The sequence below is a fragment of the Macaca fascicularis genome, chromosome 5 (assembly GCF_037993035.2).
Source record: "Macaca fascicularis isolate 582-1 chromosome 5, T2T-MFA8v1.1".
NCBI lineage: Eukaryota > Metazoa > Chordata > Mammalia > Primates > Cercopithecidae > Macaca > Macaca fascicularis.
Window position 1 is genome coordinate 54,264,512 of NC_088379.1, and position 144,179 is coordinate 54,408,690.

General features: G+C 36.0%; 1 long non-coding RNA gene across 1 annotated transcript; it reads left to right on the forward strand.

The window, feature by feature from the left end:
* The first annotated feature begins 9,635 nt into the window (after positions 1-9,635).
* LOC107129678 (uncharacterized) lies at positions 9,636-80,351 on the forward strand. The gene is made up of 3 exons (XR_006698210.3): positions 9,636-10,025; positions 68,572-68,798; positions 79,110-80,351. It is a non-coding gene; the product is annotated as an uncharacterized lncRNA (long non-coding RNA).
* Positions 80,352-144,179: the final 63,828 nt, after the last annotated feature.

The window sequence follows — 144,179 nt, forward strand, 5'->3', positions numbered from 1 at the left end:
AGAGCAGATGAGACTGACTATTATCTAGAGGCTATCAGGATAAGGCTTAATTTTCTGAGACTGGAGGAGAGAGTTAAGTTGTAAATAAGTTAGCAGGAGAGAGGAGTATAATAAAGTTAAAGGACACACTGCTCCCAATGTTCTTTTTGGTTTTCGTCTAAAATTAGAGAGGTAATCTGCCAATAATGGAGGATTGCCATTTGACAGCTGGTAGACAGTAGTGGGGAAGGTTTAGACTGCTTGATGAGAGGAAAGAGAGAAAGAGCTGCTCAAGTAAAACAAATGACTTGGTCAAGTGGCATTGGGGAAGCACTGGAGACTTAGAACATAAAACAACACTGAGTGTTATTGAGTCACATAGTTTTGCATTATTTTTTCTCAGCAGTACTTAACCACCACTGCTGTAGGAATGATGAAAGTTGGTAAATTACTGACTGGTGCAGGATTGGGCTTTTGCTGGTGAGTGGAGCAGAAGAGTATTAGAATATATTTTCTAGCTAAAAGCTCTTTTATGATCTGTACAGCCATAGGACAACTTCCTCTTTGACATATTCCACAAATTAAATGTGATTCAGCACAAGGACAGAATTCAAAACAAAAACCATATGATCTCCTCAATAGTACAGAAAAAGCTTTTGAGAAAATCCAACATCTCTTTATATTAAAAACCCTCAACAAACTAGGCACTGGTGGAACATACCTAAAAAAATAAGAGTCATCTGTGACAAATTCACAAACAACATCATTCTGAAGGGACATACACTGGAAGCACAAGCCTTGAGAACTGGAACAAGGTGAGGATGCCCACTCTTACCATTCCTGTTCAACATAGTACTGGCAGTGCTAGCTAGAGGAACCAGGCAAGAGGGGGAAAAAAGGCATCCAAATAGGAAAAGAAAAACTATCTCTCCTTGTGCACAATATGATTCTATATCTTGAAAACCCTACAGACTTCACTGAAGGGCCCCTGGAACTGATAAATGACTTAAGTAAAACTTCAGAATACAAAAATCAATGTACAAAAATTAGTAACATTTCTATACAACAATAATATCCTGACTGAGAGCCAAATTAAGAATGCAATCCCATTTAAAATGGCCAGAAAAAAATAAAATATCTAGGAACTCATCTAGCTTAGAAGGGGGAAAAAAGACCTCTACAAGGACAACTACTAAACACTGCTAAAATAAATCATAGATGAGACAAACAAATGGAAAAACATGAAAAGCTCATGGATTAGATGAATTACTATTGGCCATACTGCCCAAGCAATCTATGGACTCAATGCTATTTCTATCAAACAGCCAAGATCATTTTTCACATAACTGGCAAAAAACTATTCTAAAATTCATATGTCACCAAAAAGGAGCTGGAATTGCCAAAGCAATCCTAAGCAAAAATAACAAATATGGAGGCTTCTCATTATCTGACTTAAAAATATATTATAAGGCTCCAGTAACCGAAACAGCTCAGTACTAGTGTAAGAAGAGACACATAGGCCAGTGGAAGAGAAAACATAATACAGAAATAAAGCCACATTCTGACAGCCATCCAATCTTTGACAAAGTCAACAAAAATAAGCAATGTTGTTAGGACTTCCTACTCAGTAAATGGTGCTGTGATAGCTTACTAGCCATATGCAGAAGAATGAAACTTGACCGTACCTTTTAGCATATACAAAAATTAAACAAGATGTGTTAAAGATTTAAATATAAGACCTCAAACTATAAGGATCCTAGAAGAAAACTATGAAACACCGTCCTGGACATGGGCCTTAGGAAAGAATTTGTGACTAAGTCCTCAAAAGCAATTGCAACAAAAACAAACATTGACAAGTGAGACCTAATTAAACTAAACAGCTTTTGTCCAGCAAAATAAACTATCAACAATGTAAACAGACAATCTGCAGAATAAGAGAAAATATTTGAAAACTCTGCATTCAGCAAAGGTCTAATATCCAGGATCTTAAGGAACTTCAACAGCTCAGAAGCAAAAAAAAAAAAAAAAAAAAAAAAAAAAAAAGTTCCATTTAAAAGGGGACAAAGGAGTACAAGAACAGATACTTCTCAAAAAAGACATACAAGTGGCCAAAAACATATGAAAAAATGCTCCAAATCACTAATCATCAGAGAAATGCAAATCAAAACCACCATGAGATACTCTCTCATATCAGTCAGAATGGCTATTATAAAAAAGACAAAAACATGACAGATGCTGACAAGGCTGTAGAGAAAAGGGAACACTTATAAACTGTTAGTGGGAATGTAAATTAGTTCAGCCACTGTGGAAAAAAGTTTGGAGATTTCTCAAAAAACTTGAAACAGAACTAACATTCAACCCACCAATCCCATTACTACATATATATTTAAAAGAAAACAAATCACTCCAATAAAAAGACACATGCACTTACATGTTCATTACAGCACTGCTCACAATAGTCAAGTCATGGACTCAACCTAGGTGACCATCAGTGTTGAATTAGATAAAGAAAATGTAACAGATATACACCAAGGAATATTATACAGCTACAAAAAAGAACAAAATTTTGTTCTTTGCAGAAACATGGATGCAGCTGGGGGACATCATCTTAAGTGAATTAATGCAGGAACAGAAAACAAAATACTTCATGTTTTCACTTACAAGTGGGAGCTAAACATTGGGTACTCATGGACATAAAAATCACAACAATAGGCACTGGGGACTACTGGCGAGCAGGAAAGAGGACAAGTTTGAAAAACTAAGGGTTGGGTACTATGCTCAGGACCTGGGTGAAGGGATCATTTGTTCCCCAAACCTCAGCATAATGCAATATACTCAGGTAACAAACCTGCACATGTACCCCCTGAATCTAAAATAAAAGTTGAAAGATAAAATAAATACAAACCTCAGCATAATGCAATATACTCAGGTAACAAACCTGCACATGTACCCCCTGAATCTAAAATAAAAGTTGAAAGATAAAATAAATACATACATAAATAAATGTTTGTTGAATGCTGTAATACCATGCCAGGATCATAATGGGATTAAAGACGTAGGCAACATAGAAACCTAGGAGTTTATGGTTAAGACGTTGAATGTTGGTATGAAATATTCTTTAGTTAGAATTGTTCCAAATAATGACAGGATTGAAGGTATGGCTGTGAAGGTAGATAGCTGCAGTGGATAAAGTCGAAGGTTGTCAGAGTAAAACAGATTTTTTTAAAAATTTCTAAAGTCAATATGTTTGTGGATTATTCAAGAAAACACTTATAATTAAAGTCCTTAGGTTAGAAAGAAGTAAAAATGCTGGGATCAAATTCTTTGATTAGTATGGTGGAATTGTAGATGACTGAAGCAGGGAAATGTAAGAACTACATAGTAAAATACCAAGGACTCCAAACGAAAAGGAGTTGTTACGTAAGATAAAAAGCAAAATGACTGAGAAATGATTAAGTACTGAGAAGACTGTTGAGTACATATTAACTCACTCTGGGAAGATCCAGCTCTCCAGGATGATGGTAAGACGTCCTTGACTCCAAAATAGAGCACCTGGAGAATAAGTTCCACCTTTGTCCTGTCCTGGGCTCATGACTTTTTGGTGCCCCTTGAAGTAGCACTTTAGAGAAGATGGGAAGAAAACTGACATGTAGACCTGCATGATTTGTATTTAGTATACCTGACCAGAGTGCTTAGGAGGAGCAATGAGTTATCAATACGCAGTGAATAGTCCTTTCTTTTTCAATGTGAAAGCTCAAGTCGACCCCTTTGATACAAATTACATTCTTACCCCTCTCTGAACTCATTTTTGTCTGTAGCACAAATTTCTCAAAGTCTTCCACAGATTTTGCCCAAAGCAGAGCTAGCCACTTGAGGCTGACCATAATTTACAGCATCAATCGCATACAGTTTGTTCTTATAAAATTCTAGTACCATAAAATGGGAAATTTTAAGCAAGGACGAATAAAGTCTTAGGAATAATTCTGTTTACAGAAGCATTTAAATCTACCTAGCTGGAAAATTTTGATACTATTGGCTATCTTAATTCTTCTGAATAAAAGAATGTAAGCCATCCCACTATCCTGCTTGTTTTCTCTCTTTATTTTCTCTCTCTTCCTCCTCAAAGCTGCTGATTTTCAATCCATAATTTGACTCCTGTTTTTATGAGATAATCTCTGTATCTTACACTTCCGATATAAGATATTCCCTATCTGGTCAATATTTGCTATTCAATAGCGTTCACTAGCTATGCCTCATTTATCAATCTGTCTTCAGTGTGTATATTCACTGGATTGTGAGCTTTTTACATCAGAGCATATTATACATTGTGGAAAATAGTATTCATAATTTTACTTAAGGCCTACCCTGAATGCACACCCTGTGGTTTAATAGTTCATCCCACTTGAGCACAAGGACTGGCCAGCAAGATGTCAGCAAATGGAACAACAGCAGAGGCTTTAAAAATGTGTGTGTATTTCTACTTGTGCTCCTAACAATTGAGCTTGCTCATTCTTATACCTGTCTCTTCATGAGCACATGTGAAGAAGAGTTGAGGCTATTCTAGACTCGTCGTCAGCCACTGATCCCTAAGTACGTGAGAGCTCAGTCAAAACGAACACAATGACTTTCCCAACACTCAGCTATTGGTCAGCACATACGGAGCATAGCTGAAACTACAGGAACTTTCCTGCTGACCTGTAGCCTTGTGAATAATAATAATCTGGTTATTGTGATGCCCGGGCGTGGTGGTTCACACCTGTAATCCTAGCACTTTGGGGGACCGAAGCGGGTGGATCACCTGAGGTCAAAAGTTCAAGATCAACCTGGGCAACATGGTAAAACCCTGTCTCTACTAAAAATACAAAAATTAGCCAGGCGTGGTGGCACTTGCCTGTAATCCCAGCTACTCAGGAGGCTGAGGCAGGAGAATCGCTTGAGCCCGGGAGGCGGAGGTTGTAGTGAGCCGAGATTGCTCTATTGTACTCCAGCCTGGGTGGCAGAGCAAGACTCTGTCTCAAAAAAAAAAAAAAGGAATAAATAATAATAATAATCTGGTTATTATTTTAAGCCACTGAGGTTTGGAATAACGTGTAATGTAGCATTGGTGTGTCTTATTGAATTAAAAACTTAACTAATTATACATTTTCTGCAAAAGTTAGTATTCCATAGGCATTGTTTTATTTAAAGATGGGTAAATAAACCATGGTCGGGTTTCAGGGTAAGTTAGAGGTATGTAAATGAGACCACCATAATAGTATCTCATCTCTGACTCATTACATAACCAGAGACTACAATCCATTGCCAGAAAATGAGCTTTTCCAGAGCATAATCAATGTATTTTTTGTATACCCAGTACCTAGGAGAGTCTCCGGTATATTCACAATATCATAGACACTCAGTCAATAAGTGAATGAATAAAAAGATAAATTAATTAATTCTAGTCAGTTATTTTAAAATTTGAGTACAATATTTATTTAATGAATGAAGGAATGAGGATTCAACATTGCTACACAGGAAGCTCTTTGTTTACTATAGTTGCTCCCTGAAATAAGATTAAGGAGTGGAAAACAATCCAATTAAACTAAGCCTACAAATAAAGAAATATATAGGAATAAAGGAGAGATGGGCAATCCTGACGACTGGAACATATTTTGTAATGCAAGCATCCCAGAGAAAGGAAGAGTTAGGAAGGAAAAACATTCTATTTTGCTAAAACAGCTTCCCCAGAACTTCTCATGCAATGTTTTCAAAGTGAGTGTGCAAAAAGTCTACCAAGGACTTCTTATTTCTGTAAATTGGGCAACATTGCTTTGGAATGAGATGTATGTAGTTGTATTTCTTATGATTTCAACCTAAACTAATTTTGTTGTTAGTGTCTTTTGAAAATAAATGCAAAAGCTTGCCTTTCCTTTTTCAGATTCCAATTAATAGCAGTATTTTAATAGTTATTCTTGGAGACCAAGTAATGTTGATACATTACTATGCAGATAGCTCCATGTTGCAGCAATGATGTTTTGTGCTTGGATGATAATAACTGTCAAAATGCAAGGGCTTAGTGAACAGGACCCATGGGGAATGGCAGGATGACACTCTATGCAAGACATTTTGCTAATAGGTCTGAGAGCAATTACTGTATGGTTTATGATCACAACACTTAACCCTCTCACTCTCAGATTGTGGGAAGCCTAGCCAGCAAACAGCTTGAGGGAAATTTTTGGCACTCTATAATGCTTTATCAGTAAAGTCTATTGAAGGAGAATGTTATGAAGACTGCTAAATATGTCTGTATATCAGAAACGTCAACTTGGTCTATAACATAGCTGCTGTACAGGAAATGAGCAAATCAGAGAAGATGGGGGCCTTTTTAATTTACTAGATCCTGAACTAGCCTATTCCGGTTACTTGCATTTATAACTTGAAGTTCAGCTGATCAGTTACTCTTTTCTTGTTTTCATTAACTGCTCCTTCACGTCAGCGTTAAGATCTCTCCGTGTCATACCTGAGTGTTGTTATGACATTTTGCTAGTTCCTGTTTCGTTTGAAAAAAATGTAATCATATGAGTTGTGTTTACAGAAGATACTATGGGCCCTTTACCCATCATTCAATATTCGTTCCAAAATATTCTAAATCTGCTTTCTGCTTTTCTGTCAAACAATAAGATACCTTGGCTTCTCAACTCCATCATTTTTTGTATATACCAACACATGTTCTGTTATTTATTTACTCTTCATCTGCTATGAATAAAAAGGATCAAGTTATCGTCAGATTAAACCATAACTAGGAGTGTGGGGATCATAAACAAATGCGGTTATTAAAAGGAAGCTTTATAATTTAGAGATCTGGGAAGAGGGTGACAATATGGTAGAGGTTGGATGTGACATTAAGTCACTAAGTGATCTGGAGATAGACTCTGAGCCCATAGCATTCAGATGTAATACGTTTCTAATTCCAATCAGCATGCTTTGCAGAGATTGACAGTTTAAGCTGAAAATTAACAAAAATTATCTTCAAATTTGATAATTATGTATAATATAGGCATTTTTATAAGTAACCACTATGAGGTCCTTCTAAAAAATTTATGTCTGGATAAGTGAGAATATAAATTTTTTCCCTATAATCTCATACAATAAACTTGGCATTCTTTTCTGCAATACTTATGCTGCATCAATTTGCAAAATAGAAAGACAATTGCCAACAACAATAAACTTCATTTTTAATGTTTATTAAAGAAAGTCATTTGAAGTACCTATCCAATCAGTTCATAAGAACCTCAGCCAAGGCTTTTTGATACATGTGTGCATTTGTAGTCATTATAGATATATAAATATATTTGTTATAATAAATTTCTAGCCTTAAGCAGTAAACTTTTGTTGAGAAATGAGCAGCTTTTTAGAGTTTACACAAAGGCACTGTTTAGTCCAGCAATAAGGGTGACGTTTTCTTAGATATGATTTTTAACCCAAAACGTGAAGTCTCCAGAAGGAGTTGATACTGCGTGACTTTGTCTTCCTGGCTAGAGCTGTTTGGCTCAGTGGAGGACACCTCATGCTGGGCCAATCAGAATCACTCTCCTGGTCCATTCCTACTTGAAATCAAAAGCTACAAGGTAGTTACTTTTTGCCTTGTGATGAAGTCAAAGAAGCTAATCTTCATGAAGACAAGAATCATAAACCAATGAAGAGAGGAACAGGGAAAAGAAGGGGAGGAAGCATAGCATCTAACAGTTGGTTGGCTTCATTTTCAATGGGTTTCCACCTCCTGGCTCCGGGCACTTCTGAAGTCTGGCTATCTTTTGTTGCCATGGATTTTAGGAGATACGCACACATTATTTTAATGAAACAACTCCCTCCAATTTAAGAAAATCAACTTAGATTGAGCAGAGAATAGCAGCCTTATCAATAGAAAAATTATGATATCTGAGATGGAAAAGAACAGAGTGTGGTGAAAACCTACAGAAAAGACCTCAGACTCAAATTTGGGGAATGTAGTTATTTTCTTGAAGACAGTACCAACCCCGGGGGATGGAGAGATGGAGTTAGCCAGAAGAATAACAGAATGGACTCAAGAAAGAGAAAACAGAGTCATGAAGGCCACGGATGAGAAAGAGCAAGGGGAGTTGAGGGAAGGGAAGTAGTTCAGGTGGGTGAAAGATGAGGCTGGACAACAAAACAAACTTCAGATTTTAAGATGACTTAAAAAACCGTCATGAAGAGTTGGACTTGATCCTGAGAGCAAAGGAGAACACCATAGGTAGGGGCCAGCCATTTAAGAGATTTGTAGGCCTTGTGGTATTCATTATTTTTTATCCAAATAGCATGGGAAGAACAGGTTGGCATTCTAGGGAGAAATAGCTACATCTAGTTAGAATTATTACAGAAATGTAGGAACTAAGTGATGAGGAAAAGCAGAAAAGTATAAAAGAAGATGGTTACATGGTTATAAGAGATATTAGTAGATAGCAGATCAATTGGATATGAAGGGTTAGTGAGAGGGAAGGATCTTGGAGGAGAACTGGCAGTATAAAATTTACCACATTATCAAGCAAATCTGGTGTCTTAGTTTATTTGGTGTTGCTATAAAGGAATACCTGAGGCTGGGTAACTTAAAAGAGGTTTATTTGGCTCACAGTTCTGAAGGCTGCACAGAGCATGGTGCCAGCATCTGCTTCTGGTGAGGGCTTCAAGATGTTTCCACACATGGTGCAAGATGAAGCAGAGCCAGTATGTGCAGAGATCACATGGAGAGAGAGGAAGCAAGAGAGGCAGGGGAAATGCCAGGCTCTTTTAAACAACCAGGTATTGTGGGAACTAATAAGGTGAGAATTCACTCTCCACCTCCTCACTGAAAGAGGGCATTAATCGATTTATCAGGGATTCCCCTCCACAAACCAAACACCTCCCACTAGGTCACATCTCCATTAGAGATCAAATTTCAACATGAGATTTGGAGGGGAAAAACATCCAAACTCTAGAAAACAGTGTGTGTTTTTTATTTCCTTGAGAATCATCTTTTTCTCCCATTTCTTCACTTGTATGTTGTGATGAAGTAGAAAAAACAGGAGCTATTTAAGATAAGAGCAAAGGACCCAAATCACTATAGAACCTATTCTGTCTGAGAGCACCTTACTAGTTCCAAAAACTATCCAAGGGGTGAGGTGATCTCTGGTCTAATATAGGGAGGTGTTAACATTCAGAAGTTGTGTTTTTTGTTTTTTAACAAAAGCACCCTAGTTTGAATCCACTTACAAGGCACTATGCTAGGCTTTGGAGGATATATTGGAAGACATACAGAAGATACACTGGAAAACAAGGTATGAAAAGTGACTACCTTCATGGAGCTTATAGACTACTAGAAGAGACAGCCATTGAACAAGTAATTAAAAAAATTATTTATAGTTTGGGAACTGTATAACAGTGAGTTCTGACTAAACTGTATGTATTTCAAAAACCTTGAGGAAGTACTGCTTAGGTGGTGTTATGAACCAAATAGGGTTCCCCTTCCAAATTTATATATTGAAGCCCTAATCCCCAATGTGATTCTACCAGAAGATAGGGTCTTTAAGGAGATAATTACGGTTAAATTAGGTCACAAGACTGGAACCCTTGTCTGATAGGACTGGTGTCTTCATAAGAAGAGGAAGAGACATCATGAGAGTGTGCGCATGCAGGAAAGACCATGTGAGGAAATGGAGAGAAGGCGGCTTCTGCAAGCCAGAAAGAGAGGCCTCACCAGAAACCAATCCTACTGGCATCTTGATCTTGGACTTTCTGCATCCAACACTGTGAGAAAACAAAAAAAAGTTATTTAAGCAGCTCAGTCTGTGGTATTCTGTTATGGTGGCTCAGGCAGTCTGAGATGGATGGCATTCTGACGGACGAGTAAGAATACAATTGTCACATGGAGGCAGGTGGGGAAGGAGCATATCCTGCCAAGAGAAGACCATGTGCCTGAGGTGAGAGACCTTGAGGGTGTTGCAGCAACTGAGTGATCTGTGTGGAAGCTTGGAGTGAAGCAGCAGGACCAGAATGGCAGCCTTGGAGCCCAGGTATGTTGATTGCTTTGCTTGTTATCTAAAAGGTATTGGAAAACCCACTGAAAGGTTTAACTGAAGGGAGTAACATAAACAGATTTTCTATGAAAAAATTGTAGTCTTGGCTTCAGCCCAGAGAATGGGTTGGAAGGAGCCAAGACTCGATGCAGGAGGTGAGTTCAGAGGCTGGTGTAGAAACTTGGGAGTGATCATTGTGGTGGCAGTGCACGGCACAGGAGTGGATGGACTCTAGATGCTTAGGAGGGGCCATTGACTTGTTTTATGATTGGTGACATATTTTGGGATGAGCAGACAGAGGTGTAGAGAATGGATTTTGGTTTGGGGGCTTGCTTACCTCGGAAGATGGCAGTGTGACTTACTTAGGGAACCATGGAGGAAAATACTTTTAATGGGGAATATCCTCCTTTTTTGTGGCAGGTGAAACCAAGAGTCAGGTGGGTCTGGGAACTATGTTTAGGAGTCACTGATTTTTGCATGACAGGAAACTACTATCTGCAGATGTAGTGAACAAGATTCATGTGCTGAGAGCCAGGCAGCACTCCAGGTTCAGAAAGCAAGCAGCCTCCAAAGCAGAAGATCCTCAGTTATAGGCACTGGTCAACATGGGAGTGTGCACTATGATAGGAAGAATTCAGTGCCCTGGGATCACCCTTCATCCAGATACCAAGTCTCTGGTAGCGAGATTCACTTCACCTTTCATCAGGCTGAGGTTTATATTCTTTATACGCTAAGCAGGACTAACTCAGCATCTACACCAAGAGAAGGCATGGGCGACTCCTCCTCCCTGAGCCTGCTCTCTCAGTTTCCAAATGAATGCAAGCCCCACTCTTCTCTTGTAATAATTGGCCAGGAAGCAATAGTCAGGCAGCTGATATATTTACATATGTCTGCATAAATTCTTATTTAACAAATGTTTATGCAGTGCATACGCTAGTAACTTATTTTTTCCTCACAAGAACATGATGAAGTACATAATATTATTATCATCAATATGCAGAAAAGGAAACTGAGTCATATAGAAATCTGTGACTCTTCCTAACAAACTCTAGCTATTAAGAGGCATAGAGCTAGGATTTATTTTTGGAATGCTGGTCTATTCTTACCATACCTACTACGATATTAATTGCCTTTTTCCCTTTTACATGTTTAATTAACTGGAATAACACTGACAGTTTATGTTATGGAAGACTCAGATGTAAAAAGGCCTGCATCTAGTCCCTTGTGGTTCAAATGAGCTCCCAGAATTGGGCCCCAAGTAGGTTCCATTATCAATCCCCACATTTTAGCAGGTCCTTCTTTGGTTTTGGGGAAAAAAAATGTCACATGCCCTTTTAGAGGAATCCCAAGAATAAACCGTGGTAAATACAGTTGGTGCCAGACAGCCTACGCTAGAAACTGATTGTGTCTGCTTGGGCAGAGAACACAGACAGCCCTGGCAGAAAAGAAGTACAAGCTGTCCTCCTGTCGCCCCGGCAATGCATCCCAATTTCCACTACCTGCTGTTCCCACCTTCCTTTAGAAGGAGACAGAGAACTCCTGTAAATCTTCTGCTGGGTTTGTCAAGCCGGGTTACAGAATCAAGCAGAAAACTCCCTTGCACTCCATCCTGCTTTGCAGCTCGGTTGTAGCTGCAGTGTGTGTGTGCGTATGTGTGTGCGTGTGTGTGTGCGTATGTGTGTGTGCGTATGTGTGTGCGCGTATGTGTGTGCGCGTATGTGTGTGTGCATATGTGTGTGCTTGTGTGTGTGCGTATGTGTGTGCGCGCGTATGTGTGTGCGTGTGTGTGTGCGCGTATGTGTGCGTGCGCGTGTGTGTGCGTCTGTGTGCGTGCACGTGTGTGCGTGCGCGTGTGTGTGCGCGTGTGTGTGTGCGTGTGTGTGTGCCTATGTGTGTGTGTTTCACACCAAGATGTGTCTCTTAAAGAAAGGCTGCAGTGAGGTACCACGAACTGTTAGTGGAGAGAAGGGCTAGGGCACTAACCATCCGCACAACTATTACCCTTAGGGGATGTTAGCTTTCGGGCTGCTGTTTTTAAAAGTAAAGTTAAAAAAAGAAACTTAAAATACAAGAAAGTACACAGTTATAATTTGCTCAAAGAGAATAATAGAAGGATAAAATTGTAGAAATTAAATAAAGAAAAAATAAAAACAAACAAAATAAATAATATAGATGGCATAAAGGCAAAAGAACTGTTAGGCAAAATAAATGTAAAGCTTAATACAAGCAGCATGAGACGCATGGGTGAGCACAGTTGCAGAGAAATAAGGTATTCTGTACTTCCTCCTTTTTCCACAAAAAGCACCTAAACCTGGTGCTTTAGGCGTTGAGGCGTGAGACTCTTGGAGGGATTGCCTAAGTAGAAAGTCTCAGGCAAAAGCACTAGAATCTAGCACCCCTGCCTAATTCAGACATGTCTTCATACCCAAGGTTTTGAAGGAGATCTAATCAACATCCTGATCCTGTGGGGCCCCTAGTATCTAGTAGTAAAGCAAATACTGATAAAAACCAAACAATCAAGCAGAAATGTCCATTGCCCTCACCTCCCTCTGGCTAGAACTTGCCTTAATTCGACTACTATTGAATAACATATAGTTTCCTTCTCAATATTCTCTTAGATTTTCAGTAAGAAGGTTTAAGGCCACCTACCCTATCTCACAGACATCAAATTTAGCAATACTATTGTTGGTATTACTGATAATAACTGTGGCATTTGTTGCATGGTATTTGATTCTGTGTATGGTGGGGGGTCTGTATTTTGAACACATTTTATCTCTTTTTTATGAAATGGCACTGATTTAGGTAAGTATGTAGGTAGGTTATATTAGTGGCCCTGAGTCTTCACCATTCCCTGTGTGAAAGCCCTTTGCCATGTGTATTATTCAGGCTTTGATTGAAATATTAATCTCATCTACAAACACCTTCACAGATATACCAAGAATAATGTTTTACCAAATGTCTGGGCACCACATGGCCCAGTCAAGTTGACATATAAAATTAACTAGCCATGTGAATTTGCAGTTACTCCCACAAAAAAATATAAACTGTTTTTTCACCTTTTAACTTAGATTTGGCTATGTGACTTGTTTTAGTCATTGAATGTTAGCTGGCATGTCATGACCTAAGGCTTTAAAAGCACTTTCGTGTTTCTACCTGTCCTCTTGCATCTCTGCTATCACTGTGAGATAACGTGTCTGGGGCAGCCTGCTGGTCCCAAGGGAAAAATGAGTGACTCATGAAGGAGAACTGAGTTGCCCCAATTGAACCCAGTCCAAATCAGCCAATTCCAGCTAACCCATAGCCACATTAACTAAATACAACCTTATGATTATAAGACTCTGAGAATTTGTTCGTTTCGTTATGCAATGTTATTGTGCTCCTAGTTAACCATTACAACATCCTTTCTTTAGGCCTTTAAAAAAATCTCTTCTATATGTTTAGTTGTTATAAATTTTCCTATGATATCCAGTTCTTTCACCTGATTTTTATAACAATACCCGAAATTATTGATAGCACAGATGTTTTACATAGGTTTAATAGCGACCTCATCAACGGTATAATGCTCACTTTCAGTACCGAAAGTTATGTAGGACAAGTTAAACAAAGCCGGCCCTCTGTAAGTGTATAATATAAGGGAGGATATACTTTTATGCAAAGAACTAAAGTCTGTAACACAAGATGTAATCCTGTCAGTCTCCTGTTCAAAACCCTTTGATGTCTCTCCACCAGCTTGCAGAATAAAATCTAGAATTCTTAGTCCAGAAGTCAACCCTATGCCATTTTATCCAAACTCCTCTTTTTGTCTTGAATAACCTAAATGTTGAAAAGAATTAACGAAATACTATTATAAAAGTAATTTGCTTTTTAATCTTTCACCATCCCATTAAACCTGTTCGGTATGCATACTCCTTCGCCTGCTCCTAGATGCAAACTTAGACAACTTCACAACCTTTTTCTTCCTGTTAGATTTTTTCTTTTACTCCTTTTAAGTTACATGCATAATCTAAATTCTGTCACTAAATTTTCCAGTAAAACAGATGAATCAAAGCTCAAAAGTTAATGTGAAGTCAAATCTCTTTTCTTTGCCTATGCTGGATCCTGTGAGAAACTACTGTAGAAAAGAGAGATTTTCCTTTTGGTTCATTCATTTCCTCCTTCACTAGTCAACTGCTGTTTCTGACCACGCCAAGGTGGAACCTGGAGTAGGAAGGAGAGAGAGAGGGTAAGGGAAGTCTCACTGACCAATGCTAAAATAAGATGGCTTTAGGCTTTCTGGTCCTGGTCAATGTTTACTATATCTTCCTCATATTAAGGCTCTCTGAATGCATTTAACCATGGGAGCAAGGCCTCTCCCTCAGCTGCATCCCCCAAATTTATTTCAGCTCCTAGTGGTCCCACATAACCTCTCACAGCTGGAGGTTCACTCAGTATGTAAGACTACCATCTGGGATACAATCCCTTTCAAAGCAACTAACCCGCTTTAGTTTCCATGGCACGTCCTTCAAATTTACATATATCTGACTAGCTATAAGTGAAGCCGTAACTCCTATTTTGCTGCAAAGACCATGGGGCCAGAGTTTGGTTGCAGTTTGACATATCCCTGATGACAGGATACACACATTAAAGCCTCTGGTGACCCCCCCATTGAAATCCTCACTAAATTGATGAGAAGTAATAATGGAAGAGGGAGAGATCCCCCAGTGCAGGTTTCTCTCAAGAAATCCTTCTGTCTAATTTTCCCACTTTTATTTTTCAGTGTTTTTGCAATTTGATATGCTGAGAAGTTCAAAAGAGTCAGATAATTGGTTTTCAGCCAAATCCTTGGAAATGTTTCATATGGTTCAGCATTCTATTGTATATGAATGCCTCAGACAAAACTTCCAATTTGTCACCTGTTTCACTTGTTTCTTAGTATTCTCATGTGGTTTATTGTTCACTTTTACATGATTCTTGTGGTCTTCCAAACTTTTAAGCGTTCGTTCTCTCTTATGAGAGTGCTGTTCTTTTATCCACCCTTTACGCATAAGGCTAAACTCTAGTCTTCTTTCAAAGATTCACACACTTGTTTTTTCTTTGATCTTCTGGTCAAAATCAATATTACCTTCTGTGTTTTCAGGACATGTTGCATCTTTGTTACAGCTCTTGATAAAGCATAGTTTATATTCGAGTTCTCAACCACCATATTTCATGAATTCTAGGATAGATTTTCACACTGAAACATATTTGGAATTGGCTTGCATCTTTCAGTGAATGCAGTGATACCTTATAATTACTTGGCAGCATTTTGTTTTGTTTTCTTCTACTCTGTGTTACGTGAAATAAGGGTGCCTCTCACAACTGATGGCACCTTAGTAGTTTGTGAATCCCTTAAGCTTCAAACTTTGCCTCATTACGTTGTATATATTGCCCAGCAATGAATACAGTGCCTCGCATAAACTAGAAGCTCAAAATTTGAATGTTGAACAAAATGTGTGTTCTATATGGAGCTGGTATACTATGATTTTCTTTAGTGTCCAAAACATTCCCTATTACAATTTCGCTCAAAATAAAGAGGCTTTGATGGGACAGTCACTACCTAAAAAGTAACATTTATTAGTCTATGTGTTGTGATTGGAGCTTTAATGCCACCAGGAAGAAGTTTAATTTGACTTCATTTTCACTCCATTAAAAACCTTGTAACAATGTTCATAAATTAGACCTCCAGAGTCATAAAAGTATATGTCATAATTCCAATCTGCACAATTTAGACCACACTGGATATTTAGCATAATTTTAGATTTGGAAATCTCTACCATTTATACACATTAATGGTTCTCATGATTTTAATGAGGGCACACAAATATATAAATTGCATAATTTTGGTCTATCCTGTTGTCAGTGACACTCCTAAACCAGGGACACGTTGCAGCAATTAGAGTTCATTTCTTTGCTTAAAATGAACACTTTTTTATTGTGAGCTCATCAGAGGCTTGCCTTGCCTACATAGAATTATAATTAGATACAATAAATACACTCAACCAGACCTATTACTTTAGGAAAAAATAAGACCTAAGGGAGCAAAATAAACTGAAATAGTTGCATTATGGAATGATTGTGATGCTTAAATGTCTTCCTATGCCCAAACCCTAATTGCCAAGATTCTCAATTTAGAATCATTCAAGAACACACACATTTACTAACTTGCAGGCAATTTCACTAGTTTAGAGGGGTGTATGAGGACCGTAGAGTGGAAAAGGGAAAACAACAATAAAGAAATGGTAAGCCTGCAGCAATAGGCCACCCTACCATACCTCCAATGTTCCCTTTCCTGAATGCCAATATGAAAACGTTTGGGACGGGAAAACTTATGTCATACATATACCGAGTGAAAACCTTCTCCTATGCAAGTAAATATGTAAGTTTCCACTAATCCATTTATTTATTCTTTCATTAACTTTGTTCTTAAGTATTTTCTGAGTTTCTCAAGAAACAAAAATAAATTGTTGGAATTCTAATAAACTGTAAGGTAGTTCATCAAAAGATTGATTACAGAAACAATACTTCCAAACTAGAAAGTTCATATTCTATTGTATAAGGTTGTTGTGAGTAAAAGTCATTAGCCATGACTAAGAATAGTTGTTTCCTAAAGTGTCCTCTTTGCACATATGCTAATCAATGTTAACAATAACCCTGGGAAAGGTGTTATCATACTCATTTTAGATTTTAAAAAATTGAGTAAGAACTAACATAGGGTGAAGCTAAGATTTGAATCTGGGTCTTGATGTGGCTAAAGAGCACATTCTGTCTTTCATCCAGTTTCACCACAGATAAGAAATTTTGCTGTAACTCTATTTGTTCTAGAGTAGAATTATTCTTAAGGTTAGTCTTAAGATTATTTTAAAAATTCAAACCTAAAGGCATTGTGTTTAAACTACATTAGCTATTACTTGGTTCACCAGGATACACTCTATGTAAAATTTTGCTTTCTTACATGAAAGAATCTTGTAATGATTTAGAGCACTTCAACAATGGGATGAAAATAATTCTAATACTGGGGCAGGACCACTGGCAGAGTTACAGAGTTACCCTGCTTTGGAAGAAAGTTTGGACAACTTAGATCTGTAAGGTCTTTTCTAATGTTCATGGTTCATGACAACATTGTATAAAGTAGCTGTGATGAAGTAAAAAGGGTAAAGGAATGATTCATAAGTTTTAGAGTCAATAGTCAAGAGATCAAGTTTGGGTTTTTAATACAAGCCTGTTTGAGGGTTACCTTATTGATAGCTCTCTGGGTCTCACTTTATTCAACTAAAAAATAAAATGGGGGACAGAATTGTGAAGTTCACATAGTCACTATTAAAATTAATTGAGAAGTTAAAAGTGAAAACACATAATAAACTTTAATGTACTAGCCACCATATTATGTGTTGATATAAGGCCTAGTGGATATGGTAATGCACCCAGAATTATTCTCTAAACCGATCTTTAATAGGAACTTGTTCATTCTCCAGAGAATTAGTCTGTTTCCATTATATAATCCTAAGCCTCTTGTATGGCTTTCATCCATTTTTTTCTTTATCACTTACTATTTCAAGTAGAAAAGTCTGTTTTCTTGTTTCTTTTTTTTCTTTTTTGTAGTACCATGTTTGAAATTTCTTTAGGAAATCAATATGGGTGCCTTCTGTCAGAATAATACAAATTTCCTTTAAGTGTTTGCAGTACATTTTTTTTTTTCAGAAGCCTCTCTTTGGGCCCGTGGCTCCATGCTAGCCTGCAAATAACACTAGAAAGTAACTGTTCCCTATCCCATTTTAACTTGTCTCTTCTCTCTCATGCACCTACTGTTTGAAATGACTTTTTGTTCGGTGTAGAATATACTTGAATGTAATGGTTAATTATAAAGAAGGAAAAGTAACTGTTACACCTGCCTATGGTTTAAAACAAGTATACTTTACTCTTAACAATAATTATTGAAATAAAAATAAAAATATATTTGCTGCCAGACATTGTCTGTTTAGAGACCAGGTAGGATTGTTTTCTGGGTCTTAAGCCTACTCCACTTCTGATAGTGTAAGAAGGGTCATGGGGGAAAACGAAGAAAATTCCTGGGCCTCATTTCTTCCCTACTTGTATATTTTCCTAACTCTTGTAAGCATTTTATAACTTAATAAAACTTATCTGAATGAGAAACTCAAATATTATAAATAATAAGAGCCCACAATGAGGGTGTTCAGTCTGTGTGGCTCAACAGGGAACAGTCATTACAAACAAGCAGTGACAAGACTGGAGTAGTGGGGTCAAAATCAGGGCCAGAGTTTAAAGGGAAGAACTTAGCTTATGAGGTGTAGGGAAGATCAGCAGTGGTCAGGATCAGATACTCTAAATTGGAAAAAAACAGGACGAAATGTCAACATTCCTTAGCTTGTATAGAACAAAGCAAGCTTGAGCCAGTGAGAAGATAGTACACAAAAGGTGGGAGGCAAAGATGTGGGTCATGATGAATTATTAAGAATAGTGTTAAGTTCCAGGCCCGGGTCAACCTGCTTGTATTCACCTATCCAAGACTGTCAGAATCCCCCAGACTTTTGCAGTAGACTAAAACAGACGAAGGGAGCAAACATTATGCTTGCATATATAAAATTGATTATTCCAAGATACTCTCAAATCAGTTCTGCCTTGCCCAAGTGGGGACTGTATTGCTCCAGGAATAACATTCAGTTGTGGCAGGAATGAGAATCCCCCTGATCTATTCCCCTGATCTATGATAGGCCGTGAGACCATGTACCCAAGTCTTATAAAGAAGCAAATTACCAATCTTAATTCTTTATTTCTTGAAGCACTAAAATTAACATTTTCGGGGGAGGAAGAAAACTGAGTATCCTACAACAAAAATCTAACTTGTCCTTGCAAGAGCACACTGACTAACAATTTCACATGCTTAAGGAAAAAATGAGCAATAGGCATCTCTTTTGGAGTCTCATAGAACTAAAGCACATATATTCTTCAACCAACTTTATTAATATCTCTAAGGGAACAGTGTCTGCTTGACATTGGTTTACAATGTAGTATCACTAAGTTACTCCAAGTCAATTCTTTCTCATTTCTCTTCTATGTCATTAGTGGTTTGATGGCGCCTGCTAGAATTGCCACAGTGAACAGACTGTCCGAGTCTTAAAAATAAACTCTTGTTGGCAAGGGTTTATATCTGCAATTTGGGGTGGAATTTTGGCACATGAAAGATCAGCTACTTAAATTATTTTTTTGCATTTGTCTGCATGATGAATTTGTTGTACAGAGTTCTCACATAAAGAGAGAATAATAAAGTGAAAGCCATGATCAGATCATCTACCTATCTCAAAATACAGCTTTTTAGGATAATTTTTTATTCAGTCATAAATTCTTATACCAAAACATTCTACCACCTTCCTTTCTTTATATTGACATTTTTAATTATAATTATTTGTGACCTCTTTTCCCTTGTCATTAAAAATACATGCACTTACAAACTGTACTTTCCTTTTAAAGATCTCATATAGATTAGAATAAAATGTAGCTCTATATTAAACAAGTTCCTTCCACATACACACTTGTATAGAAGATTGTAAGTGAATTACTATTCAAGCTTAGATAGTCCAAAATGTAAGTGGTAGTCAATGAAAATATAAGCTCATTTTATCATAATTAAAATTATATATGCATATTAAATATACATATATAAATTATATACACATATTAAATACACATATTATATATACACATATAAATTATATACACATACTAAATATTTTTTCCAACTTTCATTTTAGATTTAGTGGTACATGTGTAGGTTCATTTCAAAGGTATATTGCCTGATGCTGAGGCTTGGGTTACTATTGAACCTGTCACTCAGGTATCAAGCATAATACCCAATAGGTAGTTTTTCAAACCTTTCTCTTTTCCCACCCTTCCCCATCTTGTAGGTCACAGTGTTTATCTTTAAGTCCATGTGTTCTCAATATTTAGCTCCCACTTATAAGTGAGAACATGCAGTATTTGGTTTTTTGTTTCTGTATTAGTTCACTTAGGATAATGACCTCCAGCTGCATCCATGTTGCTGCAAAGGATATGATTTCAGTCTTCTATATGGGCTGCATGGTATTTCATGGTGTATATGTACCACATATTCTTTTTCCAATTCACCATTGATGGGCACCTATGTTTTCATGTCTTTGCTTTTATGAATAGTGCAGTGATGAACATATGGATGCATAAGTCTTTTTGGTAGAACAATTTATTTTCCTTTGAGTATATATCCAATAATATTTGAATAATAAAAGGTCACTTGTCCAAGACTGGTCTCCAGCAAGCTGGCCTCTCAGAAAAGAAGCTGATTCCCTACAAATCTCCTAAAACATTTACTACTGCCCTGTCCTTGAGGAAACAGATCTTGGTCCAGCAAAGCCTGGGACCATCATCCTCCTCATCACACCAGAGGAAGAGACAGAGCTTCCCGCAACATAAATGTGGAAGTGGTAAACCCTGCAGCAAGCTTCCCTTGTCCTTCAGCTCCTCTGTGTGCCTGGGAGTGCAGCCCCCTGATTGTATAGTGTTGGGGAGACTGATGCTCCATCCTCCAAACATGTGCACTCACTTGCTAGAAAGATGAGGCTGGAGACAAGATTCCTCCACAATCATACTGCTATTGCATCCCAGCCCCTGCTCAAGCCAGGGAATTGATGGAGGGTTCTGTAATTTTCCTGCTTAAGAACTTCCCCCAGCAGAGGGAATAGTCTTTCTTCCAGGGCTGGAAGTCTGGCTCAACTAGTCCTCTGTGTCTGCCTGAGAATGCATAGACAACCAGAGTCCCATCTTAGAATGCTGCTCTGGCAAGTCTGGTGTGTGTGCTATCCAGCCACGTGCCTTGTTGACATGACATTAATAACAGTCACTATATGACTATTTACTGAGCTGAAGACTAAGTCTTTGCAAAAACCCAATGAAGTAATTAAATTGTCTTGAATTTAGAGCTGAAATTAAAATAAAAAAAAACATTAATTTACTTGCCCACATCTTCTTAGATAATATTGATGAGATCAAGTTTTTAAACTGAGATTTGTCTTTAAAGTCTTTGCTCTGAACCTACATAGTATTACTTCCATGATTTATATTTTTCAAATAGAGGAAACTTAACAACTTTAAATCCTAAACCAAAAATCTTTAAATCACTGTTAACTGAAGATAAGATTTTCTGAAATGGCTAAAACCACACAAATGTCCTCAAGGGATAAGTATTTATAATTTTTCTTGAATATGTAAAGAGGCAGGTGCTCTCATTTGTGGGACTAGAGCAAAACAACAAATGGAAAATGACATAAGACACATCTAATATTTGAAGGTTGTAAATAAGGCAAATAACTCATAAATAAAACATGTCCTATTCTCTTATCTTGATCATATACCTTAATAGCAACAAGATCAATGTATATACAAATGCATATGTATGCATAAAGCTATGTATTTTTAGATGACTGCAAGCCAGTAAAATATCAAGAGAGCTTAATTAAATTATTGCGCTTTTCTGAATGTTCTCTTTAGGCCTGCTGTGCTCTAACAAATAATAAAATGAAGATACATAATTCACAAATACATGTTTTTAATAAATTTATGTTTACCTTCATTTCAGCAAAATCACCAATTATGTAGTTGTAATCACTATTTTCACATAATTTGGCAATATTTGTAGCAATTACAGATTAGCCATTCTTTCTTGGAATATTGTAGCTCTTTGATGGTTTGTTTTAATAAGTTTCCATTTAGAGAAACTTCATTTTGTTGACAAAGTAACACTTGGGATTTTTTAATGACATTTTAAAAGTATTCCTTATATTCAGAAATTAATCGTGAATTTTACAAATTATGTTTAATCATTGAAATAGGGTAGAATTGGATGCATGATTATCATAGAATTTATTGCAAAACATTTTAAATGTATCATATAAGTCACTATCCCCTATGCAGCAATTTCACCTCCTCTTAAAGCAATAGCTAGGTTCACAGAGTATTTAAGTTTGACTTAAAAATTTTTAAACACTGGAATATTATTTAAAAAATTATAAAATGTAGTATACTGCTATTTCTTTTTCAAATTTCTCTTTAATTCAAGACTACACTTGATACACAATGACAAGAAAATAGTCTGTAGAGAAATTGTTTGGGGGATAATTTGTATGTGATTCCTCTCCTCATGGTTATATAAATATTTCCATGTTCTTCTTACTTCTATGTATTTGAAGATAATGTCGTGTTTGTTATATAGTTTGAAATTTCTTATGATTTAGGAAAACCTCTATTTTCTAGATTTTTATTAAAAAACAATCTTTAAAAAGTGAAATACTCAAACTTGTATCTGCTTGGGGTTATTTTTATTCAATAACTGTGAACGGAAAAAATTCTAAATAAATTTTCTTTTCCACGAAAGATCATTATTTACTCTTTACTTAATGATCTTTTGTTGTTTAGCTCAAGTATTCTGATATGCCTCATATCTTTTATAAATTAAGTCAAATTAGTTTAACATTCATGAAATGACATTTCCTCACTTGTCCAAGAATCCTTGGGAAGAAACCCAGCAGGGAATGAGCCAAGGGAAATACCTTCATCACCTGTTCTAGCTCTCCATTGGCCAAAGTTAGTGGAAGCCAGAAAGCACAGATAGAAGCTGTTGCTATGCAGCCCAGAGCCCTGAGATCCCCCTCAATGATTTGGTTGGTGTGCTTATTCCTCAGTTGCTGCAGGTGCTTCTGCTATAGACTGACACCTGCACCTTTCTCAGAAGGCTTACCATTAGGTGATTGAGGTCACCTTACCTGGAGGTGCCTGGGAATCATACATTCTTTCCCCACCTAGGGGCCAATGGCCCAGGACTGACTGAAGAGGCTCTGCAAAGTCCCTGTTTTCTTGTCCCAAGTTAGAAAAGACTCTGCATCAGAATTTACACTCCAGAGCTTTCCACGGGATCATGCCAAAGCTAGATTTCACCTGAAACCACATTCTTCCATAGCTCCTTTTCATTCCTTGTCTGCCTCCCTCAATCCCCTGAGGGTTGCTCCTGGGAGCACTCTCTCAATATGTCATGTGTACTCAAATCCCCACCTCAGGATCTATTTCTAAAGAACTTGGCCTGGGAAACAATGGTGGCCTGTGAAATGTAGCCCTGGAGATCAGCCTCCAGAGTACACAGCAGAGTGGGAAGGGTAGAGAGTAGATCTGAAGGAGCACATGGAAGATTCTGACAAACTGGGATATTGTGCAGCTGTGGGAGGCATTGCTTGTTGCCATTTCTAAGTATGCTACTCCAGTCTTCCTCACTAACACATTCTACATTTGTTACAGAGTGAAACAGAAATAACTAGGTGTCACAATTCAGGCCAATGAGATGCAGGCAGAAATCTCAGGGGAAGAATTGTTTCTTCCTAATCAAACAAAGCTGCACTAGGAGAAAGATGTCTGACCCTTTTTCTCAACCTCTTCTTCAGTCTGGAACATAGGAGCTGGAAGCCTGGAAGGGCAACAGCCATCTGGTGACCATGATCTGAAAAGCATGAGGATGAAAGACAAGATGTTAGGATTACACAGTGAAAGAGATTTTTCAGAGTCTGTTGTGTCAGCCTGGCCTGCCTACCCCTCAATATCTGGTCATGCAAGAAAAATAAACCCTTCTCTTTTTATACTACTCTTGGTCAAACTTTCTATTATTTGTCATCATTTGTATCTCATTCCTGTTACAGCAGCCATTAGAAGAATAAAGTAGAGTTATACCAGAGACTCAGCGTTTTATTTTGTTAGAGCAACACCCACCTATAACAAAAGATTCATACCTTTTACCTGTAAGCATTCAGTCCAGTTTATGGTTCTGCACCAAGTGCACTGAAAAATAAAGCCAAGCACTCTGGCAGGACATATCAATGTTTTAATCATGCATAGACTCAGGATTCTGTGGCCTGAGACAAACTATCTGGAGAGTATAAAGGCCACTCAGCATGCAGAACAATTTTAACAGGTGCAAGAAAATTAGCCAAATGGAAATGGGCTGAGGCTGAGGCTAATTCCTCATGTCTTATCCAAAAATTTGTCTGGGAATTATTGACCAGTACAAATTCTCCTGGCTCTGGTTTCAAATCTTGCTCAAGAGAGGAAATAAGTCTTGTCACAACAAAGTATCCAAGTGCCTTTTTGGCAGATATTGTACATGTTTTCCAGGAGGAATAGTTTTCTGGGTCAAGTAACATTCATATTACAGGGACACAGTCACAAGTGCTTTATTTAAACAGCAATGCACAATTTGATAAATGCTAATACTTCTGACAAGTGTTAAAGTTTAGGATCTATTTTGTAAGCCCTTGTGGGTAATATCTCTTTGCCTCTACGACATATATACAATTTTAGAGTCAAGTACCAGAAGATATAACTCTGAGACTGAATTGAATAAATTGAGGGTAGGAGAATTATGAAAAATAATCAAGTAACAATAACCCAAACTAATTTATCACAGCATAAATTAATATGCAAAAGATGTAATTTTCTAGTTTTCCAGCAGAGGTGATGAAATTCTGTTTAGTCCAAAAAAGATGTTTTACAAGATGTTTTCATGTTCCAAAGTAAACCATCAGAATATACACTATACATACAACACACACACACATATATATACATACACACACACTTCATATACATATACACACCTCATCCCTCTATAATCTTTCATTTATTTTATAGCTTGAATCTAGTGTTCTCTCTAGCTTTGAATAGTTCTTTATGAATCCTGTTGCTGAAAACAAAATTCAGCCAGCATTTATAAGGGGGAGAATCAACCCTGAATGATGTAAGAAATGTATTCCCAGATAAATTATAATTTCTGGATGTAAAATGCTATTATAAGGAGGAAATTTAAAGTTTATTCTTACCGCCGGGCGCGGTGGCTCAAGCCTGTAATCCCAGCACTTTGGGAGGCCGAGGCGGGCGGATCACAAGGTCAGGAGATCGAGACCACAGTGAAACCCCGTCTCTACTAAAAATACAAAAAAATAGCCGGGCGCGGTGGCGGGCGCCTGTAGTCCCAGCTACTCAGGAGGCTGAGGCAGGAGAATGGCGGGAACCCGGGAGGCGGAGCTTGCAGTGAGCCGAGATCGCGCCACTGCACTCCAGCCTGGGCAACAGCGTGAGACTCCGTCTCAAAAAAAAAAAAAAAAAAAAGTTTATTCTTACCAACTACAAAAACAGTGAGTCTGACTACCTTAGAAGAGTGTACAAATCAAAACTCATTTGTCTAATGTGCTTAATACAATCAATGACTACATGGACAAGCAATTGATGGAGAAACAATATTTAAAAAATATTTTCAACTTTTAGTTTAGATTCAGGAGGTGCATATGCAGGTCTGTCACATGGGAACACTCTATGATGCTGAATTTTGGGGTAGAGAAGATCCCATCATCCAGGCAGTGAGCACAGCATCCAATAAGCAGTCCTTCTGCGCTCACCCCTCTTCCCTTCGGAAGTCTCCAGTGTCAGTTGCTCCCATCTTTATGTCTGTGAGAAATACTCCTTTTTGAGAAAAATGTTTGATTTAGTTTTATACTTAAAAAATTTTCACGCAAGGTGCAGACATTAGTGAACCACAGAATAGGGTTCATTTTCTAGTTCAAGTGCATAGCCTACTTCATTTCCTGTTCACTCACACATTCATTCATTTAAAACAGATATTGACTGATTACTGTGTGACTGGCTAAGTACGGGGATTTAAATGGCAAAATTCCTGAAAGAGCTTACAGCCAACTTAGTAGTAAATGCAAATCTATAAGGGAACAATTACAAATATACGTATGATAGACACACACAGACAGGGCTGTGTCATTGTACAACTCTGGAGGGAAATGTAGAAAAAGACTGTCAAGAAGAGGTTCACAGAAATATTTAGGCAAACTCTTAGAGAATCACTGAGAATTTGCAAACCTAAAAATGAGTGTAAGAAGAAAATACCAAATGAAATGCATTGCATAGAATATAAAAATTGTCACGGGAATAATTGTAAGCCTAAGTCTGTGGAGTGAGGCCTGGTCATTATGTTGGTCACATAAGGATTTGGATTTCAGTGAGCAATGGAGCCTTATGGAAGGATTTTAAGTATGTAATATGAGCATTTATGTATTTTAAGAATATGACTTTGACTAAGGTAGTTATATTGGAGGGGAATGAGGGTTGAAACAAAGAGATAGCAGGGCAGTAAAAGAGTCACTTTTTGTATTCAGTAACTGTGACTAGAACAATATCCAATAATTTTTGAATAATAAAAGGTCACTTGTCCAAGACTGGTCCCAGCAAGCTGGCATCTCAGAAAAGAAGCTGACCCCCTACAAATCTCTCAAAAAAATTTACTACTGCCCTGTCCTTGAGGCAATAGATCTTGGTCCATCAAAGCCTGGGACCATCTTCCTCCTTATCACACCAGAGAAGGAGATAGAGCTTAGAAACTGGACTAAAACAGCTATTTCAGTGATAAAGTGGACAGGGCTGTGAAATGTTTAGATGTAGAAGTTGGTGGGGATAAAAGCTGATAAATTAGCTTAGATTTCTACTTTGGAGAGTTAGGTAGATAATGGGGCATTCAATAGTATAGGAAATATAAAGGAAACAGGCATATGACAAAGAGTAAAGAAGATAGGTCAATTATGGTTATTCAGAACACACAGGTACAATTTTCTGGTGGGTACTGGAAAATATAAATATGAACCTCAAAAGAAAGGTAGGAAATGGAAAATCACTTGGAGTAAGAGTAGAATTTAAAGTAAAAGGATTGGATGCAATCTCCCTCATGGAATGCATTATTGAAAAGAAAAGAGAATTAATGATAGATCCTTAGAAAATATTCCCATTTAACGGTCAATCCAGGAATTAGAGGATGTTAATTTTAATTCTATCAGTATATCTACTTTACTTATGTCTCTTTGGGTGCATTTATTATTTGTTTGAATATTTCAATCTGGATAAAATTCCATCCAATTGGCCAGTACGATGGGAAAAAATGCCTGAATTCAAATTCCATATCAATAAATGTAGTAAATATTTTCAGATGAGTCTCATAAAATCAATATAAACATATATTAAGATATTATGCACTTTTTTATTTGCATCAATAATTTTGAGACTTTTGGAAGAAAAGACAGAAGCAGCATCTGCATAGTAACTTTATACAAATATATATTTTAAATTTCTCCAAACTATTTTAAGACTCTAATACACTGTTAACACAATTCTTTACGGTGATCAGACCTTAGATTATCAATTCAAGAATGAAAATCTGGAAAGCTGCCTAGGAGAATATAAAAAACATAAAACCTGTCTATGAAAAAAATCCCATTTCTAAGTATATATGTTTTAATGAATATCTACCATTGGGCTAATAGTCTTTCTTTTTTTTTTTTAATTTTTAGGGAATCTTAAGGGAGATAAAATATTCAGAAACTAAAGGCTTCCTATTTGGAGAATAATAAGAACAACAACAATATACAGTATCTCATTTATTAATTGAAAAAGAAAAAAAAATTAATTGAGATGGTGATTTTGTATATATGACTTCAATAAGTTTTACTTTACTGACTTAGGACAATGTAGCTTTGTCACTGGCAGAGAGTGATAGCTTTGTAAGAGTAACTACTGTCCCAGTTTTACTTTCTTACTGTTAAAGTAGTAGACAGAAGAGAACCTTAAGATTAACATATCTTCTGGCAAAACATTTTCTAAGCCTTAGCATTTGGCACTGTTTTCCAAGTATGTTTCTGCCCAAGAAAATTCAAGAAAATCATTTATAAATTTCCTTTTTATATGTATAGTTTTTATATACCACATTGCCTCATTTGATACTCAAAACAACCTATAGCATAGACAAAGAAGATAAAATTATTTCAATTTTAGTGATGAGAAAATAATAAAATAAATTAGTAATTTTTCAAAATGTAGCATGTTGCAAGCACTGTGCTATGAGCATTCTTCTATAATTGATCTTATCTTTACAGACAACTATAAAATTAATGCTATTTTTAATTTTAGTATCCAGAGGAAGAAACTAAGTTTTAGAGGTTTGGGAAGTTGTCCAAGGTCACATAGCTAGTGAATGTTAAAAATGGGACCCAACCAGTTCTGTCCTATGCTAAATTCTGCATTCTTAACTTTTGTTCTTCTTTCTGTATATGAAATGGCTTTGCAGAGTTCTTGTCAAAGAGGAGTATTTAGGAAGAGTTAGAGAATATGGATGTTGTAGCAATTGTGAATCACTTTGAAACGTAGGGCTACTAAATGGAAGAACTGGAATTGAATTCAGGTTTCTGACTCCAAATCATGGGACCACAAGTCTTAATCTCTGTAGGGTACCCTACCTACTGAAACACTTGAGTAAAACAGGTGACCAAGTTCACAATCATCCATTAACTCCTTCAATCAGATGGAAAAGTAATTGCCAACTTTGAATTTTAAATTTTCATATCATTATATGATTATCTATGCTGACACCTAGAGTAGTTAAATTTATTTAGCACTGATGTGTATTCTGTCTGGGATTTAAGGACAGTTGACAAAATTTCACTTGAATACTAAACCCAGAAGAGTCATGACAATAATTATGTCTTAGGAGTACTTTTTATGTCCCAGGCACTGAAGGTAATGATTTAGCAACATTACTTACTTTATTCTTAAAAGCATCTCCACTGTAAGTTTATTTTTTTATATATTTGTTATGTTGTAAGTTTATTCTTTATATATTTAAATTTCAAGAGACATCAGGTTTTGAAGGGAACCAATGTCCAGGAGATGAAATCAGGCTTCAAGAGTTAATAGAATGTCTAAGAGATTTCCAGAAGCAATATATGGAGTTTACAGTGGAGTTTACAGCAGATTTTAGTGAGACCAAATCGGCTGTATGATTAAAAAGTATTCTTGTCATTCCTACACTGGGAAGGTGACTAGAGCTGAGACATGTTCAACCGAATGGCTCAGTCCGGGCCTTCTCTGGGCAGAATGCATTGCACCCCTGTGCTGGCTGTGCTCGCTAACCAGAACCATGTTTTCAGTCCAATGACCCCCTGCGACAGTGTGCTTTCAAGGCCTCCAGCTACAAGGTTTGGAAAGCCCCTCACTTTGAAGTATATTGCAAAAATTACACCATTATGAATAACAAAGAGAAAGCATTAGAACTCAATCTTATCACAAGACAAAATGTGCTGAAAATACACATACAGGGTAACTGCCTGTTTTTATTCAGTTGCCAACTGTATGATATGAAAAAATCAGTTTGCTCACCTAGCGATTATATATGAAGAGGAGTAACAGCTTCCAAATTAAAATAATACTGTTCCTTTGGTGAGTGTACGTGAGCATAATATTTCATGGAATTTTTTTCCCCAGACAGTTAAATTAACTCATTGGAAATGTAGCATACTAAATGATTCCTTCCAAAAAGTAACATGTAATCATTTCTTTTTCAGGCTTGATTAAATTTCCTCTGCCTGTACAAATTTTATATCTGCGCCCAAATTTTATGTATCCATTTCTGATCATTGAACAGAGCACAGACCCTGCATGATCCATCTCTATTATTAGGCAAATTCAAGTAACGGCAGTTCTAGGGCATTGCACTGTATTTGGGGTTATGTTCTAAGGAATGCTATATACATAGGTATGTGAATGGCACATACTCCCCAACAAATTGTACATTAGGATCTCATTTTTATCTAGTGATAGGAGAACAGTCTAACTAAAGCAGGTCTTTACTGTAAGTGAAATGCATATCCAACTCAACCTTTCCCATCCCTGTCCCTAATGACCTCAGTAATGTGGAGAAACCAGATATCCTAAATGATCTTATCTCACCTTATCCCTGATCTCACCACCTAATATTCTGATCCCAGTGCTGCATGCTAATAAGGTAAGTTGTCCATCAATACACTGAATTATTGTTATTCAGGTTTAATATACAGGGCATTCTTATGCAGAGCTGCAGACCAGAGCAGAATCTCAAAACAGAGTCCAGTAGACAAGCTAGAATGAAAGGGAGATTCCAGTGATGGTGGCAAATTAAACTAGATTGGGAGCATTTACATTCAGAGAGTCAGCACTTATTCCATCAGCAACGTGGAGACATGCTTAAACTATGAGGACAGGCACAGGAGCCGCCGCAGCGGCAGTCCTGCCAGCCCTCCTTCTGTGATCACTTCCCCAGTCACTGCACTGACCAGCCGTTCAGCCACAAGGGGAAGGGATACCACAAACTGTTGCCAGAGCTTTGTTGTGGAATCATAGACAAGTGACAGAAATAAAAACTAAATGTGAAACTCTATAGCACTTACTATAGTTGATTATTGCCTACTCCTTTAGTTTGAAAGCATTACAAAGTATGTAGCAAGTTTATGAAACGCTTTAACTGGTATATAAACTGATTTGGCATTTATTTTTACTCAGATGTGTGTGAACAACATTAGAGAAAAATCAGCAAAAAATGATTTTCTCTCTTAAACAAAATTAAAATTAGGGATATTAGAAATTAGCCATATCCAAAAATCATTGTAGTTTAATACCCAGAAACAATGACTGATATTTTTAAACACGCCTAACGTTCAGTGAACCCATAGTAAGAAATAAATGAAACCTTGGCGAAGCCATTGGGACATGTCATTTGAGAAAGCAATACCTGTCCTTTGGGATTATATGAGATACTCCAGTGTCTTTGTAATAAAGTCCCCTTCCTCTGCTTAACTTTGTTTGAATAGGATTTGTCATTTACAAACAAAAAGAATACCAACCAACAAACCGGAATAGTGACATTTCCCACGCAGATTTCTAAGGTTTGGGTCATTGTTTTGCAAAGGGATTGGCACACAGTAGGCATTTCATAAATGGTGGCTGTTAATGGCAGAGTAAATTGATCATCCTAGGTTGACATTTTGTGTTTTATCCTCAATGAAATAAAAGCAATGGCTATTCTGTAATGTGGGAACCACAGAAAGAGTGACAGATTGGTGAGGGATGAGGACATTGGATGTAGAAACAAAATTAATGCTGGTGGTCAATAGATGGCAGATGTTAAAGCCGCGTCACTCTCATGTCCCAGTCAGCTATGCTGCCATGTTAATTCCAGGTGTAGCTGTTCAACAACACACAGTGCCTTCAACTAGGGTTAGGGTTAAGGTTATGTAGAGAATGAGACTCAAACTGAGTTTAGTTCTAAAAGAATTGATTTAATAAAGGCTCCCTTGTAAGATTCATATATAAAACTAATAAACATTTAAGCTAACTTCCAAGAAAAATGTTAATTCTTTGTTAAAAATCAGAATGATTGACACTCTAATAATAAACAATCTATTAAAAAACATGTTTGGCATAAGAAATACTATACCATAATAGGATAAAGCCAGTGATGTTGAAAATAACTAAACCGTATTTATATTTATTTATTTATTTATTGAGACAGAGTCTCACTCTGTCACCCAGGCTGCAGTGCAATGGTGTGATCTCGGCTCACTGCAACCTCCACCTCCTGGGCTAAAGCCATCCTCCCTCCTCAACCCCCGAAGTAGCTGAGACTACAGGCACGCACCACCACATCGGCGTGTATTTTTTGTAGAGCTGGGGTTTTGTCATGTTGCCCAGGCTGGTCTTGGACTCCTGGAATCAAGAGATCTTCTTGCCTCAGCCTCCCAAAGTGCTAGCATTATATGTGTGAGCCAATGCACCCAGCCATATTTTACTTTTATCATTGATTTAAATTATTGAAAAGTTGAATTATAATTATTTTATAAAGACATGAGGTTAAAAATCAGGTATCTAAACATAAAAGCAACTAAATATTAATCTTGCCTGTACACAGGACTTAATAATATGATTTAAATATGCATATGAAAATATAGCACATACAAACCTGTCCACATGAATTAGTTCAAATTGTCACCCTTAAAACTGTCTTTATGCTCTAAGAAAAAAAAATGTATAAGATAAAAAATACACACATAAGGGAAAAACAATATGTGATAAACCATGATAGTAGATAAATGCGGCTATCATCTCTGTCACACATTGTCATCATAGTCATGTAGGCATTTGTGGTTTAATTGTGTTACAGCAAAATCATCTTTATATTAAAAGGTTGAAGACTGGGTGTAGATATTTTTAATCAAAGAATTTTACCTTAAATACAAGGAATTACATATACTTGTATGCTTATGATGACTGACATCTCTAGTTCCTTTTCAAAAATAAAGCATGTGCTGTCATAATTTGAAAAATAAATAAGCAAAATACCTGGATTTTGGAGGATACACGAGCAATGCACTGAAAGCATCCCTCTATAGTTTACATCTAGTACAATTTCCAATCAGTAGAGGGCTCCCTCGTCTGTGCAAGGCCCAGAGTAAAAATGCACAGTCTGTATATGCAGCAGTCACACATCGCGTGCATGTGCACACACACACTCTCTCTCTCTCTGACACACACCATCTAGATTAATAAAGCTGTCATTTTTCATTGTTTTCAAATCACCTTTATTATCAGTTGAGTTTAAAGCCTAGTGGAAGGAACACACAGGCAGCACCCATTGGCAATATGTTAGAACATTCTCTACCTAAAAATACTGATAGGTGTTTACAAGTTTTCTTCATTTCACTGTGACATTCCTCAGCTCTGATGTGCATTTGGCTGCTTTCCTGAATTCACACATCTCTCTGTTTGCTCATGTGCTTGTGCATTTTGCAGAAGTGTCACTACCCAAGCTTTGCAAAATAACGAACTCAATCTTCTAAGTGACATTGCTGAGGCTGTGTCTTTATTACACCCTCCAAAACTTGAGAGTCAGAAACAAAAATTAGAAAAATGAAGCAACTAGTAATGTTTGCTTTTGACTGAAGTCACTCAGTCCAGCTGTATTTTTCCCCACTGAAAAATAGATGAAGACATCCTAAGTGGGTTGAGTTTTATTTGGGATTATTTTTCCCCTCTCCTTGGCCAGTAGGCTAGCTGATTCACTGATGCACAGTGAAAATGCCAAAAATATGCAAACCTCACTGGGGTAGAAATTTGTAACAGAAAGGGAATTTCCGGCAGTGTAAAAGCAGGGCTGGAATAATCTCAGACAGTACCCCCAGGCCAGTTTTCATGATACAGTTAAAAACTGGCTGGGCCGCCAGCAGAATCAACTGTTTAAACATCTTGCTGATTGTTTATGGTAGTTGCCCAATAGATGCTTAAAAACACTGGTTTTCATGGACCTCTGGTGGAAACCTCTTATACCCAGCTGATCCTCAGTTATTATTCATATATTTGCTCTGTAGCCAGATCCAAGAATTCATCTGGAAGCTCTTAAAGGAGAGAGAAGATAACGAGTCTTATGATTTTTCAATTCTAGAATCACCACGTCTGAGAAATTTTTCTTGCCCATTTTTTAATTCTCCCCACAGGGCTCTCTGCTTAATAATCTCACCCGTTTCTTTATGTGTCACATATTTCCATTGTCTACTCTAACCTGCAGTTTAAAATGGGGCCATTTTGAAAAGAATGTGCTGCTTTTTGCCCTTTATCCCACTTGCTCTTGCTGAAGTTCAACTTTGAAATACCTCATCCCATTACCTAAATGTTTCCGGGCATTTCCAGAAGGCCTCTCACATATGCTTGAAACAGGTCAGTCAGCTCTCAGGTGACAACTACCAGATACAACAACCACTTTGGTTCAGGATGACGAAGCCTGATTATGTTACAGATCTGAACCTTGTACAGCAATCCAAAACTCCTGCCAGTGAAGCAGATATTTTGATCTCCTCTCCAAAGCTTGTGTTGATCTCTCAATTGGTTTCAGAACTGGAGTGGAAGAAAGAAGCATGATTAATCCTATCTCCACTCTCCAATCTCAACAGCTATGTATTATGATCTTCATATAAAGATTAGTATACTTATATATAAAGATTAGTATACTTCTGCCTATAAAACATGAGATAAAAATATAATGGCCTCATAGACTGAGAGGATACACAATTCTAGATAAAACCCAATTCTTTTCTTTTGACATTCAAAGTCACCTACTCTTTATGACCACTACCCTCAATACAAATGCCCCTATTCTGATGTGCTTTTCCATTAAATAAGATTTGCACCATCCTTCTTTGGAGCCTTTGCTCATGCAGGCCTTCTCACATTCCCTCTATTCTCATTTCTCATTCATCCAATTCTCATTCATGCTTCAGAACCTTGCCTGTAACAACTTTCACCAGCTAGCTCAGGTTTTCCCCTGACAGCTATTGTTGTAAACCTCTCAATCTGCATTTATGCATTCTTCATGTTATTTGGGAATTTTACAAGTGAATATACCATTTTCACATGTTTGGATAGTAATCTCCTGAGATTATAAGTAGTCTTTGCTATATATGTAGGTATTAAGTGAGCTTATTTATATCAGATATAGGCCATACAATCTCACCACTTATAGATGCTTTTCACTGTATTGATAGATTAATGCTCCCCTTTATACATACCTCTAAGCTACTCAAACTCTATAAATGTATCTCCATATATCCCTGCAATTCTCTTTTGAAACTGGAACAAATTAAGGGAATTGTTTCTAAAAATTTGAGCTTGAGGTAGAAAAGAGGAGGATGAAAAAATAATAAGTAACATTTTAAACTTTTTCTTACTCTATTCTATATTCAGAAAATGTTTTAATGATACAATTTTGACATCTGTAGCAAGACAAAGTTCCTTTCTTTTAATCACCAGTCAAAGAATATTACCATTGAGCTGGTTTCAATGAACAATGAACTCATATATTTCCATTGACTAACAAAGGAATATTGATATCAAACATATATATTTTATTATGGATGAATATCAATACATGAGCATGCAGTCCTTAGGAAAATTACAAATGCCGAAGTACTTTGTAGAGTATTGCATAATTGATTTTACCAGCCAGAATAGCGGATGGATCTTATGCTCTAAATATTTAAATTTTGGGGGCAACTTAACAAGTTTTCTTTCATGGTCATCATTTTTAGAAATCTTTCTATAACTTATGGAAGTGTTATAAATAATACAGGGTGGGAATATCCTAGGGAGAAATGAGAATTTCTGATTCTAAGAGGGACAGTAAATAATTTCATCTCATGAACCAAATCTGAGTGGTTGGCAGTGGCTGTTGAGACTTTAGAGTGCTATGTTGATGAGGATTCTGGGTCTGGGGCCAGGCTCTGTCATGTCATGAGTGATTAGTAATGTTTGCAATAAATGCAGAATTGTAAAGGAAAGCACATGTCATATTTTGCCACTGCTGCTGTATTGCTGAGATTCTGCCACTTTTTTTCGTTGTTGTTGTTCTTCTTTGGTGTCCAGGAAGGGCTTAGACCCATAAATGTTAATATTGTAATGCCATATGGGAGCATACAGTAAAAATATATGAAAACCTCCATGTTCGGGGTATGCCCATCCTGGGATATGAATGGTAGTAGATCATAGCAGTGTTGTGTGAGTAACCAGATTGCCGTAGTGATGGGGCAAGGGACGGGGGAGAAGGCATTTGCTGGTTTCCATGCTGTAAAGACTCTTGCCCTGGCTGATTCCAAGTCACCAATGTGGGGTCATTAAACTCAGAGCTGGAAAGACGTGTGTACAGCCCAGGCCAGTATGAGGAGGCTACAGCCAACCAGTGATTATAAGTGAACTTCTAGGGTTCAGGGTGCTGAGTAAACCCTGGGCCATAGAAAGGAGGATAGACATAAGGATCCAAGGAAGGACCAGAAGACCACAGACAGATCAGCCCTGTGCAGCTGGGGAACAGTATCAGTTATAAATCAAAGCTCAGGCCAACATTTCACAGTTATAACAACATAAGAATCAGTTTCAATGCCACCCTCCAAAAGCATACATTTTACCTTATCTGCTGATACAATGTGTCTTCCAGGGCCATATGCTGAGACAGCATAGTATATCAGTAATGAGCATTTTTTGTTGTTGATTTTGTTTTTTGTTTTTGTTTTTTGAGAGGGAGTATCGCTCTTGTTACCCAGGCTGGAGTGCAATGGAGTGATTTCGGCTCACTGCAACCTCTGCCTCCCAAGTTCAAGCGATTCTCCTGCCTCAGCCTCCCGAGTAGCTGGGATTACAGGCATGCGCCAACACGCCCAGCTAACTTTGTATTTTTAGTAGAGACAGGGTTTCTCCATGTTGATCAGGCGGGTCTCAAACTCCCAACCTCAGGTGATCCACCCGCCTCAGCCTCCCAAAGTGCTGGGATTACAGGCATAAGCCACCGCGCTCAGTTCTAAGTGTATGGTTTTTACAGTCAGACACCATGGGCTTAAATTCTAGCTCTGCCATGTATTAAATATTAGCTCCGAAACCTTGAGAAAAATACTTACCCTCTCTGTGCCTCAGTTTTCTCATCTATTAAAATAGGAATATTAATAGTACCATCGTGTCATTTAAAATTAAATGAGTTAGTAACTGTAAACTGCATAGAACAACATATGCATTTGCTGCATGGAGACTGATGCATAATTGCATAATTAAGGTACATAAAATGTAGATTTCCAACTTTTATCAAAATACCATTTTCAGTATATAATTTACCCTTGAACTTAGGACAGAGGCACAGGATAGCTATGATAAAAACGCTCACTAGTGTAACTGATTAACTCTACTTTTATAAGCATAACAATTTTACTTGTCCTTCTATATCATCCCATTTGTCTTGGGAAGATAAGTAGGAATAACAATTATAATAGCAAATACACACCATTTTTAAAGTTCCATTTTATAGTAGTTTAGATTTTTTATGGCAAACTTAGTAACAAGGCCAAAATTGAGATGTTTTTATTCTTACAAATTTCATTTTACATTGAAAAGTTGCACTGTTTTTCTTATGTTGAAGAGTTTACTGAAAAACTTCATATCAGAGATTTATAGAGTTTTAATCTATAATAGATTGTGTATATAATAAAGGACATTTTTCCTATTGAAATTCTAAAACATATGTCAATTTATCCAACATAAATTCATAAAATAAAAATTCTGGCAGTGGTCAAACTCATTATACCACAGCGATCCTGTTTTCCTCCGCACTGGATTTAACTTTCTAACTCTGTAAATTTCACATGTAGCCAAGTTTTTAACTAAAACAAGTTAAAATAGAGCAGAAAGAACCATTTCTGCCAGTTCCATTCAGTAGCATGTTAATCAGATTGCAGTAATAAGTATGAAACAATGCATGCAATTATCAGTGGTTAATTTGAAACTACTCCATGTCAGTTTCTTTCAGAGCAATACGTTAGTAGAGTAATTATTTATTACCCTGAGGACATGATCAATGATATCCTTCCATAATAATGTCTGCAAAAAGAGTAGGCATCTTCATTTACATAAAGAAGAAGCTATAGAAACTGGGTTTTTTTTCCAGCTAAATAAAAGCAGAAAACTGTTTCTAAGCTGTTTCCAGCCATTTCATTAGTAGTAATACATAAGCAAATCATTTGTTACACTTCAATATTTTTATGGTAACATAATGCTGAGGGGAAAAAAACAGAATTAATGATTTAACTCCACAAAGACTATCTTTACTGAGAAAGGGGAAAATGACCCATTTCTAAATGTCATTGTCATCATTAATGCATATGTGCTAGTCCCTTCCACATACATGATAATTCACCAGTTCCTTAGCTAGAGCTTGAGGATAGAATTTATGGCAAGCCCTGAGTGATAACAAACACATGGTCTACACAGCTGAGCCATGGTTGTGCAAAGGCAAGACAAAGATGTCAGGTTAACCAGGTGGCCACAATTAGATGGTGCAGTTAAATAATTGGGAAGTTGATATTAGAAGATACCATCTTGGCTTTCAGAGTTCACTGTATATTAGGCAAGAAATCCTGTAGGTCTTCATATCCAATTAATTCATCTTATTGTATAAAATACCCATCTTTCTGAGGAGGACAAGAAAAGAAAAATATCTCACCTCCGGAAGTAGTTAGTCTGGACAATGGAAGAGAGGAGACGGAAAAATGGAATAGGCTGGAAAGGCCTAGTGAAGCGGAAATGGTTAGAATGATGCACAAGTCTGAGAAGGATCCTCCACATTTTACAATCCCAGGAGCCTCCATTCATCTGGACAATGGCTTTCTACCCATTGGGCAGTCGACAGCCTGCACATCTACATGTGAGGGACCCAAACTGAGATGATGATTTGGGGCAGAGGTCAAGGTCAAATTTCAAAGTAGGAGGACCAAATGAAAGACACAGGCAGGTTTTGGAGTTCAAGTGAGGTAGGGGTCTACAAATGCTATTCAAGATATCCTCAGTATTTAGCCATTTGTGGAAGGATTCATAGCTCTAACAGAGTCAAAGATAAAGCTAAACTGGTGAAATTACCAGTCATATGGTACCTTACATGCAGAAAGTTAGCAGAGTATAATGTGGGAAAGAAAGAAATTTTCAAATGTATAAAATGAAAATAGCCAGGTGCTTTGTTTGGCTCACGCCTGTAATCCCAGCACTTTGGGAGGCTGAGGCAGGCGGATCACCTGAGGTTGGGAGTTCGAGACCAGCCTGACCAGCATGGCGAAATCCCGTCTCTGCTAAAAATACAAAATACATAGTGGTGCATGCCTGTAATTCCAGCTACACGGGAGGCTGAGGCGGGAGAATCGCTTGAACCCAGAAGGCAGAGGTTGTGGTGAGCCGAGATCACGCCATTGCACTCCATTCTGGGCAACGAGAGTGAAACTAAGTCTCAAAAAAGAAAAAAGAAAAAATGAAAATAATAATCTTTAATAAAATACAAATATTTGCTTTTAAAGGTTTGAAAGGATTACATGAGAATTGTGTACCTGATGGACTCTATGATCCAACTGCTCAGCTCCTTTTCGTTTTTCCAGGAATAGTATTCCCTTTCTATGAGAACCATCCTCCTTCCACACCATAATTTTTGCTGGGTATTGCTATACTTGTTATTACTCAGGCAACTTGATCCTATATTATCAATGTGGGTATGGAAGCTACCTGCCCTGTTAGGCTAGTTTGAATTCTTTTTTGCAATGTTTTGCATTCAAATAGGGAAAGAAAGTAGCATCTGGTGTGATACTCATGAAATGTAAAATGAAGAGCTGTCAGCAGCGATGTTCCCTATCATATGGAGGAAGATGGTCTGCAGTAGGACAGAAGAGAGCTGGCATGGAGAGAAGGAGAAAGTCCTCATGAAATTCAGGTCCCTATCATTTTATTTTTATTCTTTTAGGGACAGGGTCTCATTCTGTCATCCAGGCTAGAGTGCGTAGCATGATTATAGCTCACTGTAACCCCGAGCTCCTGGACTCAAGCAATCCTCCCACCTCAGCTTCCTGAGTAGGTAGGACTACAGGTGCACACTACTATGCCCAGCTCTTTTTTGGTTTTGTAGAGATGGGGGTCTTGCTATGTTGCCCAAGCTCTTCTAGAACTTCTGACCTCAAGCAATCCTCCCACCTTGGCCTCCCAAAATGCAGGGATTACAGACATGGCCTGTCTGCTTTATCGTCTAATTCTCGAGGTCCAGTGGAACCCTTACTCTGACTACAGTTTATTTAGTCAACTCCTCTTTCAGTATTGTTACACACGCCAGTGTCTTTTCAATGAATCACCTTCTCTGCTTAAGCTACTTTGAACCAGTTCTCTGAGTAAAGCAGAATGCAATATACTCTGCTTAGCATGAAATACATACTAGTTCTAAAGAAAAGAAAAGAAGATGAGGAAGAAAAATAGAAAAAAGAGCAACATATTGAACATAAAATCCTGTTAAGCTTATAGATAGTTCTTTGTAGATGAGTTTTTAATTGCTTTTTAATTGCTTCAGGTATATGAATCATGCTTTACTAAATAGTATTTAACTCTTTAAAATAAGATTCTATATGTTGTATATTAAGTTATCTCAAATAATATCCACTACAGTTCCAGGCTAAAAATATTTTTTTAAAAATCTAATTAATTGATCTAATAATTTGCTTTTGTCCATTCACTTTTTAACTTTTCTAAGACTCTGGGTTACTAATTGATGCACCAGAAGTAATAACTTCCTAATGGTGTACCACTGATAGACAAGATCTAAGGTATCTCTGAGGAACCATTACCACTTTTTCCATCAGATTTGGCACAATATTTGCATGATTCCATGTGTTACTAATTTGACAAGAATGGTTTGACTTCATGAAAACCTGAAGCATAAAGTAGAATTTGGGGCAGCTTCTTAGTTTATCCACCAACCAATAAACTTAGTAAAACCTAGAGTAATAGCCAAGTCCCAGACATCTAAGGGAAAAAGTCCTGAGAATCAAGTTGTTGAGATTTTTTTAGACTTCTCATCCAGTAAATGGGATAAGTTCAGTTAGCAGCAATAGAGAAATGCTTCCTATTTGATTTTATTAACTGATTGATATGAATTAATGCATTAAGATATTTGATTGTGTCATAAAATGTGTATATGAGCATCATGATTCAATTTAATGTACCTATTACTGGTTGATGTGCCATTATATTAGGCTAAATTAAAAGCTTTTATGGAAAAAAAATTACAATTAAAGACTCAAAATTGATTGCATTCATAACTTAAAAGAAGATATTCTGTTCCATTAATATTTTGAATAATTAAAATAATATATCAGAAAACAATGTGGAAAAATTGAAAGGTAGACAAGGTAAAACAAAGACAAATAGATATAAAGTCAAAAATAAAGTTCACTTTCTAGGTTAAATCAATATTTTCTCTTTAGTTCAAGTTTTTAAGAACTGGAAGAGCAAGAAAAGTCACATGGTTAATTGCTTGTCTCAGCAAGTAAGTTTTAGGTCACATTGTCATAAAAGAGATGAATATCCCTTCTTTCTTCTTCCAAATTGCAAAACAAATTTATTCCAAATAAAGCATTTTAATTTTTTAAAATAATGTTTTCATAGGTATTAAGATGACACTTTGAACAGACCATGAAAACTCTCTTCATGCAACATGTGCCTTATGAAGGGTGGCCAACTACTCCATTTGTCTAGGACCGAGGGATTTCTGGGTCATGAGACTTTCAGTGTTAATATGAAGACAATCCTCCTGGGAAACTGAGGTGGTTGGCCATCCTATATGAGCAAATTACTTGACTTATTTGTAAACATAAGTATCCAGAAGCAGATTTATTTTAATGTTGTGATTTACTCTTGAAGACTTAAATTTGCTTCTCTCTCATTTTAAGTAGATAAAGACTGATTCCTATAAAGACATATGGCATTGACATATTGGGATTTTTTTAAGATTTCTTATTTCTCCTAATTTTAAGGATCAGGAAATATTCTACCTTTCCTACTGGCAGTGTAGTCCATGGACCAAAAGCATCAGCCTCACCTAGGAGTTTACGAACAGTTCATAATAATAAAATTAAACCCAGGCATACTGAGAACACAGAATATATATTATTAACAAATTCCCAGGTGATTCATATATGCAGTAAAGTTTAAGGGGCACTGATCTAAGTTCGCTTAAGAATTTTCTACATGGACTCCAATTTTTCTCTATTGTCAACTTTCTTTTCAATTCCTATCTAGTCCACTACAAAGCCAATATAGCCTCATTAGCTCAGTTGCAATTAATTTGAGATGTGTAATCATTTGACCTGGGTTGAACTCATGATTTTGCCCTGCAACCCTTGCCCTACATATGAAAAGGAGTTATCTAAGTAAGAGGGCAGAGTTGGAAAAACCTACCCTTTTAACTTGTTAACAAATTAATTCTTCATAAAGTATTGAATGCTATCTGGAAATTAAAATAGGCCTAACAGGACCTTTATTTGAAAACTTTTTGTTTGCAGGCAATTCAAATTAGTGAAAGAAAAAGAACTATATGAGATTAAAAAATATTTACACAGCCATCCCCCAGTTGGCCTGATTTTGTGAAGTTTGATTGAACATTTTAGCAACTCTTGTCTAATTAGTTAAGCTCATTTAACATACTTTCCTGGTACATTATACTGCAAAATTGAGTCTAATTCTTGGAAGAAGCCATACTCTTTTAGGTCTTCATGCTTTCTTTTACTTTTTGTTTTCTGATTAGGAATCCCCTCCCCACCACCCTCAAGCCCCATACCTGTTTTCTGACTGGAAAACTCATACTCATCCTTTAAATGTCACTTTAAATGCTATTTCCTATGTAATCAATCTTTCAGGTTTAGGTTCTCCCCTACTGTGTCACTCTCTTTCTGTCTTTGAATAGCTTTTAATATTTATTACATTGAGTGATTAAGGTTTGTATGTGAGAGATCCTCCAAATGGACTATTGAGTCCTGCAGACAAATTACCTTTATAGACTTAACAACCAACTCCGACTATGGGCTTAATAGATATCCATTGAATGTCTGAATGAATGAAAAACTGAGTGAATGAATGAATGTGTTTTAAATGATGAAAGCTCACTGAGAACGAATATTTTGAATGTTCTTATATATTTATTTCAATAAATTCTTACTGTCCTAGAAGAACCAGAAGACAGGAGATACAGACATGTGTGTCTAGAAATCTGATGCAGGTCCATCATTTCAGTACACATAAACATCTTATGTAAGCTGAAACTGAAGTAATTGATGGTTTTTGCATTATTTCTTCAAAGTTTCCTTTGTTTAAAAAGTCAGCCCATTTGTACCACATGGCAGATTGTTCTCTGGTTTGCTCCAATTTCCACTAGTCCTGTGCTGTGATGACGGGGCACACACTGGCTTGGTCTTTCCAGTCTCATTGTAACAAGATAGACCTTTAATCTCCTAATGCATTACCTGAATGAAGAATGGTGACTGAGATTTGTTGACAGTGGCAAAAATGCCATTTAAAGTTTACAAAGCGCTATGAACTTCAAGGATGAAGACTGAAATTTAATTTTAAAGCAAATTGCACTTTTGGAGAAGATTAATGCAAATTGTTAGATGTGAATTTAAGTCAAATGCTTGCCCATAGTTTTTGGAAAATACCTACCTACCTATATGTATGTCTTAAAAGTAACAAAAAAGCACCATTCCAGATCAAGAAGTGTATTTTTTATTTAGTAATCTAAATTAACTATATCTTAGTCTACTTACACCCTTGCAGATTTGGGAGCAGGGATTGAATCTCAAATGTCTTCAGAGAGAAGACTGATAAAGTAAATGAGTGAAGTGAGCCAGGTGGGGCTTGAGGTAACCCAAGACTTTATGCTATGTTGAAGGGACAACATTTACTCTGTTTCAACAGATTATGATCATGCAGAAATCTGACTTTAAGATTGCTATATATTTTTGTTTTTCAAAAAAAGCTAATGTTCTAGACATTTACACAAAATATCCCATCATCTAAATGTTGGCAAGTAATTCATAATTTTAAACCTATGTGAGTTAAATAGAATATGTCTGCTAAGTGGATATGGCTCACGAACTAACAGTGTATACCCTTTGCTATACAGAAATGTCTCTCTTTGAAATCTGAATTTAGGCTGTTCTGACTCATAAATAATTGGATGTCTTTGTATGGTAGAATGTGTTCTGTGAGCAGGTCTTTTCTAGTTGTAATGCTTAGTTAGAAAAGACTACAAAAGGGTCATGTAGACTCTGTCTGGAAAGAAACCAGTCAAGGATAAACACAGTGCAATCTGGAATGGATGAGTGATGTGTTACTCAAGGTAATTAGTTAAAAATAAATAATCCACACTTCAAAAAGTGTATTTCAAGATTCCAGTGATAGTTCTTCTAGGGACATCAAAGTCTGTGTGGGTGTTTCCCCTATGGAAAATGGTTGCTTTAAGTATGGCCACTTTTAATAGGTGATGAAAGTTTCTCTACACCACACTTCACATCCATCGTCCCTGAGTCTTGTTTACAGTTACAGCATGATCTCTTTTTTGCTATGGAAAGTTTAAAAACACCTATACCATGTTTTAGGAAGAACAGTTAGTGAAAGAGCTGTGCCCTTTCCCTAAGACCATATTGGAAATTCCAGCAATAGCTATCAGTGAAGAACAGTTGTACCCAGCAATAGAAATCTATTAATAGTTGGTCATAGCAAAGGCAGCAGCAAAACACAGCAATAAAAGGCAAGAGAATCCAATATAAAGTGTTTCCATGAATAAGCACACTGGGAGTTCTCCCTAACCCCCAAATAACTGGACATATGTTGGCAATCCAATTTTTGACAATAAAGCTTAAAGGGGAGTAATGTCATTATCACATATATTTTAAAAATTGCTTCTTGTATTATATTTTTAGGATGATGAGGCTTATAATATATAGGTTACACTTTACAACATAAATATTTCATAATATAATGCTTTAAATTTTGTGAAACTCAATTAACAATTTTATACATCTGCAAACTAATGTTGACATTTCCTAATATCAGTATTACTGATGTCAATTTTACAAGAGCAAAGTATAAAATATGTGGCTTGTCACCCCCGTTTTCTTTTGGTTCAATTCATTGGTGCTATTCTTACAGCTTAGCACTCTGATAAGCCCAAAATATTGCTTCTGCTCCCTGCCCTTCCAGAACCCCATGTATAGCACCCCATATGCAAATCTACAATACAAGATCACTTTACTAAAATAAACTGAATGAATGTTATAAGCTATATGAATAGCAAGATATAATATAGAATCTGTCCAAATTAAATGATTTATTTTGAGATGTTGGCATCATCATCTTTTGCTTCTTAATAATCATAATATCCTTACAAAAGACATCATCACAAAATGGGCACAAATACAGGATTTATATTTTGTTTTTAAAGACCAGCTCTGTTTATTGTAAAGCACTCACTCTTCCAAGATCTTCCACTGCCTCGTTTCTCTAGCTCTTCTGCAGATAGTCATTCTCTTTTCCATTCCAGTGTATCAAAAGAAGCTTGAACCCTATTTCTTACATTTTCATAATACAAAACATTTCTTAGACTGATTTAAATGACTCAAACATATAAGAATTGGATGACCATAATTTTCAATGCTTTCTCATACGTCCACTTGGTCAGAATACAATTTGACCAATGGACTCTTACGCATAAGCATTAATTTCTGCTATTAAAGACGCAGTGTGGGACATTAACTCAACTTCTCATACAGATTTTTTGAACAACAGACTGCTTCTTTAATATAGCAGAAATTCATGCATATGTGTAAGAGTCCATTGGTCAAATTGTATTCTGACCAAGTGGACGTACGAGAAAGCATATTGTCTTTGCCTATATTGTTTTGTTATCTATTCTAATAGAAGATAAATAAGGCATCTCCAAGTTGTTATCTGATTAATTACTATCTATTTTCACATCTTAAATAAGGCATCTCCAAGTTGTTGTCTGATTAATTACTATCTATTTTCACATCTTTAGAGAAATTCACTTTTAATGGCATTTTACTGAGAAGCAGTATATGGCTTTGGAAGAGCGAAGGCAGGAGGAACAGTCAACAATACTAGAGGACTTTACCTCTTTAGAAAATGAGTAGGACAGGGAAAGATACATTCATTTCAGGCTGAATCATTACCACATTGGTTCTGTTCCTCTGTTTCTAGGTGATAGAAACAACTAAAATGGAAATCTAGTTCAAAGGAGATAAAGAAGATTAGGTCACTGCCCATCACTCTGAATATCCAGACATTAGTTCAGCGTGATTCATCTATCTACACTGAAACCAGTCTGGAGGGCTGAAGTTCTCACGTATCTATAAACGATCATTTGTTTTATACTAAAAGCCTAGTGTTATATCAGCTGTATTAATTGCCACCCAAATTAAAGTTTAAATATTATTCTCTTTCCATTTTGATTGGGGGAGGGATGGCTGTCGGGTTTCTTTCTATTCTAGCAACCAGGAAAGACCAAGGTGACTTTGGAGAGGAAGTTGCCTTGTGATACTATCATTATCAGTAATTAGCCACAGTTAGTAAGCTTCTATTAATCAAATCCACATCTGGAAAGACTTTAACTAATTCTGTGAGATGAACAGTGTTTGCAAAATTTAAAGCATGGAAGGTAACATTGCGTAATTTTGCAAGCCAATGCAGGGCAGAAAAGAAAAAAACTCTAGCATTAAAGCCTAAATAACCTTGTTTAATTAAGCCTATTATCTATAAAATTATATATAACATTTATATACCTATTTAGAATAAGTATAACTATTCCCTTTTACAAAATTGGAAACTCAAAATAAAAAAATTTAACTATTCTACATATATCCCTCTCATATATTAGTTAATGAGATGCTATAGCAAATGTCTAAGCATATTGTAAATAAATAGGCAAACATAAAAATCTTAATTTTAAGGGACTATGAGTGTAAATCCTTGGCATTTCTAGGCAAGAGGGAAATGTCCAAATTCTAAGGAAGAATGTAAGGGGTGAAGATGTGGTATTACTATCCCTTTCCTCTGCCCTAGGAAAGGAGAGATGAAATATGAATAGGAGGCGCGGCTGCACCTACTCTCCTGCACCTTTAGCCAAGTGTTATGGGGACACCGGACAGGTATCAATCCATTCCAAAAAAAATAAAAAGTCTAAAACTTGGAATTTTTACTTTCAAACACGGAGCAATTTTATCCCTGAAAAAAAAAATCTTCCCCTTTGACTCATCTTAGTATTAGCCAATTACACAACCCCACGTGTACTAGTCAGGGTTCTCTAAGGGGACAGAATTAATAGGATATATGTATATATGAAGGGGAGTTTATTAAGAATTGACTCACACAATCACAAGGTGAAGTCCCACGATAGGCTGTCTACAAACTGAGTAGCAAGGAAGCCAGTCCGAGTCCCAGACCTCAAGAACAGGGACGCCAACTGTGCAGCCTTCAGTCTATGACCAAAGGCCCGAGGGCCCCTGGCAAACCACTGGTGTAAGTCCAAGTGTCCAAAAGCTGAAGAACTTGGAGTCTGATGTTCGAGGGCAGGAAGCTTCCAGCGTGGGTGAAAGATGAAGACCAGAAGACTCAGCAAGTCAGCTCCTTCTACCTTTTTCTGCCTGGTTTTTTCTAGCCACACTGGCAACTGATTAGATGGTGACCAACCACACTGAGGGTGGGTCTGCCTCTCCCAGCTCACTGACTCAGATGTTTTTCTCCTTTAGCAACACCCTCACAGACACACCCAGGAACACTACTTTGCATCCTTCAATTAAATCAAGTTGACACTCAATATTAACCGTCATATCATGCTTTATTTAATTTTAGTACTTCTTAATCCAAGGCTTCCAATAAACTGTATTTATACCTAAATTAGCACAGCACCTACTGTATCTGCTTCCTGGTTTAGATGTAATGAAAAGAGCATCAAGTCTTGAGGCTACCATTTTCTAGTCAGGGAATGTTGGGCAGTTAATTAAACCTCATTGAGTGCTGTTTTTCTCTTCTACATTTTTTGCAAAAGTCAAATCATTTCATGCTTTCTAAATTGCTCTACGAAGGAAAAATAGTAATACTCTCACAAAATAGATACTGAGGGATGATTGTATTTGCTTGTATATTCTTTCTTTTATTGTTCCTTTTTCCTTCTAACTCTATCTGAAACTTGCCTCTTTCCCTAAGACATTCTTTTCATCACAGCATTGTCTCCTTCGCTTTTTTGTCACCATGACCATGGAGGTATGGCAGATGTCTTCCTTGCTTCTTATAGCTACTTTCAGATTACTGTCTTCCCCTACTCCCTGAAATCCCTGGATTTTAAGCTTATACCATCAGAATATATCACTCCTATCCTTCCTAATAGACTTGCAGCACCTTGGTCCACTTGCTTTCATTCTTTAAAAAATATTAGTCCCCTATTCACTGTCATTTCTCTTACATACTGCAGCTTTACAATGATTATTTTAAGATTCATAAAAACAATATTTTCAATAACTTGTCCATTCATTTAATAAGTCAAATAAAAGATTAGGGCCTCAAATTTGTCAGGCCCTAATCTCGAGGTGGGAAATAGAGAAGTAAAGCAAAAAACAAAATCACTGCTTTTAAGGAAATGGTTTTCAAGTGGAGGAGACAGAAAATAAATAAAACCAAAAAGTAAAAAAAATAGTATTTCAGATAATGATAAGGGCTGAGAAGAAGAAAAAGATAAACCAAGAAACGTAGCTATGTAATGTATATTTTTGGGGGTGGGGTGATGGGGCTTTGAAATTTTAAGAGTGGTCAGAAAGAATATCACTAAGAAGATGACTTCTGAATAAGGATATGAGGGAATTCAAAATACAAAGGCTTTTTAGTTCCTTGACCTTCTCTCCTCTGACAGTCTGTTGCCTACTATACCTAAGCAATATGTCCCCATAGACACAACTTACAACTTCTCAATACCAAGAAATGTACCCTTCCATTCTCTCAGTTCCAAGCATGCCACTCTCTGATCACCACCCCTATCATTCCAACCCTTACCTTTGTGCATTCTAGCTCATACAGTCCTTCATTCCCACTGGATCTAGGGTTAGTTAATTGTTAGTTAATTATTTCTCATCCCTCCTTTTGTTTTTACTTCCTTCCTTAATTAGTTGGTATTAATGGCCCACTACTAAAATCACTTTATTGTATATAATATTAACCCTCAACTGCCCTGCCTACTCCCTTTATTGTGCCAACTTGGCAGAATTCCAATCTTGATTAATCTACTCAATCTTGCATCTCAACAGCTAAATATGATAATTATCTCATGCATACTTCAATCTTCTCAAATCTTTAATAGTTCCTCTGACTCCCTCAAACTCAATCGAGGATTATGTGTCTTACATTTCTGAGAAACTTAACTTCTGCGTATTTCCAATATTACATTTACCAACTAACCCAAATACAGCTAATATACTCTGCCTTGTTGCTTCTCAGCAAGAATAAACTGTCCATGACTTTTATTTATTTATTTATTTGTTTATTTATTTACCTATTTATTTTTTTGAGATGGAGTTTTGCTCTTGTTGTTCTGGTTGGAGTGCAGTGGCATGATCCTGGCTCGCTGCAACCTCCGTCTCCCAGGTTCAAGTGATTCTTCTGCCTCAGCTTCCCCAGTAAGTGGGATCACAGGTACGTGCCACCACACCCAGTAGAGTGGGGTTTCATCATGTTGGCCAGGCTGGCCTCAAACTCCTGACCTTAGGTGATCCACCTGCCTCAGCCTCCCAAAGTGCAGGGATTACAGGCATGAGACACCACGTACAGCCCATGACTTTCTTTAGGATGAACTCCTCCTTTAGTAGACATAAATTATTCTCTAATCACATTAAATCATTCATTTTACTAAACTCCCCATCAGCACACAAGCATACTATTATATTTTATATCAAGAGAAAGAAAGAAAAGAAACAGAGAAAGTGAAAGAAAGAGAGGAAAGAAGGATGGAAGGAAGGAAGGAAAGAAAGAAAGAAGAAGGGAGGGAGGAGAGGGAGGGAGGGAGGGAGGGAGAGAGAGAGAGGAAGGGAGAGAGGGAAATATTTTTCAATTTCATATTCCTCTTCAACCACTATACCGTATCTCTGCTTCCATTTATGGAAAAGCTTCAAAATAGTTGTGTGTACTCATTATCTCCATTTCCTCTCCTTTTTTCACTCTGGAACCCACCAAGATTAGGCTTTTGTTCTTGCCATTCCAACAAAAAGCGCTGGTCAAAATCCCTGCAATATCCATTTTGATAAATCAAGTCCTATATTCATAATTTTTATCTTAATTCAACCTATCTGTGCCTTCCACACAGTTGATCAGTTCTTATTCTAGTACCCTGTTCATTTGGCTTCCAGGACACTCTTCTCCTTTCATCTTATTTACTGTACGTGGTTATTTTACTTTTCTGCTCTCCTATCATCTTATAATAATGAACTTTTACAGGGCTTAATCATCAGACCTCTTTCCTCTTTTTGGCAAAACCTACTGACTTTCATTTCACCCTATGGATGTAAATACTATGCCTACACTGACACTTGCAAAAATTCGTATTTCCATTCAGTACTCTTCCTTGAACTCCACGTTCTTATTTTCAACTAGTCACTTTACCTCTCCTCTTAGATATCTAATATATAACTCAAATGTAACAGCTGCAAAGGTGACTTCATTTATTTTCTTCTTCCTTCCAAAACTATTTTGCTTTTCTGAATCAGTGACAACTATTTCTTTTAAATTGCTCAGGTCAAATTTCTTGGGACCATTTTCACTTTTCTCTTTCTTTCATACTCTAAACTGTAAAGGAAAAAAATGCTCTGGAGTGATTCATCAGGCAAGGAAAACTATTCAGCTCAGTGCAGTGTCTCCCACCTGTAATCCCAGACCTTTAAGAGGCTGAGGTGGGAGGATCACTTGAGCCCAGGAGCTCAAGAGCAGCCTGGGCAACAGAGTGAGACCCTGTCTCTTCAGAAAGAGGAAAAAAAAAAAAAAAAAAAAAACCTAGCCAGGTATGGTGGCATTCACCTATGGCCCCAGCTACTTGGGAGGCTGTGATGGGAAGGAAGTTGAGGTGATAGTAGTCATGTTCATGCCGCTGCCTTCCAGCCTGGGTGCAGAACCAGGTCCCATCTCCAAAAAAAAAAAAAAAAGAAAAAAAAAGAAAAACTTTACTCAACACTACTACAACGAGGATCAAGTCCATTGCAAAAGGAGAGATAGATTGAAACAAAAAGTAGGAGAGATATTAAGCTCAGGGGTGAGATAGTCCAAAAGTACTGAAGAAAGTTAGCCAGGAGGTTGGTCAATGCCAGTAGACCATCTGTGTTTGCTAATTGTCATTTATTGCTCCTCTTCCCTTTCACAGAGACTGGGAGATAAGGGCCCTGTGTTTCTAGCTTATTACATTTAAAAGAAAAGGTGTCCAGTTCTTTTGGAGAGACTTTCCTGGGTTGTAGAAAATTTACATTTTGAAGAAATAGAGAAGGTCTTTAAGATTGCAAAATTTCTAAAGGAAATGCTCAAAGAAAAGGGAGGCCAAGGGTCTATACTCAGAAAAAAACCTGTCTAAATTTAAGTCACGATGAAGGGAAGTCAAGGCCGTCTTGGTCAATATACAATCAATCAATCACATATCTATCCACAAAATTCACTTCTTACAGGTCTTTGCTCAAAGGTCACGTGACTAGGGAGTTTTCTTGATCTCCCTTTATAAAATAGCAGTCTGCCTCACAATTTTCCAATACACATGCACACCTGTCCATCTTATCACCCTTCAAGTTTTGATGCAATTTCTTTATTTATTTAGTTAGTTCATTTTTTCTATTTTATACATTTTTATTTTATTTTAGATTCAGGGAGTATATGTGCAGATTTGTTACATGGATGTTTTGCATAATGGGGGTTTGGAGTTCTATTGTACTCATCACCCAAATAGTGACCATTGTACCCAACAGGCAATTTTTCAACCCTCATGTCTCCCCCACCCTGTCTGCTTTTGGAGTCCCCAGCATCTATTGTTTCCATCATTATGTTCATGTGCACCTAGGGTTTAGCTCCCACTTATGAGTTAGAATGAGCAATATTTGATTTTCTGTTTTGGAGTTAGTTCACGTAGGATAATGGCCTCCAGCTCCATCCATGTTGCTGCAAAGGACATGATTTCATTCTTTTTCATGGCTGCATATTATTCCATGGTGTATATATACAACATTTTCTTTATTCATTCAACAATTGTACACTTAGGTTGATTCTATAATTTTGCTATTGCTATTAGTGCTATGATAAACATACAAATGCAGGTGTCTTTTTTTACATACCAATTTCTTTTCCTTTGGGTATATACCCAATAGTGGGATTGCTGGGTTGAAGGGTAGTTCTATTTTTAGTTTTTTGAGAAATCTCCATACTGTTTTGCATACATGTTTTACTAACTTACATTCCCACCAAAAGGGTGTAAGTAAACCCTTTTTCTGCATCCACAACAATATCTGTTGCTTCATGATTTTTTAATAACAGCCAGAACGCAATTAATAGAAATTGCATCAAAACTGTAGACTGCTTTGGGCAGTATGATCATTTCAACTATATTAATTTCTTAAATCCACGAACTTGGGATGTTTTTACATTCATTTGTATCATCTATTATTTCTTTCATGAGTGTTTTATAGGTCCTCTTAGAGATCTTTCACCTCCTCAGTTAAATGTATATGTATGTATTTTATTTACTTATCTTTGTATCTATTGTAGGAATTGACTTCTTGATTTGGTTCTCAGCTTGAATGTTACTAGTGCATAAAATTGCTACCAATTTTTGTACATTGATTTTTGTGTTGTGAAACTTTACTGAAGTTGCTTATCAAGTCTACAAGTCTTGGAAGAGTCTTTTGGGTTTTCTAGATATAATAAGATTATGTTATCAATGAACAGAAATAATATGACTTCCTCTTTTCCAAATAGGATGACTTTTATTTCTTTCCCTTACCTAATTGTTTTGGCTAGGACTTCCAGTTCTATGTTGAATAGAAATGGTTAAATGGGATAGCCTTATCTTGCTCCAATTCTTAGGGGGAATGCGTTCAACTTTTCCTGGTTCAGTATGATGTCAGCTGTGGGTTTGTCATATATGTCTCTTATTATATTGAGGCACATTCCTTCAATGCCTAGTTTGTGGAGGGTCTTATCATGACAGTATGTTGGATTCAGATGAATGCTTTTTTTCTGTATCAGTTGAGATGATCTATGGTTTTTGTTTTTAATTCTGTATATGTGGTGAATCACATTTATTGATTTGTGAATGTTGAACCACCTTTGCATTCCTGGAAGAAAACCCACTGGATCATGATGAATTATCAATTTAATGTATTGTTGGATTCAGTTTGCTATTATTTTGTTGAGGACTTTTGCATTTGTGCTCATCAGGAATTTTGGCCTGTAGTTTTCTTTTTCTGTTATGTTCTTGTCTGATTTTGTTATCAGGGTAATAGTGGTTTCATGAAATGAGTTAGAGAGGAATACCTCCTACTTTATTTTTTGGAATAGTTTCAATAAGATTACTATCAGCCTTCCTTTGTATGTCTGGTAAAATTTGCCTGTGAACTCAGCTGATCCTGGGATTTTTACTTGTTGGAAGATTTTTTTATTACTGAATTACTTTCATTACACATTATTGATCCGTTAAGAATTTCTTTTTCTTCCTGGTTCAATCTTGGGAGGTTGCATGGTTGCAGGAATCTATCCACTTCCTCTGGGTTTCTAGTTTGTATGTATAGAGATGGTCCTAGTAGTCTATGATAATCTTTTGTATTTCTGTGGTATCTATTTTAATGTTGCCTTTATCATTCCTGACTGTACTTATTTGAATCTTCTCTTTTCCTCATGGTTAAACGAGCTAGTGGTCTATCAATTTTGTTTATCCTTTTAAAGAAACACCTTTTTGTTTTGTTCATCCTCTTTATCATTTTGTCCATCCTCTTTATCATTTTGTCAGTCTCAGTCTCATTTGGTTCTAGTCTGATCTTTGTTATTTCCTTTCTCCTGCTAGCTTTCAGTTTGATATGTTCTTGTTTTTCTTTCAGTTGTGACATTAGGTTGTTAATCGAGATCTTTCTTTTTGATGTAGGCATTTAATGCTATAATTTTTTTTAGGACTCCTTTTGCTATATCCCAGAGATTTTGCTATGTTGTGTCTCTATTTTCACTCATTTTGGAATTTTTTTTTTTATTTCTGCCTTGATGTCATTGTTTACCCAAAAGTCATTCAAGAGAAAGTTGTTTAGTTTTCATATACTTCTGTAACTTTAAGATTTCCCCTTAGTACTAATATCTAATTTTATTCCACTGTGGTCTAAGAAGATATTTGACATGATTTTCATTTTTCTGAACTTATTGAAATTTACTTTATGGCTAAGCAGATGGTCAGTTTTGGAGAATGCTCCACATGCAGATGAAAAACATGTATGTTCTGTTGTTCTTGCATAGAATGTTCTGTAAATCTCTATTAGTTCCATTTGACATTGAGTCCAGTTTATGTCCAGAGTTTTTTTTGTTGACACTCTGACCTATCTAGTGTTGTCAGAAGGGTGTTGAAGTCCTTAACTATTATTGTATTGCTGTCAGTTTATTTTCTTAGGCCTAGTAGTATTTGTTTTATGAATCTGGATGCTTAAAACATTAAGTGTTAAGTGTTGGATGTGTATACATTTAAGAGAGCTAAATCTTCTTATTGTATTGAACACTTTATCAACATACAATGCTCTTCTCTTTTTTCTCTATACTGTTGTTGGCTTAAATTTTGTTTTGTCTTCTATAAGAGTGTCTACCCCTGCTCACTGGTTTTCCATTTGCTTGACAGATCTTTTTCCACCTCTTTCTTTTGGGTCTTAGGTGTCCTTATGTGTGTCTCTTGTAGGCAGAAGATTATAGGGTTTTTTAAATTATTAATCAGTTTGTGGCATTTAAAACTATCTGACATATTCAGATACATAATACATTTACTAATTTCTTTCATATTTATCTCCCCCTACTTGCCTGTAAACTTCATGAAGACGGGTACTGTTTTGTCTACTGCTAGTTCTCCAGTATCTGAAATAGTGTCTGATACATAGTATCCACTCAATAATTATTTCTGAATGAATTAATGCATGAAATGCCAGATTATTTCTGGCAATTAAATACAACTTACTTGAGCCCCAAAGTGCCAAATTTCACATTATAAGAATCTTTGAAAAATCTGACGAAAACTGTATATTCTTTCCGCAGAATAATACACATGAAGACACACTCACTTGATTTTTTGCTTATAATTTCATAGAATAGTATGGATTTCATAAAGTCCTAGGGTTTCATGTAAATGCTAGGATCTCATTGATGCCAGGGAAACCTCTCCAGACTACCATGTACCTGCAACTGTCTAAACATTTTGAGTCCCAGCAATCACATAGGCTTACTAATTTATACCAAACATACTTCTACTGCAGTATATTTCAACTTAGGAAACTGAAAGTAATGCATTTAAAGATCACATTCAAATCCTGCTAAATTGTCCGCAAATGGGATGGTGTCAAGATTTCTTATAAACTGCTTCAGGAAAAAATGTTTTTAATATTTGAATACTTCATAATACACTATTGGTATAATGTCAAATAAGCATATTTTTATTTTCCTCTTTGAGAAAAAGTATAGTACATATCAGATTCTTAATTTCATGTCTATATCTTCGACAAAGAGCTGCGATCAAGGACAATCATTTCTGTTATACTATTTAATGCTGCAATTATTAATAACTTAAGAATGTATGAAAAATGCACAAATATCAACTTACTGTTCATAAAGAAGAACCTGTTTTAATAAAAACACACCCAAATATGCATGGCTTAATTATCCATTTCCAGAATGACTATGTAATTGTATCAAGTGATTCAGCATTTAAATTCATTGATATAAAAGCCTACATTCACTTTATAAAGCCCTTTCTCTCAGTTTGCACACGAGTTATTCAACCTGCAGAGGCTTTTGTTAATCTGAGGTACATTCTTTATTATATTCTTGGAGAGCAACTTGATGCTGCTTTTAATAGGCTAGAAAAATAAATTATGTAGTATTTCATCAGAATGAAGGTTATATGTTCATTTAAGAGTGTGGAGTTCCCGGAGTTCCAAGATGGCCAAATAGGAACAGCTCCAGTCTACAGCTCCCAGCGTGAGCGATGCAGAAGATGGGTGATTTCTGCATTTCCAACTGAGGTACCAGGTTCATCTCACAGGGGCTTGTCGTACAGTGGGTGCGGGACAGTAGGTGCAACCCACCGAGTGTGAGTCGAAGCAGGGCAAGGCATCGCCTGAACCGGCAAGCACAAGGGGTCGGGGAATTCCCTTTCCTAATCAAGGGAGGCTGTGACAGACAGCACCTGCAAAATCAGGTCACTCCCATCCTAATACTGTGGTTTTCCAATGGTCTTAGCAAATGGCACACCAGGCCATTATATTCCGAGCGGGCCCAAAGGGTCCCACGCCCACAGAGCCTCGCTCATTGCTAGCACAGCTGTCTGAGATAGAACTGCAAGGCGGCAGTGAGGCTGGGGGAGGGGCGCCCACCATTCCTGAGACTTGAGTAGGTAAACAAAGTGGCCCCAGAAGCTCCAGCTGAGTGGAGCCCACCACAGCTCAAGGATGCCTGCCTGCCTCTGTAGACTCCACCTCTGGGGGCAGGGCATAGCCGAAAAAATGCAGAAGAAACCTCTGCAGACTTAAATGTCCCTGTCTGACAGCTTTGAAGAGAGCAGTGGTTCTCCCAGCATGGAGTCTGCGATTTGAGAATGGACAGACTGCCTTCTCAAGTGGGTCCCTGACCCCTGAGTAGCCTAACTGGGAGGCACCCCCCAATAGGGGCAGACTGACACCTCACACGGCTGGGTACCCCTCTGAGATGAAGCTTCTAGAGGAACGATCAGGCAGCAACATTCGCTGTTCTGCAGCCTTCACTGCTGATACCCAGGCAAATAGGGTCTGGAGTGGACCTCCAGCAAATTCCAACAGACTTGCAGCTGAGGGTCCTGTTAGAAGGAAAACTAACAAACAGAAAGGACATCCACACCAAAACCCCATCTGTACATCACCATCATCAAAGACCAAAGGTAGATAAAACCACAAAGATGGGGAAAAAAACAGAGCAGAAAAGCTGAAAATTCTAAAAATCAGAGCACCTTACAAAGCAGGAAAGAAAATGACTTTGATGGGTTGACAGAAGAAGGCTTCAGACGATCAAACTTCTCCAAGTCAAAGGAGGAAATTCAAGCCCATTGCAAAGAAGCTGAAAACCTTGAAAAAAGATTAGATGAATAGCTAACTAGAAAAACCAGTGTAGAGAAGTCCTTAAATGACCTGATGGAGATGAAAACCATGGCACAAGAACTACGTGATGAATGCACAAGCTTCAGTAGCCAATTCGATCACCTGGAAGAAAGGGTATCAGTGATTGAAGATTAAATGAATGAAATGAAGCAAGAGAAGTTTAGAGAAAAAAGAGTAAAAAGAACTGAATAAAACCTCCAAGAAACATGGCACTATGTGAAAAGACCAAATCTATGTCTGGTGTACCTGAAAGTGACAGGGAGAATAGAACCAAGTTGGAAAATACCCTGCAGGATACTATCCAGGAGAACTTCCCCAAACTAGCAATGCAGGCCAACATTCGAATTCAGGAAATACTGAGAACACTACAGAGATACTCCTCGAGAAGAGCAACTACAAGACACGTAATTGTCAGATTCACCAAAGTTGAAATGATGGAAAAATGTTAAGGATAGCCAGAGAGAAAGGTCGGGTTACCCACAAAGGGATGCCCATCAGACTAACAGCAGATCTCTCAGCAGAAACTCTACAAGCCAGAAGAGAGTGGGGGCCAATATTCAACATTCTTAAAGAAAAGCATTTTCAACCTAGAATTTCATATCCAGCCAAAGTAAGCTTCATAAGTGAAGGAGAAATAAAATCCTTTATAGACAAGAAAATGCTGACATATTTTGTCACCACCAGGCTTGCCCTACAAGAGCTCCTGAAGGAAGCACTAAATATGGAAAGGAACAACCAGTACCAGCCACTGCAAAAACATGCCAAATTGTAAAGATCAATGTTAGGAAGAAAATGCGTCAACTAACAAGCAAAAAAACCAGCTAACATCATATTGACAGGATCAAATTCACACATAACAATATTAACATTAAATGTAAATGGGCTAAATGCTCCAACTAAAAGACACAGACTGGCAAAGTGGATAAAGAGTCACGACCCATTAGTGTGCTGTATTCAGGAGCCCCATCTCGCATGCAGAGACACACATAGGCTCAAAATAAAGGGATGGAGGAGGATCTACCAAGCAAATGGAAAATAAAAAAAGGCAGGGGTTGCAATCCTAGTCTCTGATAAAACAGACTTTAAACCAACAAAGAGCAAAAGAGACAAAGAAGGCCATTACATAATGGTAAAGGGATCAATTCAACAAGAAGAGCTAACTATCCTAAATATATATGCACCCAATACAGGAGCACCCAGATTCATAAAGCAAATCCTTGGAGACCTACTAAGAGACATAGACTCCCACACAATAATAATGGGAGACTTTAACACCCCACTGTCAACATTAGATAGATCAACGAGACAGCAAGTTAAAAAGGATATCCAGGAATTGAACTCAGCTCTGCACCAAGTGGACCTAATAGACATCTATAGAACTCTCCACCCCAAATCAACAGAATATACATTCTTCTCAGCACCACATCACACTTATTCCAAAATTGACCACATAATTGGAAGTAAAGCACTCCTCAGCAAATGTACAAGAACAGAAATTATAACAAACTGTCTCTCAGACCACAGTGCAATCAAACTAGAACTCAGGACTAAAACTCAATCAAAACCGCTCAACTACATGGAAACTGAATAACCTGCTCCTGAATGACTACTGGGTACATAATAAAATGAAGGCAGAAATAAAGATGTTCTTTGAAACCAATGAGAACAAAGACGTAATGTACCAGAATCTCTGGGACACATTTAAAGCAGTGTGTACAGGGAAATTTATAGCACTGAATGCTCACAAGAGAAATCAGGAAAGATCTAAAATTGACACCCTAACATCACAATTAAAAGAACTAGAGAAGCAAGAGCAAACACATTCGAAAGCTAGCAGAAGGCAAGAAATAACTAAGATCAGAGCAGAACTGAAGGAGATAGAGACACAAAATCCTTTCAAAAAATTAATGAATCTAGGAGCCAGTTTTTTGAAGAGATCAACAAAATTGATAGACCACTAGCAAGACTAATAAAGAAGAAAAGAGAGAAGAATCAAATAGATGCAATAAAAAATGATAAAGGGGATATCACCACTGATCCCACAGAAATACAAACTACCATCAGAGAATACTATAAACACCTCTACACAAATAAACTAGAAAATCTAGAAGAAATGGATACATTCCTGGACACATACACTCTCCCAGAGTAAACCAGGAAGAAGTTGAATCCCTCAATAGACCAATAATAGGCTCTGAAATTGACGCAATAATTAATAGCCTACCAACCAAAAAAAGTCCAGGACCTTGAGGGATTCACAGCTGAATTCTACCAGAGGTACAAGGAGGAGCTGGTATCATTCCTTCTGAAACTATTCTAATCAATAGAAAAAGAGGGAATCCTCCCTAACTCATTTTATGAAGCCAGCATCATCCTGATATCAAAGCCTGGCAGAGACACAACAAAAAAAGAGAATTTTAGACCAATATCCCTGAAGAACATCGATGCAAAAATCCTCAATAATATACTGGCAAACCGAATCCAGCAGCACATCAAAAATTTATCTGCCAACACCAAGTGGGCCTCATCCCTGGGATGCAAGGCTGGTTCAACATACACAAATCAATAAATGTAATCCAGAATATAAACAGAACAAAAGACAAAAACCACATGATTATCTCAATAGATGCAGAAAAGGTCTTTGACAAAATTCAACAGCACTTCATGCTAAAAACTCTCAATAAATTAGATATTGATGGGACGTATCTCAAAATAATAAGAGCTATTTACGACAAACCCACAGTCAATATCATACTGAATGGGCAAAAACTGGAAGCATTCCCTTTGAAAACTGGCACAAGACAGGGATGCCCTCTCTCACCACTCCTATTCAACATTGTATTGGAAGTTCTGGCCAGGGCAATCAGGCAAGAGAAAGAAATCAAGGGTATTCAATTAGGAAAAGAGGAAGTCAAATTGTCCCTGTTTGCAGATGACATGATTGTATATTTAGAAAACCCCATTGTCTCAGTCCAAAATCTCCTTAAGCTGATAAGCAACTTCAGCAAAGTCTCAGGATACAAAACCAATGTGCAAAAATCACAAGCATTCTTATACACCAATAACACACAAACAGAGAGCTAAATCATGAGTGAATTCCCACTCACAATTGCTTCGAAGAGAATAAAATACCTAGTAATCCAACTTACAAGGGATGTGAAGGACCTCTTCAAGGAGAACTACAAACTGCTGCTCAATGAAATAAAAGAGGACACAAACAAATGGAAGAATATTCCATGCTCATGGATAGGAAGAATCAATATCATGAAAATGGCCATACTGCCCAAGGTAATTTATAGATTCAATGCCATCCCCATCAAGCTACCAATGACTTTCTTCCCAGAATTGGAAAAAATGACTTTAAAGTTCATATGGAACCAAAAAAGAGCCCACATTGTCAAGACAATCCTAAGCCAAAAGAACAAAGCTGGAGGCATCATGCTACCTGACTTCACACTGTACTACAAGGCTACAGTAACCAAAACAGCATGGTACTGGTACCAAAACAGAGATATAGACCAATGGAACAGAACAGAGCCCGCAGAAATAATACCACACATCTACAACCATCTTATCTTTGACAAACCTGACAAAAACAAGAAATGGGGAAAGGATTTCCTATTTAATAAATGGTGTTGGGAAAACTGGCTAGCCATATGTAAAAAGCTGAAGCTGGACCTCTTCCTTACACTTTATACAAAAATTAATTCAAGATGTATTAAAGACTTAAATGTTAGACCTAAAACCATTAAAACCCTAGAAGAAAACCTAGGCAATACCATTTAGGACATAGGCATGGGCAAATGCTTCATGTCTGAAACAACAAAAGCAATGGCAACAAAAGCCAAAATTGACAAATGGGATCTAATTAAACTAAAGAACGTCTGCACAGCAAAAGAAACTAACATCAGAGTGAACAGGCAGCCTACAGATTGGGAGAAAATTTTTGCAATCTACTCATCTGACAAAGGGCTAATAAACAGAATCTGCAAAAAACTCAAACAAATTTACAAGAAAAAAATAAACAACCCCATCAAAAAGTGGGCAAAGGATATGAACAGATACTTCTCAAAAGAAGACATTTATGCAGCCAACGGACACATGAAAAAGTGCTCATCATCACTGGCCATCAGAGAAATGCAAATCAAAACCACAATGAGATACCATCTCACACCAGTTAGAATGGCAATCATTAAAAAATCAGAAACAGCAGGTGCTGGCGAGGATGTGGAGAAATAGGAACACTTCTACAGTGTTGGTGGGACTGTCAACTAGTTCAACCATTGTGGAAGACAGTGTGGCGATTCCTCGAGGATCTAGAACTAGAAATACCATTTGACCCAGCCATCCCATTACTGGGTGTATACCCAAAGGATTATAAATCATGCTGCTATAGAGACACATGCACATGTATGGTTATTGTGGCACTATTCACAATAGCAAAGACTTGGAACCAACCCAAATGTCCATCAATGATAGACTGGATTAAGAAAATGTCGCAAATATACACCATGGAATACTACGCAGACATAAAAAAGGATGAGTTCATGTACTTTGTAGGGGCATGGATAAAGATGGAAACCATCATTCTCAGCAAACTATCACAAGGACAAAACACCAAACATTGCATGTTCTCACTCATAGGTGGGAATTGAACCATGAGAACACTTGGACACAGGAAGGTGAACATCATACACTGGGGCTTGTGGTGGAGGGGGGAGGGGGGAGGGATAGCATTAGGAGGTATACCTAATGTAAATGACAAGCTAATGGGTGCAGCACACCAACATGGCACATGTATACATATGTAACAAACCTGCATGTTGTCCACATGTACCCTAGAACTTGAAGTGTAATTTAAAAAAAAAAGAAAGAGTATGGAGTTGGGCAGGGCGAAATGATGTGTGTTAAGGAAGAGGGTAGCGATATAATGTTTAGGGTCAGTGAAGAACATCCAGTCTATGATACTGTTAAAAGTCGAAAGGGCCTGATTTTCTCTTTTCGAACTTTGAACCAGTGGGAAAAAAGGAAAAATTGTGAAGCAGATACAATGAATGTATTGCTTTTAATCCTAATAAAAGCTTAGGTTATTACACACAGATTAAGTTTGAGACAATTAAGGATTTCCTAATTCTAAAGCCAAAATTATTTCCAAATCACAGGCTGTGCTTGACTTTGCTTGTAGGGACTTGATGCTATAAATTTATCATAATGAAGAAACTAACAAAAATAAATGCTTCCTCTGATCAGGTAGGTCCTATGAAGAATAGAAAAAAATGCATAGCTTTGCTGCCTCGGTTTCTAGGAGAACAGGGGTATAGAAGAGATCATTAGCATTGTATTAACATATTCACAGAAGGGGACATCAGAAATGGGGTGTTAGTGTTCACATTTAATTTGAAAGGATTGTGCTATGTAGCCAAGGTGGACCACCAACAAGGAATTTGTAGAAAACAAGAATCAAGCAAAAAGAAACATGAAAGCTTATCCAAGAATGAGGGTCAAAGAGATCATGGACAAGGTAGCAGCAGACTAGAACCCTCATGAAAATCATTCTATATTTTCAGGTAGCTTTTCACACGTGACTATGACTAGACCTCATACAACCAACTTTTTATGCTAACATGTAACTTAGAAACCATTTATTTATTAGAATCATGTTTCTTATTTTGACACAATACTCCTTTTGCTAGAATTTTTATTTCACTCACTTATGATCTAAGATCTTTAGCATTCTTTAAATGCTTCTCATTACACATTTGTTTTTTAAATATTCAAAAATTCTACTAGGTAAATTCATAATTTGAACCTAGGAGAAGTAACTTCTAACTTACAATTCTATCCTGTTTATGCCAATCATTGATTACTGCCAAATTCTTTTATACAATTTTTAAATTTAAAGACTGACACAATGCAGATAAGTGGGAAGACAAAGAAAGCTCAAATAAATAAGAATATATGTATGCAATCAACTTCTCCACCAAAGGCAACCATTCTTTATATTTTAGTGTATATCCTTCCAGTATCTTTTTTGTTCATTATGCTTTTACTTTTAATCAAATGGTAGCACTTTTTAATATTATTTAATAGCAACATTCAGTATGTATTTTCTTATGATAAAACACATTTTCATTCACAGACACCTACAAATTGAACTAACATTTACTGAACTCTTCCCATTTATCAGGCATTGGGGTTAAGTACTGGGTCTATGAGGATGAACAAGAAAAACAGGCATAGGCATAGCCTTCATGGTGCCTAAAATTAATGGAGGAAGAGACAATAAATAAGTAAACAAACAAATTAATCAACAAATACCCTGTGAGCCAACATGCTATTATATATGATATGTTCTTGTTTTATTTTCTTATTATTTATTGAGATATACAATTGGCCGGGTGTGGTGGCTCACGCCTGTAATCCCAGCACTTTGGGAGGCCGAGGTGGGCGGATCACGAGGTCAGGAGATCGAGACCATCCTGGCTAATATGGTGAAACCCCATCTCTACTAAAAATACAAAAAACTAGCCAGGCGTGGTGGCGGGCGCCTGTAGTCCCAACTACTCAGGAGGCTGAGGCAGGAGAATGGCATGAACCCAGGAGGCAGAGCTTGCAGTGAGCCGAGATTGCGCCACTGCACTCCAGCCTGGGCAAGGAGCAAGACTCCGTCTCAAGGAAAAAAAAAAAAAAGAGAGAGATATACAATTGATTTTTACATATACCAATTAATGGTGGATTGAAGATCTACATGTAATAAACAAAACAATAACTACCTGGTAAGTGGAGTAAGTACAGTCTACCTCATCTCTTCTACTGAATATAGCTATGAAACTTGGACAGAATATGTGAAGTTGAGAACTCTGAAAGTAAATAATATAAGACAGATGAGAAAGATGACCAGAATTTGAAATATCAAACTGGCAGTGGGTTTTACCCAGAAGGCACTGGATCACAGAGATCACAGTATGGAAATCACAGAGAGGGAAAATTTAGGAAAATAACCATAAAGTTGCTTGTGAATGCCTGGGCTCACTCTCCACCTGTGCATGAATGGATCTAAGCTTAAGCATACCAAAAACCTTGAGAATTAAACTAACAGATACACCACTGCCCAGATTCCAGACTGGCCACTGGGGCAGTGCACACAGAAGAAAATGTCAAAATGGGATATTACTGTTCCTATTTAATCTCACAGTCAATATCGGAATGACACTGCAAAGACTTTGAAACTGAATTGACAAGGGAACCACAGCCTACAGAAAGTGTGTCAGAACTGGTGAACTGACAAATCCAAATAGCTTGCCAATACAAAAATTATCAACATTCTCTATATAATTCAAACAAGATGCAGAGTCCACATCATATGCAATATATCCAGAATACAATCCACAATTACTCAGCATTTGAAGATCCAAGAAAAGCTCACAGAAGCCAGAAGAAAACAGAACAAACTGCAAGAAAAAAGCATCAGCCAGGTGTGGTGACTCACACCTCTAATCCCAACACTTTGGAAGGCCAAGGCAGGTGGATCACTTGAGCCCAGGAGATTAAGACCAGTCTGGGTGACATAGTGAAACCCTGTCTCTACAGAAAAATTCTTTTAGAAAGATAGATGGGTGTGGTAGTACATGCCTGTAGTCCCAGCTACTCAGGAGGCTGAGGTGGGAGGATAGCTTGAGCCTGGGAGTTTGAGATTACAGTGAGTCAAATGGTGCTACTGCACTCCAGCCTGGGTGACAGAGCAAGACCCTATCTCAGGAAGAAAAAAAAAGGGAGAGAAAAATTAAAAACTATCAACTCAAAATTCCATATTCAGTAAAATCACTCTCTAGCTGAAATTAAGACACACTCAGATGAAAGACAGTAAGAGAATTTATTGCCATAATACCTGCTCACAATGAATTACTAAAGGAATTTGTTTAAACAAAAGAGAAATAGTGACAGAAGAAACTTAGAACATCAGGAATAAAGAAGGGGTAGATGTTCAATATATTGATAAATGTAATAGCTTATCCTTCTCTTTTTGAATTTGAAAAATATATTTGATGATCAACTTCTAGCAAGACTTAAAAAGAAAATTCTGAGGTATAAAGGGAAAACAGAGAAGACACAAATTACTAATATAAGGCATAAAACAGAGGACGTCACTGCAGGCACATCAGACTTTAAAGGAATACAAAGGGAATACTATAACCAATCTGTGCATATAAATTTAACAATGTAGATGAAACTGACCAGTTCATCAAAAACCTCAAAATGCTAAACCTTACTCTTTCCAGATGACATAGATAACCTGAATAAACCTATTTGTTTAATATCTTTCCCCCAAATACCTTTAGACCTAGAATATTTAAGTAAATTCTATGAAACATGTAGAGAAGAAATAAAAAAAATAAAAATTAGAAATAATAACAAAACTACACAATGTGTTTCAGAAAACAGAAGAAGGAAAAACACCTACTAACCTTTTTTTTTTTTTTTTTTTTTTTTTTGAGATGGAGTTTTGCTCTTGTAGAACAGGCTGGAGTGCAATGGCGAGATCTCAGCTCACCACAATCTCCTCCCGGGTTCAAGTGATTCTCCTGCCTCAGCCTCCTGAGTAGCTGGGATTACAGGCATGCACCATCATGCCTGGCTAATTTTGTATTTTTAGTAGAGATGGAGTTTCTTCCACATTGGTCATGCTGGTCTCGAACTCCTGACCTCAGGTGATCCACTTGCCTCGGCCTCCCAAAGTGCTGGGATTACAGGCGGGAGCCACCATGCCTGGCCAACACCTGCTAACCTATTTTATGAAGTCAGCACTACCCTTAGAGGAAAACCAAAGATAATACATATTTTTTCATGAACACATATACAACAATTTTTGAAAAAAAGAAAACCAAATTCAGCAATATAGAAAAAGTATTATACACTATAAGCAAGTGACATTTATCCATATTATGCACTACTAGTTCAATATTCAAAAATTAATGTAATCCATCATTTTAACAATCTGAAGAATATATTATATCTTACTCAATGGTGAAAGATTGAGTCCTTTGCCTCTAAGATCAGAAACAAGGGAAGGATATCCACTCTTACCATTCATATTCAATGTTAGATTGAAAGCAGTATCAACTATAACAAAGCAAGAAGAGAAATAAGTTATACAGATTGGAAAGGAAGACAATCTCAAGGAACCTGAAAGCAAACAAACAAAACTCCTAGGAATAATAAATGATTTTAGTAAAGTCAGAGAACACAATGTGAACACACTAAAATCTATGGTATTTCTATGCAAAATATTAAAAGAACACTTAAAACTCAACAATAAGGAAACAACCCCATTAAAAATGGGCCAAAGACCCTGACAGACAACTTACTGAAGAAGACATACAGATGGCAAACCATACGGAAAGATGTTCAGTATCATGTATCATTTAGGAATTGCAGATTAAAACAATGAGACACCACACACCTATTAAAATAGAACAGAAATGTGAACACTGATGACATCAAATCTTGGCAAGGATGTGAAGCAACAAGAACTCTAGTCCATTGCTTACCTTGTGATCCAGCAATCACGCTCCTTAGTATTTACTTAAATGAGTTGAAAACTTATGTTCACACAAAAACGTGCACACAGATGTTTATAGCAGCTTTATCTGTAATTGCCAAAATTTGAAAGCAACCAAGGTATCCCTCAGTAAGTGAATGGATAAGTAAACAGTGGTTGATTCAGACAATGGAGTATTGTTCAGTGTTAAAAGGAAATGAGCTATCATACCATTTCCATGTAAAGACATGGAAGAAACTTAAATGCATATTAGTAAATGAAAAAAAGACAATCTGAAAAGACTATACAATGGTATGAGTTCAACTGTGTGACAGTCTGGAAAAGGCAAAGCTGTGGAGACAGTGAAAATATCAGTGGTTGCCAGGGGTTGGGAGGAGGGAAAGATGAATAGGCACATCCCAGAGGTTTCTAGGGTAGTGAAACTATTCTGTATGATACTTTAGTGATGGATACATGTCATTATAAGTCTTTTTCAAACCCACAGAATGTACAATAAGAACAGAGAACCCCAATGTAAACTATGAACTTTGGGTGGCAATTATGTGTAAATGTAGGTTCATCAGTCATCACAAATACATCACTCTGGTGTGGAATATCAATAGTTGGTAGGGTGTGCATATGTGGGGACAGAGAATACTATATACGGGAACTCTCCTAGTGTTTTCTCAGTTTTGTATGAACTTAAAACAGTTTTAGGAAATAAAGCCTATTAACAAAAATCTCAATGGTCACATTAAGATTAAAAATGTCTACTCTTTGAAAGACATAATTAAGAAAATAAAAATGCCAGTCACAGAATAAGGTAACATATTCACAGTCTGTCTATATGTACTTCTACTAAATATATATATATATAGGCAGAAGACATATTCGGAACAGATAAAAAACTCTTAAAAGATATTAAGGAGAAAAGCAACTGTATAAAATGGGCAAGGTCTGGGCATGGTGACTCTTGCCTGCAATTCCAACACTTTGAGAGGCCAAGGCGGGAGGATCACTTGAGGTCAGGAGTTTGAGACTGGCCTAGGCAACATAGCGAGACCCTGTCTCCACAAGAAAAAAAAAAAACTAGCTAGGCATGGTGATGGATGTCTGTTGTCCTAGATTCTTGGAGACTGAGGCAGGAGGATCACTTGAGCCCAGGAATTTGAGGCTACAGTGAGCTGTAATTGTGCCACTGTGCTCCAGCCTGGAAAACAGAGTAAGACCCCATCTCAATAAAATAAAATAAATAAAATGGGCAAAACATTTGAACAAACACATTATAAAAAAGATAAAGTGCCCAATAAGCACATAAAAAGAGGCTGAACATCATTAGTCATTAGGATATGAAAATTAAAACCACAATAAAATATACCCCAGAATGGCTGAAATTTAAGACTGACAATATAAAGTGTTTGCAATTATGAGGAAACATACTCTTATACATTGCTACTGGAATTGTAAAATGGTGCAGCTGCTTTGAAAATAGGTTAGCAGTTTCTTATAAAGTTAACCATTTATGTAAGACTGAGCAATTTTATTTCTAGATATTTACTCACAAAGACTTAAAAACAAATTCTCACAGCAGCTTGACTCAGAAGAGCCAATAAATGGAAATAATTCAATGTTCATCAACAAGTAAATGAATAAACAAATTATGGTATGTAACAATGGAATATTACTTAGCAATAAAAAGAAATGAACGAATAATATATAGAGAGCAACAGAGATGAGTCTCAAAAACATTATTCTATGAGCAAGAAACCAAACACAAAAGAGCACTTATTGTATGGTTTTATTTATATGAAGCTCTAGAAAAGATAAATCTAATTTTTAGTGATAGAAAGCAGATCAGTGGTTGCCTATGGCTGAAAGTTGGAGGCAGATTGACTGGATAAGGGAGCAGGGGAATTTGGGGATGTTAGATATCTTCTATGTTTCAATTGTGGTCAGAGTTACATCAGTAAATAAACTGGTAAAATTCATTGGAAATATACAAAGTATATGCATTTTATTGTATTTAAATCATTCTGCAACAAAGTTAATATTTAAAAACTCTCAATGGTTTTACTAAGACTCTTGCTTTCATGATATTGAATACATCTTAAATTCGAGCAACAAAAGAATTTATTAGCTCACATAGTCAAATATATACTTTATGTACTCATACTATAGGAAAGGCAGCTGGGAAGCCTACCTCAAATAAAACAAGAATTGGGAACTCAAGTATTGACAAAACTGCCTCCATTTCTCTTCACAGGACTCTCTCTATTGCTGGCCTTGATTCCTCAAGATGGCAGAAACTAGGACAGCTGACAACTCCTAGACTTACATTCTCATGGATTCATCAACCAGATAAACATCTTTCTCTGGGGGTCAAATTTGAAAAATCTGGAGGAGGACTTCAGTTAGCTCCACTTGAGTCATGTGGCTATCTCTGGATGGACCACTGTAAGGGTTGAGTTACTATGATTGGCTCAGATTGAGGTAAGTGGCGATTTCCTAACCAAACATTCTGATGAGAAAGACCAAGTTATATAAGAAGAAAGTGGGTGCTTTTAGAATATAAATTAAAACCAGAAGCAAAAGAGACTTTTTATAAAAAGAAAGAAATAGTATAAACAAGGCTACTGAATCACTTAAAACTAAAAATCCCTTCTTATTTATTTTTCCAATAGTGAATATTAAAGAAAAATATTTTAAATTCTCGAAGCCTGTATCTAGCTGAGACAACAAATTCATAAAGCATTTATTTCCATCTCTAAACTTCTTATTTACTAAGAATATGAACATTTTATACCACCAGAAGTTGATCAGGCTTTTTTACTCATGTTATGAGGGAAGAAAACAGTTGTTCCTATAATCATAAAATTGCTCAGCTCAAATAGAGAGATGAACCCACTGGGGCCATCACCAAGTCCCTTTTTCCGTGCATACTGTAACATTGTTACACTGTTGGATTCCTCTTCATAAGTTGGGTTACATTCACTGCAGATGGTACATCTGACTTTAGAGCAGGTGTTGTAGCAGGCCTGGCCCGCAGCATCCTGATGCTTATCACCTGGACAGTTTCCAGCCACAGATTGGTCTTTGAGTTGTTGAGGAGATTGTCAGGGAGATTGATAGTGTGAGCCATATTGGAATTACCCATGATAAATGACAGGATTTCCTCCACTCTTCTCAAGAGACAAGCTGTGAATCACAACACTGTTCAGCTAAACTTGATGAGTACCTCTTTCCACGTGGAAGTTGCCTAAAAACACATTTACATCCAGACTTGGGTCACCTCCACAAATCAGAGCATTTAAGCTCCAATGACTCACTCTTGGAATATGGAAATCAACTAACTGAGTATAAGATTTGTAGACCTGAAAGATAGTTTTGGTAATTTTTTTTTGTTATTTACTTTGCCAACTATTACCTATTTTATGTTTAGTACGGTGCCAGTTAGGTTAAGCTAGGCTAAAGTAACACATAAAGGCTGAAATATCAATGTTTAGATATAATGCAATTTGTTTACTCATTTAACAGTCAGATGATATTGCTAAAGTGGGAGGGAAGGACCAGTAGTAGAATCTACACCAACCAGTCATTCAGAGACATGTTTCTTTTAATCCTAATGCCTCTGAATTCAATATGTCCCTGGAATAACTATTGGAAGAGGAAGAAGATGACAGATTATATGGGAGAGATATTTATGGGGCATATCTGGAAGTAATATTTACCATTTCTACCACATTCATTGTCTAAATCTGGATTACGTATTCCAAATTTAACTGCAAGGGAACAGAAAATGTGGTTTAACTGTTTAACCAGGAAGAAGAACAGGGAAATGGATATTGGTGATTATTAGCAATCTTCGCTACACAGGCACTGCAGCAATGCAAATGGGAAAATAGCAAGTTGATTGAAAACTGAAATTTACTGGAATGAAGTCAGTGATTTTTCATCTACAAGGAAGTCTCATACTTTTATTTATTTCTTTATTACTATTGGATAAAATTCTCTTCTTAGAATGGGTAAAACTATTTCTCAAATCACAAAAGTAAAGTATGTAAAAATCTCCAAAATTTCAATAGTGAGCTCAGCTATCATAGAGAATGATATGTGATTTACCAACTTAAAAGATTCTTAAAACAAAAGGCAAACTAAAATTCAGTTAATAGACTTATCAAGAGAGAAAAGGTGCATTTATAAAATTCTCAATTAGGCTGGGCATGTTGACTCACACTTATAATCCCAGCAATTTGGGAGGCCAAGGCAGGGAGATCATTTGAGGTCAGGAGTTTGAGACCAGCCTGGTCAACATGGTGAAACCCCATCTCTACTAAAAACTAGAAAAATATTAGCCAGGTGCTGTGGCCCACACCTGTAATCCCAGCTACTGGGGAGGATGATGCATGAGAATCGCTTTAGCCGGAGAGATGGAGGTTGCAGGGAACAACAACAACAACAACAAAAACCACAGAGAAACCAGTAATACCATTTTTTATTTTATAATAGCTAAATTACATATAAATTAAAAATAAATTATAAATAAATCCACAATCAAGAAAAAATATCTGTATTGTTTACTTCTGATCTCTTTATTATGCCCTCACCCCAACCCTCTGAAAGTAGAAGCCTAAGTGATTTACTTATGGCTAAGTATGGTGAGAAGCTGGGAGAGCAGTTTACTTCTGAAATGTCAGAGGAGACCTTGATCATGATTGCTGGGGCCTTAGTAATTACATGGCAGTAATGTTGATCCTAATCCAGACTTTATCCACCGTGGTCTTCCTGGACTCATCATCCCCATATCAAACCTTATAGTGATGTACTTTTCCTGGCCTGATAGGTAATTAACCAACTTTCATTCATTCATTCATGATAAGTTTTTTTTAAAAATTAATTTTAGGAAGAAGAAAAAGAGGGAAAAAGAGAGATACCAAAGAGAGAAGCATATATGTGAATACATTACAGACTTAGATTTCTTATGCAAATTCAATCCACTAGTAACAAAATACAATAGAGTATTATGTCATATTTACCAAGTACTCATTTTTCATGAAGCATTATTCTAAATGCTTTAGAACGGCAGTCTCCAACATTTTTGGCACCAGGGACTGATTTTGTAGAAAACAATGTTTCCAGGACCAGGTGGTGGGGGATGGTTTTGGAATGATTCAAGTGCATTACATTTATTGTGCACTTTATTTCTATTATTATTACATTGTAATATACAATGAAATAATTAGACAACTCACCATAATATAGAATCAGTGGGAGTCCTGAGTTTATTTCCTGCAACTAGACGGTCCCATCTGGGGTTAATGGCAGATTGTGACCGATGATCAGTCATTAGATTCTCTTAAGGAGCATGCATCCTAGGTTCCCTCACATGTGCAGTTCACAATAGGGTTTGCCCTCCGATAAGAACCTAATGCTGCTGCTGATCTGACAGGAGGCGGAGCTCAGGCAGTAACCTGAATGATGGGGAGCAGCTGTAAATACAGATGAAGCTTTGCTTGCTCTACCACCACTCACTTCCTGCTGTGCGGCCTGCTTCCTAACAGGCCACAAACTGGTACTGGTCTGCGGCCTGGGTGTTGGGGACCCCTACTTTAGAATGTCTAACATGTGTCTAACGTTACTTGGCATCACTATTATCTCCTTCCAAGGCCTCCCCTGAATGGCAGAAGTGAAGCTGGGAGATTTGTTTTCCAGAATCCTTCTTTCTGTAAGATTCCTGGTTAGAGTTTGTAAATTACAGGAAACTGAAACCAATTAGGAAGACATAGGTGAAGGAGCTCTTAGTCTCCAAAGGCTGATCTACTCAGACTCATAGGCTTCCTGATGAATCATTGACAGCCATCTGCTTTGCTGCTACAGACAGAAAAATTGATAAAATATTCTCAAAGACTCTGGAAAATTGCAGCAACTTCTCAGAAGTTTTATGAGAACCACACTATTTGTTGCTTTCATATGACATCTTCAGTGATTGGTTCCCTGATATTGGAGGCAGCTTATTGGACTTCCAATGGGGGTTTGAGGGTCAACAATCATGAACGTCTCTATTTTGATATTAAGCACTTATTATCCAGAAAATATGTGATGACTTCTGTTTAACTGACCACATATTACTTTGATACAAATAATCAAAATCATTTTGTAATATAGACATACAAGCACATCACCTACATTTTTTCATATGAAACAAAAGCTTAGAAATGTAAATATCTTGTTAAAGTTTTCACAGCCAGAATTCAAACTTAGTACATTAACTCACGAATTATGCTTTTCTTATAATGTTCTACTCTCAATTAAGTCAACACCGGTAAGAGATAGACAGAATTTTATAATAAAACAATAACTCAGCAATATTAAGCATGTACCTTCCTATCAGCCACCATTCCTCTCCTTTTTCCTTAAAAAAAAAAAACTTTCTAGAGTTTCTTTTCCACAGTATCAATATTAACGGTTTGCATTAGCTTTCTCATTAATCAGCCAGCATTCCTCTCCTTTTTCCTTTAAAAAAAAAAAAAAAATATATATATATATATATATATATACATCTCAATGTTAATGGTTTGCATTAGCTTCCTCATCATATCTACAATCTATCAAATTTATTGGTAAATATTGAAATTTCTAGACTCCTAGATTTGCTCATAATCACCTTAAACTATTGAATGCTCAAGCATTGTAGTTTCTGCTTAAGTGGTAGTTACAAATGTGAACACAAAAAAAGAATCTTATTTTTTCAGTAATTGTTTCTCACAGGAAATTGCAATGAGCAATTAAGCAGGGTAGAATCGCAAACTAACCTGTAAGCTTTCATGAGAAGAAATGTTTCAAAATAAAAACAAAATAAAAAGATAAAATAGAAAAATTTTATCATGTAAAGTAATCAGGACAAAAAACAAGGTTCTCAACTTAGAAGAGGTGTTAATAATTTGGGGGTCACTTTAAATTACCATTTCTTTAGAACATTTATGTTCACTTTTCCATTTCCTTGAAGAATGAAAAATAAAACACGTGTAAACTTTAATTGTATGCAAGAAAACCTGTTCATTACGAGCCATTGATCATGTGTTTGTGGATATAATTTATTATAACAAGATTGTGTCCTAGTTCTTCTAGAAGAAATAGACACAGACTTGAAGAACTATTTTCTCTGAGTCCCATAATTGGAAACTTTAAACAAAGTTCCTTTAAACAAAGTTATAATTTAAAATTTTAAATTTAAATATTTAAATATTATTTAATAATTGATTATGTAAATTATTTTACATTAAACATTTACATTTAAATTTAAACTTATTATTTTAAATTAAAGTATTAGAATTATTAAAATATTTAATATTTAAATTATTTAATTTTTAAATATTAAATATTATTAAATAAATTTTAAATATTACTCCTTAAATATTATGAATATTATGAATAGAAGCTTCTAGAATGCTTATGACTGCAATTATAGATAGGATAAAATCTTTCCTTCCAGACGAGATGAATCAGTTACTCTAATATATTTTCTTGTGCTTTATGATTTTTTCCTTGAAGTCTCATGGCAGACTTTCATTATCCTCCTCATTTTAAAAAATGAGGACATTGAAACCCATACCAGTTTGCTCAGAATGACTGAGAAACCAGGGTAAAACTATACCCAATTCCATTTCTCTCGCTAAATCCTCATCAATAATGCCATAGGAATACTGAACTAATGGAAAATAGTCATACACAAGGGGAATACAGAGAAAATATTTGCCATACAACTTGAACCAAAAGATATAATATTTATTTATTCAACAGTTTATCTCTCATTTGTCTCATGCAATCCTTTAATTAGTTTTCAGCTCTTTCAAAAATAAATTTGAAGTGGCTTATGCCAACATCACTCCATTAAAGAAGTTCTAGATGAGTTGATGTTAGTACTGTCCCACATTCATTAGATTACTATTATTGCCTTTGCCTAAAATTTATTTTGATGGCAAATGTATTAAAGAACTTGCAATATAAATCTAAAATTCCAAATGTTAGTATTTAGATGTCAAACTTGAACTAAGCCTCCTATTTCCTCATCCCGATAAAGGAATGAGACTAGTTCATATTGTGTCTTTGGGAGAGCAAGAAAAAGTCTTCCTCTGGAGAGAGGCCGGCATATGGTTGGAAGGCTGGGCAGGCAGACAAAGTCATGGTGAGTATCAAGAAAAATGTACCCCTTCTTCCTAGTGGATATAGGCCCACATCAGATGTTTGGCTTGGCAAGCAGACTATGGGCTGTGTTGTAGCTCCCACTCACCCCCGACTCTGGGTGCTTCGGTTCAAGGTATTAATACAACCAGCACAGATAAAAGTAGTAACTCTACATAAGCACCCTTCTTAGCCCTCAGATCTCTGATTCTGCATTACAAAATACTGTGTTTTTGGGGTTTTTTTGAGAATGCAATAGATTGTTAACTTTTATTCTTGTTTTGTCATCTACTTACTTACAATATTTTAAATTTTACATTCTCTTACCATTTAGAGGACAATTTCTTTGCAAATGAGCCCTTTTCTGAGTCCTTTGATATTCATTGGTAATGTTATTCTTTTGTCCACTTCTTGCTCCCTCTCTCTACCTGATTTCGTTAATTATCCCAAGTTGTACCTACTTTCCTTTTACTCTCAAACCCAAATTCTTCCCTCTTTGTCATTAATAGCCTCTCATTTTACTTAAGTGAGACAACAGTACAATCATAAATGAATTTTAATTTTCTTCTCTTCTAATTTAGAATATCTCTACAATAGTATTCTAAGCATTCCTTTTCTGTGTTAGAATTTTTGAAGTTTACTTTTGAAAACTGAACCACCACGTTTATTATTTGTTTTGTGTTTTTTCACCATGTTTATTATTTGAATACAAATGTATTAAGTGCTCATGTGTGCCTGGTCCTGTGCTACCTGCTGGGGAAACATTGGCGAAAGATATTCATGTGTTCCTTCATAAATACACAATCAGATGGGAAAGTAAACAAGGACTAGGCAATTGATGATCATACAGGGTAAAAATTTTCTCTGACAGAGGGATGGAATATTGTGTAAGGACAAATTAGAGACATCCACACGAGGTTTGGAATTGGGAGAAGTTTCTTTCTTCTTCTTCTTCTTCTTCTTCTTCTTTGTTTTTAGACAGGGTCTCATTCTGTCACCCAGCAGGTTGGAGTGCAGTGGGGCAACCATGGCTCACTGCAGCCTCAACCTCCCTGGCTCAAGCAATTCTTCCACCTCATTCTCCCAAGGAGAAGCTCCTCAGAGAAAGGATTGATCCCTTCAGAATGAAGAGGAGATGGCTGGGCAGAGATAAGGGAGGTAGGAGTAGTTTGCACATTCCTGGGAGAGGGAGGAATGGGTTTAAAGGCCTGGAGATAAGAGACATTGTGATTGGCCTTGAATATAATTCAACAACAGAAGAGAGCAGGCCTTCATGATACTAAAGGGAATTCTGTATAATTGGAGCATGGAACACCATTGAAGAATAGTAATAGAAGAAAAAACAGAAGTAAACAGGGATAGATAACTCAGGTTTTGGAAGCCATGTATTAATTTTAGTTTTTTACTGATAACTTGATTTCAATATTACAATCTTTTCATTGTTTTTTAGCAAATACTTTTCAAGCATCTATTATGTGTTAGACTGTATTCTGTGCTAGATATTTAAGATATATCTACAATATGCTAGATTTCCAAGATACATCAGTGAACAATAGAGCAAAATATTCTCTGCCCTTTTGAAGCTTATAGTTAACAAAGAAGATGCGGTATACCTAAGAAGGCATATCATATGATAGAAGTATGAAGAAAAAGAAAAAGAATAGAATGAGGGCATTGTGAAGGGCATGAAGTTGTGTTTGAAATGCACAACTGTGGATTAGCTTCATTGGGTATCTCTTCCCCATCTTTCTGTGCTCTCTAGTTTAATTGAGAGCATCACTGTCCACCCCGATACCGGTGTTAAAGCTCATTGGTTGCTAAAGTCTTGGACTCTGCTTCTCCTTTTGTATTCCCATTGCCATTGCCCTACACCACAGCATCCTGAACCCTCATTCAAATTACAACTACCAGTCTGTTGGTCTCCATTCTTTCTCCGTTATAAATTCTTCTTCATCCTTGATCAGAGCCTTCGTTCCAAATAACAAGTAGCCGGGCCACTCCTTTGTTCAAAACCCTTTCCCACCTCTATATTGTCTACAGATAAGGGTCCTGACACCAAGTATGGCATTTAAAATCCCCCAAAATCTGACCTCTGACTAGCTATGGAACTGCTTTCTAAAATTTTTTCTCCTGTAGCCCACCAAGCTAATAGAGCATTTAAGCATGGACTTTTCCTTCTTTTGGACAATATTTTGCCTATAATGTTTTGTCTTTTATGGCTCCCTGTCTCTCCTCATCATTGTATGTTTTGCAGTCAAAATCTCCTCTATCTCTAAAGCCAGGTCACATTTGCTTTCATTGGTGAAGAGTTTCCTATTTCTTCCCACTCATTCTAAATAAGAGTTCCATTTTATGTTCTCCCATGGAATTATGTTTTTTTCCTTATGGCATCCAAGTCTTGTAGTTTCATTCTGAATAATTCTGTCTGTAATTGTTACAGACAGCAGACAGTGCAGCCATTAGACTGTAAGCATACTCAGGACAGGGACCTTCCTATTGCTCCTCTCCTGGTTTTCCTGCTATAATTGTAGCTCAATGTTTTCTGTAGAGTATGGGCTCCAATAAGTGTTGAATTTAAATTCATTTTCTTAAACTCTGGTTTAGGCAATATTTTATTTTGGAGGTCAATGTATTAGCGATCTCATTCATAGAATTAACATGATGGATAAGAACATTTTTAACAAGCATCTTTTAATAATTATAAATGCCAGATTTCATCAGAAGCCTAGAGCAAGTATTATCACTGTGAGACAAACTAAATGCTACATGTGTCAATATTTACACAAGCAGATTACAACAGTGTGGTCTCATCAGTTCAGCTATTGTGTCTTGTGAGCTTAACTAAATTTCAAACTCCATAAGGAACTGCATTTTCCCCTGAAGTTATTAAAGGGTAGATTTCTTTTAATTAAACTCATTTGCATGACTAAATTAGATTTAATTACTCTCATTCATTTCACTAATACCTTTCTTTGATTGGAGATGGAGAACTTTTGTAATTGATTAAAATAGCATGCTCTGGCCTTCTCCATTGATTCTGGAGAAGAGCTCTAATTTATGCTTTTAAATGACTAGGGAAACAAATTTTTTGGATCTAGTGCTACCGCCAACACTCTTCATGAACCTGGGATGGACACACAACCAATCTGCTCCTCAGCTTCTCCCTCCGATAAGCACTGTAGCACTGATGGTAATGATACTTCTTTTGGCCTACAATGCAAAGGCAAATGATGCTTTCAATGTGGAAGGGCTTGAAACATTCCTACAGATTATAAGCCATGAATATTATTGAAATTATTAGTGTCAGAAATTAAAGCTTTTGTTTTAAATGTTTTCTAAAAATGAAGTTCTCCTTTACCTTTTGGGTGGTGATCATTGTTTTCATAGCTTTAGATTATCAAAGTTTACTATTGTATTCATTCATTCACTCATGCCTGCATGCATTTATTCAGTGTAAATTTGTTTTCATGCAATATTACAGATACGGTGACTGTCATTGGACAGAATTAGATAAAAGCTTAACAAGTATAATAAAACATATTCCTCCCTCAGGAGTTCAGTCTTGAGAGAGAGAGGTTAATATGTAAAGAAATACATTTTGATAAATGGAATAAAAAAATTGCATACAAGGTTCATGGTTGAAAAAGGGGAAGTTTTTAACTCAGCTTGAAAGTACCTAAAATAGATCTTATGAGATAAATGCATTTAAAAAGATAGGAGAGGAAGGACAAAGGAATTCTAGGACATTCTAGGAATTCTAGGACAAAGGAATTCTGTGTTCAAAGGCACTCAAGCAAGAATAGAATGACATATTTGGAAAACTCTAGATTAGTTTGGCTTAAGTTTTGGCTTAGAGCATGAACTGATAGGGAAGGAGTTTGGAGAATAACTCATCCTGGGGGTGATTTGGCTTAAAGCAGGTAAGTAAAATGAATATATTTAAGTATTAGAATGATAGTGAAATAACAGTATGGAAAGTAGATTCAAGGGAAATAAGTCCTGTTGGGATATTCTTCAGTTCAAAGATAACGTATACCTGTAATAATGTAGTAACAATAAATTTGGAGAGAAAAAAACAAATGTAATGTATTTCATTGGTATTTATTTAGCAGACAGAATTGTCAGGCAGAAGTTTAAGATATCTTCTACGTTTCTGCATTGGATGATATTTTAAGTAGTGGTAGCACTACCAAAAGCTTAAGAAGATAAATATATTTAGGGGTGTGACTAGGAGGAATTCTAATTCAAGTTTTGGGGATGTAATTTTGAAATGAAGACAATACATTTGTCTGGATCCTAGGATAAGGGTATAGAAAAACATTCTAGATTTGAGAGTTGCCACTGAGGTTTTCATGTGTTGTTTTGTTTTGAATCTACTCTTTACTTTCTTTTATGAAATGCCCCTTTCCTGAGTTACTGATTCTGGTTTGACTATTAAAAGGCCACGCCTCTCCCTCTGATGGTGGAGGGCACTTGAATCAAGTCAGGCCAATCAGAAAACAAACACAGGTACTGGTGAGGATGCTGGAAGAGAGGTGGTCGTGTTTATTTTTTTCAGTGGAATTACTAGCTGTTAGAATAAGTAAGCCCAGAGTAACCGGTGGGGTCTTTGTCTCCGTATAGGTAAAGTCTGCAGATGAAGACGATACAGAAGTTAAAAAGCTAACAAAAGAAACAGTTCTGCTGATATTTTTGCACTACTGGATCCAGCAAAGTCTTTAGTTAACTTTCTCCTTAATGTTTTAGATATGTGAGCTAATAAATTTTGAGTTTCATGCCTTATGCATGTTTTTATTTCTGTTACTTGTATCCAAAAGCTTCTTAACTAACTCAGAGGTTTTCACCAAGTGAGTTGTAATTCACGTTGGGAGGATGAGTGTCATAGCTCAGGTCAGAGTGTAGTAAGTGAGGAGAGAAAAAGATTAAGATAGAATAATCAGGGGAAACGTGAAAATTAAAAGATAGATGGAGGAAAAGAATCCCACAAAGAAAAATCAATTAAGAAGCCTAGCAAAGGGTAGTATGATAGAAGCCAAAGAAGTAACAAAAACATCAAGAATAATGGAATGTCTTAGGGAAGAGGTGAGGTCCATATTAAACAGGACAAGATTTATCAAAATGTCTGTCTGATGTAGCAATCTGAAGGTCATAGATGACTTTAATAAGAACCGTTTCAGTAGAGTGGTGGGTGTAAGACAGATGGAATACATGTGAGAAAGTGAATTCAGTGAACTGATTTTGTCTCTCAAGATTATGTGTAAAGGGGCAGTGGGAGATTGAGCTTTGTCTTCAGTGAAATGCATAGTCTTTCTGAGGCTAGAAAGAGGTTTTTTTTTCCCCCCCTAAGTTGGGAAAACCAGCACCTCTATAAGTGCTAAGAAAACACACCATTTTTCTTCTGCCCTTTCTTGTTTAAATATGGTACTTTTAACATGGCTTTTACAAGGAATCGTGTGTTGATTACCAACATAAAATGCCAAATAGATAAGAATAGTGACAAATATAAATCAGAGGCCTGTTGGTTTATTTCATTCACTTAGGCAAGTCCTAGAGGTTTCCCATATTCTGATGCTTCAGTTTTCTTTCACACTAAAAAGTAGAAAATCTTTTTGTAACCAAAAAATGCATACTGAGACATAGAAAATCATAATTTGTGCCCTGCATCCATATCATGACACATAGCCAGCTAATGACTGGCTCCTGCAAATATTTTCAAAACAATGGTCTTGATTTCAAAAACTGCTTTGTTACTGAACAGAACTGTTTTCCCAACAGAAGATTGTCATTATTCATTTTAAGATATCCATGTTTGCTGAAGTTGATGTAATATGATTTATCTCAATAAACTAAGCTCAAAGCTTTGCATTATTTGGTGCCATTTCTACTCATTAAATGTCATATTTTTAATCTCTCTATTACAATGTATAAGTAACATTTATCAAACCACCTAGGATATGAATCTATTTGTCAGTTTCATGTTTTTTAAAATATAATAATAGTAACTATAGAAAAGAAACATTTAAAAATAAAGCATAGTATTGCTTCTTAAGTAAAGCATCACATTGTTAGTAAGTGGCCTATTTACTCTTTAAAAAAGAGAAAATTCTCAAATATTGCATAAATAATAATGTACTAATAGTCTTGTCTGTCTCTTCCAGCCTATAAACAAAATCTAGGGTAGGATAAGCCAAAATAACTCACCATAATGGATCAATTTTTGGAGAGTTGAAAAGCCTATCTGCATTCTGGATGTAGACACCTGATTCCTAATCAGGAAGAGTTTTGAGGTGAGCACCTTCCTTTTCAAGCCTGCATTTGGGTATTTGGCTTGGGTGTACACAGTCATAAAAAGGAATGTGTCATGGAAAGAAATGGAAACAAACAAGCCACAATATCAAAAGGAAGAAAAAAAATACCACAAGCCACACTTTCACAGTCCTCTATTTATACTAGCACATTCTGGGAAAATCACTCAAAAACCTGTTACTAATCATTTAAACCTTAGGCTGTCGACATTTTTCTGCTTTGCTAGCCAAATAATCATGTGCAGCAGCCAGAGGGTTAAAGAGCCAGATTTCCTGTCCCATACTGTAGCTTTGTGTGAGCAATATGGAGGACCCCATCATCGCTGCAGAGGCTCCTGTTGAACATGAAGAGGTCTATCCAGGCAAAAATATGTGCAGCCTTCTGGGCCAGATTTGCTCCGGAAGGGCTTCTGAGTTGGCTGTGCAGTGAACTAAGCTGTCCAGACCTGCTGCTCTGCAAAGGCCAAGATTCTCCCTTTGTGCGTCTAATTCAGTCACCAGACCATACAAAGCCTACTTTCCCTGGGTCCAGACACCTTACACAATCATAAAAAGGTCTTTGTTTTGTTTCAGGAAATAAAATACACAATTTAATATGAATTTGATTATTTAGATTTTGGTAGACTGAAGACAAACATTTCAATATTCACATTGAAATAAAATAAGGGAACTCGAACAAATAACTAGATAGTTCTGGGATTTAGACTGTGGAAGACAGTACAATTTTCTATTACTCGATTTAAAAAATTACTTACCGTCTGTCAATTATGCAACAGTTTTATCTCCAGTGGCCTAGGCACAGTGCTTTATTTGTATTATTTTAATGGAAGATTTATGATATGCTGATAATAAGTACTATGTCCTATGTCTTTAATACATACATTAGGAGAATTCATTGTCAAGGGAATGGGAAATTAATGCTCTCAAGACCCTGGTCACACATCATGATTGTACTTTGTGACTTGGAGTGAGAATTCTTGATTTTAATTTTCTCTAAGCTCTGCTCATTTAACTTGTGCTCATCCCTGCTTAATAAACAAAACAAGGACAAAAATACTTAAAGCCAGCAATATTTTGTGTACAATTATTAGTATTTTTCACTTCATAAAAAATCAAAGTTCAAATTCTTGTCAAAGTTCTTTGACAAGAAACCCACCCACACTACCTCCTTCTATGAAGTTCCTCACTGACAGTCTGAAAATCTAGTCTCTTCTGCAATAAGAGACAACAGAAACCTATAAAAACAAGCAAGAAGTCTGTGTCACACACAGGCTATAGCTGAGGACTGCTCTCTTCAATACTCGTGTGATTCAGTTATCGCAAACAGAAATTTGAAAGTACGCCTTGCAGGTGAAACCAAAACCAGTGAAACATTTGATTTGTCTTTGACATCTAAACATCATATCCTGCTTGTCTCGAAATCTGACTAAACGAGATCGATGATACGTCCTGTTGTAGTCAAAGCTCAGTGATCTAGAGGAGGCAAAGTTTGACTCAGGATCAGCATAAGCCACTGTGGGTCCTTGGAGTCAGACTCAAAAACTTAGATTCCATCATGCCCTTAATTATCAAATGTGTTTCCTGTGAAGAAAAGAGTACTGTTTAAAATGTTTGATAATCTGACAAGGCCATAAGGCTTAATGGAATCGATGATTACACACAGATGGACGATTAACTCTCGAGGTTTAACGTTAAAAAAAAAAAGAAAAGAAACTGTGCTGGATTGCTACTTAATGGAATTACACTGCCCATATGGAAAAGAACTATACCCTAAATATACCCAGAATGATGGAACAGGTGGCAGAATCTGGGCAAGACTGCTTGGAATGCACAAAAGCATTCTGAACTTGTAACTGCCAGAAAAGATTCCTGGAGAAAAAAAAAGGGGGGGAATCTTTGAAAGTGTGTTAACTTTTCTACATTTTGGAAATATGAGTTGCAAAAATAATTACAAAACTGAAACCCAAAGTACATTTTTACTAGTAGGTCTTTTTTCTATACTATCTTTTGGAAACCCGCACACTATGTCTGACTGAAGTAATGTTACGATGCATGGATTAGTATTTAGCTCCAACATAAACTCAGCAAGGGCAGAGACCATGTCTTTCTTAGTCATAGCTTGATCCTTCAAAAAATATACTTGATGAAGGGAAATTAAAACTATTAGCAAAAATAGTTTTAAATGAAGATTGGGCATCATTTCTGAATTTCCTATTCCCTACTAATGTTTTACGTCCCCCCTTCCATGAATAAACAAGAGCTGCATATGTGAAAATAGTGGCAGGATATGAACACAAGTAAGCATTTACATATAAATAAGCAAATGATAAGGTAATATAATTCCAATTAAGAAACTACTGCTGATAGAAGGTAATTTATTTGTGATGTTTTGCTCCAACTCAGCAGGGTTTTTATTTTAAATATTAATAACCTTTCAGATCACACAGACTCCATCCTTCATGGACATGGAGGGGCATGAGGATAGAATCTGGAAGGCCTTAGTAATAATAAACTTAGCAGGGAAGTGGCCCTGAGCACTCACTATGTGCAAGAATTAATTTATTTATATGCATCTTTTTATTTAATTCTTAATATGGCCCTTTGTGTTGTTTCCCTATTTTACCAATGAGTAATCTGACATTAAGTAGCTTCCTAAGGAAGGGGAGGTCACAAAGCTAGTAATTGATAAAGTTGGGACTAAAATAAGAGACTGGTCTTGTCGAAGTCCTTTCACATATAATCATTTTTGTCGATGCTTATTTAGCATGATCTCTCCTTGCTTCTGTGTTACTTCTCCAGTTTTGCACACGCCTGAGCATTCTTGGACTCCTTCTTGTGCCTGTTGCTTTCCATAAACATTATGTTTGCCAGGTGTCTGTTATTAAGATCTTTAGAAAAGTCATAAGGATAGAAAAGACAAGAGAACCCTACCCACAACAAAATAGTTAACCACAAATTATATATATATATGCTAAATGATGAAATGAGTGTGAAGAAGCTTTACATTTGGTTTCTCTTCCACAAAGTACTAAGTTCCTTGTTGTAAAAATTAAATGTTAAATTCTTAAAAAAATTTTGTTGGCGTCTCTGCTTTATTGATGCCTATAGCATATGTTTGTTATGCCTACTGCATAATTCAGGAAATCTCTATTCCTGGATCTACTAAACAATTCTTGCTATGGACTGAATATTTGTGTTCCCCAACCTCCAAATTCATATGTTGAGGCCCTAATCCCTATTGTAAGGGTATTTGAAGGTCAGGCCTCTGGAAAATAATTAGGTCATGAAGATGGAGCCCTCATCAATGGGATTAGTGCCCTTATAACAAGAAGCATGAGAGATATGACCTCTCTCTCAAACGTGCGAGCATACATCAAGAAGGTGGTCATCTGCAAACAAGTAGGAAGCTCCCCACCAGACATCAAATTTGCTGGTACCTTGATCTTGGACTTCACAGACTCCAGAACTATGAGAAATAAATGTCTATTGTGTAATCCAGCTAATCTACAGTATATTTGTTACAGTAGCCCAGGGGAAAACCATTCCGAAAAATTGGAAAATAACTACCTTGGTTAAACCAATCACTGCATTTCATCATATAATTTTGGTAAATTAATACTTTTAGATCCCTTTTATGACTACCATGAAAGTGGAACACACTTAATTGTTCTCCCTAAAAGTAGTCTTGACATAATCCCACAGACCAGTTGACTACTAAAATTATAGACACAATTTCTTCTAACTGCTTTCTCCTTAACATTCTATATGCGAAGGATTTTTTATACATTTTTACGTACATATAAGGTCAAATTTTTTTTTCAGACTTTTTTTCCTACTCAGAGAAATTTTATCACTGACAACATACAAAACAAAACAGAGAACAGACTTCTGCTCCAGTGAGAAGACCTCCTTTTAGTCTTTAATATTTTATTTTCTGCCAATTAGTTGTAAACCTTTTCTCTTACATGTTCCAGGCTTCCATTTTTCTCTTAGGATACTTACCTTCATTATATCATAGGAATTACAAGAAAAATTAAGAGTGAAATATGGAAAATTACTTGAAAAAAAATGTAGAGTAAATGAGCTGTTGAAAATTGGGGACAATATGCTTTCCTTCCTCGCCGCACACTGCACAGTTAGATGTTCAGTCAGCGTCTATCACAGATAAATGAAAATAGTTCTTATCCAAATAGGTTATAAAAAACTTGAGAGTAAGGGGCTTACCTTAAAGTGGGGCCACAAAAAAGTGTTGCTTTTGATAAGGGATTATACAAAATACAATGACCAGAGTAGTATAGAGGGCAACGAAATCCAAATACTTTAGGTAGAAAATATATGCACTTTCTTTTGCATTTGCACTATTGACATAGTGTCCTTTGTTATTGTGGGGATTTTTTTTTTTTGGAAAATAAAGAGTATTTTATCAAGGTAATATAAATTATTTATACTACTATCAAACTTATTTTGTGCCTATCTAGAAATCTTGAATTTCTAGAATTCTAGAATTTCTAAAACATTTTGAATATCAATTATAGTCTTATTTTTCAATAATTATTATAGCTTCCAGTTCTACGTAAGATATTACTTAAATTTCCCAGCAAACAGCTTACTGTTTTGATGATGTGGAGTAAGGGAAATACATTGGTAGAAACTAGTGTTGAATTATATCTTTATCTTTTTACCAATTGATAGGTGTACTTTTAATAAGATATGTAGAATCACTAGTATCCTTAAAACATTTAGTATTTCATCAAATTGGACATACTTTGAAAATTTCTTATTAGTGGTTTTTAAATGGTAGGCTTGTTTTATTTATTCATTTTTGATACAGTGTATTTTTTGCTTGATAGATACTCAGTCTTATGATTGAAATGAAATCTTGAAAACTGATTCTAGCCCAGAGTGACTGTCTCAAGGTAACTATTATGCTACAATATTTAATGCAAGATTAACTAATAAGGAAAAGTCCTAAGGCAGCCTGTGAGATGGAAATCACCCAAGGACTCTTCCCAAGAGTAGATGGGTTGGTAGAAATGCTACAATTGCCCAGATAGAGACAACGGAAATAATGGTATTCGTTTGAGACTGATAGCAGGCTTTCTATTTAAAGGCACAGTTTTCACACTGGGAACTTCAACACATTTTGCTTTTGTTTCTGTAGGTCTAACCACGGTCCTGAAAATGACCCTGGTCACTTAATTCTTGGTTGGTCCAAGTATATGACTGCCCCACTAAAGGCCAAATAGAAGAGAAAGAATGGTGATTTGTCTACTGGATGGGCTTCAAAACTAAGAAAGTAGAAGTGGTTGTTTATTGGTGATATAGAAATATCATCAAAGAAGATGGGAAATAGCCTCTGGAGAATACACACACACACACACACACACACACACACACACACACACACACACATTTCAGTCAGTCAAGGAACAGAGGGTCAAGTAGAATGAACAGTACCATCCAGGTTCCCTGTCATCTACAGAACATTATCAGACATGGCTTTTCTTAGAAGAGCCGAGGAAAGAATATTTAAAAGATCACAGCTACTCAAAACCCAACATGGTGACTTCTGAATCTACACCATGGGAAAGTATAGGAGTGGAGAAAAATACAAGAGCTTAAAAATTCTGGCTTTTGATGCTTTTGAACCAATTCTCTTGGCAATTTACACCACAGCCAGCAAGACACATCTCAGGCATTTCTTGTGCAGAGTAAGACTTTCCCAACAAACAGCATACTCGCTTCAACCCACACACGATGAAAACAACTTTATCTTGATTGTTCTTCCTTATAAGACATCAAAGGTGGAACAGAGCAGAATAGTCATGACACAGATGGAAAAAAATAATCACCAGTGCTTGTTTCTACCATCCTCCACCTAAATGTTTTCTTACACTGTTTTCTTTCCGCCTTAACCCCTCTCCAGGCTCTGTTATCCTCCCTACACTCCAACTACACTACTCTGTTTTTGCATTCTGAATATCTTTATGCTTTGGTTCTAAATCTCCTAAAACAGGTCCTGATATTTCATATTTAGATGTATATGTACATAGTCTCTGTTTTTACTTATCAGTGTACACACACACACACAAGATACAGAAAAATGAGAAAAAGTAATATCTCAATTAAATTATGATTAGCAATTTTTCAAAGGCAAGGTTGTAAATGTCAGATTCAGGGAAGCTAGCATAATAAAGTGTTCCTAATTTTAGTTTCCACTGAAGATGAGCGGTCTGTGGCTAAAGATTCACATCCCTCTCTAATCAGAAAAATCTGAGACACTTTTTATTCAGGTATGCCTAGTTCTTTTTCTGTAGATGATTCTAGCATAGCTTTATATTTCATGAAAGTCAGTCTATGAAACCTCCTATTTCTTAACCCGTAGTAGTAGTCCCTTAGATAGGACATCTCTTCATCCAATCACCAATACATACACAATTCCAGCATTCTTTAATTCAAAATCTGGATTTTTTTCATCCTGTGGCTCCAGTGAAACTGGTGTTTCACAATAATCTACCCAAGTGATATGTTCAGTACCATTCACTTACATCTGAATGGTCTGTTCGATAACCATGAAAGATATCTGGAATGCATTGTTACAGAGAAGCAAGACAAAATCTAAGTCCTATGAGCCCTATCACCCCCTAAGGTCCAATTTTAGGCACATTAAAGGTTTTGTATATATTTAAAATATTCATTATTCTTTATTAATTCACTTTCAGAATTCCTTATTTTCCCATAGCTTCTGGGAACCAATTACATAAAACTTAGCACAAAATTCTTGTACAAATTTACCTTTGTGCATTTATTGCCAATCATTACATGTCCTGTTGACATCCTAAACCAGACATGCCATTTAAATAGTAAGCTATTATAAGAAATATGTTATACAAACTTTTATCTTAATATAATGTCACCTATATGTTGCTGTGAACCTGGATTTGAAAATATAATAAGATGGCTATTCTAAGGCAAGAGCGAGAGGGAAGTATAAGGTCTTTACAGGTACCTTCAAAAGCCTAATTCAAGCATAAATGCGGTGACTGAGAAGTGTTTATTTTATTCTTTAACTGAAAGTTATTCTGGGGTTTATTTTGTCATTTTAGGGGTCTTCTTTTGTCAATTAAACCATCTATTTGGAGAGTTTTTAAAATATTTTTTTCTTTGTCAGCTATTGGTTATTAAATTGTAGTCCTCAGCTTGTGACTGCAGTGACATATGTCTCCTAGTTGGAGTGAGGTCAGAAGTTTCCTTTTGCATGAATGTAAGGAAAATATACCAGTACAACAGAGCAAAAGGTATCTATGTCCTAGGCAGCGGAAGAAGTCTGCTCAGGATACGAAGTAGAGATAGGACGTTAGTGCACTTAATCACTTTTGTGTTTGGCCTAAAATAATTTAATGACTAACTTAGAAACCAAGGAAACAGTCATAGGAAGTTGACAATTTCATCCATGTAATTTTCTCTTAAAGTGTATTTCACTCATGTTAGCAAATAATACTAGGGAAAGCACTGTTCTTTCACATCCCTTAAGAATTATGACTGTGAAAGTATTTATTAGCAAAATTGAAACTGTCACTTCAAATTTCACTTGTACATTTCCACATAGCTCACCTTCAGTGTGATACTATATTTATGCCTGTCTAAGCTCAATATCTTTCAATATTTACTTATTCAATTTCACATTTACTGAGTACCTTTTTATGCCATAAAACATACTGGAACATGGCATCTGCCTTGTATCTTGAGGATGCTATATAAAGAGATAGATAAATATAGATATAGATGGGAGGATTGATTTATAAAAATAAATTCAGAAATGAATATGTAAAAATAAGCATAATAAGGTGATAATACAGTGTGGCTATTTAGAGAGTACAGAGCTTATTTTAAAATGCTTTTCATTTTAATATATTTGTCTTGTTATTTAACAACTATTTATTTGTAAGCCTGGCAATACAGTTGTCATAATTCATACATATTATCGAAACTTCAAAACAGTAATGATTCCTAGATTCTGTTCAGTAGTTAGAAATTGTTATTAGATTGAAGGCCAATTCATGTCTTACGGAACAGCTCCATTTTCAGAAACTCACAAAAAATGTCTACCAATCAAATCCCAAAGAAGATCCAATCATTCATTTATCTTGAAAAAAACTGGCTCAGTTTAAGCTCTTTTGTACTATACTTTTTATTCTCTAATTCCAGATTATTTCTATTATTTTCTTCTCCAAATTTAGTTTTTTTTTTTTTAAATTTACTTTTTGTGTTGTTTTGGAAATAGCTGTATTTTCTTTTCGACAATCTGAAAGCTAATTCAGGTGCTTTCCTCTCAAATAAAAGGTCAACATTTCTAGATTTCCCCCATGGAATTTTCTTACATTGTTATCTATGTTGTTTCAGTGTTAGGAGTTCTCTGACAAAGAATTTAAAGTACCAGCCAATCCTAGGACACAGTGCTAAGGGACAGAGGAGAGAGGCTAACTCTCTCTACCACTTGAAATGAAATCTCTGCTAAAGCTTCCTGGAAGTTGTTATGCCCAGTCCATCAGGAGCCATATTATCTGATACTCTCCTAACTGACATCTTGACTTCTTTATTACTTTGTGAAGCTCCTACAGCCACGTTAGATGAATTATCTGAAAAGCTATTAATAGGTTCATTCTGAATCCATCAAATAATCACATACCCTGTCACAATTCCATCAACGCTGGACTCATTGAAAATGCAAATCATGAATTGTTTGCCAGGGAAATATGTGATCTATTTTCAGTGTGTGCTGGGGTTCAGTAAGATGCTGCAAAACTAGAAATAAAAGAGTGATTTTTAAATTGAACATAATATTTTCTTGAGCTACCAGTAGATTCAATGCACTGCAAAAAATACAAATATGAATAAGAAAAGCCTAACTCTCAAAGATGGAGACTTCAAACTGATAGCACAGGAAGAATTTTTAAGACATGTATTAAGCCACCCTGTATATGATAAATGGTAGAGAATTTTGGTAAAGGGAGAATGAAGGGCTCATGAGTTCAGGGTAAAAAGGCAATTAAAGAAAGCTTCAAACATAGGTGACATTTGCGTTTGACTTCAGGGGAAGACAGTGAGTGGAGAATATTTCAAGCAGCAGAAATCAAATGAGCAATAAAAGCAGAAAAGTGAAAATGCCTGATAAACATTTACTGAATGAAATGGTCCCACTAACAGTCAAATCTTTTTTTCTTCCTTTTGGCAATGGTAAGGATTTTCCCATCGTAAACTCTGAATTTTTGGGGTGTTGAGTGTATTTTATCACTTTTTAATAACTGATTCCACAGAAAAAGTGGTTGTTTCCATATCTGTCCATCTGCTAATCAAGGATCATTTTGGAATTAAGTGTAAGGAAATTTTTTTTTATAAAAGGAGACCATGAAGCTGTGTTACATCTTGAAGTGCATTAAAATATAAAAACAAAAAATAGGAACACACTCCAAATGACTCATTTGTTTTTCAGTATTCCAGAACTTAGCGACAATAACTGGCAGTGGAATAATCTCACAGTGTCATTCTGGTGGACCATAGGGTTCTCATAAGAATACATTTCTACCTCCTGCAACATCACTATTAAAATGACGTACTTGTTTCTGATTCATTAGGACCCGGTGTCTTCCTTCTTGGCATTGCGTTTTTCCTCCTGTTTGTCTATCTGGACAGGCTAGATCTGCGTGGGCATGTACCAGTTTGTGAGATACTGGATCAGAACTCAGTGGCTTTGCAACAGTGATAAACCTAACTTCTGGTGACTGTGAATTTGTGTTCCAAAGTGCCACAAACCGCACGGTAAGATGCCACAAAAAGGAGCAGTAACTAGGTCGAGTTTTTGGCAGTCTCCATGGAGCAGTAGCTCCAATGCTGGCATGCCAGTGATTCAATAGAGCTACGAAATATTTTTTCCTTATCTTCCTTTAGCAGAACAAAAGAGCTCAGATTAACTGATGGGGAGTGCAGAGGAAAAAGAAATCTTTTTAGAGAAGAGGAGTGTAACTGCCAGCTATCTAAAATCTAATTATTTATGTCCAGTATGAACAGAACTCAAACAAGGGTATACCATGGGTATAGCCAGAATGTGTGTGTGTGTGTGTGTGTGTGTGTTGGGGGAGGGGTTTCTGTTAGAATGGGGTAAAGGTGAGTCTTCTCTTGCTTTCCCACAATGCTGTCATAGCCTACGGTTTGCAGCTGTCAACAAAGTCTTCAGAATAATGCCATTTCCCTAGTACTTTTCCTTAGATCATCATTAGGTAAGTGCTAAGACATTTGCTATTTTGGAAAAGCAAAGCAATGTGCTAGACTTAGTGGTATAACATTGAACTCCAGGAGAGGCTAAACCTCCTTCCTGGGAGCATGATAGGAAGTTCACTGTAGCGCACGCTAATCAGAAGTGTCATTGCTGTTAATATTTTTCATATTTACCCCATGCAAAGATGTACCCAACTCCCTAATTCTGAATGTACTCTTTCCAATGAGTTCATGACTCCCAATGATTAAAAAATAAATATGTAAGAAAGCAAAAAACTAAAACAAAACTGGTGAGCAAACATTTGGAAAAAAAGCATTGAGAAAGCTCATTGACATGCTTTGTAAAATGCCAGAATTATTACCTTTCTGTGTGTTTAGTAAAGAAATTACCTTAAAATGTAACACTTCTTTCTCTATTCATCCTAGTAAATCCAGTCGACAGGATTTAGCGCTGGGAAGAAACGCAGAAGGTTTGAAATCCTGAAGAAAGAAAAGTATATTTTTAGAATTATGGTAACAGCTGCTAAGAAATGTATTTCTATTTTGTAGTTAGTCTGAGCTGCCTAACATAAACGTGTGGTAGAAAAAAGATAACAGAGATAAGGCAAGTGGAGAGAATTATAGCAAAGTGAACACTATCTTTGGTGAAAGAAGGAAAAAATGAGTACTAAAGATGGCATTTTATCAAAATAAAACTATATATTGTACATCTAAGAGCTAGAATTAGATGTCTATCCTCTCCCTCTCTTTTTCTCTTCACTCTTCTCCTCCTGTCCTTGTATTTCTTATCTATTTTTAAATCTTTTCCTAATGGAGTCTTAGGGAGTATTAACATACTAATACTGATCTCATTAAGAATCACCTTCTAGTGTTCCCAAATCTGCTACCAACTGTCAAATACACAATCTATCAAAATTTTACATTAAAAATAACAAAGATATTTAAATAAAACTCTAAGAAGTCAATTATTCTGCAAGCGACTAAGTAAAAATTTTATTATTGTTTATTTTCTCATGCAATTTTTGTTTCTTAGATTTTATTATTAAAGTATAGGGTAAGTACAAATAGAAATAAAAATGCATTGCAATTTCTTCACATAATGAAATGGGTATAATATTTTATATTTTGTCTTGCCTGTGATTGGGTTTGTTAAAAAATAGTGACGTCGGTCATGCATGGTGGCTTAGGCCTGTAATCCCAGCACTTTGGGAGGCCGAGGCAGGCAGATCACGAGGTCGGGAAAGCGAGACCATCCTGACCAGCATGGTGAATCGCTGTCTCTACTAAAATACAAAAAAATTAGCTGGTCGTGGTGGTGCAGGCCTCTAGTCCCAGCTACTCGGGAGGCTGAGGGAGGGGAATCCCTTGAACCCGGGAGGGGGAGATTGCAGTGAGCCAAGATCGTGCCACTCATTCCAGCCTGGTAACAGAGCCAGACTCCATTTAAAAGAAAAAATAAAATAGTGACATCACATATTTGGGGAATGGTTAAATATTATCAAACAAAATATATATTTGTGTTATGCTTCTACCTCTTGGGTTTATTTTTTTTCTTGGATTTGATGGAAAGGGCCACTTCTCCAAATGAAAGAAAATGGATGCTTTTTCTTTGAGGACTTTTCAATCTAGTCTCCACTGGGAAACAGCCTGGGTTTGATATCAACATGACATAATGTGCATGTGGTTTGTAACCTAGGGGCTGCTATAGAAGTTTAATTTATTGTCTCATAAATTAACTACATTAATAACATACATATTTTCGTTATTGTTAGTAACAATTATTAAATGAATACCTGGGAGGGTCAATATTTTACAGGTTGAAGAAATCTCAAAAAATGCTCTTAATAATTATTCCTTGGTCTAGAATAACACATTTTAATTAGTTCTTAATTTTGCTTTCCTAGATTTTCTTGGAAATATTCTATGGCTTTTTCTATATTCCATACACATGTATAAAAGCCAGCACACCATATTTTTCTCATTCATACCCTAGAAGATGAAACTTACCATCATTATCAGTGATTACTCCTTCTACTCCCTTCCCCAACAGCTCAAATTTATGTGCTTATTCTCATTCCCTTTCTCTTTCACTGTGTCCTTCTTGTGCTATGCTGTTCTGACCACCATAATTTTTACAAGGGAAAAATAAGTGACTAAATAGTATTCGGACCTTTGAAATATTGAGAAATAATGATACATATATCTGCATGCACAAAATATCTATTTTCAGAAACACACTTTATGAATCAGATAGAGAGAAGAGGATGAGAAAATAATATTTATCACGGTGAAAAGTTTGAACACTGAAGGATTGGTTGAGAGATCAGACTTATTTGAAAAGAGCAGATTTTTTAAATGGCCACAATTCTTTTAAAATTGCCACTGTTTAACTGTTTTTCTTTCTCTCCCTAAATCCCTCCTCTTCACTGTGATGTATTCCATAGATCTGAAAGGGTACTCCTCAGAGGATACAAAAGGTTTATGCAATTTGTTTAACATATTGCCCACCTCCAATCCCCATACCACAACTTATTCCAGATTTTACAATGTCATTTTTATCCTCTATTGGCAACCAGTAAAGAAAAATAAATAATAATAATGTTGTTTGTATTTGACAATAATATATGCCCAGGAGCTACTTAAAAAATTATTGTAGTCAACATGGTAGCCCAGGATAAGATGATTATAGGGAATCTTTGCACTGTATTGTTAGAACCGTGTGTTACTCTTCCTTATACTCACGGCATCTATCACAAGGACTAACATAGCAAAAGATAGTCAAATATCTGTTGCTCAAAATTTTGTTTAATTTTGTATTTCTATTTTGACATGTAAATTGAACATTTCAAGTTTAACTTTCCCAATCAGTACAGTTTACTGAATTCCAAAACATTTTTCTCCCCAATTTAGTTACATGATATAACAGAGACCCCCCCCCAAAAAAAATTAGGATAAAGACTGGTCAACTGAAAGCCAATTATGGACATTTGGTTGTTAATCAAAACATTATCTGTTATGTATTGAGTAATTCTATATGTTAGGAACTGTTCTAAGTGTTTTACATATTTAACCTCATTTAATGCTCAAAACAAAAGTATAAGGCAGGTACGATTATTATTTCTAATTTACAGATGAGGAAATTCAGGATAAGCTACTTGCCCAACAGATAGAGTCAGGATTTGAATCAATGAAATCTACATAGAGAGTGAACAAATTTAAAACTAGACTTTCAGGTTTATATGGCAACCTGGGACAAATTTGATTTTGATTTCCATAGTAGATAGTAACATATATTTATATGTTATAACAAATTTGGTTTCCACAGTAGATAGTAACATGTATTTATAATACCAAACAGGACACAAAGTTTAATTATTTAAACTTTCTTGTTCTATACTGTTGTGACCACCATATTTTTTACAAGGGAAAAATAAGCAGTTGAATAGTATAATGACCTGTGAAATGCTGAATAATAATAATACATCTGCATGCACAAAATATATATTTTCAGAAATACACTTTATGAATGAGATAGAAGAGGGTAGGAAAATAATATTCATCATGGTGAAAAGCTTGAAAACTGAAAGGTTGGTTGAGAGATCAGATTTATTTGAAAAGAGGAGATTTTTTAAATTGCCATAATTCTCTTCTCCTTGAATTTGAGTCTCTGCTACTTCTTCCATCAAGAGAATTCTATTTCTCCATTTCTTGAATTGAATCTTGTAACTTGATTTGGCAAATAGAATGTAGTCAAAAGGATCTGCCAGTTCTGAACCTAGGTTTCAAGGAGTTTTCCATGATTCCACTCTTGCCCTTGGAGCCCTGCAACTACCAAATAATCAAACCCTGCCTACCCTGTTGGTTGTTAAGAGAAATGTGGTCCAGTAGCACCATCACTCCACCCAACAACCAGTCAACTCCCAGAAACAGAGTCACCTAGATGACCTGCTAACTGAACATAAATGCATGGGCAGGTCCAGTCAAGATAAATCAGGCCTGGATCCGATCAACACAAAAGTCCATCTGATCCATAGACTTGTGAAAAGTAATACATGGTTATTATTTTAAGGATCTAAGTTTTGGAGTGGTTTGTTATGCAGTAATAGGTAATGATACAGCATGTATCACAATGACTTAGATATCAGTAGTGCTGCTTTAATGTGAAAATGTGCTTGGTATTTTCCTGGAATGCCATGACTCAATATCACTCATTTTTAATTGTTTAAACTTTTTTTTAACAAATCAAAATGAAAAGAAAATTTGCTTATCTGAGAAATTTCAGCTTTACTGTCTATGGCAGTGGCATTACCCGTAATGATTTGTCATGCAATTTTATTTTCAAAGCCCAAAATTAATTACAAACATGAAACAAATCATGGTGTTAAGACATACATTAAAAACAAATTATGATCTCAAAATGTACAATTTACAGCTTGGAAAATTAATTGATTAAACCCAAAGTGTGTAAAAATAATTGAAAAAACTGAGGACTGAACAAACCAATGACAATGTTATCTAACTGAGCAGAGAATAATGTATAATGAGCAAAAATCACAGCCAAAAAAAATCAATCGTCGTAATTAAATCATAAGAACCTGGGTGGAGATAGGTTGAAATTCCAATTTGGGGATATCTCTATATTACAGTTATGGGCACAAGAAATCAAATCCCATCTTTCCAATAAAGTCAAAATAGAAATTATAATATTGGCATCAAAATCAGTCATAATTTTTAAAAAAGATATGCAATAGATTTTACATATTAAAGCAGCACTACACACAAGTAAGTAATTTAAATGTGCTCTATCGGTTATCTATTACTGTCTATTCTATTCTTTTCATGTTCTTTTGACCTGACTTTTGTGAAATATATATGTACAAAATGTATTCAAGATATTATCTATAAATCAGAAATGATAAGAAAGTAAAGCAAATAATACAGCATTTTTATAGCGAATAATATTCTAAGCTTTTTAGATTGTTTAATACCCATTTTAAGAATGAGGCAGATTTGAATTTTAATATTTAGAATTAATATTATAAGCATTGAAACATATCTGATGGTCAAAGAGTATGTTTCAAGCAATTGTCTACATGTTAAGGTTTTTAGGTAGTCAAATTTCCATTTTATGGTGTATAAAATGTGTTATGAACAACTTCACAGAGAAGTTCAACACAAATAAAACATTTAATCATCATTGTTTTCATAACAACCTTCAATTCTTCTTATATTTAATAATGAAAAATTGAAGTAGACTAGGTTATTCAATTTATCCATAAAAGTTTCTATGGGCTCAACTTTTTACCAAAAAATCCAAACTCCGTATTTGGATCCCCTTTGGTCAGAGTTTGGCAGCTTTTCAGAGGAATTATATCACTAATTCACCCATGCTTTCATTTGGATTTGCCCCATAGCACCTGGAAACCAGATCTTATATTCAGGTACTTTATTTGGGATTGATTCAGGCAGCAAAAGTGAGTGAATGGGTAAAGCGAGAAAGGAAGGGTGAACAAAAATCAATAAATAGACACGGATTTACATTTTGCCATTGTTAGCAACTGGGACTTAATCTTTCTGGACCTGAATTATGTGGAGAGCAGTAAAATCCTGTGAACTAGCTGGACTCTCATTCCCTGTGGAAAAACTTGATAAACTCCGAGTGTTATTTGAAGTCAAGAGTTACAAGTGCTGATTATAAGGACACTTATCAAAGTCTTTGGTGATTAACTTAATCTTATTCTTGTATAGGAGACCTATAAATATGTATTTTATACTTTACTAAAATATGTAGAGTTATGTGATTCCTGAATTTATTCATGCTATCATTCAAACATTGTTTAGTGAATAGCTTTATGGCTGTGGGTTGTTGTTAAGAACTCTTATGAAGGCAATTCAGGAGAGAAAGGATAGTGTTTTCCAGAAGTAATGTTGATACAATTGGCCATCCATATGCAAAAACAAAAAGCCTTCAAACTGTGCCTCACATCATACACAAAAATTAACTAAATGGATTATAGATATAACTGTAAAACTGCAAATGATAAAAGTTTGAAAAGAAAACTTGGACAAAAAATCTTTGTGACTCTGAATTAGGCAGTTTTTTCAATATGATGCAAAAATAACAATCCCTAAAAATTAAAAGTGATATATTTTATCTTATTGAAATTAAAAGCTTCTGCTTGTCAAAGCAACTTCAAGAAAACGAAAAGCCATAGACTAAAAGAAGATATTTGCAAAGCATATATCTGATCAAAGACATATATCCAGAGTATATAAAGAACTCTTAAACACAACAATAAAAAGCAAACAACCCAATTAAAATAAGCAAAATATGTAAATGGACACTTTACTAAAAAAGATATAATAATGGGAGATAAGAACACAAAAATATGTTCAACACGATTAATCAACAGGAAAATGCAAATTAAAACAATAATGAGATATGGCTACACACCAATGAGGGTGACTAAAATAAAGATTGATCATATTATGTCTTAGGGAAGGTGCAGAAGAACTAAAACTTTTATACATTGCTACTAGGAAAGCAAAATAGTAAAACTACTTTGGAAAACAGTTCTTCAGTTTCTTAAAAAATGAAAAATATAACCCCAATATTATCCAAACATTCCAATTCTAGATATTTTCTGAAGCGTACATTTATGGAAAGACTAGTACGTGAATGTTCATAGTATTAAGAGTTTTATTTGTAAGAGCCAAAAATTGGAAACTATTCAAATATCTATTGACAGGTGAACAAACTTTGGTATTTTCATACAATGAAATGTTATTAATACTTAATAATAAAAAGGAATGAACAATTGATGCACACAACATGGATAAATCTTAAAATTATTATGCTGACTGAGAAACTTCAGTATCTACTATGTGATTCCATTTAGCATCTACTATATGGTTCTATTTACATAAAACTATAGAAAAGGCAAATAATCTATAGTGACATAAGTTATATCAGTGGATTCCTGGGGAGAGGGAAAAAGAATGGGTGGAAAGGAAAGACTTAAAAGGAACACTAGGAAACGTCTGAAGGTGATGGATATGTTTCTTATCTTGATTGTAGTGATTGTTTCACAGGGGCAAACGTCAGTCAAAACTTATCAAATTGTACATTATAATTTATTATACATTAACCATGCTTCAATAAAGCGGTTAATAAAAGAACCCTGTTCTGGTATAGGTTGTGTCAAGCACATATGGAAATTATAGCCCTATTGGTCATAAGAATATTAATTGCCCAAACTGAAAAAATCTGGATGTGACTAAATCTGTCTGCAGGGCAGAGAGGTTGTCCTGAGAAGGGAATACCAAATGATACAGTTGAAAGAAACATCACAACTAGAAGACAGTGGTAAACTAGGACTGAGGGGATTGATGAATGGCCCCAAGAAAAAAATACAATCTAGCTGAGACACATGGGATTTGTCCCTCTCCTGACATTTAATATTTTCCTCTGTGCCATCTTTGGCTACTGTCGCCTGCCCCACATTACTGCTACCAAAATTCTAAATATTGCCATTTCAAGTGAATTATTGTTTTTTTTTCCAATATACAAAAGAATATACTGGCAATATGAACCTTTCTACAAGTGCAAATAATAAGTTCTTTGTTTTAGAATTTGAAATCAAATTTGGTAAGTAAATGTGTTAATGTTCAGGGAACTTTATGTCTGAGATGATCATGCTACTATAAAGACACATGCACACATATGTTTATTGTGGCACTATTCACAATCACAAAAACTTGAAACCAACCCAAATGTCCATCAATGATAGACTGGATTAAGAAAATGTTGCACATTTAATGGCTATGCAGCCATTAAAATGGATGAGTTCAGTTCCTTTGCAGGGACATGGATGAAGCTGGAAACCGTCATTCTGAGCAAACTATCACAAGGACAGAAAATCAAACACTGCATATTCTCACTCATAGGTGGGAAATGAACAATGAGAACACTTGGACACAGGATGGGGAACATCACACACTGGGGCCAGTCGGGGTTGGGGAGCAGGGGGAAGGATAGCATTAGGAGAAATACCTAATATAAATGATGAGTTAATGGGTGCAGGAAACCAACATAGCACAGGTATACATATGTAACAAACCTGCACGTTGTGCACATGTACCCTAGAACTTAAAGTATAATAATAAAAACAAAAACAACAAAAAACATGTTTGATCACTCAGCTGTCAAGTTGAATACTTCCTATCCTCCTTCCCAAAATCAGCAAGTTAAAACTATTAAAATGACTTACTGAAACATTGTGGTCAGTAGTTGCCTCTGGAGAGAGTGTTCATTTAACACAGGACTGTAAAACTTTAAAACCAGCCCATGCTTCTTCCTGACATATAGCTTCAACACCCGTTTCTCTTTCAGCTAAAGCTCTTTCTTCAATTTAATTTGCCTTCAGACTCTTTTAGACAGAGTGCTATACCGTATTTTGTTGTTAAATCATGAAAAATGATAGAATCTCTACCCTTTTGCAAGAGTCATTGTCAAATTATACCCTCCAATAGGTAATATACAGCTTGAGTCAGTAATTTCAACTATTTGTATGCATTTCAGGTTTGCCAATTACCCTTCCAAGCTGTAAATTGCCTATTTTGAGAGCATAATTTGATTTTTAATGTTTGTCTTAACAGCCTGATTTGTTTTGTCTTTTGATTTGTTTCACATTTTAGTAATTAATTTTAGACTGAAAATGTCTCTCCTAAAAGGAAGGTGGAGTTTGGAAACGCTTGAGAACTACAGCTGTTTGATACTGATATAAATTTCTGTCTAGGGTCATAGACCTTAAGCAAAAAATGCCAGGCTCCATTTTCTTTTCTTTGGAAAGAAGTCATCACTTCTTTTCCAGGAGATGTGCTATTTTGAGTTTCAAATGCACATTCCATAACCCCCCAAATATAAATACACATGAATTAGCAAAATTGGCCGTAAGAAATATACTCAAAACAGAAGTGATATTTTCCAAGGCATCAGTCTGAAAATAAAGACTAAAACATGTCTTGGGGTTATATAAGTGTATTTGTTCTCACGTGTCTTTTGAATTCACTCTGCATCTTTAGCCTACTGACAAAAACTGTAAGGTGAAAGCAAATCTGTGGTTCCCAGACACTGTAAAAATTCTGTTACAGTTACTTGGGAAACACTAACACTTTTGACTTAGATCTATAGCCTGTAATACCCTCAGTAACATTTTTAGTTAGTTCTGTGGGATGCAACAAGTTTTTCCTCTTATACCTTTTTTTGAGAATGAGTGTAGCAATGAAGAAGGTAACCAAAAAGTAAGATGTGTAAAAGCACGAGAAGGCGATCATAGCTGATGGAGGAGGGGGAAATAAGGGACACTCAGGATTAGAAATTGGAAATAAAATTGGAGAGTAAAGCTTTCCATGACTTGTAAAACATGTGAGGGAACCTCACCAAATCATTTAATAATTCCCTAATGACACCAAATTGCCAAACTCTAAAAAAGTTTGATTTTTGCTCTATTTTTGCAAGAACATAGAGTATCCAATGTCTTATAACTGGTGGGCAAATTGAATTGGAGGTTTTGGGTTTTTTTATATTTAATGGATATTTAATGTCAATAATACATTCATGAAAGAGAGAGTTTCTTTCCATGTGCAATATGTAAAATGTGCATAAATTATAAAAAGAGAATGATGTCTGAATGTATCGCCTGTTCCAAATGAGGAAATCTTTCTATATTTCAAGTACTATTTAAAAGTATTGGACAATGTAGATAGGACAGAAGAGCAACTAAATGGTTAATTATCAGTCTAGAGCACACATGTTCTCCTGGAACTATGTGTTGGATATTTAACACTTCAATTTACCGAATTCAAACATTCCAAAGTACTTGTGTTTGAGGAGTTGAGAGTGAATTTGAGATCTTTTGGGGGATGACTTTTTTTCCCACAACTACTTGTTTTATGATGATTGTAGATTCACGCAGAATTGTAATAAATAATTTTGAGGAATCTCATCCATATTTCTCCAGGTTTTCCCAAAGGCAATATCTTGCAAAATTATAATACAATATCACAACTGGGATACTGACATTGATGCAGTAGAAATATGGAAACTTCCATCGTCACAAGGATTCTTCATGTTGCACTTTTATATTCATACCCACTTTTCTTCCACTCACCCCACCCCCTCTTTAATCCCTAGTAACCACTAATAATCTTCTCAATTTCTATAACTTGATCATTTCAAGAAAATTATATAAATGAAATCATAAAGTATATAACTAGAATCAACTTATTTTCACTCAGCATAATTCTCTAGAGATTTACCAGGTTGTTGCATGTATCAGGAGCATTTTCCTGTTCATTGCTGAGTATGGTATGGATGTATCATAGTTTAGTCATTCATCCATTGAAGGGCATCTAGATGGTTCCTAATTTTTTCCTATTATAAGTAATGTTGCTATAAACACTACTAATGTACAGATTTTCATGTGAATCTAAGTTTACATTTTTCTGGAATGAATGTCTAGGAGTACAATTGCTGGGTTTTATAATTGCACGTTTAGTTTTTCAAGAAACTGCCATACCATTTTCCAGACTGGTTGTCCACTTTACATTTATACAAGTAAATATGAATGATACTAGTTTCTCTGCATCCTCACCAGCATCTGGTGGTGTTACAATTTTTTGTTTTAGACATTTTAATAGGTGTGTAGGGATATCTTCTTGTGGTTTTGATTTGCATTTTCCTAACAGCTAATGATGTTAAATATATTTTCAAGTAATTATTTTCAACTTTATATTCTTTGGAAAAATGCCTGTTCATGTCTTTTGTCCACTTTCTAAATGGATTATTTATTTTCTTAATTTTGAGTTTTGAGATTTCTTTGTATGTTCTAGATACAGGATAGATACTAGCTTCTTGGGAGATTTGTGATTTGCAAACATTTCTCTTAGTTTGTAGATTGTAACTCTTTGCATAGTCCCAGATCCCAAAGACTTTGTTTTAAGTTTTATAGTTTTACATTTTATATTTAAATCCATAATCTATTTTGAGTTAATTCAGTTTAGAGATGAGGTTTAAATGGAAGGGTTTTTTTCTTTTTTGCTAGAGATTTTAAATAGCTCCAGTACTATTTGTTGAGACTCTATCTTTCCTGATAGATTTGTTGAGACTCTATCTTTCTTCTGTTGTATTTCTTTTACAACTTTGTCAAAAATCAGTTGCATTTATTTATATAGATCTATATTTTGGGTTCTCTATTCTGTTCCACTGTTCTATGTGTCTGTCCCTCTGCTAAGACCACACAGTCTTGATTACTTTAGCCATATAAGTCTTGAAATCAAGTAGACTGATTTCTCCCATTTTATTCTACTTTTTCTAAATTGTTATGGCTACTCTAGTTTCTTTATTTTTCACATAAATTTTGAAATAATCTTACCTATATCTATAAAAGTAGTGTTATGTTTTGATAGAAATTGCATTAAATCTGTATATCAATTTGAGGAGATATGAAATTTTTAGCATACAAGTCTTTCATATCTTTGGTTAGAGTTACACCAAAATATTTCATTTTTTGAGCAATTGTAAAGAAAATTGTATTTTTAATTTTACTGTACTTATGTATATTACAAACAAATATTTGATTTTTGTAAGTTAACTTAGTATTCTACAAACTTGCTTAACTCATTTATTAAGTCTAGAAATTTTTTGTACATTACTTGGCATTTTCTACATAGACCATGCTATCTGCAAATAAGTACAGTTTTATTTCTTTCTTTCTAATCTGTATGACTCCTTCTTCTCCTTTTGTTTCCTTCCTGCAGTGGTTAAAACTTCCCATACTATGCTGAATAAGAGTGGTGACAGCAGATAAGTCCTACTTGTTAATAGACTTGGGGAAAGCATTCAGTCTTTTACTATAGAGTGTAATTTTTGCTGCAGATTTTTTTGCTTCACATATTTTGCACCTCCATTGTTTGGTTTATAGACATTTAAAATTGTTACACCTTCTTGATAAGTTGATCCACTTTATCATTATGCAATCTTCCTTTCTGTCTCTGGCAATTTTCTTTGCAGGGATGTCTATTTTCTCTTATAATAAATAGAAATATTCCTGCCTTATTTTGATTAAGGTTTGCATGATGTATTAGTCTGTTCTCACATTGCTATAAATACCTGAAACTGGGTAATTTATTTTTTAAAAAAGGAGGTTTAATTGGCTTGCAGTTCTGCAGGCTGTGCAGGAGGCATAGTGGTTTCTAGGGAACCCTCAGGAAACCTTTACTCATGGCAGAAGGCAAAGTGGGAGCAGGCATCTTTATAGGGGGCCAGGGCAGGGAGAAGAGGGAGAAAGGGAGGTGCTACACACTTATAAATCACCAGATCTCTTGATAACTCCCTCTTGCCACACCACCACTAAGGGGATGATGCTAAACGATTAGAAAGTGCCCCCATGATCCAATCACCGCCCACCAGGCCCCACCTCCAAAATTGTGGATTACAATGGAACACGAGATTTGAATGGGAACACAGAGCCAAACCATATCACATGATATATATTTTTTCCATTACTTTACTTTCAACTTGTCTATTCTGTTATAATTGCAGTGAGTTTCACGTAGGCAGCATATTGTTGTTTCATATTTTTAATTCACTCTGCCAATCTCTATCTTTTAATTGTTATATTTAGACTATTTCTATTTAAAGTAATTATTTATATGTTAAGGCTTAAGTCTGGCATCTTATTTTTCATTCTGTTGTTCTTTCTGTTTTCTTTTAAAATGTTACTCTCTTTTTTTCTTGCCTTTTTGAGGGTAAACTGGAAGTTTTTTAGAACTCTATTTTTATTTTATCTATATGGTGTTTGAATGAATCTCTTTGTGTAACTTTTCTACTGTTTTCTCCAGGCATTATATATATGCTCTCTCTCTCTCTCTCTCTCTCTCTCTCTCTATATATATATATATATATGTATATAAAAATATGTATATATTATGTATTATATAAATATTCAATAGATAGATGATTGATTGATCGATTGATTGATTGATCGATTTCTCTAGTCATACTTTTACAATAGCCTAATGGTCACACACTCATAGTTTTCCTTTACCTGAATATGCTTTCATTCTCTTCAATTTCTGATAGACATTTTCACAGAATGTATATAAGCTGACAGTTCTTTCTTTTCAGCACACACACGGAAATGTTGTGCCACTTCCTCTGTCACAAGGGTCTGAAGAGAACACCATTGTAATGTCAGTTTCGTTTGTCTTTTCCCCCTATAAGGCGACATTTTGATCTTGATGCTTTCAAGATTTTTAGGTCTTTAGTTTTTAATTATTTGTTTATGATGTGCCTTGATAGGAGTTATTCAGAGATTTATCCTGTTTAAGTTACACTCAGTCTCTTAATCTGTAAGTGCATATTTTACCCAAAATATGGAAAATTTTGAGCCATTATTTTTTAATACTTGTTTCATTCCACCCACTTTTTCCTCCCCTTCTAGGACTCTGATTACATAAGTTTTAGATGTCTTGTTATAATTCCACAGATCTTTGAGGCTCTTTTTATTTTGTTAACTTCTTTTCTCTATGATTCACTTCAGGTCATTTCTGTTGTTCTAATGTTCTTTCCTCAAGTACACTGAGTCTTTCCTCTGATCCTTTTATTGTGTTATTGAGTCCACTCATGTTTTCATTTTGGTTATTATATTTTTCAACACTAAAATTTTTACCTACTTCTTCTTTATATCTTCTATTTCCTTATTGAGATTTCCATTTACTTTATTTGCTTCAAGTGTGTTCATCATTCCTTGTTAAAGATTTTTTTTTTTTTTTTTTTTGTGACTGCTTCAACGTTTTTGCTGGATAACTGTGAGAGCTCTAACATTATGGTTTTGGAATCTATTAATTTTTTATTACACTTAAGTTGAGATTTTTCTGGTTCTTGTTATGATGAATAATTTTTTAATGAAACTTGGACATTTTAGATATATGTTATGAGACTGTATACTTTATTTAGACTTTCTGTTTTAGCTGGCTTTCTCTGATACCACTCCAGCAAGAGAAGAGGTGAAGGTTGTTGCCTCATTACTTCCAGGTGGAGTTAGAAGTCCAGGTTCCTCACTCAGCCTTCACTGACACACAAGGAATGGTAGAGCCCTCTTTGCTGTTGGGTGGTGGTGGCGGTTTGGCTCCATACTAAGCTTTCACTATTACTTCTCTGGCTGGGAGAAGTAGGAGTGCCTCATTACTGTTCCCTAGATGGCCAGCCATGGGAGTGATAGTGAGATTGCCTTCTTACTGTTGGGTAGCAGTGAAAGTCAGTGGGGGAATAAGCATCTCATTCCTGTTAAATCAGAGTAAAATTATAGGCTTCCTACTCAGCCTTCTCTTACACCATCCCAGTAAGAAAATTGGGGTAACTTGTTTTATCTTGGCAAAAATGAATGTGTGAGGTCCCCATGTGATCTTTGCTAGTATGGGTGGAGTGGGGCCACAGTTTTTCTCTGTGGTGTTTAGCTGAAATATAGTAGCTTTTCTCTAAAACATTTTTGTTATCCTGCTAAGTACCTTTTCAGGCTTAACTAAAGAGAGAAGGCTTTTGTTGGAGCTGGGTGTTTTTTCTTTGTTGTTTTTGTTGTTGTTGTTGTCTGTCTTCTACCATTTGTGTTTCTTGATTGCTGTTTACTTCAGGTCCAAGTCTAGGATATATGAGGCAATAAATACCTATCTACATACATATATTCACATGGAACTCACCACCATGTACTTCCTTGGGACTCATAGTCCCTAACTGGTCTGCCTTCCTTTCTCCACATTTCAAAATCTTCTATTTGCCTTGCAAATAATTTCCAGGGTTTTTGTTTATTTAGTGAGAGGAATAGGAAAAATTAAATCTATTCTATTTTTAAATAGAAAGTACTGAATACCACTTTCTCTTGTCAGTTTTAAGTTACTAAAGGAATATGAATCCCTTTACCAAATTGTTCTGGTGGTAAAATCTAAAAATCACTTTGGTCATAACACATTAATTAAAATAGATGCAAATGCAATAATTGCAAGTGAGAAATTCACATTAGTTTATTTATATCAATAATGTATTCATATTAATTTATCTTGAAATGGAGATAATTTTAGTAATATTTTAATACTTGACTTTTAAACTGAAAATTAGAAATAAAAATAAGTCAGACCAAGATACCACAATTAAAGAAAAACAGAAAATTATCTCTTTACCTGGGGCTAAAACTTTTCCTCCTCCTAATATTTTCTAAATTTCTTATATCATTTGTTATATATTCATAACTTAAGCAAAATAACACACTTTAGTATTTGAAGAGCTTAGCAATATAGATGAGGCAAAGAGACATTTTCTCAATCAACTTAGTGTTTAGATAAATCCTAATACTCTGAAAACCTAGTGTTAAAGTGAACCTGCACTGTCCATTAAATTTCATGGAAGATAATATGAAGGAAAAAAACAATAATTTGTGTCATTTGTCGCAGATATGAAATAATTATGAGATTTTACGATCTTGTAAAATATTATTCTACAAACTGCATAACTTCTAAAAAGAATGTATAATTTCACAGTATCTTAACAAGTATTATTTCAAAGTCCTCCTAAAAACAAACAAAGACGTCTAAAGTGATTTCAACAGCACAGGACAAATACCCTATTATTGGTAGGCTAGTGTAAGTATCTCCTCAAGGATTTTCCATTTAGCTTAACTTCTGAAGGACATGAAAGTTCAAATAAAAGGGAAGAATGAAAACATTATGCCAAGATACACTATGTTACTACAGAGAAACAAGAGCCAAGATCAGTCTAAAGAGGTACCTGTGTTTAATATAGTTTATGTAAATAACGTTAACTTACTGTTATAGCCTGAACCTTTGTGCCCTTTCCATCCCAAAATTCATATGCTGAAACCTAATCCCCAATGTGATAATCTTAAGAAGTTAGAGCCTTCGAGAGGTGATTGGGACATGAAGGCAGAACTCTTATGAATGGGATTAGTGTAAGCTAGTTTGCTCCTTTCATCATGTGAGGACACAGTGAGAAGTTGGTAGTCTGCAAGCTGGAAGAGGGCCCTAACCAGAACTTGACCATGTTGGCACCCTCATATTGCACTTCCTACCCTCCAGAAGTGTAAGAAATAAATTTCTGATGTTTATAATCCATACAGTTTATGATATTTTGTTATAGCAGCCTGAATCTACTAAAACAGTTATATCATGGCTATATAAGTAGTTTTCCAATAAACGAAGCATTGTAAGCATCATCTTATCCTCTTCAAACTCTATTGTCTTACATAAATACAGATGTTTAGCATTTTTCACTTCCTTTCCTCTTTATATTTCTTGCCTCAGCTTAATGGAAGAGGCAATGTGCTATAAGGAAGCCATGAAGTAAACGTTCAGTATTTCGAGCGGTTTACCTCCTGCTTCTTTGCAGATTATCTTATCATTAGCAAGCCAAATGAACCATTCTCCTTTGTTTAGATAAAATGGGGTTGATAATAATAATTAATGATAAAAATAATCACAACAAAAACAACTACTACCAAAACAATGGTCTGCCTGCCTTAAAAGCATTAGCTTCTCGAATTCTAGAGCATACCACAAGTTGTTCTTTTTATGGTACATGTTTATAAAACAATCATCTTGGTCCTTAAAAATGAAACCAGTCTCATCCATAGCATTGTCACTGATACAAGCGCATTTTATTTGCACTTACGTAGCATGGAAACCTTTTATGGTGATAAAATAACTTCTTAACTAGGGTGAAAAGGGAAAACTGTTAACTTGGGTTTACAGGACTAATGCTCACCTGTAATTGTATCTATATATGTCCTAGATGCTATGATCCCTCCCAAATGTGTAATCCTCCTGTTGCTGTCAATCCAAAACACTCTGCTCATGTTACAGTGTCTCCTCTACATCCTCATTGTAAATTCACTTTCTGAGTTACAGCAGCTGAACGTCTAGTCCTCAAACAGCTGACTCCAATTTTTCCTTCCCTGTCCATTCCTACCCTCGCTGTCATAAGATGGGCACGTTCTTTGTTTCCAAGAAAGATGCTTGCCCCTTGTCTTGTAAAACAAACAAACAAAAAAATAAAGAACCTAAATAACATCTCCTCGAATATATAACATATACTGGAGAAATGTTTGTTACATTGAACTAAATTGCATTCCATAGAAGATAGAAGAGGGTATCATGAATGTATCAAAACAACTAAGTTAAACATAAAATAAACTACAAATCTTATTTCATGCCTGAATCTATCTTCCTTTTTTTACTTTTCCCTCTTCACCAAAATACTGAACAGGAATGAAGCAATTCAGATATCTAGATCATAAATCTATAAATTTTAAATTTTCTGTCAGTATGAATAAAGTAAAGCAAATAATGGGCAGAATTTTTGAACATGTACTTTAGAAATGTTTTGTTATTTCTATATCTGTACATTTTATAATTTATTGAATTTCAATATTTTATTCAAAAATATATCGTGATTCAATCCAGCAAAGTTGTAGAGAGTGACATGCCTCCAACATAGGACTCACTTAGTTTAAGCACATTAGAGACTGTATCTTCAGTTGTCCCTCAGTATCTGTGAGGGATTGTCCCAGGATGTCTGCCCTAACCTGCGCTGCCCCTGCAGAATAACAAAATACAGTGATGCTTACGTCACTTATATAAAATGGCATTGTGTTTGCATATAACCAACTCACATTGTCCCCTATAATTTAAATTATCTCCAGGTTACTCATAAAATGTAATACAATGTAAATACTATGTGAATAGTGGTTATACTGTATCATTTTTTATTTTGTGTTAGTTTTATTGTTGTACTTTTTTTTTTTTTTTTTTTTTTGAGACGGAGTCTCACTCTGTCACCCAGGCTGGAGTGCAGTGGCCGGATGGATCTCAGCTCACTGCAAGCTCCGCCTCCCGGGTTTACACCATTCTCCTGCCTCAGCCTCCCAAGTAGCTGGGACTACAGGCGCCCACCACCTCGCCCGGCTAGTTTTTTGTATTTTTTAGTAGAGACGGGGTTTCACCATGTTAGCCAGGATGGTCTCGATCTCCTGACCTTGTGATCCGTCTGTCTCGGCCTCCCAAAGTGCTGGGATTACAGGCTTGAGCCACTGCGCCCAGACAACTATTTTTTTTCTGACATTTTCAAAGGCATGATTGATGGAAAACATGGATACGAAACCCATGGATATGAAGGGCTGACTATAGACTTATAATGCTTGGGTGTAATAAAAACATAATAATGCTTCAGTTTAGAATTTTGATTTTAGCATCTGTTTCCTAAGATGAGAAGAAAACATATGTCTTCCTTTGCTCTGCGTGGTTTCATCTTTTCTTTGATGTTTTGGTAGGAAAAAAGATTTTAACTCAATTTTAATAGTTGTAGGAATATGCCTACTAATAATTGTACTGACTTCTCCAGAGCAAAATGAATTGTATATCCAATTCTCTTCAAACTGTCATGCTTATCTCAGTGTGTATGTGCCACTATAAGATGAGAAAGCCTGTCAACACCAACTTCTTCCTTTTAAACAAGAACACTAGGATGTTCATTTCTGGTTGAAAATTTGGATTTCTGAGCTGTCTCCTTCCCTTAATTCCTACCCTCCAACACAGAACATGCCTGACATCAGACCCTTACTCCTCAGCCTTTTCCCACCTCATTCACCTGACAGCCTCCTCCACAACAGACATCTTATCAGACGTGACTGATTGCTATAATCTGTACTCTGGGCAGCCATTAAGCAAATTACCTGAATCATTGCAAGGATTAGTCTCATTAACACATGATTAGCATCAAATTAAAATAATGAGTGTTTAACTTCTGATGTCTTCCAGTTGTTTGAACAGCTTGATCAGCCACACCAGGCTGGCAGGGAGGTGGGGGTGTCAAAGAGCCACAGAAAAAAAGGGAGGCAGCACTATGCATGACATAGTACAGCTCACCAGTAGAATGAGGTAAGATCAGACTCAAACTGTCTGGATGAAAGGTTTCTTCCAAACAGCAAAGATGCCAGGTCCAAACAGAGGTGTCTCTCTCTCTCTCATTGGCACTGTACTCCTAACCATTCATCTGAATCAAGGCTTTACATACTAATGGCGCACAACCTCACCCGCTCCACATCCTGGATATTTTATTTCCGCTGGGCTTCCTTGTCTCAGAGAGCACAGAATGCGCTTTTCTCTTTCCTTTTCAAAACTTTATCACACTTAAGACTCCTAATGTGCTGGGAATATGGTAGACTGAAGATCAGAGCACAGATCCTCCTGTATTCCCTCATTTTTACCTGAAAATGGCTGACCAAATATCAAACAAAAGAAAGCTTGCATCAGCTCTGGAAACTATTGAGAATATCATCCACATATAGAAAGTTAAAAGAATCTTCTAGATCCTACATAGACTGGTCCCAACTTATGATGGTTTGACTTATGGTTTTTTGACTTTAAGATGGATTTATTGGGGTATTAAATGCATTTAGACTAATGATACTTTTGATTTATGATGGATTCATCCAGATGTTACCCCATTGTAAGTCAAGGAGCATCTGTGCCCATGTCGAAGATATGATGGAAGCCTAAAGGACCAGCTCACTTTTGTCCTACTTGTGGAAGGTCAGCATTTATGGAAGGTAGGCAGGTAGCTTACAGTGACCCTTTCGCTCCAAAACGTAGGGCACCTTATCTGTCCGGTGATAGTCAAGACAACCAGAGAGCCTGGATGAGCTCTTTTTGCCTGAGCTAGTGAATAAAATAAAGAGCTGTTGTGATAAATTTCTCTATCATTCCCTTGAAAAAGATTAACACGAGGAGTGTAATGTTGTGGAAGAAACAATCTAAGATCAGGAAAAAGTGTGAAGATAAAAATCATCACTAATATGAACACCCACAATTAGGTATTTGAGGAGAGGAAAACAACAAATAATTTCTTCTACTCATCTTAGGTTCTCCAGCAGAGGCCCTGTGAATTAGACTAGCCAAAGACAGATTAATTAGAGACAGACAAATGAAGTTTTCTCAGTGGCCTTTAGCAAAAAAAAAAAAAAAAAAAAAAAATTGTTCTCCAAAGAGGCATACTTTGGAGTGATATATTCTAGTACCCCTCAGAATACATTTCTGTCATATAAAGGAATCCCATGAACCATAAAGGAACAAAAAACAGACTGTCTCTGGATCAGAATTTATTTGCAATATTAAATGCTAAGAAAAACAAAGGAATGAAATAATGTTTACAGAGCTTTGGGCAGAAAAGATTGAGATCCAAGGCATATTAGTTAAAAAAGCTCATGTTTATATGCTAGAGCAACAGAAAGTTGTTTTTAGATACGCTAGACTGAGAGGCAATGTCATCTAAAATTCTTTGTTTAAAAAAACTATTTGACAAGTCACTTAAGTCAATTAAGAAATAAATATAAATAACTCGGCAAATAGAATTCTTAGCTCTATAGAGTGATTAGCTTTAAAATTTCAAATGTAGTGCTTACAAGATAAAAACACATAATATTAAGCTCATAATTAATAATAACCTGGATCTGAAATCTGAGATTACATCAGCAAATCAATGTGAAGGAAAAATAGAAATGTGAAAATTATACCAAATGTATCATCTGAGCTGGAGGGATGTGAATGACAATAGTTACTGTTTTACTCTGTTCACAGATGATGAGAGAAAAATAGACTCAAGTAAGTTTTTAAAATGTTTAGAGTTTAGAAAAGTGTACTTTCTGTGTTTCTGTATTAGGGTTCTCTAGAGGGACAGAACTAATAGGATAGATGTATATATCAAGGGGAGTTTATTAAGGAGCATTGACTCACGATCACAAGGTGAAGTCCCACAATAAGCCATCTCCAAGCTGAGGAGCAAGGTAGCCAGTCCAAGTCCCAAAACTTCAAAAGTAGGGAAGCCAATAGTGTAGCCTTCAGTCTTATGGTCAAAGGTCCAAGAGTCCAAAAGCTAAAGAACTTAGAGTCTGATATTCGAGGGCAGGAAGCATCCAGCATGGGAGAAAGATGCATGCCAGAAGACTCAGCTGGTCTAGTCTTTCCATATTTCTCTGCCTGATTTTATCCTAGTTGCACTGGCAGCTGATTGGATGGTGCCCACCCAGATTTAGGGTGGGCCTGTGTCTCCCAGCTTACTGACTCAAATGTTCATCTGTTTTGGTGACACCCTCACAGACACACCCAGGAACAATACGTTGCATCCTTCAATCCAATCAAGTTGACACTCAATATTAACCATCACGGAATCCTTTCCAAATCCCTAAAAGAAATAATAATAATAATAATAATGTAGTCAATATAATAAACAACAGCTAGAAAAGAAATAGGTAAGCAACATAGAGAATCTCTGACAAGATAAAAAAGAATAATATAATTAGTGTAAAATAGTTTAGTAGTTCAATTAAAACTGAAGACTCTTAAACTAAAATATTATTTTAAAATCTTTACTTAATAGAAAAAGACCAAAAGTTAAAAGTCAGAGAAGTAGTAAGAAATTTTTTAAATGGCAGAAATACATCACAAATACAAAGAAAAATAAGGAAAAATAGCAATCACAATGTAGAATAAAATATAATTCGAGATAAAATTGGTGAAGAACCACAGCAGGAACACATCAGAAAAACCAAAAGAATTCACAGACCATTTGAAATAAGCAGCTTGCCACTGGAAACTCCATGAGTGCCAAAAAACTGAGTGCCTAAAGTGTGAGGGGGAAAATCCGTCTCCGAACACACATCGGCCCTGGAGAACCTGAGAATCCAAAAGACGGAAGAAGAGTTTAACCTTACCTAGAGCTGAAATGAATTTAGAGAGCCGAGCGAAATAGAAAAGTAAAAGAAGAAGTGGGAAAAGAATTGTAGGCACTCTTGGTCCCCAGGGAAGCCAAGGGTAGCCATTCCTGACTTTATCTCACAGGGGTCCTTGAGGAGGGCAGCCAGTGGAATTAGGGAAGGTCCACAGGGAGAAGGAGACTTCCAGCTGAACTTCGTAATAATTTCCAAAGAAGACAAATTTTCCTGGGCAGTCCAGGGGGTTGGGGTGCGGGGAATGGGAGGTACAGAGAGGAGCACAGAAGCCGCAACAGGAAGGAAAGGGTGACAACAGAAAGCCATGCTTGCTCTCTCAGCAGGGAGGCTTGTAGCCTGGGGAAAGATCTCAGCCCTGTGCACCGGAGGCCTGGTTATGAATTTGGCACTGTTGGCTGCTGGGGGTGTATGGTGGGAATGAGACTGGCCTTGCTGGCTACATGGGAGCTGGGTGAGGCCTGTCACTGATGGCTTTCCACCACTTCCCTGGCAACCTGTAGGAAGCAGCAGAGGCAACCATAATCTACCATGGAACATAATTCCATTGGCCTGAGAACCACCCCACATCCTTCACAGTGGCCACTGCAAGCCCAAGGAGAGTCTGGTCTGAGACCCGCCTAACCCTGCCCCCACCTGATGGTTTTCTTTCCCTGTCCTGGTAACCAGAGACAAAAGATAGAAACTTGTGGGAGCTCTATGGCCTCACCTATTGCCTGAGACGACCGAATACTTACCCTGACCAACTTAGGGCAAGCCTGTATCCCCCTTCTACTACTGCAGCTGATGCTCTCTTGAAAGTGCCACCTCCTGGCTGGAGGTCAACCAACTCAAGTCATTACAGCATCTTAGAACAATCCTACTCCAAGAAAGGAGAAAATACCACCTGTAACACCCTGGCTAGCCAGACGTCCTGAGTCTGTCCACATGACAACTTCACTGCTAGCAAACCAGCATTCGAGAAAACCTGCACACTAAACAAACTACAACCTGTACTCTCACAGAGTCCACTTCACTCCCCTGTTACCCCCACTGAAGCAGGTACTTTCATCCACAGCTGAGAGACCTGAAGACAGGTCTTCACAGGATCATATCACAGGAATCTTTGCAGAGACTTCCCAGTACCAGCCCGGGCCCAGTAGCTCCACTGGGGGCTAGACACAGAAGAGCAATAGCAATCACTGCAGTTTTGCTCTCAGGAAGCACCATTTCTAGGGGAAGAAAAAGAGAACCCCATCAAGGGATCACCCCATAGGAAAAAAAAATTGGATTAGCAGCCCTTGAGTCCCAGATCTTTCCTCTGAAATAGTCTACCAAAATGAGAAGGAATCAGAAAAACAATTCTGATGATACGACAAGGCAAGGTTCATTGACACCCCAAATGATCACACAAGGTCACCAGCAATAAAAAAACAAATAAAAACAAAAAAAACAAGGTAGTCAGGCAACAACTAGCAGGATGAATAGAATAGTACCTCACATCTCAATAATAACACTGAATGTAAAAGGCCTAAATGCTCCACTTAAAAGATACAGAATGATAGAATGGATAAGAATTCACTAATCAAGTATCTGCTGTCTTCAAGAGACTCACCTAACACATAAGGACTCATATAAATGTAAGGTAAATGGATGGAAAAAGATATTCCATGCAAATGGACACCAAAAACAAGCAGAAGTAGCTATTCTTTTATCAGACAAAACCGACTTTAAAGCAACAACAATTTAAAAAGACAAAGAGGGACATTATAGAGTAATAAAAGGACTAGTCCAACAGGAAAATGTTACAATTCTAAATATATATGCACCTAAAACTGGGGCTCTCAAATTTATAAAACAATTACTCCTAGAATTAAGAAATGAGATAGGTGGCGACACAGTAATAGTGGGTGACTTCAATACTCCACTGACAGCACTAGACAGGTCATCAAAAACAAGTCAAACAATGGACTTAAACTATACCCTAGAACAAATGGACTTAACAGATATATTCAGAACATTCTACTCAACAACTGCAGAATATATGTTCTATTCATCAGCACATGAAACGTTCTCCAAGATAGATCATATGATAGGCCACAAAACAAGTCTCAATAAATTTAAGAAAATCAAAATTATATTAATATGCTCTCAGATCACAGTGGAATAAAATTGAAAATCAACTCCAAAAATAACCCTCAAACCATGCAAATACATTGAAATAAAATAATCTGCTCCTGAATGATATTTTGGTAAACAGTGAAATTATAACGGAAATTTAAAAATTACTTGAACTGAATGACAGTAGTAACACAACCTATGAAAACTTCTGGGATACAGCAAAAGGTGTTAAAAGGAAGGTTCATAGCATTAAATGCCTACATCAAAAACCCTGAAAGAACACATATAGACAGTCTAAGGTCACACTTCAAGGAACTAGAGAAATAAGATCAAACCAAACCCAAACCCAGCAGAAAAAAAAGAAAAGAAAAGAAATGAAAAGAAATAACAAAGATCAGAGCAGAACTAAATGAAACTGAAACAAAAGAATACAAAAGATAAATAAAACAAGAAGCCAGTTCTTTGAAAATATAAACAAAATTGGTAGACCATTAGCAAGATTAACCAAGAGAAAAAGGGAGGAGATCCAAATAAGCTCACCTAGAAACATAATGGGAGATATTACATCTGACAACACAGAAATACAAAAGATCATTCAAGTCTTCTATGAATACCTTTACACACACAAACTAGAAAACCTAGAGGAGACGGATAAATTCCTGGAAATATACAAACCTGCAAGATTAAACCAGGAAGAAATAGATACTCTGAACAGACAAATAACAAGCAGCAAGATTAAAATTGTTACAAAAAAAAAATTGCCAACAACAAAAAAAGTCCAGGAGCAGATGGAATCACAGCTGATTTCCCTCAGACGTTCAAAGAAGAATTGGTACAAATCCTACTGAAACTATTCCAAAAGCTAGAGAAAGAGGGAATCCTCCCTAAATCATTCTACAAAGCCAGTATCACGCTAATACCAAAACCAGAAAAGAATAAAAACAGCAACCAAAAAAACTACAGACCAATATCCCTGACAAACATAGATGCAAAAATTCTCAACGAAATACTAGCTAACAAAATCCAACAGCATATCAAAAAGATAATCCACCATGATCAAGTGGGTTTCATATCAGGGATGCAGGGATGGTTTAACATCTGAAAGTCAATAAATGTAATATATCACATAAACACAATTAAAAACAAAAATCATAAGAACATCTCAACAGAAAAATAATAAACAAAATCCATCATTCCTTTATGATTAAAACCCTCAGCAAAATTGGCATAGAAGGGACATACCTTAAGGTAATATAAGTCATCTATGACAAACCTACAGCCAACATTATACTGAATGGGGAAACGTTGAAAGTATTTCCCCTGAGAACTGGAACAAAACAAGGTGCCCACTCTCACCACTTCTATTCAACATAGATGGGAAGTCCTAGCCAGAGCAGTCAGATAAGAGAAAGAAATAAAGGGCATCCAAATCAGCAAAGAGGAAGTCTATCTGTCACTTTTTGCTGATGATATGATCATATACTTAGAAACCCTAAAGACTCATTCAAAAAGCTCCTAGACCTGATAAACAAATTCAGTCAAGTTTCATGATACACAATCAATGTACAAAAATTGTTAGCTCTGCTATACACCAACAGCGACCAAGTTAAGAATCAAGTCAAGAACTCAACCCATTTTACAATAGCTGCAAAATAAATAAAATACTTAGGGATATACCTAACTAAGGTGGTGAAAGACCTCTACAAGGAAAACTACAAAACACTGCTGAAAGAGATCATAGATGACACAAACAAATGGAAACACATCCCGTGCACATGGATATGTAAAAGCAATATTGTGAAAATGATCATACTGCCAAAAGCAATGTACAAATTCAATGTAATTCCCATTGAAATACCATTATCATTCTTCACAGAACTAGAAAAAGCATATCTAAAATTTATACAAAACCATAAAAGAGCCTGCGTGACCAAAGCAAGACTAAGCAAAAAGAACAAATCTGGAGGTATCATATGACTTAACTTCAAACAATATTACAAGGTTATAGCTACCAAGACAGTATGGTACTGGTATGAAACTAGGCACAAAGACCAATGGAATAGAATAGAAATCTCAGTAATACATGCCAAATAGTTACAGCAAACTGATCTTCAACAAAGCCAACAAAAACATAAAGTAGGGAAACGACACCTTATTTAACAAATGAGGCTGGGATAATTGGCAAGCCACATGTAGAAAAATTAAACTGGATTCTCATCTCTCACCTTACAAAAAAATCAACTCAAGATTGAGCAACTACTTAAATCTAAGACCTGAAACCATAAAAATTCTAGAAGATAACATTGGAAAAACTCTTCTAGACACTGACTTAGGCGAACATTTCATGACCAAGAACCCAAAAGCAAATGCAACAAAAACAAAGATAAATAGATAGGACTTCATTAAACTAAAAAGCCTCTGCACAGCAAAAGAAAAAACCAGCAGAGTAAACAGAAAACCCACAGAATGGGAGAAAATCTTCACAAACAATCATCTGACAAGGGACTAATATCTAGAATCTACAAGGAAGTCAAATAAATCCATGAGAAAAAACAAGTAATATCATCATTAAGTGAGCCAAGGACATGAATAGACAATTCTCAAAAGAAGATATGCAAATGGCCAACAAACATATGAAAATTTCTCGACATCACTAATGATCAAGGAAATGCAAACTAAAACCACAATGCAATACCATCTTACACCTGCGAGAATGCTCATAATTAAAAAATCAAAAAATTATAGATGTTGGCTTGGATGTGGTGAAAAGGGAACAGTTTTACACTGCTGGTGGGAATGTAAACTAGTACAACCACTATGGAAAATGATGTGGAGATTCCTTAAAGAACTAAAAGTAGATCTACCATTTGATCCTGCAATCTCACTACTGGGTATCTACCCAGAGAAAAAGAAGCCATTATATGAAAAAGACACCTGCACACACATGTTTATAGCAGCACAATTCACAATTGCAAAAATATGGAACCTGCCCAAATGCCCATAAACCAACGAGTGAAGAATGAAAATGTTATATATACACGCACACTATGGAATACTACTACTCAGCCATAAAAAGGAATTAAATAATGGCATTTACAGCAACCTGGGTGGAGTTGGAGACCATTATTCTAAGTGAAATTACTCAGTAATGGAAAAACAAACCTTACATGTTCTCACTTATAAGTGGGAGCTAAGCTATGAGGGTACAAAGATGTAAGAATGATACAATGGACTTTGGGGAAGAGTGAAAGGGGGTTGAGGGGTAAAATACTACACATTGGGTAGAGTGTATACTACTTGGGTGATGGGTGCACCAAAGTCTCAGAAATCACCACCAAAGAACTTATTTATGTAACTGAATACCATCTGTTCTCCCCAAACTATTTTTTTTTGAAATTTAAAAATTGAATATTTAAATGTACTTACTCTGTGGAAGGGACTTTCTATGCACTGGAAACAGTAATTAACAAAACAGAAAGTGACCCCTGGCTTCATGGAACATCTTACTGATTTGAATAGATGAGGACGATCATGATGAAGATAGATAGATAGATAGATAGATAGATAGAGAGAGAGATAGATAGATAGATAGATAGATAGATAGATAGATAGATAGATGCAGTTCTGCAGGCTAGAAGTCCTAAGCCAAGATATTAGCAACGTCATGTTCCCTCTGAAGCCTCTAGGAGAGGGTTCTTCCAGGCTTCATTTCAGCTTTTGGTAGTTCCAGGCTCTTTTTGGCTTGTGGCAACACCACTCTACTCTGCCTCTGTCTTCACATGGCTGTCCTCCCTGTATGACTTTATCTTTTCTTCTTCTTATAACCACAAGTCATATTGAATTCGTCCCCTCCCCCGCCCCACCAACAACCTCATCTTATTTGCATCTGCAAATATTTTATTTCTAAATACGGTCACATTCACAGATACAGGAGTTAGGACCTCAGAATATTCTTTGGAGAGACAAAATCTAACCCATCATATCTCTCAAGAAGCTAAACAAAACAAAATAAAGCAAAAACACTGGATTAAATCAAAAGAATAAAAATGTAAGTAATAAGTAAACTTGAATCAAAACCTCACCAGCTAGAAAATAATGTACAGCAAAGTAAAACAAAATAAATAAAGCCAAAAAGCAGTGCCTTAAAAACACTAAAAATTTGATTGACTTCTGAAATTGAAGACTGAAATGAAAAGATAAATCACAAACACCATACAAATAATAAAGTGATAATAAGGGTACAGAAAAAATACCTTATGCCAATAAATTAAAAAATTAAATGAAATGAAGAAATACTTTGTAAAACAACAACTTAAAATTATAAGAATAAATTAAGAATATAAATAGTCCTACATTTACAAAAAAAAAAAAAAATGCTAATTAAGACTCTTCCCTCAAAGCAATCTCCTGACTCAGATGACTAGTAAATTCCTCCAAAATTTTAAAGAACAAAAGTCCAACATTACATGAAATATTTCAGAAAAGAGGAAAATTGAAAACGCCTACCAAATTAATCTTGATACTAAATCCCAAATAAGACAATAAAAGACAGTTAAATGACAGGTTAGTTTCTCTAGTAAATGCAGATGTAAAAATTCTAAATAAAATATTAGCAAATCACATCCAGTAATATACAGAAGAGAATACACATCACAGGCAAGTTGCTTTTATTCCAGGAATGCTGGCTTTGTTGAACATTAGATATCCAATTAATGTTATTCACTACATTAAGAGAATAAAGGAGGAAATATATAAGAACTTTCCAATAATCACTTGATAAAATTTAACACCAGTATATGAGTTTTTAGAAATCAGCATACTAAAAAGTGAAGAAACAAATTTTAATCATAACCATTCTTGTTGAAAATCTGAGATTACTCTGGAGATTGTGAATTAAATATTGATAAACACTATTACCACTTTTATTGAACGTTGTAAAGTAAGACCAGGACAGTGCAATAAGGCAAGAAAAAATGAAAGAAAGAAAACAAATAAAACTATCAAGATACCAACATCATTTTTTTTTTTTTCAGATGGAATCTCATTCTGTGGCCCAGGCTGGAGTACAGTGGCATGATCTTGGCTCACTGAAACCTCCGCCTCCCAGGTTCAAGCAATCCTTGTGCCTCATCTTCCCCAGTAGCTGGGATTACAAGCATACACCATGATGCCCTACTAATTTTTATATTTTTAGTAGAGACAGGGTTTTGCCATGTTGGCCAGGCTGATCTCAAACTCCTGACCTCAAGTGATTCACCTGTCTTGGCCTCTCAAACTGCTGGGATTATAGGCATGACAAGTATCAAAATACTTAAGGATAAATGTAATAAAAGATACATACAGATGTTATTCTAAAAAGTGTAAAATAATATTGACAAAAATTAAAAATCAAAGCAAATAAAGAATATCATTTCACTCAACAATTCCACTCCTAGATATATATTCAAGAGAAATGAAAACAAGTGTTCATGTTTTCATGGACTTACACATAGATGAATATCTTGGCATTTTTTTTTATAGTAACCAAAAAGTGAACAAAACCCAAATGCCTATCACCTGATGAATGTGTAAAAAAAAAAGTGATATATCTATACAATAGGATATTATTTGGTAATGAAAATGATAAAGTTATGATACATGCTATAGCATAAATGAACCTTGGACATACTGTGCTGAATACAAGAAGCCAGTTACAAAAGGCCATACTGTAGAATCTTATTTATATGGAATATTTAAAACAAGTGAATTGATATAAACACAAATTAGTTCGGGGTTTCCAGGAACTGGATGGAGGGGCATGGGAATGAACTGTAATGAATGGGTGGGTTTTCTTTTGGGGTAATGAAAATATTCTAGAGTATATTTTCTAGTTATGATGATTGTAAAAGTTTGTGAATATATTAAAAACCACTGAATTGTATACTTATGTAGATTGTATGCTAGGTTAATTATAGCTCAGTAAAGCTATAATAAGATAAATTATTTTATTTATTTATTTATTTTTGAGACAGATTCTCACTCTGTTGCTCAGGCTGGAGGGCAGTGGCATGATCTTGTCTCACTGAAACCTCTGCCTCCCAGGCTCAAGCAATCCTCCTAGTTCAGCCTCCTGAGTAGGTAGGACTACAAGCATGTGCCACCACACCTGGCTAACTTTTGTATTTTTAGTAGAGATGGGGTTTCACCACATTGGTCATGCTGGTCCTGAACTCCTGACCTCAAGCGATCCGCCCACCTCAACCTCCCAAAGTGCTGGGATTACAGATGTGAGTCACCACGCCCGACCTAAAGAAGATAAACTATACACTATGATTATGGATTAGAAAGCCAACTATTTTAAAGATATCAATACTTTCAAATTAATCCACAGATTTAAGAAATTCCAATCAAAATTCAAAAAAGTTTTAGTAAAAGTGAACGTTATTCTTAAAATTTATAAGAAATATAAAGGATCAAGAATACCCAAGACATTGGGAGGCCAAGATGGGTGGATCACCTGAGGTCAGGAGTTTGAGACCAGCCTGACCAACACGGTGAAACCCCATCTCTACTAAAAATACAAAAATTAGTTGGGCATGGTGGTGGGTACCTGTAATCCCAGCTACTCAGAAGGCTGAGGAGAGAGAAAGAATTGCTTGAACCTGGGAGGTGAAGGTTCCAGTAAGCTGAGATCTCAGCACTGCACACTCCAGCCCTGGCGACAGAGCAAGACTCCATCTCAAAAAAAAAAAAAAAAAAAAAAAAAAAAAAGAAAAGAAAAGAAAGAAAGAATAGCCAAGACAATCTTGAAGAAGATGAATAAAGCTGAATGACTCATACTACCAGGTATCAAAGTTTATTAAAAAGCCACAGTAATTAAGACAGTATGGCATTGTACAAGTATAGAAAAATGGGTCAATAAACCTTAATAGAAAGTAAACAAAAAGATCCACATGTATTCAGTCATTAGATTTGTGGCCAATGTAAAACTGCAGAGCAGTAAGGAAAAGATTGAGGTTTTGTCTATAATGAGTCCATCAGATGGCCATATAAGCATACATTTTTACCCTTACATTATATGAAAATCTATTCCAGATACCCTCTACATCTATATGTGAAAATGGGACAATTAAAAAAAAAATCTAGGTGGAAAAAAACAGAAACCTTTCCTCATGATTTTAGAATAGGCAGAAATTTCCTTAACAAGAAATGAATTACAAAGGGAAACAAAAATAACTGTACAAAGGAAGAAAAAATTGGATGTACTCATGAAAAAGAATGTAATTGTCCTCTTATCTTTCACCATACAAAAAAAAACCCTCAAAATAAATAATAGGACTTAAACCTAAGGCCCAGAGGAAAAAGAAAAAGCTTCTTAACATTGATATTGGCAGTGAATTTTTGAATATAATATCAAAGCACAGTTAACAAAAGCAAAAAGACAAATAGGATTGCATCAAACTACAAATTTCTGCACACCAAAGGAAATAAGCAAACCCTTGAAAAGTCAGTGATGTACAGAATAGAAGAAAATATATGCAAATCATATATCTGATAAAGAGTTAATATATAAAATATAAAGGGAACTTATATAACTAAACAGTAACAAAACAAAAACCTGATTAAAAAAATTGGGCAAAGGATATGAACAGACATTTGTCCAAAGAAGACATACAAACAATCAACAAGTATATAAAAAGGTACTCAACATCACTCATTATCAGGAAAACATAAATCAAAACCACAATAAGATATTACTCCATGCTTTTTAGGGTGACTATTATTAAAAAGACAAAAGGTAAGTATTGGCAAGGATGTTGAAAAACAGGAATGCTTGTTGGTGAGTATGTAAATAGGTACAGCAATTATGAAAAACAGTATGTAGGATTCTCAAAAATTAAAAATAGATCTACCATATGTTCCAGCAATTCCACTAGTGGGTATATATCCAAAGGAAATTAAATCAATATGTCAAAGAGATATCTGCATTCCCATGCTCATTTCAGCATTATTAACAATGGTCAGGATACGGAAATAATCTAAATGTCCATTGACAGATGAACAGATTTTAAAAATGTGGTGTGTGTGTGTGTGTGTGTGTGTGTGTGTGTAATGGAATATTATTCAGTCTTAAAAAAGAAAAAAATCCCCTGCTATTTGCAACAACGTGGATGAACCTGGAGAACACTGCTAAGTGAGATGTAAGACACAAAATGAAAAATATTCCATGATCTCACTTATATATGTGATTTAAAATAGTCAAACTCAAAGAAGCAGAGTGTACAATGACGGGGGAGAGGGAAAGTAGGAGGTCATGGTCAAAGGTACAAAGTTTTAATTATGAAAGATAAGTTATTGATATCTACTACTGTAGAGTTAGTGCCTTTATATAACATTAGAGTATATAAATATATATTCTATATATACTTGAAATTTGCTAAGAGGGTAGATCTTATGTTCAGTGTTCTTACCGTACACAACAATAGTAGTAGTAGTAGTAGTAGCACTATTAATAAAGGTGGACAGAGGAAACTTTGGGAGGAAAAAGATATGTTTATGGACTTGATGGCAGTTATTGTTTCAAAGGTGTGTGATTATCCCCAAATTCATCAAGTAATACATATTAAATATGTACAGCTTTTCACATGTCAATTATCTCTCATCTAAGTGATTTTTAAAAACTTACACAAGATTGTTTTGGTTATTCTAATTACTTTGCTTACCCAAATACATTTTAGATTCAATCTGGTAATTTCCATCAAAAATATTGCTGAACTTTAGTTGTGATTGTGTTTAATCTATAGATCAACTTGAAGAGAACTGATACTTAAAATTCTAAATCTTCCACTCCAAGAACACAATACATTTCCCCATTTATTTATTTTAATCCTTCTATCAGTCTTTTGTTATTTTCTGCAGAGATTCTGCATATTTTGCAAGATTTATTCATAAGTATTTAATGATTTTTGTTGCTGTTACAATTGACACTTTATTAATTTTAATTTCTAATCTCTTATTGTTAGTATTTAAGAACATAAACGACTTTATATGTTGATCTTGTATCCTATGCCCTTGTTAAACTCGTTTACAAGTTCTAGTAGCTTTTTTTCTTATACTTTTTGGATTTTCTACGTAGGCAGTCATGCCATCTACGAACAAAAACAGTTTTAATTTCCTTTTATACACGTGTGTGTGTGTGTGTGTGTGTACACACCAAGAAAGGTAAATGGATGGACACATATTATTGGATTATTAATGGATGGACCTGTATTATTATAATTTTGCTGCATAGAATTTAAGTGACAAAAATATAAAAAGTTAAATCTATGTTAATGAACACACAATACATAAAGATGTGATTTGTGACATCAACAACAAAATGGCAAAGTGAAGCTGTAAAGGAAGTAGTTTTCGCACATGATTGAAGTTAAATTGTTAGCAGTTTAAAACAGACGGCTATAATTTTGAGATGTTTATATAATTATAATAGCAACCACAAAGAAAACATCTATAGAATACCCAGAAAAGGAAATTAGTAGATAATCAAGGCATATCATTACAAAAAATCAAGAAAACACAAGATAAGGCAGAGTGAAGCCAGAGAGAAAATACAAAAAACTACCAGACGATACAGAAAATAATTGACAAAATGGCAATAGTAGGTTTTTCCCTATCAGTAAATGTAATGGACTAAACTTCCCAATCAAAAGGCATAGATTGGCTAAACGTGTTTTCTAAAAAAATAGAGCTTAACTGTATGCTGACTATAAGATACTCACCTTAAATCTGGACACACACATACATTGAAAGAGAAAAAATGGAAAATAATTTTCAATGAAAACAGAAACAAAAGAGAGCAGGGGTGGCTGTACTAACATTCGACAAAATAGCAAAGCAAAAACATTTATAGGAGACCAAAAAATAATATTATTTAAAGACAAAATGGTCAATTTACCAAGAAGATTTAAAAATTGTAAATATTTATGCATCAAACCTCAGAATTCCTAAATATATGAAGCAAACTCTGACAGAACTGAAGGGAGAAATAAACAGCAACAAACTTATAGTAGGAGACCTCAATACTCGTATTTTCAATAATGGATAGAACAATCAGACAGAAGACCAATAAGGAAATAGAGAACTTGAATACTACTGAAGATTAATTGTACCTAACAGATACATACAAAACACTCCACACAACCACAGCAGTATACACATTGTTCTCAAGTTCATATGGAACATTCTCCAGTAAAGAGCACATATTACCCACAAAATAAGTCAAGAAATTCGAGATTGAACTCATACAAAGCATCTTTTCTTATTACAGTGGAATGAAACTAGAAATCAATAGCAAGAGGAAAACCGGAATATCCACAAATATTGGAAATTAAACAGCACACTCCTAAACAACCAATGGGTCAAGGAAGAAGTTACAAGGGAATTTTAAAAATGCCTTGAAATAAATATAAATGAAAATACAACATACAAAATTTCATGGGATGCATTGAAAGCTGTGCTAAGAAGGAAGTTTATAGCCATAAATAAATATATTAAAGAACAAAAATCTTGAATTGATAACCTAACTTTACATTTCTGGGAATTTGGAAAAGAACAAACTAAATCTGAAACTAGCGAAAGGAAGGAAATAATACAATTTAGAAGAAAGATAAATGAAATAGAGAACATTTAAAAATCAACAAAGAATTGTTTTTTTGAAAAGACGAACAAAATTGAAAAACCAGTAGCGAGATTAAGAACAAAATGAAGACTGAAATAACTAAAATCAGAAATAAAAGAGGGGTCATTAAAACTGATGCCATAGAAATACAAAGAATCATATGAGAATACTATGGACAATTATACACCAATAAATTAGATGACCTTGAAGAAATGAAAAAATCCCTGGAACACAAAATCTGCCAAGATTTGTTCCTCAAGAAACAGAAAATCTGTAAAAACCAGTAACTAGTATAGAGATTGAATCAGTAGTCAAAAAACTCCCAGCAAAGAAAAGTCCAAGACCAGCTGGCTTCACAGAAGAATTCTACCAAACATTTAAAGAAAAATTACCACCTTCTTTCCTCTAACACTTAAAGAGATTGAGATCATCCTAGCCAACATGGTGAAACTCCGTCTCTACTAAATATACAAAAATTAGCTGGGAGTGGTGGTGCGCACCTATAGTCCCAGTTACTCGGGAGGCTGAGGCAGGAAAATCGCTTGAACCCGAGGGGCAGAGGCTTCAGTGAGCTGAGATCGCACCACTGCACTCCAGCCTGGGTGGCTGAACAAGACTTCATCAAAAAAAAAAAAAAAGAAAGAAAGAAAGAAAGTGGGACAAGGACATGAACAGACATTTCTCAAAGGTAGACACACACGCAGCCAGCAAGCATATGAAAAAAAACTCAACATCACTGATCATTACAGAAATACAAATCAAAACTACAATCATATACCATCTCACATCAGTCAGAATGGCTATTGTTAAAAAGTGAAAAAATAACAGGCAAGGTTGTGGAGAAAAAGAAACATTTATCCACTGTTAGTGGGCAGTAAATTAGTTCTACCATTGTGGAAGACAATATGGCATTTCCTCAAAAACCTAAAGACAGAAATACCATTCATCACAGCAATCCCATTACTGGGTATGTACCCAAAGGAATAAAAATTGTTCTATTATAGAGACAAATGCATGTGTATGTTCATTGCAGCACTATTCACGACAGCAAAGACATGGAATCAAACTAAATGCCCATCAGTGGTGGGCATATGGAATACTATGCAGCCATAAAAAGAATGAGATCACATCTTTTGCAGGGACATGGAAGGAGCTGACGGCCATTGTCCTTAGCTAACTAATGCAGGAACGGAAAACCAAATACCACAAGTTCTCACTTATAAGTGGGAGCTACATGATGAGAACACATGGACACATAGAGGGGAACACACACTGAGGTCTTCTTGAAGGTGGAGGGTGGGAGGAGGGAGAGGATCAGGAAAAATAACTAATGGGTACCAGGCTTAAAACCTGGGTGATGAAATAATCTGTACAACAAACCCTCATGAATTTAATTAAGGTTTGCTTGCAATAAAAAAGTAAATATACTTGACATTTATTTGCACTACTGAAATCATTGTATAAATAAATACGCATATTTTTCATTTTTCCCCTGAGACAAAAGGAAGAGATGAAGCTATAAAATGTCTCATTGGTCAAAATGTAATTGAATAATTTTGGTTCCCATTTATATCTAGAAGAAAGCCACATATCCTTCATGCTTAGATTGTTTCTGGTTCAGTTTCTCCAGAGAATAAATCATGTTTCCAGAGAGGCAAATGAGTGTTAATTGCCTGACTGCATGATTGGAGAGAGGGTAAGGAGGGTGAAAACCTAAATTACCGATTATTCCATAAGTTGACATTCAAAAGATACTTTTGATCTCAATTCTTTTCTCCAAACTTGGCTTTCCTGGAATCAGGTGGTTCCAATTTTTTTTTTTTTTTTTTTTTTTTTTTTTTTTTTTTTTTTTTTGAGATAAAGTCTCGCTCTGTTGCCCAGGCTGGAGTACAATGGTGTGATCTCAGTTCACTGCAACCTCCACCTCCCAGGTTCAAGCGATTCTTTCTCCCACCTCAGCCTCTTGAGTAGCTGGGATCACAGGTGCCTGCCACCACACCATCACACCTAGCTAATTATTGTGTTTTTAGTAGAGACGGGGTTTTGCCATGTTGGCCAGGCTGGTCTTGAACTCTTGACCTCAAGTGATTCACTCTACTCGGTCCCCCAAAGTGCTGGGATTACAGGCATGAGCTACCACACCCAGTCTGATTCCAATTTTTGAGCTTTTCCTGGAATTATTCTGGAAAAATAATCACTGTTTGGCAGTATCCACAGCTGTGGAACACTTAGGAAGGATGTCCCAATTCTGCTAAGTAATTTATCATCCCCACAATCTAGTTGGCTTACCAATGCCTCCTATTTTCTCTCTATTGTTTTCCTTGAGTTCTTAGAGTAAGCTTCGAGAGATGAGAAAATAAAAGTACCTTCAAAATGGGTGTTTCCTACCATATCAATTTAAAATTGAATCTCTAATGAGTTGAAACAGTGGTTCAGTTGAACAAAATTCAATCTGAAAACAATGTTTTCAGCACATATGTGGTACATTTTCTGGAAGTGTGCAGGACAAGCAATGGTCCAGGAATGACTGTGTTTCAGAATTTAAAGAACTAATTTTTTTCTTTAATATAATGAAGGGAAAAATCAAAGCCTAGAACAATTAGTTGTGCCCAAAATCATATGACAGGGCCACATTCAGGTAACACATATATTATTCACTGATCCAGTAGTCTAAATGGTTTTCTATGATTTAACTGTTATGTTATAGATCATCATTTTTTTGTCTTCGTAAGAATCAAAATAAAACCTGATTAATTAATACACACATGTTTTATAAAACCTCTTCATCAAACATATTTAAGTCAGCCAAGCAAATTGTTCTACATATCTTTTTTTTTTTTTTTTTGATAATCAATTATATGTTTAATATTTCACCTAAATTTCACAGTATCCTTTTTAGCTATTTGGAGGCCTGTCAAATCTCTTTACAATATTTCTAGTTTCACTATTTTTTTTTTTATTTTTTATTTTTTATTTTTTAAATTTATTTATTATTATTATACTTTAAGTTGTAGGGTACATGTGCATAACGTGCAGGTTTGTTACATATGTATACTTGTGCCGTGTTGCTGTGCTGCACCCATCAACTCGTCATTTACATCAGGTATAACTCCCAATGCAATCCCTCCCCCCTCCCCCCTCCCCATGATAGGCCCCGGTGTGTGATGTTCCCCTTCTTGAGTCCGAGTGATCTCATTGTTCAGTTCCCACCTATGAGTGAGAACATGCGGTGTTTGGTTTTCTGTTCTTGTGATAGTTTGCTAAGAATGATGGATTCCAGCTGCATCCAAGTCCCTACAAAGGACTCAAACTCATCCTTTTTTATGGCTGCATAGTATTCCATGGTGTATATGTGCCACATTTTCTTAATCCAATCTGTCACTGATGGACATTTGGGTTGATTCCAAGTCTTTGCTATTGTGAATAGTGCTGCAATAAACATACGTGTGCATGTGTCTTTATAGCAGCATAATTTATAATCCTTTGGGTATATACCCAGTAATGGGATGGCTGGGTCATATGGTACATCTAGTTCTAGATCCTTGAGGAATCGCCATACTGTTTTCCATAATGGTTGAACTAGCTTACAATCCCACCAACAGTGTAAAAGTGTTCCTATTTCTCCACATCCTCTCCAGCACCTGTTGTTTCCTGACTTTTTAATGATTGCCATTCTAACTGGTGTGAGATGGTATCTCATTGTGGTTTTGATTTGCATTTCTCTGATGGCCAGTGATGATGAGCATTTTTTCATGTGTCTGTTGGCTGTATGAATGTCTTCTTTTGAGAAATGTCTGTTCATGTCCTTTGCCCACTTTTTGATGGGGTTGTTTGTTTTTTTCTTGTAAATTTGTTTGAGTTCTTTGTAGGTTCTGGATATTAGCCCTTTGTCAGATGAGTAGATTGCAAAAATTTTCTCCCATTCTGTAGGTTGCCTGTTCACTCTGATGGTAGTGTCTTTTGCTGTGCAGAAGCTCTTTAGTTTAATGAGATCCCATTTGTCAATTTTGGCTTTTGCTGCCGTTGCTTTTGGTGTTTTAGACATGAAATCTTTGCCCATGCCTATGTCCTGAATGGTACTACCTAGGTTTTCCTCTAGGATTTTTATGGTATTAGGTCTAACATTTAAGTCTCTAATCCATCTTGAATTAATTTTTGTATAAGGAGTAAGGAAAGGATCCAGTTTCAGCTTTCTACTTATGGCTAGCCAATTTTCCCAGCACCATTTATTAAATAGGGAATCCTTTCCCCATTTCTTGTTTCTCTCAGGTTTGTCAAAGATCAAATGGCTGTAGATGTGTGGTGTTATTTCTGAGGACTCTGTTCTGTTCCATTGGTCTATATCTCTGTTTTGGTACCAGTACCATGCTGTTTTGGTTACTGTAGCCTTGTAGTATAGTTTGAAGTCAGGTAGCGTGATGCCTCCAGCTTTGTTCTTTTGACTTAGGATTTTCTTGGAGATGCGGGCTCTTTTTTGGTTCCATATGAACTTTAAAGCAGTTTTTTCCAATTCTGTGAAGAAACTCATTGGTAGCTTGATGGGGATGGCATTGAATCTATAAATTGCCTTGGGCAGTATGGCCATTTTCACGATATTGATTCTTCCTATCCATGAGCATGGTATGTTCTTCCATTTGTTTGTGTCCTCTTTTATTTCACTGAGCAGTGGTTTGTAGTTCTCCTTGAAGAGGTCCTTTACATCCCCTGTCAGTTGGATTCCTAGGTATTTTATTCTCTTTGAAGCAATTGTGAATGGAAGTTCATTCCTGATTTGGCTCTCTGTTTGTCTGTTACTGGTGTATAAGAATGCTTGTGATTTTTGCACATTAATTTTGTATCCTGAGACTTTGCTGAAGTTGCTTATCAGCTTAAGGAGATTTTGGGCTGAGACAATGGGGTTTTCTAAATATACAATCATGTCATCTGCAAACAGGGACAATTTGACTTCTTCTTTTCCTAACTGAATACCCTTGATTTCTTTCTCTTGCCTGATTGCCCTAGCCAGAACTTCCAACACTATGTTGAATAGGAGTGGTGAGAGAGGGCATCCCTGTCTTGTGCCAGTTTTCAAAGGGAATTTTTCCAGTTTTTGCCCATTCAGTATGATATTGGCTGTGGGTTTGTCATAAATAGCTCTTATGATTTTGAGGTACGTTCCATCAATACCGAATTTATGGAGCGTTTTTAGCATGAAGGCCTGTTGAATTTTGTCAAAAGCCTTTTCTGCATCTATTGAGATAATCATGTGGTTCTTGTCTTTGGTTCTGTTTATATGCTGGATTATGTTTATTGATTTGCGAATGTTGAACCAGCCTTGCATCCCAGGGATGAAGCCCACTTGATCATGGTGGATAAGCTTTTTGATGTGTTGCTGAATCCGGTTTGCCAGTATTTTATTGAGGATTTTTGCATCGATGTTCATCAGGGATATTGGTCTAAAATTCTCTTTTTTTGTTGTGTCCTTGCCAGGCTTTGGTATCAGGATGATATTGGCCTCATAAAATGAGTTAGGGAGGATTCCCTCTTTTTCTATTGATTGGAATAGTTTCAGAAGGAATGGTACCAACTCCTCCTTGTACCTCTGGTAGAATTCAGCTGTGAATCCATCTGGTCCTGGACTTTTTTTGGTTGGTAGGCTATTAATTGTTGCCTCAATTTCAGAGCCTGCTATTGGTCTATTCAGGGATTCAACTTCTTCATGGTTTAGTCTTGGAAGAGTGTAAGTGTCCAGGAAATTATCCATTTCTTCTAGATTTTCCAGTTTATTTGCGTAGAGGTGTTTATAGTATTCTCTGATGGTAGTTTGTATCTCTGTGGGGTCGGTGGTGATATCCCCTTTATCATTTTTAATTGCGTCGATTTGATTCTTCTCTCTTTTCTTCTGTATTAGTCTTGCTAGTGGTCTGTCAATTTTGTTGATCTTTTCAAAAAACCAACTCCTGGATTCATTGATTTTTTGGAGGGTTTTTTGTGTCTCTATCTCCTTCAGTTCTGCTCTGATCTTAGTTATTTCTTGGCTTCTGCTAGCTTTCGAATGTGTTTGCTCTTGCTTCTCTAGTTCTTTTAATTGCGATGTTAGAGTGTCAATTTTGCATCTTTCCTGCTTTCTCTTGTGGGCATTTAGTGCTATAAATTTCCCTCTACACACTGCTTTAAATGTGTCCCAGAGGTTCTGGTATGTTGTATCTTTGTTCTCATTGGTTTCAAAGAACATCTTTATTTCTGCCTTCATTTCGTTATGTACCCAGTAGTCATTCAGGAGCAGGTTGTTCAGTTTCCATGTAGTTGAGCGGTTTTGAGTGAGTTTCTTAGTCCTGAGTTCTAGTTTGATTGCACTGTGGTCTGAGAGACAGTTTGTTATAATTTCTGTTCTTGTACATTTGCTGAGGAGTGCTTTACTTCCAATTATGTGGTCGATTTTGGAGTAAGTATGATGTGGTGCTGAGAAGAATGTATATTCTGTTGATTTGGGGTGGAGAGTTCTATAGATGTCTATTAGGTCTGCTTGCTGCAGAGATGAGTTCAATTCCTGGATATCCTTGTTAACTTTCTGTCTCGTTGATCTGTCTAATGTTGACAGTGGAGTGTTGAAGTCTCCCATTATTATTGTATGGGAGTCTAAGTCTCTTTGTAAGTCTCTAAGGACTTGCTTTATGAATCTGGGTGCTCCTGTATTGGGTGCATATATATTTAGGATAGTTAGCTCTTCCTGTTGAATTGATCCCTTTACCATTATGTAATGGCCTTCTTTGTCTCTTTTGATCTTTGATGGTTTAAAATCTGTTTTATCAGAGACTAGTATTGCAACCCCTGCTTTTTTTTGTTCTCCATTTGCTTGGTAAATCTTCCTCCATCCCTTTATTTTGAGCCTATGTATGTCTCTGCGTGTGAGATGGGTCTCCTGAATACAGCAGACTGATGGGTCTTGACTCTTTATCCAGTTTGCCAGTCTGTGTCTTTTAATTGGAGCATTTAGTCCATTTACATTTAAGGTTAATATTGTTATGTGTGAACTTGATCCTGCCATTATGATATTAACTGGTTATTTTGCTCATTAGTTGATGCAGTTTCTTCCTAGCCTCAATGGTCTTTACATTTTGGCATGTTTTTGCAATGGCTGGTACCGGTTGTTCCTTTCCATGTTTAGTGCTTCCTTCAGGGTCTCTTGTAAGGCAGGCCTAGTGGTGACAAAATCTCTAAGCATTTGCTTATCTGTAAAGGATTTTATTTCTCCTTCACTTATGAAACTTAGTTTGGCTGGATATGAAATTCTGGGTTTAAAATTCTTTTCTTTAAGAATGTTGAATATTGGCCCCCACTCTCTTCTGGCTTGTAGAGTTTCTGCTGAGAGATCTGCTGTTAGTCTGATGGGCTTCCCTTTGTGGGTAACCCGACCTTTCTCTCTGGCTGCCCTTAAGATTTTTTCCTTCATTTCAACTTTGGTGAATCTGGCAATTATGTGTCTTGGAGTTGCTCTTCTCGAGGAGTATCTTTGTGGCGTTCTCTGTATTTCCTGGATTTGAATGTTGGCCTGCCCTACTAGGTTGGGGAAGTTCTCCTGGATGATATCCTGAAGAGTGTTTTCCAACTTGGTTCCATTTTCCCCCTCACTTTCAGGCACCCCAATCAGACGTAGATTTGGTCTTTTTACATAATCCCATACTTCTTGCAGGCTTTGTTCATTTCTTTTTCTTCTTTTTTCTTTTGGTTTCTCTTCTCGCTTCATTTCATTCATTTGATCCTCAATCGCTGATACTCTTTCTTCCAGTTGATCGAGTCGGTTACTGAAGCTTGTGCATTTGTCACGTATTTCTCGTGTCATGGTTTTCATCTCTTTCATTTCGTTTAGGACCTTCTCTGCATTAATTACTCTAGCCATCAATTCTTCCACTTTTTTTTCAAGATTTTTAGTTTCTTTGTGCTGGGTACGTAATTCCTCCTTTAGCTCTGAGAAATTTGATGGACTGAAGCCTTCTTCTCTCATCTCGTCAAAGTCATTCTCCGTCCAGCTTTGATCCGTTGCTGGCGATGAGCTGCGCTCCTTTGCCGGGGGAGATGCGCTCTTATTTTTGGAATTTCCAGCTTTTCTGCCCTGCTTTTTCCCCATCTTTGTAGTTTTATCTGACTCTGGTCTTTGATGATGGTGATGTACTGATGGGGTTTTGGTGTAGGTGTCCTTCCTGTTTGATAGTTTTCCTTCTAACAGTCAGGACCCTCAGCTGTAGGTGTGTTGGAGATTGCTTGAGGTCCACTCCAGACGCTGTTTGCCTGGGTATCAGCAGCAGAGGCTGCAGAAGATAGAATATTTCTGAACAGCGAGTGTACCTGTCTGATTCTTGCTTTGGAAGCTTCCTCTCAGGGGTGTACTCCTCCCTGTGAGGTGTGGGGTGTCAGACTGCCCCTAGTGGGGGATGTCTCCCAGTTAGGCTACTCAGGGGTCAGGGACCCACTTGAGCAGGGAGTCTGTCCCTTCTCAGATCTCAACCTCCGTGTTGGGAGATCCACTGCTCTCTTCAAAGTTGTCAGACAGAGTCGTTTGCGTCTGTGCAGAGGTGTCTGTGTGTCTTAGTTTACTGTGCCCTGTCCCCAGAGGTGGAGTCTACAGAGACAGGCAGGTTTCCTTGAGCTGCTGTGAGCTCCACCCAGTTCGAGCTTCCCAGCAGCTTTGTTTACCTACTTAAGCCTCAGCAATGGCGGGCGCCCCTCCCCCAGCCTCGCTGCTGCCTTGCCGGTAGATCACAGACTGCTGCGCTAGCAATGAGGGAGGCTCCGTGGGTGTGGGACCCTCCCGGCCAGGTGTGGGATATGATCTCCTGGTGTGCCTGTTTCCTAAAGCGCAGTATTGGGGTGGGAGTTACCCGATTTTCCAGGTGTTGTGTGTCTCAGTTCCCCTGGCTGGGAAAAGGGACTCCCTTCCCCCTTGCGCTTCCCAGGTGAGGCGATGCCTCGCCCTGCTTCAGCTCTCGCTGGTCGGGCTGCAGCAGCTGACCAGCACCGATCGTCCGGCACTCCCCAGTGAGATGAACCCAGTACCTCAGTTGAAAATGCAGAAATCACCGGTCTTCTGTGTTGCTCGCGCTGGGAGTTGGAGACTGGAGCTGCTCCTATTCGGCCATCTTGCTCCGCCCCCCTGTTCTACATATCTTATCCATAAATTGTGAAAAGATAAAGATTGCATTTTGCTTTAAGGAGACAGATACAGGGATGATATGGTGGGAGTGAACTGCATATCATGTTAATTCTTCTGGTCTCCCATACCTCTCTATTTCTTTGGGAGTACTGTTATTCAGTTGATAATATTTTTAAGACTGTAAGTTTCTTATAGGCTAAGATTGATAGTCATTTTACTTTAAATTCAGAAACAATTCTAATCAGATTATCTGAGATTCATAGGAATTATGTGAGTAATTTGATGATTTGTGGTTTCCATAAAATTGGAAAAACAGCAAAGTTCTCTTTCTAACATGGACCATTAAAAATGGTCATATCCAATTCGTTTTGTGGACAGAATTGTAGTCATATGGGTACATATAGGCAAATTACTTAAATAGCTATAACAACATGTGAGTCACATTATTTAACTATTCACCAGAAACAATCTAAAAATCATAGGTAAGATATTTTTATGTGGAAGAGTTTGCTGTTCTATTAATTTCCATTGAACTGTACAAAATGAGATTTAAAAGTAAGAGCAAACTAAGACTGGTTAAAAATAACTGAAACTAACAAACAACAAACAACCATCCCCACCAAAGTCCCGTTGTGCTTTGACACTCAGAGACTTTCAGAAGAATCACATAGAATGTATTTAAGATGAAGTATTAAGACTCGGGATGACTTTGCCTAGCTGTGGGAAGCCAAGAAGCTTCTTAGATATTATAATGCCAGTTCAAACTTCTGAAAGATGACTGATAGCCGGGTAATAAAACAATAAAAAACAATTTTAGAGAGCAATAGTCATGAACAAAAATTTGAAGGCATAAAATAGCAATGATGAATATGTGGAACAAGAATATATGTTAAAATTACTATTAAATTTTATTTCATTGAACGAGCACTTATTATTTGCCAACTACTGCCAGACCCTGTGCTAAGCAATGAGACTCTAGAGAAGAGAATACACATGTTTCTTGTTCTCATGAGGCTTACTCTGTACCTAACTTAGGACGTCTTATTTCGTAAAGAAGTTTTCATTTTCTCCATTATTTTAACATTCACAAGTCCACTATTTTCAGTAGTACATCAATATTTGTTTAATAAATTAACATATTGAGGAAAAGATATAATTATGCTCATCATATAAGATTAGCGGTATGGTTTAATAGAGAGTCAACACTGCAACTTTTAAAAATTCATCTAATGTCAGGCTTGGCCCTAAAGAAAGAGAAGGATCTAGAACATTAGGAAAAACTCTAATGGAGTATTGTTTTCAAATTTCACATTTTCTCAAATGTACCTTCAAAAACTGATGTAACATCAATATGTTATTTCATATAACTTATAGTTAATTACTATAAATAAGAAAAAATCCCTACATTGGATAATCTCCTCAATTGTTGATCATGTCTTATTTGGCATCATAGAAATCAGTTAATTCTATAATAACTGATTTGGCAAACAACATGATTATGAATAATTGGAAACAACTGATAATTAGAATTATAGAAATCACTACTTTTGATACAAAAAGGCAAATTAACAAGATTTACTTAGATAATTTATTAATGCATATTTACAAATCATATTTTAATATGGAAGAATAAACGCTGAGCCTGTCAATTATTTATTTTTAGTCTGGTTAGGATTTGTGAGTTTAAGTATCAAAATACGTCTGCATAGCAACGTATATTTTTATATATAAAAATTTATATAGCTTTTATTTATAACAACTGTACTAACATCTTTAGGGCATTCGTTTGACTAAGTCAGCTCTGGTTTCTAGAATGAGATTTTGGATGCTAAATGGCAACCGAGGTTAAAGAATTATATGTGAATAGTAATATGTACGTTAATATAAATAGTTTAGATAAAATAAGCGTGTCAGATTAGGAAGAGATGACTATTAAAAGATAAATTGCCTTCACATTTAAATTGAGTTGGTGAAAGGGAACAACTATTTTTAAACATCATAAATTTTTTTATGAAAGTAAAAAGTTGCTCCTTGTCTCAATGGAAATTGAAGGCAGCATTAATTAAGGCAAAGAAATACTTTAAGCCACAAAACAGCAAGCCTCATAACAGAAAAGCATATAGACTTTTAACTACGATAGCATGTATGGCAAATGACTGCAATAAGCAGGGAGAAGTGTTCTGTGTGGTGCTGCTGTGATAAATATTCATGGAATAGAAGATACTAAAACTAGAGCAGTAAGCTCTCTTGTCACCACTTGAGTCTTGATATGTCTTCATTGCCTGTAAATGTACATGCTGAAAAATTCAGGGACTGTGTCTGAAAAAGAAATGTGATTTTGTCATCTGTCCACCCTCTGTCTTACCCATTACAGTATATATTATCACGTCATTTGCTCTATCAGTTCTTCATCTTCTCTTCATTATTTCTTTTGAATACAAATGTCATATATTATGTTCCTATATTAAATTTCAACTTAAAAAAAATCTAGTGTTTATCAGACTAGCAGGTAAATGAGACTTCCGTGCTGTAGTTAAAGAAGGAACGTGATGTCATTACATAAATTGCAGTCTGAAATTAGTTATGGACAGGGCTTTTTTATTATTATTGTTCCTGATTTACTGACTCTGTAAAAGCATGCTAACATATTTATCACCCAGTGGAATGTGCCCTTGCTGATTAGAAAACAGCAGAAATATTGTATAAAAAGTAATTCCTCCAAATATTTGAAAGTACATTTGAAATTTTGTTTTGCTCTGAAGAATTTTATAAAGAGTGTTGGGATGAGACCAATGAGCCAACAAAAAACTTGCTCAAAGGGCTCAAGAACCCCAATTAAATTGTGATGCCAAAATGTGGTGTTATTTGCCGGTAAAACAACTGAGCCACTCAAAGATAATCGACCTAGATGTATTTCTGTATTGTGAAAGGTTACTTAATGTGACCTAGTATTTCCTAAAATCATTATTATCCTGATGTATCCAATGGCAAAACAGATGTTTCTCCCATCAAGAATCACTTCCAACTGGTAACAAAAGCAGAAGACACAGAAACCTGAAAATGCTAACAGCAAACCCATTTTATAGATGGAGAAACTGATTCCAATAGATCTATAAAATTTAAGATTTAAAAGGGAATTTAGGAATAATCTACTGCAAGCTCCTCATTTTAATAAGTGAAACTATTGAGGAACAGAGAAGTTAAATATTTACTGCAAAGTCATATGCTAAATAAACTCAACTCAAATTAATCAGAAAACTATAGGACTAATAAATTCCTTTGACAGTTTCGTATATTATTCAATTTCACATGCCTAGTTTATTCTGAATACTTCAGCCTATGTATGGGATCCTTTACTAGTTTAGAACCATATTTTCAAATACTAAAAATATGGTTAAATCAACTGTAACGTGATGAAATACAAATGGTCACAAATCAAAAAGGCAAGTTAAGATTTTATTTCCAGAATCAAGGCTCAGTACAGCTCAGTAGGACACATATGGATCTACTGAAAACATTTGACAATTTGAACACATTTTCTGTGTTTCATTTCATTTAGCCTAGAATTTTCCTAGATCTGGCTCTGATTAAAGACGGCATGTAGAGGGGCATCTGGAGAGTCCAATTCAAAAATGAAAAACATAATTCTCTTTCTCCACTAATTCAGTTTTCAGTGTTAAATGAAATAAAGTTCCAATTATGAGTATAAGAAAGATTCAGTAAATAACTACGCTACAGATTTTTATTCTTTTTTGATACAAATTCCTCTATTATCATGGAGAAAACCATGGTCTTCTCTCTTTGTCTCATATCTCCATTTTATTTGCCAGGCTTGCCAACTTGCGGTAATGATTCCAGAAGCTGTGCGAAAGACATCAAATTATTCCACAAAGGAATGGAACCAATTATGTTTTGCCTTCTTGTTCCTTCCCTCACTGAAAGACAGAATATTTCCTCATTCAGTCTTCCATGCCCTGTTTTCTTGAAATTTCCCCCTTCTCCACCTCTGGCTGCTTCCCTCTGTTCCTCAAGATGTGAAGTATATCAGAACTTGACTGAAAATACCTCAATCTTCAGAGGTGCCCTCTATCCATCAGGAAGTGAAGAACTTTTGTTCCAAACCAAACATTCTTTAATAAAAAGTTTACCTTAAACATCACATTGTACAAACACGTCTGTTATCCCCATACCTTAAATAGCTTACAAAGAGGATAAAGAAAAATCCTTAATTAATTTTAAGAGGAAGAAATAAATGTTCTTTTCTGGTATTTGATATTTTTACACAATTTTTGAATAATTGAGTCCAGATGTTAAGTAACAATAGTCTCAGTGCTAATTGTGAATATCACTTGGGCTATTCAAATACTGAATTTACATTTTATGTAACACCTCTCAAACTAAATCTGGTGCTTCTTAGTGATATTACCTAAAAGCTTCTGGAATAACTTACATTTATTCCTACCAAATCTGTACAATTTAATATGCTTTATTAATTAGGGTTAGGATTCTTTTAAAAGTAGAGTATGTTTAGTATGGCAAGGTCCATAGCAGCACTGTTCACAATAGCGAAAAGTGGAAACAGATCAAATGCTCATTGATGTATGGAAGAATAAACAAAATGTGGTATTTACAGACAATGGAATACTATTAGGCCTTAAAAAGAAATAAAATTCTGGCTGGGCGCAGTGGCTAACACCTGTAATCCCAGCACTTTGGGAGGCAGAGGCGGGCGAATCACCTGAGGTCAGGAGTTCAAGACCAGCCTGGCCAACATGGTGAAACCCCATCTCTACTAAAAATACAAAAATTAGCTGGGTGTGGCCGTGCGTGCCTGTAATCCCAGCTACTCGGGAGGCTGAGGCAGGAGAGTCACTTGAAGCTGGGAGGTGGAGGCTGCAGTGAACCGAGATTGTGCCACTTCACTCCAGCTTGGGCAAAGAGTGAGACTCCGTCTCAAAAAAAAAAAAGAAAAAAAAGAAAAAAGAAAAGAAAAGAAATAAGATTCTGACCCATGCTACAACATGTATGAACCTTGGAGATATTATGCTAAGTGAACTAGCCAGACAAAAACGATTATGTGATTCCACTTACATAGGGTGTCTAGAGGCATCAGACTCATAGAAATGAGAAGTAGAATGGTGGTTGCCAGGAGCTGGGTGAAGCAGACATGTGGAGTTAATGTTTAATTAATACAAAGTTTCAGTTTGGGAAGAAAAAAGGATCTGGAGATGCATAGTGAGGATGGTTACACAAATACACACAGTGAATGCACCTAATGCCACTAAACTGAACACTTAAAAATGGTTAAAATGGTGGCTTTTAGGTTATGTATGTTTTACCATAATCAAAGAGTGAATTTAGTGATTAATAAAGTTTTGTATTTTGATATTCACTGATTCTTATAATAACAGCTGTAGTTACACGTCACCCTTTTACAAGGTAGATGTAAATTATCTTTGTTTCACAGATGGGGGAAATATAGGATAATTACCTCCAGAAAGCCTTGGAAGACATCAGTGTCAATATTAGAACACATTTCTCTGATATTTATTTTCTTTCCACTATAAGAAAATATGGTCATAAACCAAAAAATGTAAAACTAATCTTTTGTAAAATTGAAGTTGACCATCTGTATTTTCCTGACTCCTCCCTTTAGAGTACAACCTCTAATGACCAATTCCTTATTTTCCATGCATTAACTCAAAGGCAAGATCCCTTCAAACCCTCTCCCCATACTTAATCCAGTGTTTCGAAAACTCATTCAGACCTACCCTCTCAGACACCGGAATTAATCCCACTTTTTCCTGGTTACTCACTCAACCTTGCTCATACTCCTCAAGCTAAATTACTCTGGCCTCCTTCTGCCTAGACTAATCTAATAAATGAAACAGTGTTCAATTATGAATGAATAATGATGTAATAGTATGGTTATTCCCTCCAGAAAAAAAAATTCTAAGGTTTTCAATATTTTGATTTAAAGAGTCAATTAATTTGAAGATTTCTCATGTTAAGCCAATCCTTTCAAGGTGAATTTTTTTGAACATAGGAAACGTTTGACACCGCCTTGGATAGGTGACTGTCAGCCCCACCAGACCTTAAGCCAAAGGTCAAGTATACACACTGATTTCTTCCTTACTCTTTACTGACCTTGTAGAGGTCATTCAATATCATTATGGAGAACCTATATTGACAAAGGGGACCCATGCTGAATAATGCACAAGCTACTCTGCCTTCTAGAACCTTACAATTAAAAAAAAAAAAAAAACCAGCATACATGCATTAGAAATAAGATGAGAAATATCTGTAAGGATGCAGATAGTATAACCAGTCATCAGAAAAGAGATAGATAAATATTATTTTATAAATCCAGTAATACTTTACAGAACAGATGATTCTCAAATATATTACCTTATAATCTCAAAATAATTTTGTGTTTTATCTGTATCTGAACTAAAGTACTTTATGTCAAAAACACTTGAAAAATAAAATAATTTTCAATTTTTACTTTTTAAAAATGTTTATATATTGCTTAAAGATATATTTAAAATTTATAAAGAATATAATATTTCATTTAATTTTTAGGGTTCTACATGGTATTTAAATAAAATAATGAATACAAAATTTTAAATGTTCACATTAAGATAAACAGTAAACAAAACCACAACTTTTACTAATGCCTAGCTTTGCTTTCACACTTTTTGATGAATAGAGAAGTATATGTGGACATTTGCATGTGTATACATATATATATTTGCATATATTATTAAAAACACAAATGGATATTATACACAGTGGTCTGAGACTTATTTTTTTAACTTAACAATTCATCTTAGAGATAATTTTTATTGAAACATATAAGCCACACTATTGTTTAAAGATCTACAAGGTATTTATTATATTATTATGCCACAATTTGTATAATCATGAACATTTAATTTTTTCCCCATCCCTTTCTATATTTAAACCAATACTGTAATTAATATTCCTATACACACATCTTTCTATAACAATATGGTTTTAACTTCTAGAAAATACTTACAATATCTGTAGGTTAAATTTTGAAAAATAGAATTACAGGATGAAAGGATGCGTATATTTAAGCATTATTTGTTGGGTATTGCCACGTTGCTCCAAAGAAGTTGCACCAACTGATATGCTAACTCACAGTATATGAAAGTATACTTCCCCCACACACTGGGTAATTCTTATCTTTTCCTCAAATTTATGATCTTGTTGTAAAATGGTTATCTCATTAACGGTTTATTTTGCATTTCTCTAGTCAAGGAAACACAGAGCATTTTTAATATGCTGATAGGCCATTCATACTTCCTTCCTGTGAAATACCTGATCAAGTCTTTTCCTACATTTTCTTCAGGAGAAAAGTAAATCTAGGAGAGGCCGAAAGCTTGATAAGAAGCCTAACTGGCATCTATTGAATGAATGTCTCCACCTGATGATACATAGGTAAAAATTAACACATCTTTAAGAAAGTCCAAAAAGAAATTAGTGAAATTTTGCATCTACATATGCATCCATTTAGAGATGACAATTCTTAGCATGAACTACGACTCTAAGAAGTGAGTCCATGGGGAAGAGGTAGGAGAGGAGCATGGAGAAGAGCATCAAAAAGTGGAAAATACAGAAAATATGAGAAAGGAGAAAGAAGACAGACAAAAAGAGACAGAAGAGGAGAGAGAAGGAGAGGTACATGGAGGAGAAGAGAAGCAGCAGGGGAAGAAAAATCTGTCTATGTCTAAATTGATTTTGCCCCACTGGAAGAGTGTTGTTAATAATGTACAAATCATTGCCTATATAGTTTTTCTGAATTTTGCTTTTCAGGCTATCAGTAGAAATATTAGGAGTTTTGGTATATACTCAGCAAACTTACGCATAGCTTTTCTTCTAAAGCTAACATCTGTTAGCTTATAGTTTTCTGAGATGTCTAATTGTTACTTCATTCTTATTTGACACAGAGTCTGTTTCTTGTAATGAATACAGTTTGGACCTCTTAAGGCAACACACTGTAATACTTTCCAACAGAGTCCTTTTATGTCTTTGTATTCAAATCATTGTGGATGGGGTCAAAGAACAACTCATCTTATGTTTCACTCCAGCCAAGAACAGTGTGCTAGGAAAAGCCCAGTGAATCATTGTAATTATATTGTTATAATTAGTTTCAGATTTAGAGCAGGAATTCAGTCACTTTTATGTAAGTTACAAAGCATACCATTTTATAAAATTCTGATCCCTTTAATTGTTCATCCTTTGTTTGATTTTTTTTTTCAAATTGCTGTATTTAGTGTTTCTGTTTTCTAAAGAACTGTGACAGAAGCAGCAGCAGCGTGAGGTCCATACTTTATCCACCTGTGTTTTGCAAAAACCCATAGTGATTCCAAGAACAATGCATCTCTGAAAGAACAAAATTATCTGGTTATTAGGCTGTAACTGCAAGAGAGAAGATAATTAGTGGCTTTGAAAAAGAAAATTGTTAATAAATTAAAAAGAAAATTTTTATTTGGCAAAATGTTTAAGAGTTTTGAAAGAATTCATTTTAGAGAAGACATCCAAGTAATTAAATTATAAACCTTCACTAAACAAGTACAAGGAAATGTAACACTAATTTTTGTGATAAATTAAGTTGGTAATATTTAGAAAGGTATTAAGCAATTTGGAAGCCTGACTAAAATAATTGAAAATTTGTGAGTGTAACAAATATCACAAGGGCAGGTGATCTGCCCAAAGCATATTTTATTTTTCATATATCTTTTCAATATTGTATAAGTAGAGCATTATATCAATGCACAAATAATCTGCTGGTAAATCCTTGGCTCTTCTTGACTTATACAAAAATTTACATTAACTTGAAATAAAATGCTAAGTGCTTTTCTTTTCCTTTTCCAGACAACACCCATTGCCCTACTCTCAGAATTCTGTGTACTATAGAAAAGTCATGAAGCATTGCTCCAGCCTAAGAACGTGTCATGAGTCAAATATGTATTCCTGCAAAATGAGATGACCAAATGGAATTTCTGTTTGAGTAAATGTTAGTATTTAGGGCCAAAACGGAATTCTATCCTCACAAATTCAACTGAAAAGTGAAAGCATCAACAAAGAGAAATATTTAAATATTTAAACCATTTATTGAAATATTTATCAACATAATTTGCTTTACCAAAAATCAACATACATCATATTTAAATCTGTTAGTGTGAGAGAGTAAGACAATGGAAATGAAATTCAAGCTTTGTTGTTATTTTTTTTTAACATCTGTCACTAAACAGATATATGGCCCTGGAAAAATCACTGTATCTAGGGCTTCAGTTACCTATCTGTAAAGTGTAGAAGTTAGACAAATAATTGTTCCCAAAATGCATT